Raw genomic sequence first — 121,896 nt, 5'->3', positions numbered from 1 at the left:
TTAGATTTTCCTGCTAAGCAGGATAAAAGAATAAGAAAAGAGTCAGTATATTCAGGTGTTCCTCAGACATGCAGGGAGCTGTATTTATTCCCACCTTGAATTATTATTAATGCCAAACATCTTTCAGCTTTTTACATTAACATAAGATCTTCTAATAGTATAAATACCAACAAATACTCCAGTGAGAAAATTTATGCCCAAATATGATACCAGCAGTACATTTGGGTCCTAACTTTAGCAACATTTCCGTTTGTAAGCTGTCAATAGGATCTGTAATTTATAACACAGTCTCCTCCAAGAGCATTTGGGCAACATGACAGAAACTTACTGGAATAAAAATGTCTTGGTTCTCTTGCTTTTTTTAACACAGACACATGTGAATTCCTTGGATAACCTTGCTATTTGGGGAAGCATCCACCTGTCAGGTACAATATGTGCATAGAAGCTGTACATAGGACTTGTTACAGCCACAGAGAGACAGCTTCTTGCTTGTGAAAGTGCATGAAAAAGCTAAACTAAAAGGGAAGTGGAAAGAGGGAGACAAGACTGTGACTTGCATCCTTCACTGAGACCAAGGGACAACAGCTGGCTGAGACCAAGATGTGGCAGCCCTCGTTCAGATCCCCTCCTCCAAAGCAGTTGCTGCAGCAGCCAAAGCCCTGCAGTTTCACCCAGGGAAATACTTCAGTGAGTATCTGACAAGCAACCACACTGGCATTTGAATATCCCAAACCATTACCGTGGCATGCCAGACCCTCTGACCTGTTCCTCTCTCCCCTGTGCACAGCCTCAGTGTCACTGCAAGAACCAGCCGTGCGAGACAGAGCTCATCTGCACACAGCTGTGGACCAAAACGAGCTGAGACTCCCACCCCAGCACTGCAGAGCAGCATCACTGAGCTGTCAGAGGAAGTTCTCTGAGTCTCCTGCTGTGGCTTGCAAAGCTCTCTGTGCTATGACCCTCTGGAAGAAGCCTGCTACTGAAGTCACCCTCATGGTCTCTTGAGCCGGCAGCTGTGCCGCAGCTGGGCTACCAGGGAGTCACATCCTTCCACCTCGCTGTTTCCTCTGGCCCAGCGCCCTGGAAACGTCTTTATTTTCAGCCACTAGCCAGAGCAATAAAAAGTGACAAATTTTCTCCTAGGGGTAGCTGATGCACCAAAGGGGTGTAGCATCGTCTCTCCATGAACTACCACGGCTACTATCTCTAGCCATAATGAGCCTAACAGTCTAGTTTTCCACTGCAGGACTGAAAAATGAAGCAAAGTTAAAAACTGCACCTAATGTACCAGTGAGCATTTTGTGGGGTTTTTTTAAACAACATAGGGTAATAAAATAATTCCTTGGGTTTAAGCTTCTATCAGCTTTACAACATACCAAAATTTCTGCAGATCTCCACAGATGTTATTATTATATGTATTATACTTGTTATTTTCACATCCTGGCTGTCATAAATCTAGTGTTGAAAAGGAAATGTTATAAAAAGTCCTGTCTCTCACTTGCTGTGAATTCAGTTAAGTCTGGGCTTTATATTCATCCTTTTGCTTCCTGTTCATCTGAGACTATTGTATAGTCCCATGGCAGGACTTTGTCATTGAGTAAAATTATTTAATTCAACAACAGAAAAAAAAGATGAATGAGAGAAGGGAGGTGTATTCAAGAACCGTCATTTTACACCAATTATAATTTTCATGGATCAGTGAGATATTAAATTTTTGGCAGGAACTTCAAAATACTTTGAATGTCCCTCTGTACCAATACACTAATATAGTGAAGTGCGCTTTTACTATGCAGAAAATGATATGAAATGCTCAGCCAAATGCTGTCAAGACAGTGTGTAAATTGCGCAGAGGTACATGTGGGATATGGTTAAGATGCACTGAGCCCTGATTCCTCTGAAAGTAGTTGGATAATAGAGCTCTGAGGTATCTCTAGCAAAATTTGCAGGTCTAATATCAAAACCAAAAGAAAATAGTGTACGTGTCACCAATGAAAACAAAATATATTTTGTTTCTATAAGCAAGAACAGTTGCCATGGTTTGAATCACAGTAAATATTATTCCTGCTGTCAAGAGCATTTCTTACCTGTTCAGCACAGTACAAGACTCAAACAGAGGAGTAGCTGTGTAAGTAAGTAGATAACGGTTGCTTGACGTGCTTTTCCACAAAAAGAAGAGGTAAAAAGTGTGAACTGAAAGACTCAAAATATAGGAGAGAGAGAAAAAGTCTGTACAAAAAAGAAATGTAACGTGAAATCTCATCATGCAAAATTATTGTAACAATCTCAAAATTATTTTTACCAAGTAAACAGCATGTTTTCTTAAAGGCGGACCTAGTATAGAACATTGAAATGTTTAAGATCACATCTTGTCTGCTAAGCTAATGTTGTGTTATCAGTAAGATGACAGGCATTTAAACAGAATTAAGCTAGGAAACATTGAAAGCACAGCTTCACGAAACACAGTGATGAAAGACCTTTACTTAGAAGTACCAAAGAATAAGAATAAATATTTCATTTTCTGCCACAGCAGTATGATGCCAATCACAGGGCATGTGCAACATCTTATGGTTATTCATGTTGGCTATTACATGCTCATCACTGTATATGCAGGTGTATTCTGAGAACACATTAAAAATCAATACGGCATACAGATCTAAAAGAAAGATCCTTAGAGTTATTTCAGCTAGTGGATTCCTTGCTGTGTCTTCCTCCCATTCACAATGTAAAGCAATCCCACAGAATGAAACACTAATCCTGCTAATAATGAGAAAGCCTTAATATCTATAGAAAATTTGCACTCCTAATAGAACAAGAAATCCTCACTAAGATCTGTGTATGTAGCGCAAACCTCCCTTTACATTTCAGGGAACCAGACAGCATCAAAATCCGTTTACAACTCCAATTTATTTCAACACCCTTTGAAAAATTCAGATGGATCATCAAGCCATAACGCATCTTTAGAACCAGTTTCTTCACTTGTTCTATAAACAATCTTTCTTCTTTTTTAAGGAATATCCAGTGTTCTCTTGTTATGAAATGCTAACAAACAATGAGCTAAAACTTCTGTGCAAATCAGTGTCTCATTATAGATCAATCTCAGCTTTTAGGAAAAAGTTTACCTTAAAAGCATGGAAGCACTAGAGCACTGGGGCTCATGCTTAATTTTAACATGTACGACTTCAACAGTATGACTACTGACAATCTTAAAAGCTTCTGGGCTAAGAACATATGCAGTTTAAAAATTAATCATGTTAGGAGATTTCAAATTAATAGAGAGTTTGAATTACTGTACTTTTACCACATGTTTGAAGTCTACAGATTAGAAGTCTTATCTCAGAAAGATAAAACAACTTACACTGCATTTAGCTGTACTTTCTCTAGTTTAAAATACAAGACTTGCTGCACCGCAGATGCAGACATGTCTTGGGATCCAGTCTTAACACATTTGTCCTCTCCCTTGGTAACAACACATTTCCAGTCCTTCGCTAGAAAAGACTCTCCTTTGTAGTTATTGGAATACACTTATCTCTTGATTTGGTTATCAGTGCTTAGCGTTTACGTGCAGAACAGTCATGCTGGTGCTCAATAAAGGTCTGATTGATCTAAGATCTTATCTCCAGCTGATAGCAGATGCTTATGGAAGCAGTACAAGAGTCAAGTATAAAGTGAACTTTCCCTTAGTTTATCCTCCCAGATTCTAGCAATTGATTTAAATACTGCTTGAGCTAGAAATTGAATCCAGATCATTGTGTTTTATGGGGATACATATTTCTATACCTGGGTTTTTTGTAAGCTTTTCTCCATAAATTTCACAACTACATTACATGGAGGATGTTTGGTAATGTCAAAGACTTTTCTTATACTGAGATATGATTAAAGTTTTCCACTCTACGGAATGGACCTCTATATATTATACAGAAGGCCCCAATGGAATTACATTTATTTGTTAGAAGACAGTCAGTTGACTAATTTTTTTGTTATTAATCTTGTGAGTCTTAAAACAATTATGAAGGCCCAAATTCTGGACAAGGAAATACGATCATAATATAAAAATAAAGCTGTCTCATTGGAATGAGTAACATCAGCTTGCACATGGGCTTGTCTCTATCCTGTGTTTCCACAAGACCTATCATACTAAGGACTTGTTCCACCTTGGACTCTAAAGAGGTCCATAAAAGCAGGCAATGCTAAATCCACAGAGCAGATAATACAGCACATATTCTTATGCAATAATAAGTGTCTCTGTGCCGTAACACAGCCCTGGTATTTGTCAGAAATTATTGCATAACTGTCTTACCTCTATTCTTCAAATAGGTTTTTCTGCACAGGAGATGTTTCATCACTGTTTTGATATTTTGAATTTATTTTTAGTCTTTCAGAGTGTGATAAAACTATTATTAGCTAAAAGCAGTACTGTGATAGGAGTTAAATATTCTTCATAGCAACAGGAATAATGTTTCTTTTCTTTTACCCTTTTAATCTTTCCCAAAGACTTTAGAGGCAGTCATCCAGCTTTTGCAAAGATCCTAGTTTTCCCATGTGCAATCTGAAATCTTTGGGTAAGCATATCTGACCTGTGGAAGACAAGCTATATGCAGTGTTTAATCATAACTGACTCTCATACACTCTGTACAAAGATAGTTTGCAGTGAACTGTGCTTCTAAGAAAAAGGAAAAGATGTTAGGGACATATTTTCAGGCTTTTAAGAAAATAATCAACTGAATGCAAAATGTTTTTCACTCTTCTAATAAATATCTTCCAACAAATATCCCCAAGTTTAGTAATCTGTTGACACAGATAATGCATTTTTCCAATGCCTTCAAATGCAAGAAGTCTCATGCAAGATTTTCTTCTGAAGCTTCCCATCCTGCAAAAGCTGAAGAGCATGAGTAACTTCTATGCACATGAAGATTTACAATGAACACAACGGGGTTGTGCACCTGCAGGAGTATGTTTGGGTTTAGGACCACTCTTCTGTCTCTCAGCGTCCTTCATCATATGAAAATGTGTTGAAGCTCCTTATCTGTAGTTGGGAGGGCCCCTGGGCATTCCTGGCTGCGCCCCTGGGAAGCGTGGGTTTCCAGGCTGATAGCCCGGCACTCCATAACCCCTGGGCACCGGTGGCCTTGTCACAGCTATGGATGGGGGAGGAAGGTTTCCTCCTCTGCTCTGCAGCGGATAGTGGCCATTTGGGGCAGCGCCAGGGTGCTGGAGTGCCTGAGAGGAGCTGGATTCTTGTGGCTGGCCTGTCTTCTTCCCTTCATTGTCACCCTGTCCTTTCTTGTTGTCTGAAATGTGTTTGGAGAACATAATTAAAAAATGAACATGCAAACCAGAAATTCCCTAAGAGGAAGCAAGCCCCAGTGGAAGAAAGTGGGGGATTTTCTTAAGTGCTAGATGCACTTAAATATAGTCTATGAACAATGATATAGGTAGCAATTTCAAAGTTAAGTGGGCAGGTTTTGAGGCTGCAGACAGGTCTTGCATGTGGCTCTTCCAAAGACAGTTGTCTCCAATCCAGATTTCTCTGCTAGGCTTGAGCCTCTACTGGCTGTATGCTATGTGTGCACGACAGGGAAAGTCCAGCAGTGTCCAGGGGGAATAAAACAGCCTGCGAAATCCTTCAGGACAGACTGAAACCTCTCTGATCAGGATAGACTTTCTGATAAGGTTTGCTACCATACTGTGTTCTCAGTATACCTTCTCCTGGTGAATGTGGCAAAGACGACAAACACTGTCCTGAGTAGTCCTGGATCAAAAAAATACTACAGGAGGGTGCAAGATTTTGGACCTAACTGGTCTGTGACAGGTAAGAGGGATCACTGACATTCAGACTAGGCTTTAAGTGGGGATTTTTTTGCAGGGCTGGGATCTTGCTATTCATTATAGCTCTATTACAAGGTTTTATTAATTTAGAGTTGTCTGATGTGGAATAATGTTACGGTATTTCTTAAACAAGCCAAAGAAAGAAAAATGGACTGGAGATTAGGCTAATACTTGTGATTTAGTATTGTGGATATCTTTCAGGACATTATGGCAAAGGAAGCAGCCAAGGCAGTGAGGAAGACTACAGTCTGGCATACATAAATTCCTCATCCTGAGGAGTTCAAAACAGTCCTTACCTTGGTTTGGAGTGGATTTGTCTTGTTTCTCTCCTTTTTGCGTTGGCGATGTTGATTCTGTCTCAAATGGATTTTCTTCTTGTTCATTTGATTTTTGTGCCTTTTGTTTATTTCTTCTTTTATTTTCTTCTGCTTGCTAATGATGGGGAGAGAGGGAAGGCATCTTTCAGTAGCCCAAATGGCTTATCTATTATTTAGCAAAATGATAAATCAAAAATTCTCTATTCCTTACACTTTGTAGCTTCTTTTTAAGTTCCAAGTTAGCCTCCTTATAGGATTTGGAAGTAGCATTGAGATAATAAATACTCAGGCTAAATTTAAAGATAAATAATTTCTTGTTAGTTAATAATTTACATATAAAGACTGTAACAACATTCCTACAGCAACAGCTACAGTTGTGTTAATATAAAGTCTGTATCTTTTCCTCAATTATCATGCTTAATCAGTATTTTGTCAACCAACAATGTGCTTCCTTACAATACGAAGAAGACACTGTTATTTCAGGGGCAAAATAGCTGAAAGAAATTATTTTGTCTCTTAATACTCTACATTCAGTCTTATAGTATTTAAGAAAGATGTTCCATAAAGCTTGCCTCACTATGAAGTGTATTGTAAAGAATAACTTTAAAAAGTTCATTAAATTGTATGACATACCTTAAAAATGAGTAAATCATATTTATAAAAGCTTTTGAGCTAGTACAATAGAAGTACTTATGTAATGCCAAGAAAACAGTCAAAAGCATAGGTTTTTGGTTTAGTTTTAAATTACACTCTTCTACTAAACAAAAATATAACTGAATAATGCAGTTTTCATTTTTCAGTGTATCGTATTACTTTTGTGATAACGCTATGAAATTAGTGTTTTTCACCATCCTGATTTAATTAGAAAAATTCTGATATGAAGTCTTTTATTGATGTAAGCAGGAAATAATCAATCTGCATATGCAGTTTTCTCTGCTTTGCCTGATTTTACCTTGCATTTTCCTTTTTTTTTTCTTCTCTTTATTTATTTTTAGTGACTTTGCCTTGGATCATTCCAACAAAGTAATAGCACTCAAAAAAAATCAGTAGGAGTTGTCCATGTATTTCAGAGGACTGTCTGGAGACTTTTTTTCTAGCCAAGGGTTAAAATGGGATACGAGATTAAGTGAACCTTGGCAAAATTTCATCTCAGACTTTCATTTTGCTCATATAAAATCCTTCTGCAATTTCTATTTTATTCTGTAATCTTCCCTATATTTATTGGTAGTTTTACAATGCAGGGTTAAATCCCAGCTCATCTCTACATAGAATTAACTTTCAGTTCAGCAGTATGCTACATAATCTTATATATGTATACAGCAGTTTAAAATGCCTTTATGAAGTAGTCAATATAATCTCTGAGAAAGACTATTCTGGGGTCATTATTCTTTATCAGGTACTGACATACAAAAAAATCTCTACTAGCCCTGTTTCATAAAGCCTCCAACGCCCTGTCTCACACTCCTGTCCCAACAGCATAGAGTACATTGTTTATCAAGGAAAGGCCAAGGCTCTGACGATCAGACTCACTGAAAGTTACGGAGAAATAACGTGTTCACGATGGTCATGTTTCTATTGAACTTGCTAAGGATTTATGATGTGCTGATCTGCTGTTCTACTGGACAAGCTGATCAAAGTCACAGACCTTCAGATTCCCTGTAGGCTTTTGCATTTTAATAGCTCTGTCATTACTGTGGCAACAATATTTTTGAAAAGCAATAACAAAAACAAAAAGAAAGCCACTGAACAAAAAGAGATATTATTACCCTTTGCGCAAAGGCACATTAATTATGATCAAATAAAAGGCTCATGAATTCTTCAAGTCCCTCACCACAGGGCAATCATCACTGTATTTAATTAGATATTCAGGCAGTGAAGATTCAGAGCAAAAGAAACTTAACCGACCTTACATTAAGCAAGCTTTGAGTTAATATTCTGTACGTACACCATCAGCAATATAAAAGGTAGGATGAGTCCGGGGTTAGAGGCATAACCAAAAACCTTCCCGAACCAGGAAGGGAAGTCATGCTCCAGAGTTTCTGATATGACTTCAAACATTCTAGTCTTCCCACTGTTAAACAGAAAAGTTGACAATATATCACATACTAATATTATGGCAATGACAGTCCCATTTTTGTATGGTTGATAAGCAAAAAATGGCCTGCTTGCAGTTGGTTTCTGTTCAGCATAGTTCAGCCTAATTGTCCTCTCTCTCCTCTGTGTACCAATGCTGTAGAAGTCAGTGGCTGTGTTTTAGGAGATTTTCATTGTTGTTACAGAAATATAATATCCATGGCCAGCTTATCTACAAAGTATTTTCTCCCTACAGCATTAACAAAGTTTTTCTTGCAGAAGCATTTTAATAGATGTTCTAAAAATCCCTTTCTGTTTATTTTGCTTTCAGCGGTGCCTCATAATGTAGAGTTTGAAGTTTTTTACTTGAACAAGACCAGTAAAATGGGTCTTTATGTGTATTGAGACTAATTGGTAGTTTTAGCTGGTTAAAGGAATTGTCACCAAATTGCCACCTGATATTCCAGTCATTGAGGTCACCTGTCACTTATTTTCAGTTCTTGTAAAGCATTTCTGACAACCAGGTCGTTTTCTTAACTCATTGTTCTCAACATTTAACCTCTTCCCGGTAATGTAGAAAGGTTGCAGGTAGAAGAATTCTTCAGAACAGTTCTTTCTCTCCACTTCCAGTCTATGCCTCCCTATCTTTTCCCCAGCATGCACAAAGCTTCTTCTGTTGCAACTTTGCTAATTTTGTCCTGGCTTCCCTACTCCTGGCAGGTCTCTGTTGAGTTGTATATGTTGCCTTTAATGATGGAATAAAACAAAACAAAACAAAACAAAAATGAGAAAAAAATCCAAAAGAATCTGAAGTTTCATAATAGATGAGACACAGAGTTATGAAGAAGAAAATACTTTCTTTTTTTTAATATAGAGCCATGCACTACCAGTATTTATCCACTGGCTGCTCAACAGTAGTTTTACTTATACTCAGGTTGCATTAACCTGCTTTATTTTCAAGTCTTCCCCCATTAAAATTTACTTTGATGATTTCACATTTTTTATGAAGAATGAAGTAATCTCTGCATTTGACAGATAAGAAGTTGCAGGTACTATTATCTTTCTAATTTTGAACAATAATTTTACCATTTCAGTAATATCCAATTCAGTAACTGCAACTATTCAGATCTGACTCCAGATGTCTCCCTCTGTACTGTCTTCGCTGTGACTCAAATCAAATATCTTATTTTGCTTCGCTGGCTTTGTTGTCATTGCTTCTGTAAATTCAAGTAATTTTCTGTCTCGTCAGAATTTTTGGCATGACATGCAATTCTCCCTCTTAGATGACTGTGACTATTTCAGGTGGCTAGAAACAATCTCCCAGACATTTTGCCTTCAGACAAAGCTAATGTGGCAAGGCTCCTGCTCCTTTACAGACTGCACTGGGGATTGTGCAGATACCGTTTTACTCACCACAGTAAAGTATTATTCAAATCTTTCATGGGAATCTGGATGTCTCTTTTACTATTCTCCTACTCTTACTTTGTTAATACTTTCTTCAAAACTAAAGACTAGTCTTTTAAAAATTTTAATTTCACATATTGACTATTGTTGTGTACTCATTATAGTTGTATTTCATGCTACCTGGCCAGTGAATATGGTGAAAATGGTCCTGGACTTTCCAAGTAGTGTGCACAGCAGGAGAAAGTGTGACCACATCTAAGCTAGCTTGAATGCAAGGTACGTGTTTGCATAGGCAAAGCAGGCCTAAGTTTTCAGAAGGGACTAATGAATGTGGAGATCTTGAAGACTTCAGAAATAGAATCGGCTTCACAGTGGTAATACAGATGCATGAAATATTGTGTCATCAGAGAGAGTCAGAACAGTCACAGACTCCACCACCACCTGTTTAGCACACCACCATGCGTCCTGACACACCCATCCTATAGGGCATATGTAGACATTTCCAGAAAGCCAGCACTCTCAAGCCAGCAGACCAGAGATGCATAACAGGTCACTGCCCTACTCCTTAAGAATAATTTGTGACTTAATTACAGCAGTAATGACAAGTTTTCACGTTACAACTAACTAAAAGAAAAGATTTTCTGTTCTACACTTCAGATAAAAAATTTCTGAAGAATCGCTCAGTTTTCTGGAATTGCAGCTCCACAATAGGAAATGTGACACAATTAAACACTCAGCTTATCAGGTGTTAACACTCATTATAGAAGCTCTTTTTCATTACTACATCATTCACTGTAATGAGATGAGGTGGCTCATTACATCAATAGCACTAGATGGATGTAAAATGCAAAAAACCTGAAAGGACCACAGTCAAAAGATGGTGGGATGGAGACAATGGTGTATACAGCAGGCAGTGTGGAGAGAAAGAGGATGAAAAGCAGCATGGCCATGTAGAAGTTATTGGATCTGGAAGCCTTGAAGACCCGTTCTTGGGGAACATTGCAGCACATCACTGCCCAGCACTGCAGGTACATCGAAGTGTGGAGGCGGAACACGTTGATCGCTGGGAGGCATGGAGCATAAAAAGATCCCATCCTGGAAAATGCACAAATTAAAAATAACCGGTTTGTTGTAGGACTTCTGTCTTCCTAGGTATGCCACCCATTCCCTATGTCAATGTGCTTTGTAGCAATACACACTGTGCACTCAGAAATCAAGTTCGAAAACCATCTTTATATTTTTTTACTGGTCTTGTCTCTTCAGTCTTGCTTTAAGAACAACTGGAGACATATGGAGAGAATTCTCCATATGAACTTCTTGGTTTAAGGTTACAAAACTCTCTTTCTCTACAAATTAAACAATCACTTGATGAAGCTTTATCCACTCTTTGTCCCTTTAGTTCAGGTAGCATCTCACCTGTGCTGTATAGAAAAGGATAGCCCTAAAGTTAGTTATTACAAAAATTATCTAGTTTATTCTTCATTACTTTTCATAATACACTAGCACCACTTTAGGAAGGATATTTTTGTTTAGTTGACATTTATTTTACTTCTGTTACCATGGTTATTTAGTGCTTCATTCCAACAAACACTTTACTGGTTCTGCTAAATATTGTTTTTCCTTATTCTGTATGATTGCATGGTTATGACACTGAAACAGGTTGGACTATTTTATTGTTATCACACCTTGTTTCTTGTGCCAGGCTGACTGAAGAGCAATTACTTTCATTTGCCTGGCCAAATGACACAGAATGGAAGAGACCGGGAATCTACTTTTTCCTTAGTCATTATCCAGATGACTGGGACTGAGCTGTTTTGCCTCTGAGTGCCTCAGGTTTTCTATTTAAAAATAAGGAATAGATATGCATGGTTGGAAAGACCTTCTGAGTACAGAAATATTATGACAGCTCTATTACATTAATATCTCTCTTTCCTCTTCCCATTAACCTTCAATGAAAAGATAAAGGCTGTACTAGTCTACGGTTGAAGAGATAGAGCGCCTCTTGGCCCTGTTCCTTACCCTCATGGGGATCAGTTGCAAAATACTCCTCAGTTTCTACATGTTCCGAATCTGAGTGACCTATGGCCGTTTTCATAATATTTCAGTGTAATATTTATTATATGGTAGACAAACTCTTGACAAAGTCTATTAATATGGAGAAGGCTTGAAAATTATTTGTATCCAATTTGCTTTGCAAAAACGCAAAGAGATGAGAGTTTTCCTAATCACTTGGTCTCTCTCTCGTATACAAAAATAAATACACGCATACGTGCCTTTTGTGTCCCTTTTAGCTCTGTGACAGAGCCAGCTCACCAGCTGTACCTGAAACTCTTTTTCATTCTGTTTCAGATGAGCACAAGCATATGCAACAGAATTTGTAAAGCTCAGATAAAACAGAAACCAGTTTATCCCATGTATGTATTAAAGATAAACATGGGTTTGGCTGTGGCAGTGCATATTTATTATAATTCAGTCAACCCTTTCTAACTCATCTGATATATTTGGTTCAATTTAAATCATCAGATATAATTATGAAAAACACTACAGCTCTAGTGCCTTACTTGGCCCTGCAAATACCAATTAGCATGTAAATGTGGTCCCAAGCCTGCAATAAGCAGTAAGTCAAAAGATGCTGTATCTACACAGCATCACAAAAGCACAAGTCACAGTTTCTGTGCCAGAATGTGTATATTGAGGCATGGCAGCTTAGAAGGGCACAGAGTCAGTACACGTAATGAAGTTTACAAATGCTAGGTATGTATAGAAGCTTTGTTATAGAATAACCAGGAATCGACTCCTTCACCCAGTCCTCAACGTCTCTCAGGTAGAGAATGATTTCCAACCTATCTTCCAAAGTGTTAACTATGGCAGTAGAAAATATTAGTGCCATCAATTGCATATAAAATGGCAAGCAGTTTAAGCTGCAGCTTCATCATTTTGGTGCACAGCAGCCTGAGAGACGTTTCCCATCAGAAAATAGAATGCCAGTCCTAAGGCAGATAGCCAGATGCCAATTGCAAAGCTAAGCTGCTTTTCTAAGGTGCAGGACACAACACAGGTGCCTCACATGCCAGCAGCAGGACTGGACTCCCTCCAGCTCCACTCTTAGGGCATGCCATCACTATGAGGCCATAGTGGTGCCATGCTCATCCCCAGCAATACACCCTACTTCTAAGCAAGTCCACAGCGTTGATATTGGGACCCTCAGTGCATTCCCCCAATAAGGTTTGGTTGTGAGGGCTGTAAGATATTTTCAACCGCTTTCTTTGCCGTATTTCTGCAGCATTTCTTTGACACACACACAACACACAACCTTGGTGTTTTACAGAGATGAGGGCTTTCACCAAGTAAAAAGTCTGATCAGCCAAGTCATGTTTAAAGGTGAAAAATTAAGCCTTCTAACTAATTAACTTTGAGAAGTCAACAGTGCTTGAGAAGGACAGCACCTGAGGAAGACTGAGCATCCTGCGTGAGGGCTTTACATGCTAGTGTTCTGTACCACTCATGTAAAGTCCAAAAATGGGAGGAAACATAGACTTCTTCTCCTCTACAACCAAGGACTAATACCACAGCAGTAGCATTTTATCCACATTCACATGCCCGCACAGATAAGTGTACATACCTTTTTTTAAGGCCTTTTTTCACAGGACACATTGGAAAAGAGAGGTAAGGTATTTTGAAAGGCATAACATCGAAGCAAAATAGTACAGGCCAGGTGCCTGCTCTAGCAAGAAGCCAGTCAACAAAAAGATAAGCAGCTTTTTACTGGTTGGTCTTACTAGCTCATTGCAAAATCTTGTTGCATCTGGTTCCACAATCTTAGCCCAGAACTAGTTTTCAAGTGGTCTCACTGATTGCCATGTACCAGAGTTTGATATATATTGTGCTACAACTCCATCAGACTAAAGCAATGGGACAGTATCAGCACTTCAGAAGAATCTTCCACAAGTACAGCTAAACCCTGCAGTCATGTAGATACAACATGCTTTGCCACACCTACCAGATCATGCCTTGGTTAAAAATCAGCCCCAGCACATTTCCACTTATATCGAACTCAGAATATGATGGCTGAAAGAAATAATACAGATGCTTTCATTAGGCTTGCACAAAGGGTTTTAAGATGACTTACAGTAGATTAAAACTGCCACTTCCAACAGCAGCAGCATCCTGGCATTGTGTGGTAAGGTCTCTTGTTGCATCTCATCAGTGAATCATGAAACGAATTAATATGACTCAAGGTCAACAGGCAGACTTTAATACAGCTTGCTGATTTTACTGAAAATCATTTTGAGATTTGTTCAGAGGAAGGTGCCAACAGAGAATTTAAGATAGCTCTGGGTATTGAGTAAATTTTAAAGCAACAATTCCTAAATTTTCTATTGGAGTCGCTGTCGTGGGTTAGGTTGAAAACTTCCTCCCCCACACAGCCGGTCACTCCCCCTCCCCCACCCACAGGAATGAGGGAGAGAATTAAAGGATAAATGGGAAACCTGTGGGTTGAGATAAGAATGATTTTAATACAGATGATTTAATACACAGGATAGGTGCTCACCACCCGCTCGTATGCGAAGCCTGTCTCGTCCCGAAGCTGCAATCCCGGACGAACGTGAGGCCCCGAAATAGAGAGGGGCAGAGAGAGAGAGGGAGAGAGAGAGAAAAGAAAAGAAAAAACAGCAGAGCAACAGCGCAGCAAGCGCAAAAGAGCAAAAGTGCAAAAGAGCAAAAGCGCAAAAAGCCCCTCTTCCCGGCTGACCCTCACTTTTATACTGGGCATGACGCTGCATGGTATGGAATACTAATTGGCCAGTTTGGCCCTCAATCTTAAGTTCCACACAAATCACAAGGGGAATCGTGTCCCCCTTGTCCCAGCTATGCTCCCCCCTTATCCCGCCGTGCTTCTGCACTCCGGCACACTGAAAAGTCCTTGGCAGCTTGCTATCAGCATTCTTCTCAGAGCGAGCCTCTGAGTAAAACCAAAACACGGAGCTCTTCTAGCTGTTAAAAAAAAAACTCTGTCCCAGCTAAAACTAGGACAGTCGCTAATGGCAGTCATCTAATATGTCGTCCAATACAATATCAGCCATGAGGCCGCTGTGATTTAATTACTGTTTGAATTGTAACACTCTCATATTTTAAGAGTTACACTGTTTAAGAATTCTTTTTAAACATTAACAGATGTTGCCAATCATTATCTTATCTGCTTAATATGAATATCATTTCTAATTTGAGTGTGCTTGATTCTAATTTTTGCTTCAAGATTGTCCTGGGTTTCAGCTGGGACAGAGTCAGCTCTGCTTTTTAGCAGCTGGAAGAGCTCCGTGTTTTGGTTTTGGTCTGAGACTTGCTCTGAGAAGAACGCTGACAGCGCACTGATGTTTGTGGTTGGCACTGAGGTCTCACGGACTTCTCAGCTTGCCATGTTCTTGCCAGTGTGCAGGAGCACAACAGGATAGGGGGGAGCAGAGCCAGGACAGAGAGTCCGCGACTCCCATTATGATTTGTGCTTAGACTTAGGATTGAGGCCAAACTGTCCAATTGGTATTCCATATCATGCAGCGTCATGCCCAGTATAAAATGAGGGACAGCCGGAATGAAGGGCTTTTGCTCTTCCGGGGGTCTCACTCTCTGACTCTCGGAGTGCTCTATCTGTCTCTGTCTCTCTCTCTGTTTTCGGGCCTCTCGCTCATCCAGGATTGTGGTGTCGGGACTTATCTGGTTTGGGATCATTATTCTGGGACAGGACGGACTTCGGCCAAGGAGTGGTGAGAAATTACACCATACATCACTCATTTGTATATATATTTATCATTGTACATATGTATATATTCATATATTATTAGTAGTAGTAAATTGTTCTTATCTCAACCCACAGGTCTCTTTTTCTTTTCTCCTTTAATTCTCTTAAATTAAGGGTGAGGGTGAGCGACTGGTTCTGTGGAGTTTAGTTGCTGGGGCAGACTAAACCACGACAAAGATTCAGCCATGGGATCTCACTGTCTCTTTGTCTGCTGAAGAAAGCACTATATCATAAATTTTAATGTCCAGCATAGACACATAAACATCGTAAACAAATAATTCTTTAGTCATATTTCTGAACTATTCATTAGACTATTCTGTTTTTCCAAACCTTTAATAATTCCCATACCTCTTCTTTCACTCTATTTATTAGTCTCTAATTCATGAGCACTTTCATCTGCAAGCATTGAATACACTGCATGTGAGGAACAGTTGAAATACACACATACGTGTTAGTTCATGTGTATATGCACTGGAATAAAACTCTCTGGTAAGAAATTGTGGTTGTAAACTTTTGGTTTACACCTAAATGTCTGATTCAAGGATATTAGTCATATAGTTTTGCATTGTCACAAGATCTTGTTTCATCAGCTTTCTCACAAAAGAGAGTTTTGCTACCCCATAGCTGGGGACTTGCACGATTCACCATAGTGGGTGGAGAAAATAATAACGAATAATGTGGATCTAACAGATATTAATTACATGAATGACTGATAGGGGGATTAAGGGGCATGAGCTACAGAAACACCTGTTCCCATATGGCTGAACCAAGACAAACTTATTCTTTAAAATCACTATTAAAGTTGTAATTCTGAATATAACTGTGCTAAACTGTTGCAATATTTGGAGCCTTTAAACTCTTTCTGTGTAGTTTTGTGTATATATACATGTATGTGTATGTATTTACAGCAAACTGCTACATTTATATTCCACATATTTATGAGTCTGCTTGTGTACGAGGAAAGATTAAATAGATTGGTAATATTCAATTTGGGAAACAGTTGACTAAGAAGAGCTCTACAGAGAGATAAAATATGGTAAGTGAAATGGATAGCTGAATAGGATCATACAGAATGAAATAATCTGTGACTGTTCTTCATAACATAGGAGCTAATATTAACAAATAAAAGAATTCAAAACTTAATTTTTAAACAAAAAAAAAAAAAAGGAAGTCTTTTCCACACAACATGCAAGTTAATTTCTGGATTTGTTTGCCAAAGGATATTTTGGTTGTCAAAAATATTTAGGGTATAAAAAACGTCTTAAAATTAATGGATGATAGGTATATCATGGCCAGTAACCACAGAGACACAGGTATAGCTACTTCCTAGGAAAGATTTTAAGCTCATATATTTCCAGAAATTCAATGATTTCTACTTTAACCTTCCACTTCCAGCTGTTATTTCAGGCAGATTACTGGACCTAAGGGTCCTAATGGATGAGACCATTATAGCCATTCTTACATACTGCCAAATAAAAATGTCAATAATAAATTACTTTTGGCATCCCCTGTCAGCAGATATGTTGTTGACACTTTGAGACCAATAATGGAAATAAGTGTATATGTATATGTAATGTACCCTCGTTGCTGGTTAAACATGCCACGGCTTCCATTAACAGTGTTGAAGCCCTTGTGTGTGGGCTGTGAGGATCATTCTCACTGCTTCTCGCCTCTCTCTATGTTCTTTACATTGTATATGGATGAATAGCTACAAAGAATGGTGGTATCTGTGCAGCTCTTTAGTCCAGATCCTTAATTAAAGCTCTTTCCTCTATAGGCTCTGTTCTAGTAATTGAATTACTGTGTTGTATTCCATTAACATCCTTACTAGAAGATATCACATCTTTGGAAAATGAAATGTCTGAGCTATTTCCTGTCAGATGTAGCGCTGGCTATAGCGATTCATGTGTTCCCCACACTCAGCCTTAGCTATTACGATAGCTGTGAAACACCTGAAAATGCAAGGAAGCTCCAGATGCTATTAAAGTATACCAAAATACATGATTCCACAAGCTGTGGTGGCTCTCCGTCCATGCTGTATTTGAATTCCTGCATTCGAATTTGATATTGCAAGGGTTATAACTTGTTTGTTCACAAAATGGCCAGGTGGTAGTCTTTGCCTCCATCCCTGTACCAGTCCTGTTCGAGACACAACGTAGAATTTCCAGGGAGAAACCCGAATCTTTCTATAAAGGTTGAAATTTCATAGAAGCCAGCCAATGGCAATGAGATTGCTATACCAGAAAACTGTATTTTCTATAGAAAATATAAAAACTTTCTCTTGCTTTGGAAAATTATCATTTCCCAAGAGTCTGCTTTTAGTAAAACAAGAAATTTGTACACATATGAAGGTAAGATTTTGAGGAAAGGAGGACAAAAGCATGACAGAACACCTATGATGACTGCTCATGCAGATGTACCCAACATAGCCTTAAATGACCTAGCTCTTTTCCACACCTCCCAGGAAGTACAAAAGAGGCTGCAGGAGCTTCACAAGCTTTGCCAGTACCCTGACTATTATTTAACAGGGGAAAAAGCAGCATCAGGCCTTACAGGGTAGGTATTTTAGCCAGTTAAGTCAACCTGGCTCAGATCTGTGTAAAAGAACGAAAGTCTCGACTCCCCAGTAAAGAGTTTTACGCTCACTTATGTTATGGGACTTTCTAACTTTATTTCAGCTAAACAAATTCCAGCAAAAAATATATATAATAAGATTTCTAAAATAAATTCTTTCATATTTTTCTCCACAAACACTGTGTGCTAGAAGACCCTATCCAAAATTCCATGGAGATCGATGATGTTGTATTCTGTGGAATAGTGAATGAGTCTTCAATTTGGAAATATGTTAAAAGTAGTACCCGGTTTTCTTACAAAATCAAATGAAAAAAAAATTCCTAAAGTTACCAAAATCTAAAGGATAAGACAAATATGAAAAACTTGAAGGCGTAAGCAAATTCTGAGAAAAACTAACACAATGTTGTTCAGGGATTTTGAAACTGATGTGTCTAGCCAACTGTTAACTCTGCAGGATTGAAAGGAAAATGTAACTTACTACATAAATGTGAAGTGACAATGTGACAAGAACATTTAAAATAGGAAATCAGATACTTACAAATCCATACTCCAAGTCCCAGCACCAGCAGTAATTGAAAAACCTAACGAAGACAGCTCTCAAGAAATCGCCAATTAGAATTGTGATGTATGTTGTCATCGTGTCAGAGACCGTCAGCCGCACAAATTCCTATTAGAACAGTGTTTTCTTTTGAGAACATGTTTAAGCAATGAACAAGTACAATAATAAAGAAATACTGGACTGTATCTCTAATTATGCTTACCCTGTTTCAACATAGAAAAGACTCTCCTCCTCCTCTCCATACATTCTAGTTTGACCAACTAGACAGTGTACTAGATCTCCTGACAGTGCAGGGTGAACGGTTGGACTCGATGATCTTGAAGGTCTCTTCCAACCAGATGATTCTATGATTCTATGATTCTATGATTCTATGATTCTATGATTCACCAATTCTGAAAAATGCCAGGGAAAAACTGCCCCTCGTTTGCAAAAGATGTCCTTTGCTCTAATTTGTGGTCATATTATCAGATGAGATTTCCAGGGTATGATTAGACTGGTAAAGGCTTCCAGCCAAGATTACTGCTGTAACAGAAATCTCAGCTGATATCTTCAACTGCTTTTGATCCCTTTGACTTTGGGAAGATTTGGAAAAAAGAAAAAAATTAGTTAATGGCTTGATTTCTCAAGAAGCACCAACTCCCAGTGATTATGGAGGGAAAAGACAAGCCTAATGGAAATCCTCATCCTCTGCTTTTATTTTAGTAAGTCTCACTAAATCCTAATGTAACAGGCCTTATCCTAAAAGCCCAAAAGGCTAATACTCTCTCTGATCTGAAATTAAGGAGAAAATTAGTGCAGTGATGCGCTCTTGGTGTTCTTAGCTTGTTATTCAGCATCAGTGAAAAGAATAGAGGGGCTGTTTTTCCTGCCTATCTGCTCCCTGCTGATAATTTATTCAGTCAGGAGGTGAGATTGCCAGAGTGATGGAGCAACAGCAAAAGTGGTGATTCAGTGGTGAAGGCATTCTCATGCACAAAACAACAATAATGGGATATGATCAAATAGACAAAAGGACAATGTTAGAAAATTCTTTGGAAATGACATTTTATATTACTAGGTCAACAAGAATAAATGTTCTACTGGATCAAATAAAATGACCGAGCAGATTTACCATTAAACCACTGTTGTTGTTTTGCATTATATTACTTGGCTAAAGATAGAGATGCCTTCTCAACAACACACTGCTGTAAGAGCTGTCTCACGCGTATTTCCTTGTTGAGCTAAAATCTTTTTTAAAAAATCTTTTTTTTAAAATCTTTTCTATAGGTCTGTTGTAGTCAGAAGCTGAGATTGCCTGATCAAAGTTCTCATTGCAAATATCACATTTATTAGGGGTTGTGACAAATCCAACTTTTCAAAATTGCTGAACAGGTTTTGCAAGACAAAATGAGATGAGTAAGAGGAAGCTAAATGAAAAGAAAAGTGAAAAGGACAGGAAAAAAAGAAATGCTTTCAATGCTGTCAATTACCAGGAGAAAGAATTCCCTACTAGGCAGGTTCCAAAGAAAATCAAATCATTTTTTCTCAACTTTTAGCTCACGAAAAAGTCCCACATCTGCTTTTCCTCACATTTTCTCACCTTAATGCCAATTATTAACAGAAATAAAGAGGGTTTAGGTATCATATCTTGTAAAAGGCTATGATCTATTTTCGAATATGAGCTTAAAGCAGTTACATTACCTGTCCCACCATTGTTTCCCAGCACGGCCCTCTGGGGACATCTGCAGGGTCCACCTGTATTGGAGGAGCAGTCGAATTTTCTGGAATAGTACCATTGTACAGACTGGCTTCCCATATTGACATGTTATATTTGACTATCTTTTCTTCTTCCAACTGAGTAAAGAAATAAATTGAGAAAAAAAAAAAAAAAAAACAACATGAGCTTGTTACCAACTCTGAACTGTTTCTGCTCCGAGACTCCCATTACCAGCTCAGGCATGGACGTGATTTACAGTACAGAAAGAAATGAACGTCTCTTGCTGACATGTCTGTGAGTGGCTGGAAATCCTTGTCCTTGCCCAGCTACATGTTAAAAATAGTGAAGGGAAGTAAATAGCTTGCCTTGAGATTGATTTCATCCATTAAAGCGATAATGAAAGTGTAGAGATTGCCAAGGAAGAGAGCAAATATTCGTCCCAGCTGCCATCTTAGAGCTATTCGAGGGTGGTAGTTTTCCAGAGAGCTGATTACATCAAATAAAGTTGGACAGAACATTCCTAAAAGTGACATAACCATGTTCACCTGAATGGAGGAAAAAAAAAAAAAAACAAAAAACAAGTAGTTTACAGTTAAATGCTAGAGGCAAGCTCTTTTGTTATTATTGATTTGGGTGGAGGGTGTATTTCCATCACTACTTTTAGTCTGGTTTTGAATTTCATGAAAAACAAAATCCACTCCGAGAGCCACAAGATGTTTTCACAAAGGAAGAAAGGAATAAAAAGTCAGTTGTAATCTACTGCTGATGAATATATGAGATCTTTTTTTCATTTTACATTTCAGTTAAACCTCTGAAATAATCAAATGTCATTTCTTCTGACTAAATTCTACATTTTAACTAAAATTCTACTCTCAAAGAACTTAGCAAAACTTATTTCCAGTACTGTTTTATGCTACATCTCTACCACATCTTCCCAATAGACACATAGATGTTCTATAAAAATCATTCCCTCAAAAACACTGCACTAAATTCAATTAATCTGAGGTCTCACCTGAAGTTAGTTCTAGATGTCATAGAATTATAAAAATCAATTTGTGTGTACAACCAGGATTATCCCATCGCAGGTGGAGAATCTGGCACTTGCTCTCATTAGATTTCATACGGTTGGTGATTGCCCAAATTCTCTAGCCTATCTCAGATCTCATGTCCTCACTGCACAAGCAAAATCAAATCAATCCTTCATCTTTCTGCCTGATTTTCTTAGAAACCTCTAATAAGATTAACTCATCATCTTAGCAGTATGGAAATGGAACAAGTTTACTGAAAGCAAACTGAGAAAAACAGATAACAAGATTTTATAGAAAGTTTGAAATACAACATAACATAAATTCTACAGACAAGCGAGGGATTCTTGGCAACAGCGAGGCTAGTAATGCAACACTCCTAAGTGACTACTGAAAATTATCTTGAGTTTACTTGAACTTTTTGGTTCTAATTCATTGTGTCAGCCAAAAATAAAAATAATTGAGAAAGTTTAAGACCACAGTTATTCAATTTCAATTTAAAATAAAATTGCATTACAAAAAATATGTTTTGAAGGGACTAGAAACAGCAAACAAGAAACAGAAGACATTGCCAATCTAAGTCATGAAGGCTGTTAGAAGACACAAAGATGTTTATTTGAGATGAATCATACTAGAACAATTAAATAAAAATATAATTTTTCACAGAACTCTAGTCTTACACTTGCTCTGAAACTAGTATTCCTCAGCCATGCTGGAATCCATTTTGGAGAACTATTATAAATTCCAATACATTTCTAACTTCCTGCTTCCAAGAGAGTTAGGAGCGCTCTTGCTTCCCAGAAATGATATGGCAGCAGAAAGGTACGATGCCAACAAATAAATTCACTCACTTACAACTGTGTACATTCACACTCTTAAAAGATTTCCTCCATGAGACCAGTGTTCTTAAAGAAATAAATGGCTTTCTTCTTGCTGTTTTTCTATTCTTGGTTTTTAATGAGTTCTAGAGCTAATTACTGGGTTTTTGCATTGGTGGGCAATCGGTAGTGCATTCTGTGGATGGCTTGTGGTACTCTGTAAGAAGTATGCCGATTCTTTTGCAATGATTACAGGAATTCAGTGATTTTTCCTATGTATATAGATGGTGTTACCTGTAACTGGGATTACCTTGTTAAAATAACAAGAAGTCGCTGTTACCTCATAACACTCAAAAAAGAAACAACCAACCAAAAACTTGTAACTACCATCTCTGGCAGCACTTGAGTTTATAACTGAAAAGGGCAGAATTTTTATTTTAATCTCCTGCCACCTTTTACCTTATTATATTAATGGCTGTCTTGGGTTTCAAATATTAACACTTTTAATAAATTTTCCCTTATGAGAATTGTGGATATTCCTATTTCGTACTTCTAAAAGGTGATGAGATGCTTGTGACCAAAATATTCGTTATTTTTTCTTCATAATCAGCCATGTGAACTATTTTAAGTCTTTAAAGTATCTAATATAGTTTATAACACATATTGTCTGAGTCACCATCAAACCAAAGGCTTTACACCCAATACGGTCCGAGACAGCAAAGCTGCAGGAGTCAATTACAGCCAACACAACCAATCGTGAATTCTTAAAATTCAAACTCATTGTAACAAGCTGTATATCCTGTTTATCCACAGAAGTGTTCAGTCCTGTTGTGTTACTGCTGAATCTCAAGTCGGAATCCTCACTGAGTCTGACGTCTCATATCCTCCTGCAGCAACAAGTTCCAGGGGCAAAAATGTTCAGAAGACATCCTGGGTCACACCAAGGGTCGGTGTAGCCCAATACATGCCCGGAGATGAGCAAGAACAGAGCAAACATAAGAATAATAAGTCCTAGATTCCAACTATATTCAGTTCGCGTATTTATTCCGTCAGATGTGGGTTTAATGTATTTAGCAACCTCCAGAGGATTTCCCTTTCATGCCTTAGATCAGTCTTCCATCAGATGGATGTAAATTTCAACATTTGTAACACTGGCACCCACTATCTACCATTCCTTCCCTCTTGCTTCTTCTGAACCTGGCTTCTACTCAACTCATTTGATGTGCCTTAGTTGTCATACCGGAAGACACAGCGAATATGTATTTTGAAAGAAGATGTATGTCCTTTGGGCAGTTTTAAATATAGTACTTCCTAATTTTATTGAAAGTTTCCTTGTTGCTATGTGGGAGAGGCATGACAGAAGTCAATGCTTTTCTTTCTCTTGAACATTCAGTATTTTCTACATTTTTATTATTTTCTGCCTTTTTTATCACTTATCTGAAGCAAGCGTATTCTTTCCTATTTGCTTTCTATCTGCATTTTTCCATGCCTTTGCTATTCATGCTGACTATCTATTATCATTATACTTTTTAGTTTCTTGTGAAGGATTTTTCTGAACAGAGAAATGGTGAATTGAACCGTCCATTGAATTTTAGCCAATTTAATCTAGTTTGATTTCAGAAAGGAGCTGATTTATAGTCTGGACTTCTTGTCAACTTGAAGCTCAGGTGTTGGAGCAGATTTTCTTCTCTTCTTTTTAACAGAGACTGCTTCACTCTGTTACTTTAAAACTATGGAACGATAAGCCAGAAGAGGGGCACCAAGACATGCATACATGATAAAGCTACAGTTGGTAGCCAATGTAGTCTTGTGCTCACTATTGGCTGAGTGAAACTCAGAAGCCTTCTCTGCCCTATTGAGATAGAATTTTCCCTAACAAAGGAACAACAACCAAGAGGCCCCCAATAATTAATAAAACTCTGGTTCAAAACACCTTTTTTAATCTCTCTGTGACACTAATTACTCCAGATACCAAGTCCCTGCTTTACACTCAGAAAGCTAGAAAATTACTGCTTACACAAGCTGCAACGATTCTGGTAAGAAATCCTGTGACTGCAATCACATGTAAACACCAGCCCCCAGCATATTAAACTGTGCCAACACAACATTAAATATTGAACACTGACTGCTTGTTTGTTAAATGATAAGTTCATTAAGAGTAAGTAGTCTAGCAAAAATAAATTATATCTTCCAGTAACAATGATTGCAGTAGTCATAGATTTGTCTAGCAATTGCTGCAGAAAGCACTAAAAAAGACATTTTTCTAGCAGATAGTTTAATTTTTTAAAAAGAAATTAGAATTAGAAATTATATTTCATACTAATAAAAACTGTCCAATGATTTCTAGAATTAAACAGAGCATTGACAACACAGCTTAATAACTTCAACATAAATGTAGTCCATATCCACTACTAGGAACATTAAAATAAATAGCAAAAATCTATGGGGTTGTTCAACTTGCAAGACCTGAAATGTTAAAGCTATGCTTTTTTGTTGCTGGGAAAAAAATGATGTGTAAAATTTATCTCCTCTTTGCCCGAATGTTGTTAATGATTCTGATTCAGAGAAATTAGTCTGTCTCCTCATAAGTTTTGTCTGCTTTTTAGTAGCTTTATTTTTAAACAATAGAAGAATATATTTGATAAAACAGGGTACCTCAGTACCAGAGAGGTGCTCATACTACATTCTAGCTCTGCAAACTATCATCTATCAAATAGAAAACTCAATTTTGTTCAGCAATTTTAATCCAATTACAAGACACTTTACCAAGGGAATCAATGACATTATTCTCCATTTTATCAAAATTTCCACACTTATGGGGAAATTGTCACATGAGGCAGAATCATCATTCATCCATGACCAACGACCAGTCCACAACCACCTACGAGGAGCAATGCAAAGGCGGATGAAATCCCGTAACAGTCCCAGTCTGTCTGTTTTCACTAATTTCCTGCTCTCCATGATACACGATATAATTTTATCTGAACTGTGATCTGGTAGAACTAGGTACTGCCAATATGGAGAGAGAGTTTAAAAATCATGTTATGATAGAAGAGGATACTCACAAAGAAAAAAGTATTGTCCACAAAGTCACTAGTGGCACTTTATTAGGCAATGAGCTCCAGGAACAGATGATATAAAATATGTTTCTCCCAGATTGCTCCAAGGACACCATAATTAAGTGTAAACATTTTTTAATTCCCTAAAACATCCAGAGTGATGAAAAGAAATTTCTTACAAAAGGAGCTTAATATTTTTATGAATAATGTCAATTTTTGCATACTGTTGCTTGAATGGTATGTAAAAGTTGCACTTTAATTTTCTCAAAGCAGTACATTATGTGTTTATGGTTTTTTTTCTGAATAAAATATCAATTCATTTATTAATGATACAAAACTAAGAGAGCTCAATCTAGAAAATAAGAAAAATATTTAAATGACTGTTACATAAAAACCAAATATATTTATGTAATTAAATATTAATATCAAATCAAGGGCAATATTTTGTACCTTACAAATACGTCCATTACCTGTCAATAGGAAAAATTTTTAATCAAATAATGGCAATGTTGCCTTATTCACTCTCCTTTAGAGGCAAACTTCTTCAGATCTCAGCTCTATGATACAGAGTCTCAGCAGCATTTTTTTGTAAAGCAAACAGAAGTAAAACAATGAATATAAACATGCATACGTTTAGCTGCTTTCCAGATTGCAATATAAGCTGATATAACAGCTTTCAGTAGCACAGTTCTTGTTAGTACCAATCTCTTACCACACCTTTCATCTGAGAGCAAGCTGAATTCCTCCTGATTTGTCTTCATCTGCTAGTCTTTTGCCACATTTAAAACTTGTGTTGCTTTAAGCCAAGCAGTTTTGTACAAGAACTTTCTGTCCCATCAGATCAAAATGTAATAAATTTTATCAATAACTTAACCCGGTGGCAACAGCCTCATTTCTCTGGATCCCAGAGGTGGATTGCTGAAGGGTTTTATGCTATTTTCTCAAGCAGGTTTTGGAGTTGAAAATCAAGAATTTACTTTCTTCATTCTATTGTGACTCATCCCAGCAGCTTTGTGAGGCTAACATCTTTCTGCCTTACCTTAAATCAGGTATCTACTTTATACTCCAGCTCAGAAGATGAGTTTTAGGTAACAAAAAGCTGGTTTTACAACACATAGCAGTGTCTTTGCTAAGAAAGCAAAAGAAAGAAGAAAGAAAACCTTTCCAGGTTTTCACATAACAACACTGATTTCAGGTTCTTAATGCACACTGTCACAGCAAACACAATCACGATCACCATACACGTCTATCAGGCAGGGCAGCATCTAATCTAGAAGAAAGCAGATTAAGCAGAAAAAAAACAGTATTGGACTCTTGGATGGGGCAGTTGGAACTGGAAAACATCCATCATGAAAAGCATCCTGTTGCTACACTGCAGAGCTGTATCCATGAGGCCCAGAATAACTTTGGATATGCCCACACACCAGTCATTTTGCTTGGGCCAGTCTCAGGGGGAAAGCAACAGGAGAGCAGGCTTCTTTAAGAGATCTTGTGAGCCCATAGAGTGGCTGGAAAACAGTCTTAAGAGCACAGAGGAGGAAAGGTGAAGGCCCCAAATGAAAAATAAATACAAAGGGACATTCGAAAGAACCAACCAAGAAATAATCATTTTAATGAAGCAGGAAGCCGAAAGACAAGAACAATTCTTCTTTCAGACTTTTACCACCCACACTCAAAGTATTTAAATTCTCAGGAAAAAAATGGCAACATGCAGAGAGTAGAGGAACACAGTTTCAAACCACATCTATTTTAGAAATGTGTTAGCACGAACTTCATTTCTTTCCCACCACCCGTAGTTCTCCAGACCTTCCAGGGCAAATTTCTGGGATCTTCTGACAACAAAAAAGATGAGGTAGCCACTCCCAGCAAGCGTGCACAGGGCTAAGAAGTTTGCAAGAACCCTCAGGAATCGAGTCAAGTGAATATTTTCCTCTTTTCGGCTCTCCTGCTCCTCCACGATAGCTTCCTGCACTTGTTAGAAGAAAATAATATTATGAGTACTTTAATGGTCACACTGCTTCCCCAGTGCTTAGAAGTCAGTTAAATAAATTATGAAGATAGAAATGCACATCTGGACATCACGTTTGAGATGAGCTTATATTGTCTTATGAAATCATTCAGAACCCTGTCAGACCGTGGGGTTTTGACTCCCCAGAGTTCGCTTTGCTTCTGTTGAGTGTGACCCCGCTGAGTCTCGTTACACTTGCACTCCTGTGCCAAAAAGAAATCAGCATGTTCTGTCAGCTTGCGAGGTGCTATGAGGCTAAGTGACCCGGCAGGATAAATGTGTGATTAGCTGCCAGAAAAGGACCTGCCACACTTTAAAAACGTCCATTTGTGAGAAAACAGCAAAAAGATTTTATTCTGAGAGTCAGCAATTCAGAAGGAATTAAAAGACAGTTTGGATGTAGGAAATCCAAAAAAAGGCAAATGGTGAACAGCTTCAGACTGCAGAATAAAACTTTTGCCCCATGTTCACCCTTTGCCAGGACTAATAAATATTAAGACTCTGGTGCAACTCTCCAGCTCCTACTTTTGCCAGGAGATGGAGCTTTTGCTCTGAAGTGTCCTCGTGAGAAGGGAGGTTACAACTTTGGTTACAACTTCTTGCTTTGGTACAGAGATCAGTTGTCCAAAGGGGAAGCTGAACTCCTGTATTGCAATAAGTAATCTGTATGGCTCTGCTTTTCTTATGACTTGTTTGTTACATAAATTAAAGGAGATTGCAGCAGCTCTTGAGCAAAACTCCCATGACCTCACCCAAGCCAAGACTTCACCTTTTCTCTCTAAGATTCCTTGCTCATTTGCAAAGATCATAGTAAAGCGCCATGAGTTCATTTCTCAAAATCAAGTCTCTGTCTCAACTGATTTGTATTCTTCAAATAGCTTTCAGCAACTGACCTTTGTAGGTGGGCAGGGAAAGCTCACGCAGTTTCAGTACTTTCAGTCAGTATTTCTTCAATATTTGTTTTCCTGGGACATTTTCTTTCTACTGACATTGGGTGCAGTGATCTTTCAGGCCCACAGTTGGGAGGGTGGGCAGGGTAAGCTGTTATAGGAGTATACCACCACTGCAGAAAGGAAGGACGTTGTGTGTGATTGGGTAGTGCAGCTAGTGCTTGGTCCTCCAGCTGCCATGCTGTACGTTGTCGGCGTGACTGGAAGTCTAGAATCTTACTCAGTGCCTGGCAACACCTTGTCTGTGTATTCCCTGTACATTATTACACTGAAGATGAAATTTTCCTTTACATGCTGCACTGGTGTGTCCCAGTGACCCCAGTGTAGACATACCTTCTTTAACATTCAAAAGGTAGAATACATGCCCTTCATTGTTCCCACAGTGGTGCATCTCACATCCTGCCCCAGATTCCTCACACAATGACTTGAAATCAACACACCCTATAAACTGAGAAGAGGCCTAAGAGCACCTTATATTGCTTACAATAGCAATAGCCCACCTTACATACCGAGCTATAATAGTAATTTTGAAATAATAATAATTTTGAAACAAACAAATGAATTTCAAAAAATAAAGAAAAAATAATAAAATTCCTAATAAATTTGAAAATTAAAAATTTATGTTATGCAAGGAAAGTAACAATTTTTTCATACTGAAAAGTAAGCATAGGTTTAAAATTCCAAAGCCGATTCTTCTGACATGATGAATAGCTCTTTATAGATGATCCTGTTGCTTGATCTTACGGTCTTCAGTGTACCAAGAGAAGATTATAATGTGAGGTTGGCAAAATACCATCAACATTTGGAAAAAAAAAAAAAAGTTTTTTCAGATAAGCATCAAAGAAACTGGAAGCCATCAAGGATGAAAAAAAGGACAGCAGAATCTTTTTTTTAAAACAAGTATTGCAGTTGCAGAGGACACAAAAGATGCCATTAATACTTTTCCTTCCACAATCAAAAGGAAAAAATTAAGATGGCAAGACTCTGCATGGTATGGAGCTGCAAATTCTAGTTTAAGCTTCTAGACTTCAGGCGCAGCTAATACTTGGCCTTCCTTCCATCTGGTTCACACTTGTATGGAAGACAAATCAGGTTACCTCTCCTTAGTGAGCTCTATTTTACCTTAAAACTTGTTGTGATGGAGGCAAACTTATTATCTGCTGTCTCAGGATTTCCAATCAAGTAGTCCCAGCTTGTGAACATCTTCCAGCTGAAATTAAAACTAGTATCATCCCCACCACCTTCTTCATTTGCATTCCTTGCCATTCTACAAAAGCCAGAAAGACAGATGCAAACCTTGTTAGAACTAGTTCTGCTATGTGAGCATGATTTTTAAACTGTTCCTAGATCATAAGATTGCTCTGAAAAAAAAAACACAAACGTATATTATTATTGCAGTCAGTCATGATATATTAAATCTGGAAAGTTCACTCTGAAACAACAGAGAAGGATGGAGATTTTTCCAATTTAGACAATTTATGAGCTCACAAACACATTTTGGTGAGAAAGAATGAAATTATTTCATTAACACTGCAGAGGAACTCTGCTGGATAAGAAACTCAATAGGAAAACAACATCAAGATGATGTCTTATGTAGAAAGCTGCAGAGTATCCTGAATTGCAGTAGGTTTTATTAGAGATTTCACAAAGAGAAAAAAAAAAATCTAAAATAACAAGCCAGAACAAAACCTGACTATACCATACAAAATTATCACTAATACAGTTTTCTATCTTCAATTTTCATCTCCTATGCACTTATAAACAAGATTCATAACAGTATCCAGAAACATCAAATTATTTCTTCAGTGATTTGACTTAATCTTGACTACTAACTTCTCTATTTCAAAGTATTGTCATTCATGTTATAATAGTGGTCTTGCTTCTGCATACTTTGTCACTTAATTAAAACCATTAAGCATAAGAGTGGAGTATATTGGTCAGTTACGAACCATTTAACCTTCAGTATTGTATTGGTTTCTTTGTTAGGAAAAGGCAATGCCTATTTTAAAGATCATGCAGCAGAATTATGTTACTAATATCAATACATTCTACATTTTTAACTGGCCGATAAAATACATATTCTCAAATCTAGGGAGGGGCTAGTAAGTAAATAATACAGAAAATATTTCTGAGCTGTTATCAACCAATACCAGCGTTGTTTTGATATTTTTTACTACTCATATACAGAAGTGACAGAGATCAAGAAAGGTTCTTGGTAGGATCTGCCCTGCTGCTGGTTTCTAGATGAAGATTATTCTTTCTTGAGAGTTGCTAACGAAATAGCGAATGGTCTTGTGGTTGAGTCTTAATTTCTTTGAGACCAGAAGCGTTTCCATTTTATGTTATGCACTGGAAAAGCTGCAGAGAGGAGCCCTAAATCTACATATTTCCCCTAAATAGCATAATAGTGCTCATAATCCTCACTACCTCTCTCACACACATTCCTTTTTCCAGGTCTCAGTCAACGGCAGAAAAATGGTAGCACCTTCTCTTACACTGCTTTTAGTTTCTGTGCCCACTGTTTTGCTTTTTGGAGAAACAGCAAAGAGCAGAAGTCTGCAAGAACTGCTCGTAAGACTACCTAAATACTGATCAGCATTAGTGTCATATTGTCAGATGGAAAGTTAGCATGTACAATGTAATTGTTGCTCAAAGATATTCCTCTATTTAGGCTGCAGGGATTTTCTGCTAGAAGGAAATTATTTTTTTGGTCTGTGTGACAGTCATTGAAATATGATCATCTGAGACTAAGACTTTTCTAATCTTGACAGCTACATTATTGAAAAATATTTTAAAAGACATTTTCAAGCCAAATCATTTTTTTAAGTTGTATCATTTTTTTCCTCCTCCAAAAATACATATATGTAACTGAAAACATTTTTTGTCTTTTTCTGAAATGCTTCTTGCCCTATGCAGGAAACCAAGTAATATTTGAAAAAACAGAAGATGAATTAATCTAGTGCTCATGTAAGTGAAAAATACTGACTTCAGCACAAAACAAGTGCAAGTGGAAGTAGATTAACTGCAGTTTTCTTTACGTTCACAAGTGTCCTTGAATTTCAACCTGTAATGCTCCGATTTTTTTCACTGTAGGCATCTTTTAAAGCCACCTCTATAAATAAATATATTATTGTGCTAGGTGGTCACCTTACTTAAACCAAGACTATGAAAGATTGTATTCATTGGTGGCCTACCTCCTTAGAAACTATCAGAATTATCACAGTTTATTCCAATAGTGAATTTGGCTGTAAAATAATAACAATTTTATTTCATTTAAATTCTGGTTCTAAGACAAAATTCAAGTCCAGAATTTGAGATCCAAAAGGCTAATATATCACGAATTGTACTGCCTAGACCCTGTTTCACTCACCTCTATGCTTCCCACTGTTTTAACGTTACATTCTGAACATTATATTAAGCATAGTTTTCACACTGCTGGAGATTATTTTGCATTCCACAGAACATTAAACCCTTACTGTGGTTAGTAGCATTAATTCTTCCACACCACTGTGTAAATGTGACCTAACCACTATAGTCTTGCTGAGAATCATTTACTACTGACTGTGAGTTACACACAGAATTATTCACGATATGTTTCTTTCTTTCTTGTCTTCTTTTTTCATAAATGAATTCAACTCACATAAGGTATCATTAAAGGTAGAACAATTGAATTTCCTGGATGTTAGCTGACATTCTGCTAGATGCAGAGTATTATGATAAGATGGGCTGTTAGCTTTGTTCCTTAATTTATGCATTCATTTTTCATTTTGAAGTTGCAGGAAGGAAGTGTTATGTTATTTCAGTAAAGATTTTTTTCCCCCTTCCACAACACTGCAACACAGCTGCTGGTGCAGAATAACAGATAAGTAAATACAGGCTGAAGGAATCTTATGTGACTTTGACATTGCACTTGATCTTGCATTGTCCTGCCCTTACAATTATCATATTTTCAAAATTATAGTCTCAGTGGTCAACAGTGGAATTTTCTGCCTTTTTGTGTGTGCTTTATTCCAGAGCCAAGGAGAACTTACGTTCGAATGACAATCATAAAGCTGTAGCCAATAGTCCCAACTCCAACAAGGAAATACGAAAGAGGCATCCTGAACTTGAGCCATCCAATTGTCCTCTGGTTATTGTAGTAACCATAAAAGAGTACAGAATACTGTGCAAAGCCCTGAAAAGCCAGCAAAAATTATAATGTCACGTCTATCAAATATGCACGTGATCAGAAATTTTATCAATAGCAATGTAATGAAACATTCATTTCAATACATTCAAAACAGTTGTAAATATTACTATAATAAATCTCACAGTTTGGAAAATCTCTTCTTTCATTTAGAAAAGCTTAAAATATTTCATGCCAAATTCCAAACCTTCTATCTTTAAAACTCTTCTTGGGCACTACGTCTACAATTTAATGAGTCCAAATCTTTTCATCCACATGTTTCTTGTTGTAAAGACAAGAACATTTTGGTTTACAACATTTATTTTACAAATTACTTGCAGATGAAATGCTAGATTTTTAACTTAATTTTCACACTTCTAAAATTCACTTGCATAGCCTGTTTGGTATAAAATTCTCATACGTCTTCTCAGTCTAGCAATGTTTTTTTGCTGCTCATTGGGTGATCATTCAAGATATGTTAACCAATAGTTAGTTGCATATTATGGATGATTATTCATTATGCAGGTTTTTTTAACACTTAAACTCCAAGGCTGTAAAAAGCACAATGTAAGCGTACCTTCTTTCTCAGCAATTTAAAGCATATCTTCTTTTCTAAAAATCGTAAGGAGAATTACCCTCTCTTCTATGAGTCAAATATTGCTGATTTTTCAAAGTAATTTACTAGTACATAAACAACTGTAGGCAATTGCGGGTATCTAAAATGATCCAAATACCTAACGCTTCCTGATAATCCTCAGGTTAGAGCAAGAACTCACCTCCTAAAAGGAGACTGTATCCAGAACCTTTACAAGGATAGCTCAGCACATGCACAGCAGTGGCAAAGCTCCAGCTGGATGTAATGATTTAAAGTCAAATAAAGCATATTTGACCATGTAATTGATGGATAGAGCATGCATTATTTTGAAACTAATGCAGTGAGCTGAGGGGTTTGTGCATTAAAAGCCATTTATTTCCCTTCTGTTTTTCAATTGCTTGTTTTACCTACAATAAATAACACCTTTGTCTTATATATTACTGCAAAACACATACTTAATATATTGTAGCTCTTACCACATATGAAATGAGTCACAGAGTTATCTGAAAAACTTAATTCATAAGATGAAAATGAAATATTAATATATGATAAACAGAAATATTATTCAAAATGTCTTGATTTGGTAATCAACATATCTCATTTTTCTTCATATTAGACTGGCTTTGAGAGACATGCCTACACAGAAGATGTAACAGTATGTTCTACTCTGATAAGGGAAATATTGTTATAGAACACATTTGTTACTAATTGCAAGTAAAACATCAACACCAGTTTTGACACGTTGAAATTCAATAGTATGTCTTTTACATATTTTTGCTCATTGAAGTATCCTATAATTCCACCTTAGCGCAGGTTTCAGCACAGTCTAACACAGCTCTCAAGAGCTTTTTGGATCCCTCAGATTTTTAAAATGTTTTTTAAGTCAGTGTGTTCTGCAAAATCAGTGAGTCACTCAGTATGTTGTCTCCTGGGCTTTACCTACTGCATTTCACCATGAGACCTGAAGTATCTTTAGCTATGTAAAGGTAAGTATACATGGAAGATCTCTTTCACTACTTTCTGAGACTAACAAAAAAGAAGGGTGAGATAAGAATATTGGTCAAATGTGTTATTGTAATGACCTTTGAGAGTCTGAATTTTTTAGGTTTGGATTATTATCTGAACTGCAAAATAAAAAATGTTAAAACTTAATTCCAAGTAAAGTATAACAAAATCGAAAACTGTTTCTCGTTGACATGTCAGTAAAATGAGTATAATTGCAAGCCCACAAAAGCAGAAGATATGTTGAGCTCAAATTTTCTTTACTGTCTGAAAGATTAGAGGCATTTGGTGGGTTTTTTTAGGATGAGATAATGTTTGCTGATGTGGGTTCATTTATTTGTAAATTACTTGGTAGCATAAAAGAGCTGCTAGCGGATGAAAGATAGTATTTCCTGTGCTCTTTATTTAAGGATGTCATTGTCTTCAGGGAGTATTTGTAAATCTGACACACGTCAAGAAAACAATTTTTTCCCCTCAACATTTCAGGGGATCTATCTCTTTCACTGCCCTCTTCTATGTTTATTACCTTTGCATTTGGTCCTTGTGTTAACTGCTACTCTGTTATTTACTATACTTTCTTCATCAGAGCTGTCAGATTCTGTTTCTGACAGTTATTATACACTTCTCCTCTCTTTCCACCATCTGTCTTCATTTATCTTTTCTCGAACATGTTTTTTTTAAAACATTTATTCCCATTTGCTATATAAAGCTCTTCTAGTCATAGAATCATAGAATGATTTGGTTCGAAACGGACCTTAAAGATCACCTAGTCCCATTGGCAGGGACACCTTCCACTAGACCAGGTTGCTCAAAGCCCCGTCCAACCTGGCCTTGAACACTTCCAGGGATAGGGCATCCACAGCTTCTCTGGGCAACCTGTTCCAGTGTGTCGCCACTCTCAGAGTGAAGAATTTTTTCCTTAGATCTAATTGTAATCTACCGTCTTTCAATTTAAATACATTGCGCCTTGTTCTACCACATCCTTGCAAAAAGTCCCTCTCCAGCTTTCCTTTAGGTACCGGAAGGCTGCTAGAAGGTCTCCCCAGAGCCTTCTCTTCTCCAGGCTGAAAAGCCCCAACTCTCTCAGCCTGTCTTCATAGGAGACGTGCTCCAGCCCTCTGACCATCTTTGTGGCCCTCCTCTGGTGCCCCTCCAACAGGTTCATGTCTTTCCTGGGCTGAGGACTTCAGAGCTGGATGCAGTCTCTATACTCTTTACAAAATCTCCAAGTTACTGTGATTCCTTTTTCTCCAATATCTCCCTGATGTTTAAATTTCTCATTTTATAATGTCATCATCATTATCTAACTTCCCGGCTACATGTCTAGAGGTATTCTTCCTGTCACTCAAATATACAACTCCTGATGAACCAGACACAGTGTCCTTTTACACAGCAGTCATTACAAAATGTTACATATGTGTTTTTTTAGAAAGATCTTTCTACTCTTTTGTGTCCAAAGAGAGTTCATAATTTTATGTGGCAAAATAAAGTGAAAGTAATCTTTTCACTTTACATACCTTTATAGAGAAAAGACAGACAAACATTGTGATTTCTATTATCATATTAAGTTCAGTCATCTACAGTTAATTTGAAAGATTTGCTTGTAAATGAAAAAATAGGAATATCTAGTCAAGTTTTTTCTGATGTTCTGTCAAATTACAACCTGATTCTTCCTCCACTGATAGCTGAAGATGGAAAATAGAGCCAAGGAAGCTAAATCAAGAATGAAAATTTGGCATCATCTGAGTCTCCACATGAAGGCATTGAGCCACAAACCGAGGGATCCTGTTTGAGATCTACATGTCACGAGATCAGGGATCTCTCCACATCTTAACCACACTAAAAAATTGCAGTATTAGTGAGAAGCATGGACACTATGTTTCTTCAGGAGAGATCAGAGCTGGTCTCCTGTTGGAAAAGAGACAGTTACGAAAATCTGCCTGTGTCCCTCCTGGGATTGCCTGTGTAGAGATCCACAGCTTGCACAATTCTCCTTATTGCATGGGTAGAATGGTACCTCACATGGGCCAGACCTACATGGAGAGGCCACTTTTAGATGAGTTGTTCTGCAGACAGTTGGGGAGGCTGAACTGTAAACTGGAGGAACCTGCACCTGAGTTTATTTTTCCAAGAAATGAGTCTGCTTCCAAAATCATATTCACACTTGCTGTTGCTAAAACAAGTGTTACAAGATATGCATATGCATAACTCTTTGAAAGTCTTGGTACTTCTTTCAGAAGGGAAAGAGTGCAGCAGATTGAGGGAGAAATCACACTTAGTTCAACGGATGCTGCTTCCATTAATCAGAAGGAAAACCTTAACTAGATGGTCGCTTCCTTTCACAGGTGAAAAGCACCTATTGATGACATTGACTACATGGCGTAGAGAAACCTAAGAGCCTTCTAACAATTGTATTGTAACACTAAATTTATCATCAGCTGACTTTATGCAAAGTTGTATCATCTTTATATAAAGAGGCTGACTACAGAAACATACCACTTGCAAAATTAGATTAAAGTTATTTTCAGAAGAAAAAGAAATATGACTTAATTAGGAAATATATCATTATCTTGTCAGTACAGGAGGTATAGATCCTCAGGCTAGACTGGGCATCACATCAATGGTAAAGAATTAAGACATGCTTCTCAGTTCAGCTAAAATATCTGTGTATTCTATAAGACTGAGAAAAACTTAAAATAGCACTTTGTTTTAGAAAAAGCCTACAGAGCACATTATTGGAATTTCCCTTTTTTTTTTCTAATTCATCCTCATTTCTAATTCATTCTAATTTTCTAACTGCATCCTCAAGGTCGGAACCTTGATCCTGTGAAAACAGAGGACCAAATTCACCCATAAGAAATGGAAAGTCAGTACCCAGGGATGTGAATCCAGCTTTGAGACTTTTTGCATGTGTCTTTGGATGGCTATGTATACTGATATGTGCATGTGGACATTGATTTTCATTATGTTTTGTCTGAAGGAAACATCTATATTGAGAACTTGGGCGAGGGAGGGAGGGGGGGAAGTAAATTATTTCTGCTGCCCTTTTCTCCGGAAGTATTTCATATTAAATCTCTGAATATTAAATAATGAAGCAAAAGCCCATAATAATCAAAGAGTCATGTGAATATGCAGTATTCTAAGTTTATGCACTTACACTAAAATCCCAGAGAGTAGCAAAATTCATAGCACTTGCTTCTTCAGCTCTTGGGACAGTTTTTCTAGGTAAAGAGCCATATGGCTTTCCCATCAAAGCCTGGAACCAAAAAATGAAAGCAATTTACATATTAAAGGAAAATACCAACAAAAGGAAAGGATAGTGATTCGTCACTTCTAAGGAAAACTTGTTTTATGCTCCTTAAACAGCTCAGTGAGGATGACCTACTTCTCCAACTCTTTTCATTGCTCCTCACATTAATGATTGAAACTATGTTTTAAAGTAAGCACTAATGGTGTTTTCTAAATGTAAAGTGATGTTCCACTCATATCAACGGATTGTCAAGCTGTGCCCCTTACACTGAAAGGCAACACAGAAGTCCAGATTTTTCTGATGAGTGGTGTCTGTCTTACAGACAAGACCAGAAAATTCATTTTTCTTGCATTATGGATTTTGTTGGTTTTTTAATTGAAATGTATGGCAAGATGCTAGGGATACAGTTTTTTGATTCTGAGAGTCTCACTGCAGCTGGTGAGATGCTTGCTCAGTCACAGTGTAGGTCCTCATGAGATTCTTTCCAAGTTTTGCCTTGAAAACCCTTGGGCATTTTCTCTGTTTTGGCATCAATGAAAGATGGATCATGCTATTGAAATGCTGTATTATAAAGATGTTGGAAATTCCTACCTGACTCTTTCCCATCTGCTTACTAGAAGATAAGTGAGTGGATGTGGAATAGTGAAATCAGGGAGATAGCACAATATTTTTAATTCCATACATGCACTCTTTTTAGGAGAAAATATGGTAGCTTAAAGGAACTAGAAAAACATCACATTCCACAGAAATTATTTCTGCCTGAATTACATCTGCTCTGAGCAGCATTATTAACAGTGATGCTGTACACAGAGCAGAACATGAGGGGTCTTGTGACTATACGGCCATGTTCGGCCTTATCAGCACGCAAGTACTAAAGCAACTGTCAAGGATCCACGGTGCCTCAGATGCCTGGAATGTATTTTTCTATTGCAATGCACATTTTAATCAAGATACTCTACTTGTCTGCTTCTTAGTCTCATTTCCTCTCCTTAGTTTATCACCATCCCAGATCACGATAAAACAATTTTAGAAAACAATCCTATATACATTTTTCTGTCGTGTCTATTTCAAGACACCTCTCTGTAGAAAGAGCTGTCCACAAAGAAAGTACATCTTTACAGCCTTAGTACACTTTAATATTTTTAAATGGAGCATAAAGAGATTAAAAATTTATTTAAAGGTCTAATCCTATGAAATCTCACTGCAAAGACAGAAATTCGCATAACAATTCTTGAGGATAATTTAAAGATTCACACCTCAGGCACCATTACAAGTCCAAAGGTCAGTCCAAAGAGAATCATGTTTATTCCATACATCCAGCGCAAGAAAATGAAATAAGATGCCACTGATGAGCCAAAGTGGCCTATGAAAACATAACATGCAAAAAAAGGGCAGATAAGTTAAGGCTCTTACGTTATTTTACTGTAAGATGAAGTTGCTCAAAGTTTATTTAAGATAAATAAAATCAAGAAGGCTTTTCATTTTCTTCATTACCATAATTCTAATAACTTTTTTCCAGATTGCATACTAGCATTCACTGACCTGGCAGAGAAAATAGAAACAAGGCAAATCACACTTTTTTTTTTTTTTTTTGTCTGATGCAAATTGTAAGCTTTCTTGACATGTTAAGCCAACACTAGGCCAGTTTTAACAGGAAGCAGCACAGAATTAGCCAGTGGGGATCATCTTTCCAAGGGCACAAAGTACTTGGAAGTGCTGTTATTAGAGTGCTCACCAGTGTTAGGCACCAGGAAAGAACAAAAAGCCTGCGATTGTTTGTACATTTTCTTTCCCTTACTTTGCTATTTAGGTGTTCCACCTGTACCCAGGTGTAGAGGCAGTCCCATCACTGGGTGCGCAGATGCAGCCTTGGACTCCACCTGCTCTAGACCCCTGACCCAGACCTGTGCAGAGAAGAGGCTGCAGAGGAAGCAGTGAGTGCTAAGAGCCTGATGTGACGAACACTCTGCAAGTCAGGTCAAACAGAAACAACAGTTCCAATTCAACCCCAGTTTGCTGCAGCACCTCTTTGCTGAATATAGCACAGCTGGCAGTCACGTTCATCAATCTGTCAAAGTTTGCAAAATACTGGAATTCAGTTCCATTACTAGTTCTTCACAGCTAAAAAAACAATCTTTCAACAGATATTTTTACACACAGTCTAGTTGATGGCAAATAATGAGAAGCAAATCTCTGTTCAGAAGAGTTTACGTTGCTATTTCCACAGTTTTGCAAGCCTTGGACTGGATTCTTCCATTCTGTAAAATAACATTAACATGACTGGTGCTATTTGGGTCATAAGTATGCACATTTTACTATAATGACAAAATCAGTAGAAAATTTAGTACACTTAAACTGGCATAACCCCGGAGTACAAGCCCTAGTTAGTACTAACTACCAGTGTTTCTCAGTGGTTAGAAAACATATTTACTTCTCCCATTTTCTACAATTACTGCCTCTTTTTCTTGAGATTTTTATATGGAGAGCTCATCTTGAGATCAGAAAACTCACATCATCCTCACGTAAGAGCACAGAGATTACTTATGCTGAGAAGTTAACTGGTTGGAAGCTAAAAACTGTAAAGGTTTGCTGAGCATAAACTCATTCCCTCACACAAAGGTATTTAGGCTAATTAAGAGTTTTCTTATACAGAGTAGTCTGCACATAAGTGTCAGAGGAGAACTCTTTTCCTTTTACTAAAATTAATACAGTATAACCAATGCAGTACACATTCTACCTACATATAAATGCAGATAACAACTAGGTTTCTACAAAAAGTTGAAGCAACAGTTTTTTAGTCTCTGTGACACAAATGTATTTTAATGCCTACTCTTCCCTTAAACACAGACTAGCTTTTTTCCACTGCAGTTTCCCTCACTTCCCCTTTTTAATATCTAAATCCACTTTTATTCCTGGGACTTGGATTTTTATCAGCATCATCATTAAGATGACCTTGATCTTCGTATTACAAATTTGCTAATGAGGTACACACTGAGAGCTACTGCTTGGATTCATCAGAACAAAAAAAAAAATATGACTTCAAATTATTTTCCTCAGCAATATTTCGGAGCTGTTCCCTTGAAATCAAGCCTTATACTAGACTACAGAGTTTTGAATCAAACTGTGGCTTAACCGCAATTCTTAAATTACTAATATTCAAACAGAGGATTGTTTCTGCAAGTAAAAGCAATCGCAGCTTGCCTTAGCAATATGAATACAATTTGAACAGAACAAAATTTGATAGAAAGAGTAAACTTCACAATATCACACCCTGAGATCATGAAAAGGTACTATCCCACTGTGATTTTGGGACCTTCCAGGTAACAGCAAAAATGTTACTCATTTCAAATGAAAAAAATAAATAGATATAAAAGCAGGACTGGACAAATGACCCTGTTCTATTTTTGAATTCTGATTTTACAAGGAAAGAAATGCATGTGTTGGAAGTTATTACTAGCAGAACAGCTTGTGCCAGGACTACTCCTTTAAGGAAACTTGCAGAAATGTCACTCTCACAAATCCTCAAGATGACTATTATGTGTCCAGACCAGTAAAAGATCATGTGCATCTTGCTGCTGAATTTGATTTTAAATGCACATATGCAGCAGCTTCTTTCTAAACTCCACCTCAAGTGAGCAGATAATCTGTTGAGCGGTCTGTAGACCATATGTTTAAGATCATATTATATAAATTCTCCTCAAGGGCTATTTTGCAGTCCAAAACTCCACAAAGTTCACAATTTATCATTTTCCTGTTCTTCTACTGTTCTAGTTATTGCTTTTTGATGCAACCCACAGCTTCTTCCAAGGTAGCTTCTCCAAAATCCGTTTCTATTGCACTTTCATCTGCATCTCATCAGTAGTAGAGCCTCACTCAGGTACCCATGTAGTTAAGCCAGATTTCCTTCGAAGAGAGGGCTGCAGTTTAAATTCATCACTGGAACTGAAACACAAAACTGACTTGTGCTGAGAACCTACTGTCAAACACACCCTTAGTACTAACTACGCTGGTTTGTTTATATTTATGCCTAATACATGGAGACATCCAAGACCACTATTGTTTTCTCTGTGCTGTATTATAAGGTTGAAAATGAGAGAAATAATGCCAAAATACCTCTTACATAAGGCTCAAGATGATGAAAAAACATCACAGAAATAATTACAGTATAAATACTTTCAAAATAATGTGAAGGTAGGCAGCAGCTGAATCCCAATTCCATTGTTCCAGGATTAACTTCAACACTGACTCTTGAACCTGTATATTGAGGATTTTTATCTGTAAGGTGCCTAACTCCCTCTCAAGCAAATTCTAAACTGGCTATGATATCAAGCTCAATAAATATTAATGAAAAATAATACTCATTTATTTTATACTATACATCAAATACAGACATGTATTTCTAAAATATTGAAGAGTAATTTATCATTTTGGTATGCAAGAGAAATATGATACTAGATACTATTTTTTATTACTTTCCATAAATACTTACTTTCAATTTCCTTAATTTTCATTTCCCAGGGTATGCAGGCTGTCTTAAAATTCTCAAAATCTCTTTGAAATTTCATCCATTTCTGAAAGGGTCACAGATTAAAAAAAATCACCATCATCTCAGTGCCTAAAAGCTCAATTTCCCCTTGAGCTAATGTAACCCCTTAATCATCTACAGTACTGTTTGGCAGACCCCACTGCAATAGAAGCACTAGCTAATGCAGAACCATCTCCTTTTGTTTGTTCAGAAAATGTCTCCTACTGTCTTTGTGTGAAGTCCTTGTTTCTTCCACAAGAAGAATTACTAAATAATCCCTTCTTTTCATTCCATTCATTTACATTTTTTTATAATTGTTTCTGAGAATTTAATTTGTGATTTCCTTTGCTATTCAAAATTCAGATCTGGAGCTCCAGCTGTGTCATTTAATCACAATTATTCTACCTACTAGTTTATCTATTGGATAACTATAACTTCTGTAATTGAGCTTCCTGTTCCCAGCTGTGTTTGGAAGCTTAACTATTTTTTGTGAACATTAATGCTTATTAGATGTGATTACACACAACTGCTTGCAGAAAATCCAGTCTAACTAAGGGTAAACCTGACCATAGCAAGTAGTCCTGCCAAATATTCTCAGCATTTTGCATTGTTATTTTAGTTTGGAGCAAGTGTGCTTTTGAAGTGAATCTCCCAAACCATCCCAATTTACCACACTTATATATTTGGACAGCAAAGCAGTGTCAGAACATAAAACTACATCAAAAGATGTACTTGAGGTGTGCGCCTGAGAAGCATGCCGATCCATATCCACTACTAATGGGTATTTAGTCCTTAGGACCACACAGGATTTAGACCAGAGAAAGACCTGCCAGAACACATATCGTGTGCACATTGGATCCTCAGCAACCTCTGTTTGGCTTTTCGGTCTCGATGCTACAGAGCCATATTGCTTCCTGGGATATACATGGCCATAGAGCCTTGGCGCAGGGGAGATGCCTCCAGTATTTTTGCTGTGGGGCAAAAAGACACTTCGTGATCCCTCACAGAGGGTTGTCTCAAGGGAAAGACTGAGCTTTAGACTCAGTCCACAGAAAAACCCAACCAACACCAACAGAAAATAACTTTCACAAGATATTAAACTTTTGCAAACTCTTGCAAACTAGCTGATTTTTATCTTGATGACAAGTCTCAATCAAACTGTGGGCTTGCATTAGAAACATTTTCATACAAAAGCAGTGGAAATAAAAGCATTAAAATGTAAAGAAAGACAAGAAACTCTATCTTGGAAGATGAGTATATATGGCAATAGTCTGCAAAAGGCTCTCTGTTTGCATTACGTGAAGTTAGTGAAATAATAAATTTACCTTGGTCATCATCACTTTGTATGCATAGAATTTTTTCCCTTTTCCCTTTCCAAGAGCACCTTCAAACTTTTCCACAAAAAGCTGGGCTTCCCTGGAAAATGAGAGCAGAAGAGAGATCTAGACGACGTTAAGGTAAACATGATACTGTCTCTATCACAGTAATGTAATTTTTTATGTGTTCTAACTCTTTACAGAGTTTTCTATAATCTTGTTCCCTTAGTAATGTTTAGAAACAAAAGCTCTGATATCTTATATTTCACAGAAGACTAATCATATACAGAGCAAACAGAACAAGAAACTTCAGTCATAGAATCATAGAATCCTCTGGTTAGAAGAGATGTTCAAGATCCTCAAGTCCAACCATTCACCCTGCACTGTCAGGGTCCCTAAACCATGTTGCTCAACACCAAATCCACACGGTTTTTAAACACCTCCAGGGATGGAGACTCCACCACCTCCCTGGGCAGCCTTTTCCAATACTTCACAACCCTCTCTGGAAAGAAATTCTTCCTAATATCTAACCTAAATTTCCCCTGGCGTAACTTGAGGCCATTTCCTCTTGGCCTGTCATTCATAACGTGAGAGAAGAGACCGACCCCCATGTCCCTACAACTTCCTTGTAGGGAGATGTCAAGTCATCTGCTCCAATTCGAACGCATTCAGAGCTCTGAGATCTATGTACATCCAATTAATGTTATCAAATATTTTTAGTCACAGTAACTTTCTTTTGCAGTTCAGCCACTGCCTATTTGTGCCACTTACAAATTCTTATTCCTCTTAGTTCCACCTAATATAAATTGTTGTCCAGCTACCTAAGGGAAATTTACTCTCATTTTTTTATCTTAGAGATATGTATACACTAGAGTTTTGGTTCCCTCTTGTCATCCCTTCTCAAATTAGATTTAATTCAACTCTTCAGAATTTCTGCAAGTATCATCTCTAACTGTACCGTTCTCAGAATCATTTCTTAGAAGGGTAGCTTCAGTGGTCCCCAAAAGACTCAAATCTTGCTTATAAAGATATGGAAGTTAAATAATATCCTGGTGACAACAATATGAAAGAAAGATTTTTATATTTTTTTAAAAAGGCATAATGTCCATGGATTAAAACAATAAACAGATGAGATCAAGAGTGTGCTACTATTTCCTCCATTTCATCTAATTTTCATTTGTATGACATTCATGTGTGTCTCTATAGAGAAAATGTGCCCTAAAATCTAAATGTCCTGATCTAAAACACCGGAAAAGAGAGTAAGAATTCTTAGCTGTCAGTGTACACACAAGACTGCATAACTATTGTATTGCACTAGATGACTACAAAACATTGTATATTGTATTAGGTATTACGCTAAGCATTTACGAAAAAGTAGACTATTGGGAAAATGTTAACTGCGATGCATGCCTCTCCAGAAGCACTACAGATAAATTCACTGAGTGAATTATCATGCTTATATCTTCTGCTTACACATATTATGTAAGCAAGCAAAAAGATTGTGTTAAACTGAAAAATCTGGCAATGGCTTTGGAAGAATCATGGTGTAGCTGTGACAAAGGCGAGATAAAATTGTGTGTGAAGAAGGCTATTAGCTGCATCATAATTTCTCTTAACTCAGGGTTAAAAATCTCAACATCTTTTAAAATACTGTGTATTTTTAGTAACTGTGAATGCTTAAGGTGATCTTCATACTATCATCTGAATTCCTATCAGTGCCTTTCCCCACTAGACACCCACTGCACCAGCCTCTTTAGCTCACAGTACCAGGACTTCAAACAGCCTTTCATTTCCATGCTTCTCAAGCCAGTGAAAATTGAGTTACTGAATTTAGCTTTCAGTCTTTGAGAGCCCTCTGAGCACTCTCAGCTTCTGAGTTCTCACACCTAAACCCGGGTGGTGCGGCATCAGGACCAGTGTGATTTCACCTGACCTCCCCAAGAGTTCAGCATGCTTTTTCTCACCGTCTGAGACCCTATTTTCTCCTTCAAAGACAGAGGTTGGCAGAAGCAAAAAGCTACACAAAATTACATGAATCTCAATCCAATCACTCTTTTTTTTTTTTTTTTTGTCTTTTCCTAGTGGCACAAGGCATGCACAGATTCAGATAAAAAAAAAGATAAAATACCCAGTCACCACCCCAGCCACACATCCAGCTATTCACCACTTCGAGAGTGTTCCTTGGGGATCGAGTCAGTGTCTTTTTAAGCGTCTAGATCCCTTATTCTCAATTCTGCACTTCTGGATCATATTTGTATTCTGGATTTTGGATTCTAATCTTACAGCATTTTAGTTAACTTTGACACTCTCTGAGCCTTCTTTGTCTTCCAAGTCAGTTTGAGTCCTTCTGAGATTTTCTGGCCCAGCTCTCACATCTCATTCTTTCATTTTTTTTCTCAGAAAACTTTACTCTTAAATTTCATACTCTCAAATAAGTCAGAGAAAACAGATTCTTTCAGCTTTAGGAAACCAGTGTCCGAGAGTCCCTTTTAAACCCATGTCCTCAAAAATCTTGTTGCACTGTCAGGAGTTATAAGACAGACCTAACAGCAGATGGCATCTTCCTCATAAACTCAGCAGTCGGTGCTGGAGCAGCAACATAAAAGCAGTCAGAATCAATAAGCTGGACAGGTACCAATCTCCCAAGTCAGCGTATCATATTCTGGACTTAAGAGGAATTAATTACCACCAATTCCATCCCTATTCAAGGACTGGAGCATGTCCATGCAAAATTACTGAATCGAAATCTACAGAGCTGTAGAAAACCTATGCTTTCAGTTACTAATTACATCTAGTTACGCTGCAGAATATGAAGATTTCAAATTATAATTTTTTTTTTTTTTACAGTGAAGCAGTAAGTTAGAAATTTAAGGGAATAATGTGAAAACAATCACTAACACATAAAAAATCCTCCATAGTGGATATGAACACTATTTTGCATCTGTAGCTGAACAAAAAAGTTCTCCACAAATACGTTCTGCTATAAAATTAAGCTAAGTCAAAACAAGAAGGAACTTTCCACAATGAAAGTCATAAAAAGATTTATTTTAAACTCAATCAAAGCCTTCTGTTAACTTGTTTGAAATGTCTTTTTAAAAGGTTTTCTACAAGCAACAAAAAAAAAAGGTAGTATTTCTTTCCGTGTACCTCCTGGACTCTCCAGCAAGCAATCTCTCAAGTTAGAGTGTTAGCAGTATTTAAGCTTTTTCTCCAGGACAAACCAAAACATTGCTTTTTGAAGGTGGTGATCCAGATCTCCAGGTTTCATGCTGCTGACTCTCCTGAATGCTTCACTGGGTTCTACTTTGCCGGTGGCTGAGGTTTCCTTTCTCCCTGCATCCCTTCTTCCCCAACACTGTCTTGCTCCAATGTGTGCTGGTTACAGAATTGTTATAAACCACCCTTAAATGTTACTGGTTTATAATGTTTTTCTAAGTTTATTAGGAACTTAGAAAACTTGTTTTATTAGTTTCTTAGTTTGTTTAACTAAGTTCATCATCGCAGCACAAACAAATCAGATGATGATCTGATACCCATTAAATCAGATACTGGGTGGTTACACATGCAGTCAACTGAGTTACACATGCAAGACCAGAGCACAAAACTAGTTGGATCCATGCATACATAATATTTGTGAAGCTACTTTCATGTTTCATGAAAGAAGTATGAAGCAACTGCTTCCATTTTTTTATACATTGCTTTCCTGTACTTACAAATTTGTTGTATAAATCTTCAAAAAAATCAATTAAGTCCAAACGGTGGGCTTACAATATTATTTTAGTTTTCCATTTACACTAGACATTTCCATTCACATGTATTCTAGACTAGTTACAATACACTGTGAATTTTGGAATCAATAAGACTTTTGGCATTAATGGATATTTCACACTGACTTTGACAAGAAGATGTTTCAAACATGCATTAAAAGCTGTGGCTATTAATATTTCCTATTCTCGTGAAGTAATAACCAAAATCGCCGCATGGTTAATAAACTTCACATAGGTAATAAAAAAGTAGTATATGTTATATGGCCCCAAGAGTTGTGGTGAATGGAGAGAAATCCAGTTGGTGGCTAATCACAAGTGGCTCAGTTTTGGGGCCAATTCTGTTTAATATCAGCTGGAAAGCTGCCTGATAGAAAAAGACCTGGGGGTGTTGGTCAACAGCGGGATGAATATGAGCCTGCAGTGTGCCCAGGTGGCCAAGAAGGTCAATAGCATCCTGGCTTGTATCAGAAATAGTGTGGCCAGCAGGACGACAGATGTGATCATCCTCCTGGTACTTGGCGCTGGTGAGGCTGCTCAAATACTGTGTTCACTTTTGGGCCTCTCACTACAAGAAAGACATTGAGGTGCTGGAGAGCATCCAAAGAAGAGCAATGAAGCTGGTGAAGGGTCTGGAGCACAAGTCTTAGGAGGACTGGCTGAGAGAACTGAGGTTGTTTCGCCTGGAGAAAAGGAGGCTGAGGGGAGACCTTATCACTCTATACAACTATCTGAAAGAAGTTTGTAGCGAGGTGGTATTGGTCTCTTCTCCCAAGTAGCAAGTCATTGGAAGAGAGGAAATGGCCTTCAAGTTGCACCAGTGGAAGTTTAGATTGGATATTGGGAAACATTTCTTCACTGAAAGGGTTGTCAAGCACTGGAACAGGCTTCCCCAGGAAGGGGTTGAGCCACCAATCCTGGAGATATTTAAAAGATGTGCAAATGTGGCACCTAGGGACATGGTTTGGTGGTGAAGTTGACAGTGCTAGGTTTACAGTCGGACTCAATGATCTTAACGGTCCTTTCTAACCTAAAAGATTCTGATTCCAAAATTATTATGCAGTTGAAATAATTACTTTTTTAAAAAATTATTTTGTGAAAGAAAAGAGTGAAAGTCGTCTTTGACTTTTGCAATAAATGAAATCAAGTTACCTTTGATGTTGAACAAGCATGTCTTACCTCTTGGTGTGTGGTGGATTTTACCAATAACATTCTAAATAGCATTTCATACTGCTTATTTAGAGAAACTGTCTTACAAGGGAAACCTACCACATGCAGATATACAGGGAAGTTATTCAGTACCCCACAGTGGTCTATCTGTTAGCTGCATCCATGAATATTTGCATGACTTAAAGCTCTTATTTAATTGGTAGTTAAATGCAAATCTCAATAAGAACTTGATTCTATGAAAAATTCCCTCTAGAGTTTCAATGAAATATCTAAAAGTAAATTCAGTGCAGACACAGTGCTTGAAAGAGGGCCTATGGGCAATGAGGCAGAAACATCTGTGCAGTTGTGTGCAAGGAAGTCATACAGAATCCATAACAACCAAATGATGCTGGAGCCATCGAAAAGAATACGTTTTTCTCCTCCCCCTCAGTTTTTTTTCCCTTACCAGCTCTGCAGCAGGCTAACTCCTGACCTCTGTGATTTGTAGGTTAGGGAGAACTTTCCCTGACTTCTACTTAAGCTTACTGGCTTTAAAAGTTCAGCAACTAATTGGCATCACTCAGTCAGGGAACAGGCTTCCAATGTCCTTTCCACATCTATGATACTTGCTTTTTTTGTTAAATATAATCCAATATGTTACTTAATTCAAATTTCTGTCTTGACATCTAAGCTATCTCACTGAAAGACCTCTATTTGTACATCCCTGCACACTTTTCAACACATTTTGTCCATTCCTCCATTTCTTTTGCACTAATAACAAAGTGTGAGGACAGAAAGAAAGATCAAGCAATAAAAAGTAGTCCTAAACCCATGGAACTCTTTTAGAAACCACAACAGGAACCAAAACCTCATATATATACATGCATGCCTACTTGAAAGTAATGCAACTTCATTAACATAAAGACGTGTCAAAAACAACGCAGAGCGACAAAACTGAGCTTTGTAATCACTGGTATCATGTGTTATAGGTAAATTACCTATATCACAAGATAGGCCAAAGTGTGCCCAGTTAGCTAACTGTGAATTTAAAGAAGCTTCAGAGAAACCTTATTAATTGAATTACAGACACAAGGAACTACTAAATGTTGCATGGGGCTGGGCATTATTGTCCCAGAGAAGATGGAGTTAATTATTGATACTAGGTGTGGAGTTACAGCTTCCAAAGTGCTAGGTGTACGGTACTTTGGGGACTTCAGTATTGCAGAGGGAGGATGAATTACAGCGCTCGGAGGTTGTTGCTAATGAATAGGATTCAAGTGGATTGCTCACATTTTTCAGTAACAGTTCAGGAAGGTTTCAGTGTCCAAGATCTAAAAACTCATTAAAAAGAAATGTCATATTAATATTGATCACTCAGGACTTCTCCAAGTCTTAAAAAGATTGATTAAAAACTGGCCTCAAAACAACCATTGTCAGGCATAGCTTACTTGAAAAGCAGTTCAGCAGTAATAATGGGCAAATTATAGTGCTATTTGACACCCAGCTGGCCTTCAGGACATCCAGGCTGGCCTCCAGGACTGCAAGTATGTCCACAGTAAGAGAGATGAAATACTGATTCATTGGAGTACAAAGAGCACATCCAAAGATGAGAAATGTCCACCATCCCACACATTCATCTTACGTATCTTTGCGTTTTGTATACTTATAAAATATTTTGTTTCCAATTCATCTGTCTCGATGGGTAATCTAAATCCTGTAATAAAATAAATTATGCTAAAAAATACTGGAAAATTGCCATATTATATTCTGTCCCTGACAGATGAAGAGGAGACTGCTCTGCTCTGCATTTCTTAGAAAAAACAAGAAGTTCTCATGGCTCTTTTTATGGTCTGTATTTAATTGGAACTCCTTTAAAAAGCCTAAGCTTGACATTTGACTGCCTATTTTAAAATATTTTGTCGTTTTGACTTGTTTTGATAGTTTGCTACCCGGCTTGTGGTACAGCTTTAAAGTGAGGCCACTGTTGGCACGTTTCTGGATTCTTGTGTTCAAATCTCTGATTATGTGGTAACATAATAGGCTTTGCTGGTGGTTATAAACTGCAGAGCTGCTAATAGTCTTTACTATTTTATAGCACAAAACTGCCTATCTAAAGTGTTATGCGCACTAACAAGGGGAGTGAAATTAGTATACCAGAGTCAAACACAGTAGCACAGGTTTTAAACCTTCCCCATATCCTTCATATCCATGCAAAACCCAGACAGGAGAATGTACAAACAGGAATGCAGCACACAAAATCAGACCCTCAGAGCTAAATTAGGATAGCTGTCCCTGGAGCTTTTCCAGTTTGCAACAGCTAAAGTTATGGCCCATGAGTTTTATTTTTGAGTACATTTTTCTAATCCAAAAATCTTTTCAATAGTTCACTCCTCTCTCTAAATCTCATTCTTGTAAACAATGATTGATGGTCATTACCATCTGATGGCTCTTTAGGTAATTTTGTGCTGGCCTGAGTAGGCAATGTCAAGAGGAAACGTGCACAAAATATCATGCCCAACACAACAAAAAGCACAACAATAGTTCTCAGAAACAATGTAAACCAGTGGAAGGAAAATTAAAAGAACAAGAAAACTCATCTGAAGGAGAATATTTGTCTTGGAAATGAGAAAAAGTCTGGACTTTTAGTCACACTCATGCTCTCAACAGCACAGACTGCCATGTCCCCAGCCCACAGCCTAACATGTCTATTGCTCACGACCTGGGAGAGTGATGATACTGTTTCCTGCATAACGTCTTTTCTCTTCTCTCTGTAGCTTCTTCCTCACTTTTTTCACATCTCCAGACCTACAAATACCTGGTCATGATGTCTTAAGCTGAGGTTAGAGCCTGAGAGTGCCAGTACAGCTTAACTGCAAACTGCAGAGGGACACTGCAGTGGAGCAGTATCCTCAGTCACAGCTCTTCAGAGAACAACCAGGGACTGTTTGAAATGCATCTTTCTAGACATAGGTATGTAAATCAGAAATTAGACCTGATCTAATTTAACAGTGCAGCTCTATTAAGAATGCCATTTTAGCGATTAATATCTTAGTCAGGTTTTGACAGAAAGCATCTTCTACAGGGCAACTAGTTCTATGTCTGTGTTCTAAAGTTATTGTTCATTCATGTATTTTCAGAGCAAAAGAATGAAGGAAACTATTAACCATTTTACAAAGTAGTCACCAGAGTTAAGTAGAAATCATCTTTCCCACTCTATACTTTCTAAGCTATGAAAAAATACTCCCTCAGGAGAGACTGGTTTCAAATCATCAAAGCGAAGGTGTTCAGTCTTGAAAATGCTTAAACCTAATGTTTCACCGATTTAAAATCTCTTATAGCTTTTTTAAACACAAAATTTAGTGGAAATTAAATCTTTCTCCAAAATTAGTTTGTTCTGACAAATTAACACTTCTTTTAAAAAAATAAAATTTAGAATGAAAAGTCCTAATCAACTTTAATATTCACTTCTCAATATGAAAAAAGTTTATTCTTTAGTCTCATTTTCTCGCAAATATGTAACAAATCCTTGAGCACTCATAGGGAGTATTTTTTTCCTGTTCTTGGAAAAAGATAAGTGCTAATACGGAAACAACATGGAAGCAGAATTTGGCTCACAATAAAGAACATTTCCCATAATGCTGAGAAGAAATCTCCAATAAAGTGTCTCTGTGTTGTGGAAGATAGAAGACAAAGAATAGGGAGGTTTCTTCTTCTACCTTGAAGAAGATAGGTTTGGGGTTTTTTTTCCCACACATCCCATGATACTCTAAAACCTGCGCAGCGGAAGAAGCAGATGACAAAGAGAAATACTTATTAATAATAACTGTTGACTAAAAGTTTCAACACCAAGAAACGCTAATAGAAGAATATTCAAAAGTTACTTGTTATTGATTTACAAGTTTAAGGCACCTAAAGCCAGTATGTGTTGATTTTCCCCATGCACAAGAATAATGCCAACCTGTCAGACCAGTGATTCTGGTATAAATCTTAAATAACTTGCTAAAATACCAACAGATACATAGATACCGTAAAATGTGCTGATACAGACATTTCTGTATTGTTACAGCTACGATCATAACAGAGCACCCACTGATAAGATATTATTTCTTAGTTTAAGCTGCAGGTCTTCCATTGCAAACACACTGAGCTTTGACTCCAAAGAGCCAATGACAAAAATAGGACCCTAGAAAACTTAGTCTATGTCTGCATTTTGGTATGTAGGTGATTCGGTTTGATTTTTTCAAAGGTACTGAGTGCTTCCAAATTCCATCATTTTCATCTGAGATGCTAAACACAGATTTAAATGCCTAATTCTCAGCTCACACATTTAAAAACGTGACTGGATACCACTTTTCAGCTTTTTTTTTTTTATTCCAGCTGTTTACTGGATTCACGTGCCTTGTCTGCTGAGATATGCATGAATCCGTACAGAACTGTGACAATCTGAATGGGATTACCTGGAATAAAAGGGGGCTATTTTTGGAATCTTATTTGACAGAGAATCATAGTAATAACTGTAATTCTTCAGTTAATAAAAGTAGATTAAAAATAAGTAAGTTAATCTGAAGATCAGTCATTTGCTCTTGGAATACACATTTTTCTAGGGCAAATAAACTAACAAAACGCTTCCAAGACTACTTCAGAGAGGACTGTAAAAAAGCATAGGAAAAAAAACATTGTTGCAAACTGTCGTAAGAGCACATTGTTGTATATTTTTTTTTTTCATAAAGCTTCTGATGTCAGTAAATAAAATTGAATGCATGTCTAGTCTCCCAGTCTAGATCTCACAAACATAAGAATTTAACAGTTGATAAACTAATGGTCTTTTATACAGAATTTCTGCCGGACCACTTGACCCTGAATATTAATAAAGAAATTGTTAAGATAAAAAGACAGATAACAAGGGTGGGATTTTGAAAACTCACTGTTGTCTTAGTTGAGAAAGCTCACCTCAGAGAATAAAAAAAATGTAGTAATTTAAGATTCATTGAGAATGACTAGAAACACTCCTTCAATTACAAACATTTCATAGTAACATAAATTTTTAAGGCCAGAGAGGACTGGTATCCCCACTCCCTCTGACATGGAAATGATGACACAGGCTGAAGACATCGTTGATGAGCTCCTGATTCAAATCCACAACTAGTGGCTGAGCTAAAACATATCCTGTAAAAAAATCACCCTGTTGATTTAGAAGCTTCTGTCTGCAGTTAATCACCATTTACCCTCACTGCAAATATGTTTGCCAGTTGTCCTCAGACACATCTTTTTTACTGCATCATATAAGGAGACTGAGAAATTCAGCTGATGTGAATCATAGAATCATATAATGGTTAGGGTTGAAGGGACCTTTAAAAGTCATCTAGTCCACTTCCCTGCAATGAGAAGGGACATCTTCAACTGGATCAGGTTGCCCAGAGCCCCGTTCAGCCTGATCTTGAATGTTCCCAGGAATGGGGCATCTACCACCTCTCTGGGCAATCTGTTCCAGTGTTTCATCACCCTCATTCTAATAAATTTCTTCCTTATATCTAGCCTGAATTTATCCTCTTTTAGTTTAAAACCACTACCCCTTGTCCTATTGCAACAGGCCCTACTAAAATGTTTGTCCCCATCTTCCTTATAGGCCCCCTTTAAGTACTGAAAGGCTGCAACAAGGTCTCCCCAAAGTCTTCTCCAGGCTGAACAACCCCATCTCCCTCAGCCTGTCCTCATAGAAATGCTCCATCTCTCTGATCATTTTCATGGCCCTCCTCCAGACCCACTCCAACAGATTCATGTCTTTCCTGTACTGAGGACTCCAGAGCTGGACACAGTACTCCAGCTGGGTTCTCACCAGAGCAGAGTAGAGGGGCAGAATCACCTCTCTCGATGTGCTGCCATGCTTCTTTTGATGCAGCCCAGGATGTTGTTGTCTTTCTGGGCTGCAAGCACACATTGCCAGTTTTTCATCCACCAGTACCCACAAGTCCTTCTCTGCATGGCTACTCTCAACACCATCATTGCCCAGCCTGTCTTGATACTGGAGGTTGCCCCAACCCATGTGCAGGACCTTGCACTAGGCCTTGCTGAACCTCCTGAGGTTCACATGGGCCCACTTCTCAAGCTTGTTCAGGACCCTCTGGATGGCATCCCATCCTTCAGGAGTGTCAGCCGCACCATTCAGCTTGATGTCATCTGCAAATTTGTTGAAGGTGCACTTGGTCATGCTATCTGTGTCAATGATGAAGATATTAAACAGTAATAGTTCCAATACGGACCTCTGAGACCACTCGTCACTGATCTCCATCTGGACATTGAGCCATTGACCACTAACTCTCTGATGCGACCACCCAGCCAATTACTTATTTTCCAAATAGTTAATCTATCAAATCCGTATCTCTTCAATTTCGAGAGAAGGATGCTGTGGGGGACCGTGTGAAAGGCCTTACTGAAGTCCAGACAGATAACATGCACAGATCTTCCTTTGTCCACTGATGTAGTCACTCCATCGTAGAAGGCCACTAGGTTGCTCAGGCAAGACTTGCCCTTGGTGAAGCCATGCTGGCGGCCTTGAATCACCTCCCTGTTCTCTATGTGCCTTAGTATAGCTTCTAGGGTGATCTGTTCCATGATTTTCTCAGGCACAAAGGTGAGGCTGACAGGTCAGTAGTTCCCAGGGTCCTCCTTTCTACACTTTTTAAAAATTAGTGCAAAGTTTCCATTTTTTCAGTCACCAGGAACTTTACCTGATTGCCATGGCTTTTCAAACATCATGGAGAGTGGCCTGGTGACCACATCAGCCAATTTCTTCAGGACTCTGGGATGGATCTCATCAGGTTCCATAAACTTACGTATGTTCAGGTTCCTCAGGTAAACCTGATTATCTTTTAAAGTGGGAGGGACTTTGCTTGCTCAGTCCTTGCCTTGAGGACTATCCTCTCGAGAAGTGTGGGAAGAGAGGTCACCAGCAAAGATTTATTGATTACCTCAGCCTTCTCCTCGTCTGTTGTTACCAATTTGCTAGTCATGTTCATCGGAGGGGTACACTTTCTTTGATCTTCCTTTTCTGGCTGACATACCTATAAAAGCCCTTTTTATTCTTCTTTGTGTCTGTTGCCAAGTTCAGCTCCAGCTGAGCCTTGGTCTTCCTGACCCCATCCCTACACAACCAGGTAAAGTCCCTATCCCCTTCCCAGGATACCTGTCCCTGCTTCCACTGCCTGTGCATTTTCTTCTTTCTCTTTAGTTCAACCAGCCATGCTATGCTGGTGTCTTTCTTTCCTTTCCTGATTTCTTACACATGGGGATCAAGATTTCTTGTGCTCCATGGAAAGTGTCCTTAAAGATCTGAGAGCGCTGTTCTGCTTCTTTGTCTCTGAGGGCAGTTTCCCAGAAAGTCCCATTGGCTAATTCTTTGAATAGCTGAAAGTTTGCTTTCCTAAAATTCAGGGTCCTGACCTTACTCTTTGCCCATCCAATATCCCTCAGGACTACAAATACCACTAGTGCATGATCACTTCAGGCCAGTCTTGATGTCTCTGGTTAGCTCACTTGCACTGGTGACCAATAGATCTAGTAATGCATCCCTTTTGGTAGAGCTGTCTATTATATGGCCTAAGTAGTTATCCTCAATGCAATCAAGCAGTCCCTTGGATTGTCTACATTCTCTGTGCCACTTTTCTGGCAGATGTTAGGATAGTTGAAGTCCCCCAGCAGGGCGAGAGCCTACAAGCATGATGCCTCCTATAGCTGGAGTAAGAAGGCTTCGTCAACAGCCTCCTCTTTATCAGGCAGCCTCTAGTAAGTGCTGACCACCAGGTTCCCTTTGTTGGCTCGGTCTCTAATTCTTACCCATAAGCTTTCAACCTACTCATGGCTATTTTTCAGAGACAGCTCTTCACAATATATCCATTTCTTGATGTAGAGGGCAACCGCTTTGCCCTTCCTTCCTTGCCTGTCCCTTCTGAACAGCCTGTAGACGTCGATAGCAGCTCTCCAGTCATGAGATTCATCCCACCCAGTTTCAGTGATGGCAACTAGGTAATAGATTTGTAGCAGCACGGTGGCTTCCAACTCCTCCTGTTTGTTGCCCATTCCATGTGCATTGGTGTAGAGGCACTTCAGCTGGACTGTCAGCCATGTCATCTTTTCAGAACACACCTTAATTCCTTTGAGGTATTTCCCCAATGTTTCCCTGTTGGCTGCTATTACCTCAGAAGCCCCTGACTCCTCTCTGTGAGACTTCAAGTGTGCTCCAGCAAACACAGCAAGTCATAGAGCAACAGTTTGAGGGCCCTCACTAGCACTCCATCCTTCAAAGCTTGGTGCGCTGTCCCATGGTTTTCCCCTTCAAGTCTAGTTTAAAGCTCTGTCGATCAGTCTTGCTAGCTCTTGAGCAAAGACCCTCTTCCATCTTCGAGAGAAAATAATGTAATCAACACCAGCAAGCCTGGTGCTGTGTAGACCATCCCGTTACCAAAAATTCCAAAATCCTGTCGGTGACAGCAGCCACAGAGCCGTGTATTAATAAACTGGATCTATCTGTTTCTTCCAATATCACTGCCTGCAACCGGAAGGATAGAGCTAAAAATTATCTCTGCTCCAGCTTCCCTTACCAACTGTCTCAAGGCCTGGAAGTCTCTTTTGACTGCCCATGGACTACGTGTTGCAGCTTCATCGCCACTCACACGGAAGGGCAATAATGGGTAATAGTCCAAGGGCTGTACCAGGCTAGGAAGTTTCCTAGGAATTAGGAATTGCTAGAAATGCTGGGATAGAAGAATGGCTATAAAAATAGAAGTTCATAGTAAGAATACAACAAATTTTAACTTTATGTACATGGGTAACCTTCAATTATAGACTAGGCAAAGTAAATGCTGTCTGATTGTCTAATCTGCTCTTTTTTTTTTTTCTGAAATTTGTGTCACTATCACATGCTTCCACTTTGCATCTCTTAGATACTCTGCTCTCTTTTAGCCCTTTCCATGTTGTCTCCTTTCACAACACATCATTTCTTCTTTGTATCTGTATCCTTCCCAAAATGACCTTATTTTCCAGAAGGAGAAATCTGTAGATATTCCACATCATATTTCATATGCTCTTTCTTACTATTATATCTGTGTATCCTATCCATATTAAAAACTGTGTGCAGGAGAAACCATATTTTCTCTGTTAGATGTGTCTAAAAAACATGATCATACGTTTGGTTGGTGTTTGGGCAGTACTGCAGTGAATGAGTTATTTAAAACAGAAAAGCGTAACAGTTTTGGCAAAAGAATAAAGTTCTCTATGTTTACCCAGTTTCCTGTGCTTGGTGGAAATGTAACTGTCAATGAAAACTTAATTTTTAGCCTTAATGAAAATGTAGTGATAGATTTGCTAGGGTGAAAATGTAGTGATAGGTTTGTTAGGGTGAAATATATTTTTATATGTGGCATAACTAAAAATGCATGAAAATGTGAGCTCAGTTTCCAATCAGTTTGCTTTTTCATAAGCTAGAAAATAATATCTGCTTTCCTTTCCAAAATATTATAATAGAAAGATAAATCCTCTCTTCCCACCTCAGTAATCTTGAGATATTCCTGAAATTGCATCACTTTTCTTGAATGAGGTACTAAACTTATCAATGGAAGAATTTACTAAGATTAACTTAACTGAAGAAGTTGCAAGATTTTGCAGGGCAGAGTAATATAACTTAAAAAAGAAAAACATCTGAGTCTTTCATATTTGACTTCAAGTCTACAGAGATAAGAAAGCACCGATCTGCAATGTCATTTACCTCCACTTTCTGAGAAAGCACATCCTGTGAAACAGAAATTAGTGATGATTTGAATTTAATTGTGTCAGTAAGTCTAGAAATAAAGTGAAAGCTCAGAAAAACAGTGCAAATTGTGAAGTAGGATGGCAGATATTCACTATGGAAATCAAACCATACTTCAGGACCGACAACTTCTTTTTCATCTTCCATGGCTTGTTTCGTAGTGTGGCAATTAGTTTCTTTTTCTCTTCTACCTCTTCTTTCAGCTTGGCCAACTCCTCTTCTGTAATGGGCTCCTCCTCAGAGTCAGAATCAGAGCTTCAAACAAAAGCAGGAACAAAAACCGTCACCAAAACTTAGAAAGAACAGAAGTTTTCAATGAAGCACATAAATGGTGTTAATTCTTGTTAACTTTGCGACCTAGGCAAATGCCTTCACTGTTGCACAGAAGGGAAGACACATTTCACTTAGACTTGTTATTAATTTTAGTATGAAAGGCAAAGCCTGCACTTAAAGAGCAGATCTTCAGCTGAACCAGCACTACACCCAGAGCATCCCGTGCAGAGTGCGCAATGCTCCTCGGGAAGTGTCTGACGGCCACTGGTTGTTCCTGCAGGAGTAACCAGCCTCCTCAGAGTCCAACCCAAACTCACAATGGGTAAACAAGGACACTACAACTGCAGCCATTAAAATGAACTTGTTCACCTCGCCTCAATGTGCCCAGGAGAAAGAAGAGACACCACAGCCACAGCAAAGACAAGGTTGAACACCAGATGACAGCCCGTCCTCTGATCAAGGCAGTAACAGTTCAGAGATGGGAAAGATTCAAAGCTGTATTGCAGCAAGGCTGTGATGTGTCCTAGTACTTGATGTAACCAGATGCAATAGTAATGGCAACTCCAGATGTGCTCTGTTTGTAATCTGAACTTCTTTGGAAAGCATTGCTGACTAAGGCAATGTCCATGTTTCTAAAACCTGCATAGATATCCTTTTCTGTGAGCAATCTTACATCTCATGTAATGGTATATAGTGAATCAGTAGCAACAGCTGCTTCCTCTTTTTATGCCAGCAAATAGGAAAATTATAAAAAGGAAATCTGACTCTGACTTCCTGCCCTAAAAACCTGACAGTGATGACTACCACTAAGTAAGTTCTTAATAGAAACAGCTTGATGCCTTCCTATTTGTTCTTGTGTTTTCTTTTGCCTTTTTTTTTCTGATTTGAAAATGCAGGGATTTTTTTGTACAGTTTTCTAGCTTGTTTTGGCACTAGTTCATTCAGACTTCATCAAGCAAACAGTTTACTGGCTGCTTTGCTTATAATTCACCTTTCCAAGAGCTTGATATTCAAAATCTGATGTCACAGCTGAATGATTAACTACCTAAGTTACCTAATTGTATATTTTCTATCCTTTAGATAATTAAAGAATTATAAACTTTTTCTTCTACCAAAATAGATGATACAGCTATAGTTAAAGATTTATATGACATAAATGTCAAAGCATTTATTTGTGGGACATAAAGGACAAAAAGGTTTATCAGCAAGAATATTTATGAAAAGTTTGAAAACAAACAAATACAATAAAAGTTTGGGGGTCTTTTTGCAATATAGCAAAATACAAATTTTGTATTGGTCATCTACCTTTAGTTTTCATGCAATGCACATCACTATACCAAAAGCTACATGAGATCAGTTTAAAAATTTCAGAAACACAGAAGTGAGTTAGCAAAGGAAAGAAAAAGGTTCTCATAGTTAGCAGATGCTCTGCTATTAAAGACTCTAATGCTAATAATTGAAAAGATATCACATTAGAAAGTTAAACCTATCAGCCATAAAATTTCAGACTTCCATGTGATAAGAAATAGTGCTACAGAAAATATAAATCTACAGAAAGAAAGACTGACAGAACACCAGATACATTGTTATTCCAGTATTGTGATGAGCAAGTGAAGAACTACATGAAAACTCAAGTTAAATGGACAAAGGTCAATATAAAGATTTGTGCAGAAAAATTTGAGGCATTATAATGCAAAAAGAGTCATGTCTTTAAAAACAGCAGGAGGATTAAAGGAGTCTGGTTTTAAGAGGGCTTAAAATCCTTAGTTGTTACAATGGGTTGCTTTGCATTTTACAAAGCAGACAGCAGCGTGTCAAATATTGAGGATTTTCTTTGACAGAAGATTGTTGAGTTATGCAAAACTGAAATATGCAGTTTAAAGAGACTGCTGTGAGGGTGTTGTGAAACACAAGTGATAGGTGCTAATGCAGTGAGCTTACTAAGGAAAGGAAACTGAGCAGAACACAAGAGGTAAAGTAGAGATAATATTGGCTCTTGTGCCGATTGCCCACTACCACTTCATTTGTCTTTGCAAACACATCTCATCTTTCATTTTTCACTTTCCTTTGGAACCAGGAAACAAAAAAAATTCCAAATTTCTAAGCATCTTTAAGAAATCCGTATTTTCAAGAGTATTTACACTACGCTGTCAAACTTTATATAGAGTTACAACAGATTTTTCCTTTAGCTCGAGCCATTGAACACTATGAGACTCAAGTCACGAAATCAGAATTCTGTCTTCTGCAACTGAAAGTCTTAGCCTTTCATGAAAGTTTGTGATTCATATATTCGAAGGCCAGAAGGGTTCACTGTGACCTTCAGGCTAATGCAGAGCATAAAACATCACTAAATAATTTCACATCAAGACTCTCTCTTCCTTGGCTCCAATTCAAAGCACACAATCTATCTTTCCTAAGTCAGTAGAGCTCTTGAAATCAATGGCCCTTCCTTAAATCACACACATAATGAACTTGCTTATACTGTTAATCTGTGTTTTAGTTTCAGTTTCATCTCCTCTTTATGGATGTAATCTTCTTTTCTCATGGTTTTCATAAAACCCATTTTATAGAGGTAAAAAATAAGATGAAAATGTTTTCTTGGAGCTTTGATGTTGTGAGAGAAAAGACTGGTAGGACTTTAAGAGTCCAGAGTGATGAGTGAATAAATTTGACTACATTTCTTCCTATTTTTTTGTGAAAATTCTATTGTTTATTGATAATCTCCATAACATCTCCTGGCACTTAGCAATCTTCCTGCTAGCAAAAAGATACAGCATCTGCAGTGCCTTAATCTTCCATGTACTTTTGGACTTTTGCATAAGCTTTATACACTTGAGTAATGTTACTAAAAATCAGTTGATTTGCTCACATATAAACCTATACAGTAAAACCAGAAATTGCACTGGCTAGGCAAAATATGATTCCTCCTCTGAGGATTTGTAGCTCAAGTGACTGCATGTGGTTTCTATCTAAGACCAATCAGTGTCGATCAGACGAGCCAGTAAAGAACAAAATAGCTTTTCAACCTAGGAATATCATATATCTTCCCAGTGAGTTTACAAGGAGCAATATATCATGAATATTTTTGGGATGATGATTATGAACAGTGTAGAGCAGGCCTTCGTCACACTCTCATTAACAGGTAAGAATTAACCATATCAACAACCAATAGCATCTAAGAACAGAACATTTAAAACTCACCCTGAAAGAACTCCTTTTGCCCTGGAATTACCCTGGGAAACTCATTACCTCAAAGTAGCAGAGATCAAAATAATCAGGTTAGGGAAAAAAAAAAGATTCAACACAGAGCTCATCTAGGATTCCTTTATGTCTGTTATGTAAAATAATTAGGGCATAAAGAGGTTTTCCTGATTTAAGTGCAAAGCAACAGGGAGAAAGAGAGTAACAGCACCAGATTCTACTGATTTATACTGTGACTTAGACAAAAAGGGCAGTGTTTGTAGAGTTCAGCAAAATACACAATGACAGCAGCAAATTCAGTATTATATCCATGTGGAATAATATAATTTTTCTTTTTAATTTTCTTTTTGTTTTGAATTTTTTCTTTTTTTTTTTCATTCTCAACTTCTTATTTTACTTTTATCATATGTTTTCATGCTGAAATATCTTGGTAATTAAAAAACTGCATCAGTAAGATGTACTTTTAAACAGTACATAACATTTGTTCTGACAGGTCTTCATGGACTTGCTAGATGGTTTATATTTCTATGCTGTCACTCTTCCCTTCTGTCCTGAAAGTTTGCAAATCCTTTATCTGAATCACAGCTGAACTGATCACCAGCCTATTTCCCTTAGTTTTTACATTATTTTTTGTTTTCTTTTAAAAATATTTTTAAATATAATTATTACTCTGCAATCTTGTCAGCTGGTCTCCTAAAAGTCTAAAAATATAATGTTCTCAAAGTATCTTCCAGAGCATCCTCAGTTGTTCCTCAAATGTTATACTTATTACTTCAAGCACAAAGTCTTGATCGAGTCAGCAATTTCTAATTATTTAACCCAAATATATATATTTTAATGTTAAGAACTTCCGAAGACAATGATAAACACTGTGCCCTCATTCAATTTTATATTTTCAGTGGTCTTTCTTAAAATAATGCTCAATAAATGTTTAAAATGAAAGGCAATAATAAGCAACGGAGCATGGATTGACACATTCAAGACTGTGTATATGAGTACAGGAAGTTGCACAGCAGTGCATAATTGGCACCACAACAAAAAGACAGCACATAGAAAGATTTTAGGCATTCTTGTAGGGAAGCAATATGAAGCAGAAGTATATTAAAATGGCATCATGGACAAACTAATGCAATAATAAGTCTCACTGTATTTTTTTCTTTCCTTTGACTCCTGCTATGCTTGCCAGTAATGCCTCTGAGAACATAAACAGCTGTAGCAAGTGTTGAATGGACAAAGGGGAATGTCTCTCTCTTCACTGAGATAAGCATGCCTAGCTCCATTTGCTCCATTAAACATCATTCCCAGGGGTTGTTTCCTTTCAATAGCACGAGAAGGGACAGGGAGCAGGAGAATACCAGGATGGCAGAAAATTACAGAATAATTTTTTGAAGTACTCCATGTAAGTGGAGCCTTCCAAAGACCCTAGGCTGCATTAAATGCTTTGAAAGTGAATGGTAATATTTCAGAGGGAGTGAGTGGGCGACAGACCGGAAAATGCCATCTCAGTCTTTGGTTCTGAGTTCTTGAGATTTTGGCACTGATCTTTTATAAAACCTGGCTCAAACCTGGCTGGGAAACAAAAACTCCATCTTGTGAAAGTAGGAAGATTTTAGTTCTGCATTGGAAGTAAAACCAGACCTTGGGTTTTTGGAGGGTTATCTGCTTAAGTTTCAGGGGATTTTAGTTTTGGGGAAATGAAAGAGCAGGAGAGATGTCACCTGTTATCACCTCTCTCTGTCACTTCCACTCCCTTTCTCTAGAGAACAGCTCATAAACTTAACTACAATAAATGTGACCCTGGCTTGAGTTCCTGTTCTGCCTGATGAGATTTGACCTAATCCTCAAGGTATCAGCAGTCCCAGAAGGTTCTGGCTGGTCATTTCACAAGGTCCCACCCTGGACCTGTGAAAACTCCCTGACTTCGTTCCACTAAAGTGGATATGGCTTTGTGGAAAGTTTCCATTTCACTCAGCCAGAATTTCCTCACTGCAGGAAAAAAAAAAAAAAAAAAAATCTATCCAGCTCTAATTTGGCTATAATGAGTAAAAGTCTCATAGTGACCCTTGGTATGTCATAGCTATAAATGAATGTATGTTTTATGTAAGATAATCGCGGCTGCATACTTAAATAATTTAATGAATTACCCAGATCCTGATTTCTTTTTGTCTTTTTTCTTCTTGTTGGCCTTCTCTTTTTTCCCTTTCTTATCAGACTTTTTGTCCTGTTTCTTCTCATTTTTGCCTTTCCCACCTTTACCCCCTTCCTCATCTGCCTCATCTTCCTCATCTTCCTTGGATTTCTGATTTGCCTGGTTCTTCCTGGCTTTTGCAGGGTCTCCATCAGAATCACTGCCCTCATTTCCAGCTGCTCGTCCCCGTCCTCTACGGTTTCTGTGCCTGCGATGGCCAGCTCTCCTTGTCCCATCTTCATCATCCTCATCCTCCTCACCACCATGCCTGGCTCTCCCTCTGGCATGTCCCCTCCTAGTTCTCGGTGTTGCTCTCTTCCCTCCTCTCTCTGTGATGGAGAAAAAAAAAACACATAAGAGAAGGCAGCATGTTATAGGGAGACCTTTCCTTCTCCTTCATTCATACAGATAATCAGAAAACATCTGAATGTGGCCTCAAAGTAATCCACACTACTGACCTGTTGCTTTGACATTTTCTTCATTCTCAGCTGCACTGCCTTCTTCATTGTCGACATCACTGCCATCTGTGGAGTGAAAACAAAGGCCAGTGCATGTGATGTGTGGACCAGTCATTAGAAATGAAGGGCTTTTAAGAAATTCTTGGCAATTACCACATTGTACTCCCTTACATCGTTTCACACACCCAGCTTTTTGGAACACAGCAAATAATTTTCAAGAAATAAGATGAAGATGGAAGAAATAGTTACACTTTCCTTCAGCACTCAAATAAGTAAGCCCTAAAGTGATGCTGTGAAGAACGTCCTCTCATGGAAGAAATATGTAGGACAGGAGGACTCTCAAAATGAAACACAATAGCAATATCCTACAATTTAAGGAAAAAAATAAGGAAGATGAAAATGCTTTTAAAACAATTCTCAGAGTTTTTCTTACACATGTGAAAGATAAGCAATCATTGAGATTAAAAAATATTAAAGGAATAATTTTCTGATTTGAACAGCTGGAGGGCACGAAGGTTCATAGGTGCCATGTTGCTGAAGAGCACAGTCACAGAAGAAAGAGGAGACGTACTCTCAGTTCCAGCAATCAAATCTTCAAGTGTAGTGACAAAAGTTGACCCAGTTGACTCATATGCTGTACCACAGTCCTCTTCTACCACTCAGAAGATGATAGAAACATTGGAGACTCTAGAGAGAGAGCCTATTTATAAAAGCAAGCAATATTTCTACTCAGAGAAATTTTTGTTTTGGGATGGATCACCTGCTGAAGATTTTCAGTCTCAGTAAGTTCAATAAGAGCTGCTGCCTCTGCTGCTCATCAATAAACAGGAAAGTATCCAATTCATCTACCTGGTACACTTTGAAACTGCGATCATGCATACACAGAGAAGAAAGAAAAACTCTCTTCTCTTTTGTATGCATTATATCCATCATAATATTTAATTAATACACTCTCTGCAAACATTGGCATGAACATACCATTTAAAGAGTCACTCCTGAAACTGTTAGTGGTACTCACCAGCAATGTTTCTTCAGAAGCAACCATTACCTGAGAAGTCAGGAGCTAATAGGCTTTCTTGAGGTATCTTTGAGTTTGTATATGTGGGTCAGCACTTGAAACATATCCGTGAAATATATAGAAATACATGGTAGTAGGAGATTAACGAGAAGACTTCTTCTTAATATTACCACAAATAGAAATAGGCAGCTGTCATTCCAGTCCTATATAATATGTTCCAGATGTATGTTGCTTAATTTCCCCTCTGTACACACAGGACAGGTGACATGTCATGATCATGTAACACAGCAAATGATAGTTGCATTTTTCAGGCAAGAAGAAACTACAGTTATCTTCCTTTGCTTGTATGTAATACTTTTGAATTTTTCTTTATATTCTGTCTTTCTCCACCCATTTGGTAGCTCCCTGAGTCCTTTTAAAAATTTTGTTAAGCTACTAGTGATTCATCGAAAATTTATGCTCAAATTGATTTATATAGAGACTGCTGTAGGTAACTATCAGGCACAGTTTCTTAGCTTTACTCAGTATCAAAGAAAAGCAGTAAAATACGTAAGGCTGCAAACAAGAAAGAATCTAGGGTTTTGTTTCACAGTGTGTAACAATGGGCAAAGGGTTATTATCCAGAATTTAACAGGCATTTTAAAACTGGGATATATAGAGAGAGTTTAAGTTCCCTCCACAAAACATTTCATTATAATTACATTTTCCATCATTTCCACAGCATTTGCACAATAATTTTTTAAGATTATGCAAAAATGTTATCATTCAATGTCGTCAGTGGAATGTGAAAATAAGTGCTGCTTTGTTCTGTTTGGACATATGTCTTCTGCTGCTGACAGTAACAAGATCTTCATTGACAAAGATCATTACGTTGCTATTGAAAGCTTGCAAAGACGAAGACAGACACTTCTAAAGAGATACTTTGCATGCAACAATAGGATACGGTCTTTTATTGCAACTAATGCTTTCGCTGATCTCTTCCAGCCAAACAGAAGTTCCCAGAGAAGCACGTTAATAGTACAAGACTGGCCTCACTGTAGATTCTGATGAGTACGTACAACAAGAAAACAACTGGAGGTTTATCATATGTACTGAAACATATATTAGCAATGAAAGTGTTCAATTTGACATGATAATGGAAGTGACTATGGACTATGCAACACAGTGGCTTAAGCAGAGGAGAAGGTAGTTGTTTGTGTTTAATTAATTCTAATAGCATAAGGATGACAAATGCGCTAGTCTGAATCCCACGTTTCAGGTAAAATAAAGTGTTAAACCGATTAATAGATTTCAGGCTGCTTGAAGAAAGTACTGGGAACACTACTAAAGCAGAGCATGTCTGAATAGTGACTCCTGTGTCTTTATGTCGTTTTTTCATCTAAATGCTCGGCCACATGAGTGATAACGAAGAATTTTTTAAAGAAATTCAGAGAAAGTATAAAATCAAACAGAAGCATATACTGACGCAAAACGAACCTAGAAAAAATGACCAGTGGTTACACGGGATCACGCAGCTAGAAAAGTAGTGCATACTACAGACATACCCAACATGCACAAGTGCAACTTCAAAAGTTATTTCTGGAAAAAAAAAAAAAAAAAAAATTATCGTTCCAAACTGAACCTCACAACATTCCTGCCTCCACAGCCCCACGTTCATATAGAGATGAAACGCTGATATGAAGAGTGTTAGAGGTTTGTCGTTCTCATTCTGATGTATTCACAGAAAAAGAGGTCTCTCCCACATCTTGGGGTATGATGCAGAAAGCATTGTACTAGAATTTATTTTTAAAGAAGCTGGAAGCCAAGGAGTAGTCTCCAACCCTCCAGTTTCCTTGCGGGGTACTTTATGTCATGAGCTGTGTCATTAGCATAAAAGCTGAAGCTCAGGGTAGAACTGAAAGTTATCCACTTGTGTCAGCTGTGATAACAGTTGATGTTGTTTAGGAGGAACAAAATCACTGAGGAGGGTGAACAAAGGAGCTTTACCACCCCTGAGGTTTGTCCTGAACAGCGTATACACACGCATTCATGTAAGCTGCGTAGCCACACTGCACCCACATTACAGTTATCCCTGGAGACTTGTAATTCAGTCAAGCTGTATTAATAATTGTCTTTTTGTGTTTGAGGGTTTTGCACATGTCATTAAAAGATAAATGTTTTTAGTTGGTTGGGTATTCGAGCAATAAGAGAGATAAATAAACACATAAACTGTGTTTAACATTATTATTATTAATTATTATTAAGCTATTACAGGTCATTAACTCCGTAACACTTTTCAAAGAGGAAAGTAAGAGGCTAGGCAGCTCATAGCTCAGCACTTTAGCTGCTTGTGGCAAACAGTGTCTTACTGAATTATTGGAGAAGCGTTTCAACGATACACAAATTACGTTTCATGGTGACACTAAATTTAAATGCAGTTTAGCACTAAATTTAATTATATAAACCACAAATAAAGAAACAGTAAAGTGCGTTTCTCAGGCACTGTGTTTTCATCCTATAGGAAAAGTGAAGAGCATTTTTGATGCTCTGGTTTGTTAACACAGAAAGGTATAGCCTTTGATGCAGGAACAAAATCGTCACTGTGTGGGGTTCTTTTATGTCTATACACTTGTCTTCCGCTTTTTTAAACAGATCTTCACGTGATCCCACTTATCAAAAGTCCAGCGAATACTCCACTAAAATCAACTAAGTCTCACTAAAGCACTGTCTAGAATTACTCATTGTTCCAGAAAAGGGTTGATAGTATCTCATTTCTCCACGATATTAATATTCATAGGGCTAATATCAGGTTATTAGGCCTTGAGTCAGCTAGCTTGAGTTTATGTGACCCAGTGCAAACTATTGCACAGCTGTTATGCCTTCCAGGAGACATCATCCTGCCCTAATGACGCATATATCATTACGCATATTTGGAGCTATACTCCATAACTCTTATGCGCTAGGAAACACAATCACTTTCTGATATTTTTTTCCACAGTAGTTGAAGGGAAACTTTCTCATCTTTCTAGACTAAGAGCAGGGAAAGTGTAATCTGAGTAAGCTATCATTTTACTTGAAGTCTTATTTATGTTTTAGACTACAGTCACAAATGAGCCCTAGACTAAAGGAGGTCATTCTGAATATGGGCTCAGACTAACCTGCAAGTCAGAAACTGCAGTGAAGACAGAGCATCAGAGAGCTCAGGAGAGATCTCAAAATGTTGATATGTTGGCTAGTGAGAAATGGTGGACAGAAAAAAAAATGTGCAAAACCATAGGAGTCTTTGCTCTATGAAGTGGACATTTGGCAGATTGTGAGGGCTGTTGTATCTCTACCTTATTTTCCCAAGTTGTTTGTGTATCACTTATCAGAGGGTACTACTCAGATTTTATGTTTTGGGGTTTTTATAAACTCGTTTTATATTGACAAAGTTTCCTTGATTTTTCACTCTGAGAGTGATAATAATTCTTGAAACTACACTATAAATTATGTCTCACTGTTGTAATATTGCTGTTCACATTACTACTACGTAAAACTAGGCTGCTGCTAGGCAATTCTCCATGTTGGTGCCATAAAAAATTCAGTGGTATGCAAAGTAATCTGTAATTCAAAAAATGTTATCAGACTTTCTGTATATGTTATAAAATAAATTTCTACTTTATTAATTAATTGTCAAGCCAATGAAATGGATCATGTGCAGATAGAGCAATTATTTTATCTTCCTCTGGACTGGACTGTGCTGGACTTTTTTCAGTGCTGGAAAGACATCAGCCTAGATAGCTAGTAAACTGGGTGCGCAAGATGTAGAAATGTCAGTAGTGCAAGATCATATTAGACAACAAAGGCATGTGAAGTATTAGTCAAAAAGAATAAGAAGAGTTGTAAAATATTTAATTCTAGGTATTTACATACATTTCCATACTATTCTTTCTGATCATGTAAATATGAGAGTGTCTCAAAATACTTCTGTGAGGCTAAATATCACTAGAAGTAACAGCTGTGAAACACACCAGAAACAATATACCAAGATCTCACAGAAAGTCTATGGCAAGAGTAAATTGGTGCCGACTTCAACATCCAAGATTTAAGACCTTAATTTCCAAACATTGAGAAAAACAGCTTGGCTCACCTTGGGCAGCAGCAGAATGGGACTTGAAACACAGAAATTACAAATAAAAATTGCATTTATAAAACAACCGGAACACTTAGTATTTGAGACCATGTTTGATTTTTCTTCTATGTTTTTCCCAGTTAGTGTTGCAATTTTTTCTTTCAATGGACTAAAATGAAAATCATAACCCCCAAAAAATGCCCCGTCCAGCAATAGTAATGATTTTATGAAGTGAAATAATGCTTCCTATTCAGTTACTCTCCCACTAGCAAATATAGTGCTTATTTTTCTGCACCTGAATTGGCAAGGTTGTATGCTAAAGTAAGGCAGAATATTCATACTACCATGTCATAAATCCACAAGTGTCTAGGAAGACTTATTAGTCCTAACGTATATGCTGTGGCCTGCAGTCTTCTACAATCAAGGAGTTTCCAGAAGTTACCAGAGGGGCAATAATCTTTCCCTCTCTGCAGATTGCCACTAAAGAGAATTTGCCCAACTAATTGTATTCCAGTCAACATTTAAAAATTGCAAATGGAGACCATTTTGCAAATGAAGACCATTCTGTTTGTTCCATTGGGAACAAACAAAATCTGTTCAACTCACATCTATAAATTGCTCACTTGTTTTTCAATGGTAAGGAAAAATTACAAAAGTTCTACTAAAATGTCAGAGACTGAGCTCTCATAGGTCAAGTTGGCACTGATTACACCCCCCTCTTTCCAGTTTCCTTCTGGGCTGTGCTTATACACCACAAAGTTTGAGTTTTATCTCTCAGTTTGTGGATCAGGACTTCCTTAGGCAAAGTTGCCCTTTGGGAAAAAATAATTGCAATTTATTGCACGATTTCAGTCAGTGCAAGAATTGTGGGCCAAATCTGATTTTGCTATTATAAAACCTACAGAAGGTAGAGGGGAAAGATAATTTAGTGAGAAATGTCTCAGTATTTCACTCTCTTCAGGAAAACGTGGATAAAAGTTCCCAGGCCACTGTGTCCTATGTTATCTCTGTGGATACATCCACATTTCCCTACCTATGCCAGTCAAAGACCTAACCATGTGGTGCTTTGTCCTACCCAAGACTAGAAATCCGATAAGCTTGCAGGACCCATTGGTTACTGCAATAAAACAACGAGGAGAAGCCACACCTGCATTGTGTCTTCATCACACAGTTGGCTTGATGGTCAGCAATTTTTCATTTTCATTGCAGTCTTTACTGCAAGATTGGGATCAGAATATTAATTGTCCAATGCATTCTGGGAAGTGTGAGACTGCAGTAAATCATACCAATCTGACCTTTTCATGTTCCAAAATGTCACTTACTTAGCTTATTGTCATTCATTCATAGTACTGTTATAATGGGAAAAACACATGTTAACATGGAGAAAATAGTTTATGTTCAAGTTACAAATGTAGCATTCTTAGTGAATCTGAAGTCAATTTATTTTTTACTACCTCATGAGAAGACAGCCCTTCTAAGGTTGATACCTACAGCTGAGCAGCTCTCCACAGATTCTCTTTATTATTTTTAGTCTATAGTAAGCACTTTCCATCTGATCTATTTTAAACATACCCTCTGAAGATTTCTGCCCTAAGACTTCTTTTCCTGTATAAAAAGCCAAGAACAATGAATTCACATTCATGAACTTAGCGTAATGAACCATGCATCTCCTACTATCATAGATTCTACAGAAGACGTGTTTTAAAACACGAATAGCCAAACCAGAATGGCTTCACTAGAGTTAAAGATATCAAAAAGAAAAAATATATGGCACTAGTCTGCATTTTTGCAGCTGTTGGGGTGGTCCATTCTTTGTAAGAATATTCCTCAGGACAGTCGGCAATGATGAAGCAAAACCTCCTGCAAAGAAATTGCAACTAGACAAGTGCCTGAGCTCTGTGCTGACTAACTCCAGCCCTTGGAAAATTTTAAGCCAAAAGTGAACTCAGAACCACATTCTGAAAGTGACTCATAGTTACTTGTAGTAGAGCTCCAGCTTTTTAATTCTCCGCAAATCAAGACTGAGTCTTGAATTTACTCTCACGATCTTATTAAGGCAAGTAGATGCTATTCTAAACTATGTCATGGATAAATTTTCATGCAAAATATGTCTAAAAGTGATCATGATTCTGCAATCTACAAGTGTAAGCCTTCTCCAGTTGAAAGATGTGTGGGTTTTGTTCACCATCAGAATGGAAACCTCTGTTCTTTGAATCAAAAATAAAGTCACTGAATCAGAAGATAGGTCAATTCAGTCAGATATGTGCAAGTAGAAGGCAGATGCTTACTGTAAAATTAGAACCTTGACATTCTAAGAACTTGTTCATTAGAAATGGTATAAAAATGTCTATGTTTCTATCGTCATGCTCATTTTGTTTCTTATTCAGATAAAAATACTGCTAAAGCTGGTAAGTATTTTGCCTATGCTACATTAAATTCTGTGCTTCTCTCACTTTAAAATAAGCTCCATTAGCATGTACTGCTTGAAAATTAAATTGGTCAGTAAAGGGACTTACAGAACAAACTGGAGGAAAAAAACAATGATTAAAAAAAAAAAGAGAGAGAAAGAGGATAAGATGGAATCTTTAAATAAACTACATGTTATATTCTGCCAAAATCCTAAGCAGTCCCTTCTGAGGTTTTCTATGGAAGCAGAATCCATTTTATTACTATTGCACAATATAAGTGTGGATGAAAAATATAGAAACCACTGTTTAATCGTACCAACTCAGGTACCTAGCAAGACTTAGTAAATTCTTTCAGAAATCAGTCTAAAACAAGGTCCCTGGCAATTTCCTTCCATGCTGAAGATCAGAAATATCATGTCTGTTCCATATGAAAAAATCCATATCTTGGAAAGAGTAGTATTCCTATGAGAACTGAAAGCACTTCTCATGTAACAAGTTGCCTTGCACTTTGCCAGAATAAGCCATTAGGCATTATCATCCTACAAAAACATTTGTTACATCCAGAACAGTGCAGTAACAGTATAGAAATATTGTTAATTTTACTAAGAAGAATGTTTGACATTTCATACCAAATACTGAAAGCAGTAAGAAAAGGAGGCATTGCCTTTGTGCATCTTACAGAAGTCACAGAATACCCCTGTTTTCTCAGTCTTCCCTATAAACGACAAATAAATGGAATACAAGTAACAGGGCTGCGGTTGCGCTCTTTTGATTTTCGAACCAGTGGAAAGCCACATTGCCATGCTACAACCAGCCAACTTACACAGCAAAGCTGCTTTGAAAAGCCAAGTAAAATACATTTCTGAACAAAATATAATGAATTATGACAAATTAGATTTTGTATTAGAAAGAACAAGAAGAAAACCAAACTTGTACAGTGTCGAGCTTCACGCAGAAAATGAATATGTGCGTAAGATGCACAATTATAGTTGTAATTACCATTTCCTTCAATGGCGGTTGGCTTTTCATGTTTAGGCATCGTGACTGTATTTCACAGGGCTGCTCCAGCTGCTACCTATGTAAGAGAGAGTCTGAAGGTCGAGTGGTTCAAGATGAAGTGTACCACATCAACATCGTCCCGTCTGTCACTGAACGGATGGTGCTGGTGAAGTTTCACTGACTGAAATATAAGAAGATACTAATTTCCTAAGTAATTAATCTTTCATGAATGTTTAGTTTACTATTTAGAGTTGGCATGCTAGGGTCAAAAGAATGGAAGAAGTTGTTCACCTTCTTTATTATTATTACTGAAAAAAGAAAAACTCTGCTACAATATACTTACTTATGACTAACACTAATGCTTAAATGCTCAAGTGCCTCACTGAGCAAAGATGTTGCATGCTGTCCACATGGGCACACTCTGATGCTGTGTACAGGTCTACACTTCAGCATGTGGAGGACATTACATGGATTTTTTCTTCTCATGAAAGACAGCATTTAACTTAGACATATTTAAATTGCATAGTTTTAACAGCCTGACGCTGATTTAAAACATCTTCACAAACGGAGCTGGATGCTGATATATCTGCCGGGTGTTATTTGCATCTCCTTGCAGTTCCATTAAGACTCCTTGCTTCAGCATTAGATATTATATCCTGAGTTTACCAGTTTTACCCTGATTTACCTTGTATCTACAACACCAGACAAGCTTAATGGTGAAACTAAGCAAAAATTTAATTAACAAGACAGGTCAGGCTTGAAAGTAAAAGATTCTAAACAACTTCCTCCAAATAAAACATGTAACAAATAAAACAATGAAAGATGCAATTCTTGATCTGTATTTAACTAGATAATTCCCTCATGAGTTCCCTAGTATTCCTCATCTGCAACTCCTTCATGTGACTCAGCTTGAAAAAAAAAGTGGTAAACATCTGCATGATAACCCATATTCTCAGATACTCCTGAGTTGTTTCTGGATCGTCTTACCCACACGACTTTGAAAGCCATTCATTTTAACTTGTAGCTGTCACTCAGATGTCTGAAAGAAGTTTATCTGGGAGTTTACCCAGTGATGCTGGCTACCTTACCTTTTCATTTTCAAGTTTCAGCATCATGGTTTTATTTTGGAAACACTGAAAACGTTTGTGGGTGTTGTTTGGACTGACTTGAAATTCAGTTCACAGGTAAAACACATCCAGGTCTTCAGTCCTATTTCTGTTAGAACATTAACATCCTGTGCTTCAAAAATCGACAAAGAGATTAAATCTACAGATACCATTATAAGAGGCCCTACGCCTTCGTCAATACAACATGTTTTCTGAACCATTATTTCCTTTACTGCATTCTCATATTTTTCATTATATAGCATCCTAGATCCTGTGTTTTTATATACTTGGGAAAGACATCTAACGCAAAAAGAGAAAAGCAGGAAAACATTCAAATCATCTCTGAAAATCCATAGTTAGGGCATGTCTAATAAGCCATGTTTTTAAGAACTCAGAAAAAGAATAATCATGTTCTAAAAATTCAGTTGTTAGACTTCTGTACTTCTATAATAACAGAAAGAACAATATCTTGGGAAGAATGATGAGTACAGCATTCAACTTACTGATTCTGCAAGTACTTGCAAAAAGAAGCAGTGAAAACATTGTAATGAGATATTTCACAGTTGCAGTCAAATCAGGACCATAGTCTTGATGGAACCGGATGTCTTCATCAGAAATTTAAGTTAATAATACCTCATTTTCATTTATTAGCCCCATTGGCAAATATTTGGCTGGATATATGAAAAAGAAAGGGACATAGATTGAGGGCTGATTTATTAGTCTTACTAACAAAAATGACATTAACGAATATCAAAGACGCAAAGGCAGTATTAACAAATAAATAAAAGGATTAAGATCATATATGCAGTCTGAATTTGGTCTCTGGGTGAACATTTGCTATGGTATAGGTGAATTGCACACTCCATTTTGTTCCGTTCTCAAGGTGTCCTGACTCAGACCATCATCAGATTTAGTTAAATACTTCTATCACAGTGCTACTTTTTAGCATAGATTCAGTCTGGTTTGTGGTTTACTTCTATGGCTTCAGGAGTTAACCGTCGCCATGAGTTCCACCACCAGCTGCCCTCACCAGCGTACCACTACAACTCTCCATGGGGATGCTCTGTAAACTGGGTCACTAATCAAAGCAAATAATAATTTTCTTAAGTCAGCTAAGTGCAGTAATCCCATCCACAGCACGGACCCACAAACAATTGTATTAGCACAGAAAGGAAGTCAAATTTTGACATTATGTGGGAAAGGGCAGCCAGGGTCAGGAGGCAGAAAGCGGGTGCAAACCTTTGAAGACAGACTTGCCACTGGAGATAATACAGCACAGAGCTACATCCTATATTTCTGTTTACCCTTGGAGACCAAATACTAAGCAAAGATTGGGGATAAACTGTACTAATTTAACTTCATAGCATCCTTCTGCTTCTCTAGCACAAATATAAATGACTGCGTAGAGAGCATGGACAGTTTTCATTTGCACAAGGTTCTCTTTACAGTACACCAATTCTGAAAAAAAAAAAAAAAAGTCCTTTAATTTAATTTAGCTCTATTTAATAGCAACAAAATCAGAACAACCCAGAGTGGTTTGAATATATAATAAATGATGAAAATGGCCCCAGTGCAAACAGGTTCAAAGAACTGGTGCCATTCATAACTGAGTCTGTTGAACATTGTAAATATTTCTGTTGTAAGGAAACATGCCATATTTTTGTTTCTTTGTTCAAATCTGTATCTCCTTGTCAGGGACACTTACTATATATTCAAAGTGCTGAAGCATGCAGGGTACACAAAAGGTGACGATGCAAGTACACAATTATCCCTTTAGCACAACTGAAACTCATGGAAAAATCTGTGATGATGGAGAAGTGGAAAGTATTGGTCCGCATACCCTTCCTCATACTGCTAAACCGATAACCCATTTGATAGCCATCTGCCAACCTGATAAATCCATCCAAGGGAAATACAGATGACACCAAAGAACGCTGACATAACTATGTGTGGTACAAACATTAGTGCCTCATTAAATCTGCAAGCATTAATTTTGCTTGTAGTCAGCATTGAAGTTACAGTGCCGCAACCTATTCACAAAGAAATAACCACTGTAATTTCTTTCCTGCTTCTTCTGCACATCAGCTGTGAACCCTTTCTACCACAATGAAATGTCCTGAATGTTGATTTTTCCATGTTTCAAGGTGCGTTTTCCATCTGTTTCTAAACATACTGCAAAACTTAAGGCCATAAATGGTTTTCTGACAGATTTTGCTGCTAAAGGTGACTCTTTTCAGGATGAGATTTTAAAATGCCGTTTTGTTTTGAGACACACAAAATGAATATTCTGCCCTGTTGAAGCATGTGGTAAAATCAGGCAGTCCTGGAAGCAGGTATGGGAACAAGCTGAAGTCATGACACTGTAGCTGTGCCAGTGAAAACACCTTTTTCTGTGTAACGTAATACTTACATTGATCTTTCCCTAACCCGCTGCATCCAAATGAGTCAGATGAGCCTGAACAGCATTAGCTGGTAAGTCTTTGCCTGCCGCCCTCATTATCCCACATCTTTTCACAGCTGAGTGGATGGTTATGCTGATCATGTCTGGGAGCAGCAGGAGGCTGCACCGGTGGGGCTGAGGTGGGTCGGTGGTCAAAACCTCCCCGAGGGACACCATTCCACAGCAGTGCAAGCAGAGCAGGATGGCAGGATGGTGACAGTGGTACTGGGGGGGACCCTGGTGAGGGTGGGCAGGCACAGTCAGATGACAAATCAGATTAATCAATTTCATGCAAGAAACTTTTAGAAGCTGACTTGCATCCTTTTGGAATATTAACACCCCAATCAACATGTTCAGCTCTTGAACAATGAATAGGGAATACTGTGTAACAGAAACACAAGTAACCTTGTTCTGATGCCACAGAGAAAACAGCTACAGCTTACATCTACTTGCAGACAAAACCTCATTTGAGTAGAGGTCTCTGAGCAGCTCATGAAAAGGAAGTCTAACAGCTAAGTCAAAAAATTGCACAATATTCCGACAGTCTTCTGCAATTATTGTTTCTGAAGCCATTTGTATGTGTTCTGACATTCCTGAAATACTACATTTCAAGTTTTTCTGAAGAACTGGAAGTTAAGCCAAAAGTATAGTGGGATGTATTTTTCTTTATACTTAGGTGCTTTACACTGTCCTGGTAGACATGATCACCAGGTTCAGAGGAAAAACATCAGAAGTCTCATGAAAAGCCTTCTTTTTAAATTTTCTAGTAATTTATTGTGGATCACAAGAAATTAGGGAGATATACATGATTTAGAGGAATTTACCCAAATTGCTGTTGATCACTGAATCTATCCTGCTCCGTCATTAATCAGAATATTTTATTAAAAGCTCAAAACCAGCTTTAAATTCCTAAACATTCATTGAAATTCTGCGAAATTCAATTCTATTAGAAAGGGAAATATTTAGCAGAGTTTCTACATATCCATATGATCTGTTCTTTAGATCACTTCTGAAAACTTGTAGCCACAAGCATTTGGGAAGTGCATCTGAATAGATGTGTATATATATTTCCTCTGCTGATAATGCTACTTAGAATTAAATCGTTCTACTTAGAATAATATTCTTGTCTTTATCCTAGGCAAAATGAATGGCTTACTGAATGGTCATTAATACAGCTGCTTTCTTAAACAACTTCTGATATCACATACTGCCAGCTACGTCTGACTGTTTGCAGCACCTGCTATGCTGACAAATGGGCACTCTGCTCAGATAATTGCGTTTGCTGCTTAGCTGTGGCTGCAGTCAATGGAGGGACTCCAGATTTACTTCTCAGGGAAACTCTTCATTGCTTATTTGTTCTAAAATGAGATTTAAAAAAAAAATACTAATTTTTACACGTCTTGAAGTACTTATTTGTATAGTAAGTGCAGCTGGAGCAGCCAAAAAGGCGTGAACAGAAGTTAGCCTGCACAGACCGGTTGAGGCAGGATGTACTTGGGAGCACTAAAATCCAGAGACTTTATGACTACATAGCTGTCAGTGTTCCATGTAAATCACAGATCAAGCCCTCCTAAATGTCTTGTCCACTTTAATGTACTCTACTACACTAGATAATGCTTGCACAAGTCATTATCGCTCAGAAAACATAACATTCAACAGTGACTACTTCCTACTCCAAGGTTTCATTGCATTTTTCAGGCAGACTGTTTGCAAAGGACTTAGCAGGTACAAGTGGCTGAGCTCAAAACTCTCCTCACCACTGCACATGCCAGAGGAAGTGGAAAGATTGCAAATATCTTCAGGGACTTCTTACTTTGGACTTTAACCACTGTATGTACTTGCAATCTATAGACAAACCTGTCTATGGCTCATGAAGGCATTAGGATCATAACAAGCTCCACATATCCCCTAGTCAACATCCACACCCAACTCTGTTTCCTCTTGCCTTGTTTCCGTTGTGGCAAGCACAAAATACTATAAAACTAACAGTGACCTCTTTCTTTTTTTTTTTTTTCCCCAGAGGAATCATAGAGCAAAGAGCACCAGAATCATGTTCCATCATAGCCAGGAGGAGTTGGACAGTAAATTCTTGAATGTGAAGCTTCAGCAAAATAACAAAATCCTGAGGTAAAAATATCAAATTCTGCAGAATGACAAAGGGCATGGTGCCTTCAGCAAGAGGACCTAGTCTATTCATACCTCTCTGTTTCACGTTGCCTGTAATATCAAGTGAACATAATACGAATGACAGGCAGGAATTCAGAGAAGAGTGCAACAAGTGGCCAATTCAATGACAAATTCTTCAGTCACTGAATGAAAAAATTATTAATACTACTGCCTATAGATCTCCAATGCACTCAGTCAGTGGCTGCTCCTGGGAGTTGGTAAGTATCCTAAGAGGACAAGGTCAAACAAGCTAAGCAGACCAGCAATCTTTATTGTAGTACTGGAAAAAGCGTAGTACTAGAAGAATAGAAAAAAAAAAAACACTGTTTTAATGAAGGGGAAAAAAAAAACCCAAAAACTTAGAGTCTTTTCAGCTACTCATATGGCAAACTTCCCACAAAACCCACTTGCCTCAGGGTTGTTATGAGAATACTAACACACGACCGAGAAGTTATTTTTTAATTTCCATATGCATTCAGCTTTAGTTTTGTGAGCTGATGTGCCAGAATAGATGTCAATCCGTGCCAGTAATAATATCAGTCTTTGATATGTGGACATCCTTGTGTAAGGAAAGATTTTGAAACTATTAACTCATTCTCTACTGACCTCTTGAACAGCTGCTGAAGAGAGTTTTTATTATTTGGCAGCCCTGGACAAACTCTTATGATAGGTTAATATTTTAACAAGTTAACTGAAGGCTGAGAGTTTCCTCGACTATCAAGGATGTCTTGAGCAAGACATCTTTGCAAGATATATCTTGCACAAATCCAGCAATTCAACTTCTGAGGGAAATAAATATGCTTGTGTCAAGTGAACACGGAACAAACCAAGGATAAAATAAGGAAGAATGTTTTGAAAACAAAACATGAAGGCATGCAAAAATACATACATGTATGAGCAACAGCAACTGGAAAAAAAATAGTATGCTCCAACCTTGAACACGCAAATTGAGGCTTGAATTATATGCTTGAAACCATAAAATCACATTCTCTTAAAACCAAAGCTATAAAGTTAATCATCCTTGAAAGAATGATTTGCAACATCAAAAATTCTCTGAAAAAAATATCAGTAAATGTAGCAGAAATTAAAGCTTGTCTTAAAATTACTATGATTTGGGCAAAACGCAGATCATCAGCTGCTGAACAAATTATAGGAAACTACACCATTATGACCTGCAAGTGAGGTTTTCTTCACATAAGCTTTGGTAGTTGCTGAAAGACAAAGGTCATTTTGTCAGAGGTTTTTCAGAATACCCTTGTACTTGTTTCTGAACATGGCAGCATTGTGTCCCCATTTATTGAGGGAAGATCCTTGAGAAAAATATAGCCTCCCATTCCTGAGCAGAGACAACTCCAGCACTGCTGTGATACGATGCCACAATCAAAGGTTTAATATCAGTGATGGTCCTGGTACACCAAACCCTGGGTCAGCCTTCCAGTCATCCCCACAGGAGGTGAGGCAGTTGAGCACGAGGAAAGGGCTTTCTTTTCTTTTCCTTTCCTCCTGATATCTCTTAGTGCCTTGGTCTCAGTATCTGCTTTCTGTATCTAACACGCCATGTTACATAGTCCTGGCAAAGGCCACTAAGCCAAATTGCGGGAAAGAATATGACAGTTCTATTAGCACACACTTGTTTTTATTATGAAATGTAACACTCACCCATTAATTTCAGCTTTGCACATACAGATACATATCTATCAAATCATATTAATTGAGTTAATTAATTGTCCTAACTTCTGCAGAGGTAGAGAAAGATTATTATTTTATTATTTTTGTCATTTCACAATAATGAAAAGCGTCAGGAAAGAGCCTTCACGCATCTTCAAAACAAATCAAACTCAGTTTGTAAAAATACACAGAGCTAGAAACATAGGCAGTGTTGATGAATGATATGTCGTATCTCTAGCTTATAGATAGATAGATAGATAGGTAGATAGATAGATAGATAGATAGATAGATAGATAGATAGATAGACAGATAGACAGACAGACAGATAAATATTCTTCCGGAGAAGCTGCAGTTTCAGCTGCTATCAGCAGATGGCAATGCATGTGAGTCAGTTGCACCTTAAAGCAAGCACTCCATTCGCAGCAGAACCTCCGGTCGAAAAAAAACCACTATCTTCTCGCTTAAGAAAGCAGAGGACCACCCAACGCAGGTTTTGCTTAGAAGCAGCAAAAGAGAGAGCACGAAATTAAACCACATTAATCCTGCATTATGTCACTTATGTCTCTATTGTCCACGACCTGTTAGATTTAAGTTGATCAACCCTTTGGACAGCTGAGATAAAATACGATTCTTGGTCAATTTGGCAGTAACGTAAAAAATGTTCTCTTCTGTTTCAGTGTGTTTGTATGGCTTAAGCAAAATAAGTTCAGAATGACACCCCGACTGCAGCTAGCTACAAGAGATAAATGCTCTGAAGACACTCCACTTTTGGTTTTACACACAAACCTCATTTCTTTGGCCCTTGTTTCTAACAGTAAATGGATGCTGACATGCACAAAATGCACCACACAACAATGTGAACTAGAAAGTCAAGCAAGAAAATATATATGCTTTATAGCATCTCTTCATCCATCTGGGAGAAAAAGCAGGTTTAGAAACATAATTCTATCTCCACACATTCAGGAGGCACATGAATCGAAAATCTAAATGTGGCTGTAAGACTTAAATGCCTACAAATAATTTTGTGAACATGTCCTTACAGGACCAAAATGTACCAACAATCTGACAAAGAGAAGACAGACGTGAATACAGAGACAAGCAGGTGGACAGGAGTAAATAAGTATTTTCAAATATTCTGACCCTGCCATTCACCTGTCCCCTCTTCTGGAATAAAAGCCTGTTTTTCTCTAATAATCAGTCATATATATTTATTTACATGTATCATCCCTCCAAATCTATGACTATTATTCTCATCCTCATCCTCACATTTGAAGATTTCTATTCAAGTACGTAAAGATATATAAGGAATAAGCAAGAGGTGCTAGAACCTTTGGCTCAGTCCCAGAGCTACAACATCAATGGCATCAGAGAAACCTGGTGGGATGAGTCCTGTGACGGGGGTGTCATGATGGATGGTTAAAGGCTCTGCTGGAGGGATAGGCAGGGCAGGTGAGGCAGGGGGTGATGCTGTGTGTAAGGGAGATGCTGGGTTGTATGGCACTTGCAGCTGGCAATGTGCTGGGTTTACGGGAGGGGCTGCAGCAATGGCCCCTGTAAGTAGCTGTGAAAAGCTTCCCAGGCTCCAAAACAGGTGGGACAGGTACCCTCTCCATCCCCTCAGGCCAGGGCTGAGCCAATTAGTGCTTCTATGAATGTTCTATTCAAGACAGGGAGAAAGGAGCCAGAACAGAGGCTGGACCTACACTGAAGAGAAAAGAGGCAGGGGCTGCCTTCTGGCCTCCCAGACAGCAGCTGCCCACTCTGGGCTGTCGCTACCAAGGTTCGTTGGGCCTGGCACAGCTGCAGCAGAGAGAGGACCAAGGAGAGAAATGGCTACGCAGACACCAGGTCAGTGAAGACAGAGCAGGAGAAGGTGTGCCAGAGCTGAGATTCCCCTGCAGCCCGTGCTGAGACAGGAGGCAGCCCCACTGCCGCCCGTGGAGATGAACAGTGGAGCAGAGACCCACCCACAGCCCATGGAGAACCCCACCCTGGAGCAGAGATGCCTGTTAGATGTTGAAGTCTGAGAGGATCCATTGCAGCAGGGAAAAAGAGTATAAGGTGTCCTCCTCCTTTAAGAAGGGAGCAGCAGTAACAACGTGTGATGAACTGACCTGGACTGGGGGATGGTAAACTTCTAGCCAATCCTGAACTTGTTCAAGACTTGCTGCTCCAGCTAGATGCACATAAATCTATGGAGCTTGATGGGATTCATCTCAAAGTACTGAAAGAGCTGCCCGATGTCATTGCAGGACCTCTCTCCATGATTTTTCAATGGTCTTGGGAATCTGGAGGTCCCAGCCAACTGAAAGCTGGCAAATGTTGTCCCAGTTTTCAAGAAGGGAAAGAAGGAAGAACCTGGTAATTACAGGTCTGTCAGTCTCACATCAATGCCTGGTAAAATTATGGAGAAGGTTATTCTGAGAGTTATCAAAAAAAAACTAGAGAGACAAAGCAGTCATTGGTCATAGCCAGCATTGGTTCATGAGAGGAAAGTCCTGCTTAAGCAACTTATTTCCTTTTATGATAAAGTCACCCAAGCAGTTGACCAAGGAAAGCCAGTAAATGTGGTGGTTTTTCGATTTTAGCAAAGATTTTGATACTGTTTGTCACAATATCCTTCTGGACAAAAAGCCCGGAACACAGCTGGGCAAGTCCATTATACATTGATTGGGTGAGCAACGTATTGTTGGGCTTAAAGAGTTACAGCAAATGGGGTTACATCAGGCTGGCAGCCAGTCACCAATGGGGTTCCTCAGGGCTTTATTTTAAAGCCTGTTCTCTTCCATGTTTTTATAAACTATTTGGACACAGGAATCAAATGGACATAAAGTAAAATTGCTGATGATACTAAACTAGGAGGAGCTTTGAACTCCCTCAAGGGTAGAGAGGCCTTACAGAGAGATATGGATAGACTAGAGAGCAACCATATGAAACCAACCATAGACTAGAGAGCAACTATAGTCACCAACCATATGAAATTTAACAAGAGCAAGTGCTGGATTCTGCACCTGGGATGGGGTAATCCTGGTTATACACACAAATTGAGGGATGAGAGGCTGGAGAGCAGCCCACAGAAAGAGATCTGCAAGTTGAGTATGAGTCAACAGTGTGCCCTGGTAGCCAAAAGTGCCAACCATGTCCTGGAGTGCATCAAGTAGAGCATAGCCAGCTGGTCAAGGGAGCTGATTGTCTCATTCTACACCTTACTGGTGAGGCCCCCCCTCAAGTACTGTGTGCAGGTTTGGGCATCTCAATATGAGAAGGACATCAAACTATGAAAGTGTGTCCAGAAGAACGCGATGAAGATGCTGAAAGGTCTTGAGGGCAAGACCTACAAGGAGCAGCTGAGGTCACTTGTCTTGTTCGGCTTGGAGAAGAGAAGGCTGAGGGGTGATCTTCTCATCACAGCCTATAACTTCCTCAAGGAGGGCAGTGGAGGGTGAAGTGAGGGTGCAGATCTCCTCTTTCTGGTTGACCAGCAACAGGACATGAGGAAATGCAATGAAGCTGTATCAGGGGAAGTTCAGGTTGGACATTAGGAAAAGGTCCTTCACTGAGAGGGCAGGTAGTCACTGGATCAGGGTCCCGGGGGAAGTGGTCACGGTACCAAGCCTATCAGAGTTCTAGAAGCATCTGGACAATGCTCTTAGTCATATGATTTAGTTTTAGGAAGTTCTGTGAGGAGCATGGAGTTGGACTCGATGATCCTTATGAGTGCCTTCCAACCTGAGATATTCTATGATTCACTGTTGTGCCATTAGCTAACTATGTGTACATTGTTTATATGCCTCAATGGAGGCACTTGAGCATCTGTCCCAAGATGCCTTCAAAGGCAGCAGAAAGGATAAGGAGATGTGATGAAGTGATGAAGAACTAGGATGCTAAGATATGCATGGTGTTTGTCTGAGGATCAGCATGAAGACTTTGCCAGTCTCTGGGATCCTGGGTCCTGGATGCAGTGGGAGATACGAGGGTCCTCCTTGGGATGCATGGGGAAGAACTTAACCTACAGTGCTGGATAAAGTAACTCACACCATCAAAGCTGGCAGTGAAAGCTAGTATGAAGGAGCTATTATGAAAATGCTTGTAAGAAAAGTATGACTGTATATATAGAATAGGGAAAGTGCCAGTAGCTTGCACTCAAGAATATGTAGCACTCTTCCTGGGGTTGTCAAGAACAGATAAAACTTGCTGTGTACATGCCTACGGGTTGCTATGCACTGCCCTTAACACACAGAAGAAAATCTGAATCTCTTAGGGATGTTGTAAATGCAAGCATCTCCATACCAGTCCATACAAGTCTGTTCCATGGTCTCCGAGGTGCAGGAAGGACCTTGCAGTCTCTAGCTTGAACCATCAGTTTCACCACCCAACTGGGCAAGCTGCAAAAGTCAGCTAGTCAAAGTTAACCTGCAAATCAGAGTAGGTGTTAGCAGAGGAAAGTGCTTCAGAAAAATAACCAGCAGAGTTCTGACAGACATTCTGACAGGCCTTCCGATAGGATTCAACTTTTTTGTAGCACTTCTTTAAAGAGTGTTCTTTTACCAACAGCTATGAGTTCAAAATTACAGCTGACCATGGTTTTTTCTCCCTTGGGGCAGCAGTGGTTGGGCTGTGCCAAAATAGCTCAGTGGGCAGAAGCAATGCACTGAGGATGCAGCCTGCAGTGTCTAGCCGCGTAGCTACCTGGAGGTGGAGAGGTAGCAATGGAGTAGCCTCAGGCTTCATTGAATCCTTCCAACGAGTTCTGATACCTTTAATGAAGAAACGGACACTAAAATGCTCATAAAATACAAGTATTTCTATAATTTTGTACTCTAGGTAGCAGCTAAACAAAAATATTGGGGAGAGGATCAATTTTTCTGTCACTTATCATGTTTCTTCCATAAGCTTCTTTATAAAACATTCATGTCTTGTCCTTTTTAAATAAATAAATAAATAAATAATCAGGTCTTGTTGAAGACTTAAATTTCCTTTACATCTTCACCTTGTTCTAATTACAAAGAAAATTCTTCATTGTCTTCATGTAAACACAATATATGAATTTAAGATGGAGAAGCTGAGCAGTGGTGTGGAGACAAAGCCTTTTTCTGGAGCTTTCTGGAAAGGTTCTGCAAATAAAACAGACTTAAATTGCCCCCTCTTCTAACACAGAGCAGAAAATAAGTCATTTAAATGAGTCTATGTTTGAAACAGGATCGAAATCTTTCAGAGATTCAAGGTATTAGATCCAGGGAACCTAATTTCGTTTTCAGTGGTGTAAATCCCACATATTCTAAAGAACACACCTAGTAAACTGCAAATGAGATCAGACTTTTGTCATAAGAAAGAAAGACATGAAGTTCATTACCACATTGGACCCTCACTAAAATTTTTATTCAGGACTTTCATTTAAGTCTGCCTTGGGGATACGTATGTATATTTATGGATCATGTTCTGCTCTCTGCAGTATCACTCATAAAGAAGGCAGTCTTCAATTTCAGTACCATAAATGAAAGCACATTCAACCCAGATGCCGTTCTCACAGATCCTTTAATATAGACACTAACACCAACCAGTAATCACAAAACACAGCTGATTCAAGTCCGTCTGCCAAACACAACCTTTTTCACAGCCGTGTTGACAACAGCCATGGTCAGTTGTAAGCGCTTCCAATTCAATTAGTGACTACTATTTAAGGATATTCTCCTTGTAAATCACAAAAGACCTTTCCACTGTGGGATTTTGGCACATTTCTGCTTCTAACAGATCATGGCCAAGTTCTTTAGAAGTTGTTTTGAAAATTCAAAAAGACACAGGTCTCGCTTGCCCCTTCTGCAGAACAGAACTGCAGACTGAAGGAAGATAACCAAGAGACTCTGCCTCATGGGCACTAAAACCACAAAGGCAACCTCTTCAAGTGCCCATCTGTGGAAGGGGTTTGCTCCCCAGCAGATAGAGGCTGACCTGTCTCTGAAGCGCACACAGAGTGATGGCTTTAAATTATAACATCCCCAAAGTTCAATCATGTTTTATGATGTCCTGGAGTCTTTCCCTCGTCATATTTTAATTACCACAGTAAATGGGGCTACATGTTCCCTATTATACACCAACCTAAAGATCCATAACACTATGAAAAAGTGCAATTATCAGAAAATATGCATTTTTCTTGCAGAATTAATATGTCACACTGTCACGGTTTAGGTCGACCAGCAATTAAACTCCACAGAGCCGCTCACTCACCCTCCTCCACCCCTGGGGATGGGGAAGAGAATTAAAGGAGAAAACAGAAAGAGATCCGTGGGTTGAGATAAGAACAGTTTAATACTACTAATAATAATGTATTAATATATACATACACATACAATGATAATAATATATACAAACAAGTGATGCACAGTGTAATTGCTCACCATCCCTTGACCGAGGCCCGTCCCATCCTGGAATAACGATCCTGAAACAGATAAATCCTGACACCGCAATCCCAAACAAGTGAGAGGCCCAGAGACAGAGAGAGAGAGCGCACTCCAAGAGTCCAAGAGTGAGAGCCCCAGAAGAGCAAACGCCCTTCTTTCCAATTAAGCCTCATTTTTATACTGGGCATGACACTGCATGATACGGAATACTAATTGGACAGTTTGGCCTCAATCCCAAGTCTAAGCACAAATCATAAGGGGAGTTGTGGACTCTCTGTCCTGGCCATGCTCCCCCCTATCCTGTTGTGCTCCTGCACACTGGCAAGAACATGGCAAGCTGAGAAGTCCTTGAGACCTCAGTGCCAACCACAAACATCAGTGCGCTGTCAGCGTTCTTCTCAGAGCAAGTCTCAGACCAAAACCAAAACACAGAGCTCTTCCAGCTGCTAAAAAGAAAAGCTGACTCTGTCCCAGCTGAAACCAGGACACACACCTATCTTTGCATACGGTGGAACTCACTTGTACAGCTGATGTAGAAAAACAGATCAGTTATGTATAGCTCCAAGGAGAAACGACATTTCAAATTTTACATCCTTCATATTCTAAGCTGATATAGTATCTGTAAACTTTTAAGTCACTTCATTTCGCTATTCAAACTCAACAGTAATGGTGAAGGACAAAAGTCCTGAACTGGTGCCTTTTTTTTAACTAAACAAGCTCCTTACCTCAGCAAAGAAACCTTAAATGTTATAAGAGCAGACAAATTCATATGTTCTCCAAATCTTCAAGCTAGGCCAGAAAAATCGTGGTCTTACTTCTACAGTATTAGCATTTCTTTATCCTGATCAGGCAAAATTGGGAGTGCAAATAAAACTGAACAGCAACTATATATTTTGGAACTCAGAAGATATATATGGTTGATTCAGTTTTGGCATAGGCACAAATTATTTGTATTTTATTCATCTTCTTTCTTCCATCTCTGCTTTTTAAGTAGTAGCCAACAATAACATTGCTACCCTGGCAACTTATTTTGAAGTTTCACAATATTCAGTATTTCTACTTAAAATAATTTATCTTCAGTCCTCTGAACACAGACTCTCTTTCAAAAGAACAGCCCTCATAATAAGCTTACAAAGTATGTTCTTAAAACGGCAAGTGCTAGAAGGTATACGTAAACATTCTATATGTTGTTATTTAGACTTGTGTTCTCAGAACAGTTGCGGCTGGCATGCATTAATGAGATGACAATGCTTATTTTTAATTGAAAGAGCATCAGGGTCTGAGCTTCCAAGAACTCTAGATGTGTCTCACTTATCACTTCTGCTTTTTTTCAACTTGCTACCGTTCGCCGCTTCTTATTCTTTTTCTCATCCCGACAGACATCCTGCTATATTATCTATTTGTCTATACAGACTCCTGAATGTATTTGGGAGTGACTCTGACCTGCTCCATGGAGAAGGGACTGCTACTGTTTAGAAGACTTGGATCTAATATCAAAACGCTGTGTGACTTTAGGCAGAACATCTTACTCTTCTGTGCTTTTGCTTCCTCATCTGCTACAAGGTGGTATCACTACCTTGAGACCTAGTGATAGAAAACTGCACCTGTACAAACTACGCTGTAGTAGACAAGCTATAGCCAGCATTCCTCCTCAGGAGAATTTGCAGGCTACACTGGTGCAGGGTAAGAGAACACTGCAATCCTTTTGGTTTTTCTTTTATTTCTACGTCTGCATCTTCTATTTAGATTTCACAGTGGGTTTTTAGGAATTAACTGGAGCATACAATGATGTAATTTTTTTCCTGAGACTCCGTGAGCATGAAATGAAATCTTCAGAAAGCATTGCCACCTTCACACGGACTACAAAGAGCCATTGTGGACAAGAGCCAGTAGACTGCCCAGGTGACTAGTGAAGACCCTGGTTCAGGTGAACATCGAAGCACGTGCTTACCCTGAAGCATGTGAGCAGTCTCATCCAGGAAAACAATTAGCCATTAGATGTTTAAATGACTAATCTTCTTCCTACATACCAAATGATATAAGCATGAGATGTTTGATTCTCAGCAAAGCCAATGGCAAACACCTCATGAAGAAAAGACCACGTCAAGGTCAATGACTAGGGATCAACCCAACCACATGCTCCAAAGAGTGCATAAATGAAGCTGTGGAGGTTTGCCCCACTCATGGTAGGGCACTGTTGCAATTCAGCATTTCATTATTCTAGCTTTGGACATGTTGCTCCGTTGAAAACAAGTTTCGAAGTTGTAAAAATGATGTAATTCAGCAGTGAACAATTCTCAAATCTTTCGTGGGAATTATTTTTTCCTTATGTTAACGCTTTACTCAGAATTAATAACAAACCTGATATAAATGTCTCTCTTACATTCTATTCAGCTTATTCTCTTATAAGAGAGTTGTCTCTCCTTTGCTGTTTTTGATTTCATTCCTTTGTCTTGCCCTCATAATTTAATTTTAAAAAATACTACATGAATCACATATTTTCAACAAAAGAGAATGATTTTTGATAGATTAAATATGAATAGATTTCATTATTGAAAGATTTGAAGACGTTGCATAGTAGACCCTGTTCAATCATAAACTGCACCAGAAGAATCTTCCAAAGTTGTAGTGCTGTGCTTTGTGTGCAAGGCCTACTGCATTTGCTCAGGCAGGACAATGGACAAGGACAGACAAATAACCAAAAAATAATATCAATATATCAGATGATTTTCAAAGCTAGAGTTTTAAACTGAGCCAGTTTAATACAAAAGCTACTTTTGTATTAATATGCTACCTTTTAATTGGATTTAATTTTCAAACTTGAAATATCGTTGACTTAATTATACAATGTAGAAAATTTTAAAAATCACACAAAATCCCATTTTTGTGGATGACACCCTTTATATACTGTGGGTATATATTCTATTCAAATGTCAGTATCTGTATTAAAGAACTAATATGATCAGTTTATCTCCTTAGATTCCTTCTGAAGGGTGGAGAACAGAGGTGGTCCTTCACAAGCAAAAGCCTCATTGGTGTACTCTGAATTGGTCAGATTTAGTATTGGTTGTTTCTATATTCATTTGCTTTACACTAACCATTTGTATTCGCTTTGTGCGGCAAGATTTTGGCAGCGGGGTGGGTACAGTAGTAGCTTCTATGAGAGGCTGCTGGAAGCTTTCCCTATATCAAATAAAGTCAATGCCAGCCGGCTCCAAGATGGACCCGCCACTGTCCAAGGCTGAGCCTATCAGTGACAGTGGTAGCGCCTCTGGGATAACATATCTAAGAAGGGCAGGAAAAAAACACGCAACTTCAGCCAGAGAGAAGAGTGAGAATATGGGAGAGAAACAACTCTGCAGACACCAAGGTCAATGAAGAAGGAGGGGAGGAGGTGCTCCAGGCGCCAGAGCAGAGATCTCCCTGCAGCCTGTGTTGAAGACCAGGGTGAGGCAGACTGTGCTCCTGTACCCCATGAAGATTAGAAGTGGAGCAGAGATCCACCCGCAGCCCATGGAGGACCCCATGCCCGAGCAGGTGGATGCACCTGAAGGAGTCTGTGACCCCGTGGGAAGCCTGCATTGGAGCAGACTCCTGGCAGGACTTACGGACCCATGGAGAAAGGAGTCCACACTGATGTAGGTTTGCTGGCAGGAGTTGTGACCTCGTGGGATGATCAACACTGGAGCAGTCTGTTCCTGACGGACTGCTGGACCCATGCTGAAGCAGTTCATGAAGAGCTGCAGTCTGTGGGAGGGACTCATGACAGAGAAGTCTGTGGAGGATTGTCTCCTATTGGAGGGACCCCACGCGGGAACAGGGGAAGAGTGTGAGGAGTCCTCCCGCTGAGGAGGAAGTTGCAGCAGAAACAATGTGTGATGCAGACCACAACCCCCATTCCCCATCCCCCTGCGCTGCTGCAGGAAAGAAAGTAGAGAATTCAGGAGTAAATTTAAGCCTGTAAGGAAGGGACGGGTCGGGGAAAGGTGTTTTAAGATTTAAGTTTTATTTTCTCATTATCCTACTCTGATTTTGATTGGTAATAAATTAAACTAATTTCCCTGAGTCGAGTCTGTTTTGCCCCTGATGGTAATTGCTGAGTCCTTATCTTGACCCACAAGCCTTTTATTGTATTTTCTCTCCCCTGTCCAGCTGAGGAGGGGAGTGATAGAGCAGCTTTAATAAGCAGTTTCTTATCATTTAGACAGCAAACAACTCAGCACGTAAATTTTGTTTTGTCGTAACAAAAAGTACAGATTTTATATCATGGGTCTCTCATTATTTCTGCTGATTTACTGTGAGTCAATATAAAGAGTACAACCATGGTAAAACGTGTTTCAGGCTAATTACCAGCTTGTGATGTTATGCCAGTTACATTAATTAACTTCACTGATCCACGCTAGCTATAAAAAGATCACGTGTGCTACTGTTCATACAGCAACCCATGATCTAAAAATGGAAGTCATCCTTCCTGGTTTTGAACCATACTAATCCATCATGTGAGAGTTGTACCACTCTTGTAGACGATGCCAAGTCTAGCTAGGTTACTCATTGCCTCATGAGCTAAGAAAACATTGTGCTGGACTACCAGTGCCCTCCCAAACACCTCAGCTAAATCAATTTTTGGTGAGCAAAGGTTATGGGGATCTTCTAAGGACGGTTCCCATAGCAGAGGCATCTGTGAGGGCAAATAAAGTCCTCTAGTCACCTGTGTTTGTTGTCAGTACAGAACCTAGAGCACAAAGGAAGGTACTCACTGAAATGTAGAAGAATAGCCAGTGAGATTCACAAAGGATGTTTATGTAGTTGAGCACTTAACACCCACTGAAGCTACTGGGAATTAGTCAGTTGGAGGCAGCTCCCGATGACATCTTCGTTAGAGCACCCAAACACTGAGCCACACTAAATCAGTGGGCGCTCATGAAAGCGCTGGCACTAACAATTAATATCAACCTCCATGGTGAGTCACAGGTACTAAAATGTGTGTAGGAATGCTTATTGCAAAGGCAGACACTACCTCTGGAAACCATCCCACCTACGTTTTGTATTGTAATTTCCTTCTAACTTATGGAATTCCTAAAAAATTTATGACTACACACTTACGAGTTATGTTAAAAACCTATACAAATATTCTGAGTTAAAATGTTTCCCCGTGACAAAGGCCAATCTCTATTCATAATAGACTCCCCAGCAATGTCATTACCCCTCATCTACATATGAACATTTTAGGAACATTTTAGAAACATTTTAGAAGACTGAGCGAGAGAACAATACTTCAAAAACTCATCAGGAAAATCAAGACTCTGTCATTTTTGTCATCTTCAAGAATATTTCCAGGACATTTTTCAAAGTAACACTCCATTCTTTTAAAGACTTGTTACTTCAAAATAAGTTGTGTACTTTTGCACATACATAAAAAAGGAATACCTTTTCCCAACCAGACCAAAGGTTCATCCTGCCTGTAACTGGCCATAAGCACAAGCAATGGAAGACAGCCATCCCTGAATCTTCCCTCTAGTGCCCTACTCTCAGCCTCGATCCTCTTTCGTTCACAGACCTCCTGAGCCTGACATGTTTCCTGTGCATTAACCTTTCCTCAGATCTGACTTCTCTTCCATGAATTTGTCCCTCAGCTCATGCATTATTTTGACATCCTTCCACACCTTGACCCCTATCAGCCTGATGAACCAGCAGCTCTGCTCATGCCGAATCCAGTGCTCTTTGTTTCCCCCCAGTACTTATATTGGAAGAGACTGCAAACAAATGACCCTGCCTGATGCATTGCACTCATGATTTGATAGATCCCTGAGGACAAGCCACACCAGCTTGGTATCTCAGACATGGCTGGACTCTGCCAAGTCCTGCCACGTGCTACGCCATGCATGGGACAGCTGAAGGTTTGCCCATCAAGTTGCCACGGAGCTCAGTGGCAACGCAGGCATGGCAGGGTGGTTTTCTGCCCTCTTCGAAAACATTAGCTTTCTGAAAGTCTTTTCTTTTCTAAGCAGCTTATTTAATTTGCATGTAGAACTGGTAAGAGCTAGATAATAGCTGTCAGCATAGATCTGAAAGAATTTCAAACACTTTATTTTTGGAAGATTCAATTTGAGCTAATTTTGTGTGCTGGGCAGTGAATCAACAAAATTATTTCGTATCAGTAAAAGCAATACTCTGCATTCAGACCTTTGATGGAACTGATACCACCAACATGGTGGTGTGGAAAAGGAGAAAGGAGAAAAAAAAAAGGAGAAAGCTCCTTTCTTTTCCTAGCAGAAAGGAGCCACTGCTAGTTTTTTCTGAGGCAGTAACAGCAAGATCCTGTGGGGACACGCTAGGATAAGTCACTGTGAGTTACAGTGATACCTACTGAACCTAGTAGGTTCAGAGATACCTACTGAAAAGCGGAGCAGGGACGACTTGGACACTTAGGATCTCTGTATGGAAGCAAGCATGATTCTCAGAGCAAAAGGCACACATTGCAACTGGGGATTAAGAGGCTGTCTCTTCTTTGCTTGTTTGTTTATTCCTTCTTGCTGCCTTTTTTCTTTCACTGACCGCTAAAAAGAGAAGAAACAATCCCAGCATCTAGTAAGCCTAACGAATAATGTTTTTTTCTTATACAAGGGGTGAGGGAGAGTTTGGCTTTTTACATGCCAAAAAAAAAATGACTGAAGCAATCTGCTTCACACTGCAACGTTCATGTGTGCTGGCAATGTGATTTTTAAAAGCTCACTTCTAACGCCCTGAGTAGGAGAGCGCATACCAGAAAAGCTCGGGCTGCCGGGGGCTCTGTTTGCAGTCCCACCCAGCTTCTACCCCTCCCGCTCCCGTCCCGCTCGCTCCACCTGGGGACGTCTCCCTGGCTGAGACTCAGTGGCACAGGTACAGAGGCTCATGGTCAGTTAAGCACTTTGTGAAGTTTTGTTGACTCCAAGGAGTTCTCGTGTGTCTTCAGCTGAGACTCACTGGATGGGGACGGGGCTGAGCACCTCTCACCCTTCCAGGGCTCTATCCCAACACTCTTGAGTATGGTATAATGGGGCTCATGCTATGTCTGCTGCAGCATGGGGATGGAAATTAATGTCCTTGTACAAGTGCTGTTACTGAAACAAGGCCTCACCGTGTATCTCCTCTTGGTCTTGGCTCTCTCCTTTTTCCAACTACCCTGTACCACATGCCTAAATCTTTATCTGCTCTTTCTCCTTTTTCCCCTCACCTTCAATTCCTCTCTCCCTTCCTCACCTTGCAATAAGCAATTTCTCCATCACAGAGCTCTGATCTGCACGTATCTCTCCTTGAAGCCCATCAAGTCTTTGTCACTCTTCTATGTTCACCTGTCCAGTGGTTTTTGTGTAACAGCCACAAGTCCACCTGGGGAAAGAGGCAGGAGACACTGGAATTGCTTGATGCACTCAGGGAACACCTGCCATCACTTGCTTTAGGCAGCCCTTACAGTACAGCTGAATTTTTCAGTCCAGGGCTGTATTCCAGAAAATTTGCTCACTCTCTGTTTGCAGATCATGACACCTTTCAAGACACAGTCCTGCAAAGCAGAAAGAAGAACAGTGCAGTTTTAAGCAGGGTCTCCATACCCTCTAAGCACATTCACCTATCCATGATAAATGCAGCTTGGAGCAGCAAAGCCCAAAATTAATGATGCTGGAGCATGCACCAGAGTGGTTCACCTTCCCAAAGGAAGCTATAGCTACTGCTTGGAGTAATTAGAAAGTACCAATTTACTACAAGACAAATAGAGGTAAAGCCACACCAGTGACTACTTTTTCCTTGTGGGGACAGTCAGATTTCACTGATGGTTTAGAAACTGCTACTGCGTGAGCCTCGATCCCCTTCAAAGGCAGCCCTCAGAAACCACAGAGCTTACCTCAGCTGTCCTGAACAGCCACTTTCAGCAGGAAGAAGTCAGCCCAGCAAGTTTAACAACACAACAAACCCTGTTGAGTTATTAATGGTCACAGGCACCTGCCTTTCCTCTAATCTCCTTCCCTTGGGCTGCCAGGACATGCTGTAGAGCACTGAAAGGAGGGTGATGGCAGCTGTCCCTGCTCCCCGCTCCTGAGGTCCACACAGGGCAGGACATGACAGATGCCAAACAGCTGCAAGAGTTGTCCTGAGCTGGACAAGTCAGCTGCTAGCATCCTGTGGCTTTCATATCCATCATCTCATATCACCTGCTTGTTCTGCAGGCAGCGGGGAGAGAGGGGGAAAGTAATCTGAGATGGAGTAGTCAGCTCAGGGAAAACTCAGAAGACAGGAAGAAAAAGACTGGCCCTAATCTGTAGACTTTCAAACCATCTTTTGGTGGGTACAGCTCCATTTTTATCATGGCCTTTGCGCACAGTACGTTGAAATCTGTTCCTTTTCCTGCTGTGTAGAAGGTAGATGGGTAGCCCCGAGTACTTGGTGTTTGAAATGTTGCAAGCCTTCCAAAGTCAGTTGCTGATGCCTAACTATTTTAATAAAAGTTGTTGCAACTGCTCTAGGAGATACATGTATGTGTACAAAAACAAGTTCCCTGCCTGTTTGCATGCACAGATGCTGTAGTTCTGCGTGCCTGAAGGCCACAAAACTCTTGTTTTTCAGTCTCCAGCCAGACCATCGCTCCAGTGTATGCTGCACCACACACAGAAAACCTCAAGACATCCCTAAGACTGACCCTGCTCTCAAATACACAGAAGCATGTTCCTGTTTGATGAGGGCTGCTGCCTGGTGTAATTTCTTAAACCAAGTGTTCAACAATTCTGCATTTGTTTTTAAAACCAAGTCATCATGGAAGAAGGAGTAGCCTGGTGCTCAAATATGCATCAGAATTTCAAAACAAATATTGAGCAATGAAAGTAATGACTCATTCATGTTATTATAGGGTTTTTCACTAGTGCATTTGAATGAAGTAAACAAAAATAAAGAGAGGCACCAGCTGCTTTTGAACAACTTTTTCAACCCAATGACAATAGGAGTGTCTGCTGAGTCACCCCTAAAGCTGTCATCGAAACCATACCTCACAGTATCTCCCCAGCTAGGAAGAAACAGTCCTCTCCAACCAGTCACTTCCCCTATCTGCTCTGGATTACCCAAGAAATTAATCAGATGCTTTCAACACTGTGGCTGCGAAGCCTGAGGGCAATCTGTTCTTCAGAAAAAAAAAAAAAAAAGGAAAAAAAAAAAAAAAACATAAAGATGAAACCGGTAAATTAATTTAGCAGACTAAGGACTCCCAGCCCCTTTGCCACTTTTTTTATTTCTCATTCCCAGAAGATATTCTGAGTAAGGCCACCCAGACTGGCAAGCACAGCAATCAGGTAGTCAAGGAAATGTCGGTTTCCTCCTGACCTATTTTCAAACAAGAGAAATATCTTTTCCCTGAGCTGGTATCAGATGAAGTTCCCAATTAGTCTGCATATTAAGCGAACACAGCAGGGGGCACTCAAAGTGTCTGCTTTCCATGCCGCTATTCTGGCTTTAAATGTCTTGACTAACAGCCAAAGCATTCCTATTTGTGAATGAATGCAAAAGCAGTATGCCAGGGCTCCTCACCAAAGTAGCTATATACCTCTTTAAAGAGTGGGCTTGATTCTCCTTTCCCTTACATCAGCTTTACATCCATGTAGTTCTGTTGGTTTCGATCAAGGCAATGCTAGGATTCTTCACTTCAACAAGAAAACCAGCTCCACAGTTTGGATGAACAGTGTTAAAATCATGAGAAGTTTGCAGTCTTTTGTTACCTAGCAAGCCTTTCCTAGCAAAATGCATCTTCTCATGTTCTAAATTACCAAAGTTGAGATCAGTGTTAACCTAAGGAAAAGCATGATAACTGCTGTCTTCCCTTCCTCTCCCTGCACATCACCTCATGCTGGCTGCAGGCACTTCATGAACATGGGAAAGAGGCAGAGCTGCTGGACAGGGTGGGCAGAGACATCAGCTGCATCTCCTTGCTTTGTATCAGAGGGTGAGCAGGAAGGGAAACTGAATGACGAATGCAGAGCTCCCTCTGAAATGGGTTATTTATTAGCAGCTGAAATAAGGGGAGAGGCTAACACACTGTACCACGTATGGACATGAAGAGACCTCTGCTGAAGTCAATAATCTTGGGGTCATTCAGATGAGCTGAAAAATGCGTTCCGCTAAACTAAGCAAAACTATGTCCTTTTGCAGGAGCTGAAGATGTTGTATGCACGGTTGTAAGTCACTCATTCCACTAAGCCTGGTCCCACAGGACAGGACACCACAGGCAGCCAAGCCTCAGGCACTAGCTCTTGGTCTCAATACAGCTGTGTCTGAAAAGCCTACAACGTGAAAAGCTTGTTTTCAGTTCCCTCCTTTTAAAGTACTCATGCTGAATATGGCTAATACATCTGTGGTCACCTGATGCATCTTTTGGTTCTTGCATCCTGTTCAGCGTGATGCTTTTAGACGAGCAATTTCGATTTGGAGGCCTGATGACATTTTTACAATGTTTGAAGAATCCACATGATTCTGGTTTTATTCAGCAGACCTTCAGCTGTCTAATTTAGGCACTGTCTCTGCTAAGATAAAGAAGGGATAGTAGTTTGTAATGTGGCTGATGTTTGGGCACAGAAAACTTCAGTTACAAATCCGCCCGAAGCAAGCCTTCGCAAAATGTTCTTAAAATGCTTTGTGCTTTCACTGAGATAAAGCCCTTAATTCTTACGCAGAAGACTGAGTGCTCAGATTTTACACTGTAGTGTTCATGTAAGAAATCCTCATCTACACACTAAATACAAAAAAAAAAAAAAAAGCACCCAAAAAATAGAGGGAAGGGAAACTGAGACCTTTACCATATAGTCGAGAAATTGTTGTGGTGGGAAGGACATAAATCGAAAAGTATAGCAAAATGGCATGAAGGCACACAGATATGGGCTCGAGACCTGTCTAGCTCTGAATCCACCTTATCCTTCAAACAGTTACCAGTTGTCCCTCATCAGCTCTGTGGGAAGAGCTGACAGTGAGAACAGTGATTGGCATTCCTGAGCCTGGAAAAAGGATATTAAGAGTTTCACCTCATACTATCCTCCTTCCTGTTCAATAAAAGCAAGAAAATATGGAAATTACCAAGCTATACGACTTTAGAGCTTCAAATTAGTAAGCATCTCCCACTGGTAAATAGGGCTAGGGTTCTGATTTGCTTTCACTCACTCACATCAGTCTCCTGAGGAAAGCATTCCTCCTATTAGTCAAAAAACGCTTTGTCTTTTTTTGTGTCATATCCTTAAAGAAAATATTTTACCCATACACAAAACTGCTCCACCCATTGTCTCAGATATCCCAGCCCAAAACTACATCTTTGTTTTCTTGTTTTTATCAAGCCTGGGTTAATACAGGAGAAATTATCCCCAAATTGTAAGCCCGTTTTAAAACTGGTTATAGCTGCAGCTCACAGAAATCTCCAGTATGTGAAAATATTCATACAAACAACTTGTCAAATTTCCCCAAAATAGATTTCACTGGAATCACAGTTACCATTAAAGCTTTATCTATTTTGTAATGGCATCCACACAAGGCGCACTATGCAAGGAGACTAGTAGCGTAGGGAAGTGGTGCACATTGGACTGTACAGCGCACCTGAGGTGTACTACATGACAACTCCAGGTTGTCCACAAGTGCACAACACAAGCAAGGAAGCCTTTCACACTTTCACAGTATGCTTATTTAACATCAAAGCTCCTCACCTCTTTGCTATCACAGTCCCATTGCCAAAGCAGTTGCATCAAATGGGACCCAAAACTATTCATTTCGCCTAACAGCATTTAAAAACCAAAATGGTATCAAATGAAAAAGGAACAGACCACAAACATTGTTTAGCAAAGAGCAGTGCTAGATGAAGATTTATACACTTAGCTATTCTTTTAAGCCAGCAGAGAAGAATAGATAGAAACAAAAGGTATTCTTGTGAATTAGAAAGCACAAGAGATTTCCCATCTTCCTCTTCCATTGTTAAGAGACATCTGAAATGCCTTTTTGTGAATAAAACTTCAGGAAAAAACACCTTTAGAAAGCTTTTGTTTCAAGAGCAGGACCAATTCAGTCAGTGACCTGGTTTTCAACTACTCTACAGGCTTTAAAATTTCTACATGGCAGTAAGGATAAGAATCTGTTCACGGTTTCTGAATGAGAAGACAGTCTGTGATTCAGACTATTTGTACCCCTTGTATTGCTGGATGTTTACAAACTTTCACCTTATAAAAGGTTCTCTCACATATTTGGAAACACCAGACATCACATTTCTGATTGACTTTCTTTTCATAAAACAAGACACATCTGCTGAGAGATGAAGTCAAATTCATTTACAATGGAAATAGAAATATTTGATAAATACTATCCAAGCAGGTCATAGAAAGAAAACCATAGGAGCAAGTGAACTATTACAAGATAAAGTTGCAACTTCTGAGTATTAAATATTGACTGGATATTAGCTACCAAAAAGAAACCAAAACCCTTTCAAAAGCCTGGTCATTCAGGTTTGTCCACAAAAACACTGGAGGTTCCCATCACCCCTTTCTCACTCCCGGATATCAGGTTGTGAATTTTAGTATAGCCAGTGCCTACACTTCATGAATTCTGCCCAAAATCTGGAGCAATCAAACCAGGGACTGAAAAGAGACCTTTGCAATCCAGGCTGAAATCTGTCTCAAATAACTTTGCATGCTGAGTTGTAAACAGTTATGCACCATGTGTCTTTTATTAGCTAACAGAAACTCCATGTTCTGATTTGCAATCTGAGGGAAGAGGTGAGCAGTACTCAATGAAGTGTCTGCACAGAAAGGTGAGATTGCTGTCCACTTGTAGGAACACAATGTTCTGGACACTGTTAACGCCAGTAAGAGCTAAAGCAGAGCTATACACTGCTTCAGCACCTCATCCTCCTCCCTGTTATTGCTATACAGTAGTCAAGCTGAAAATTAATATAACACTGAGCTCCATTAATTCCTTCAAAACCTGTGCTGAACAGCTGCAGAGATGCTGACTGATGTCCAAAGTCATTTTGCCATGGTGAGTAGAGCACAGGCAGACAGGAAGCAGAGTAAGAAGCTTTTAATTTGAACCTAAGACGTCTTACTCAACAAACCCTGGTTTCTGCTGTGTGTCGAGGTTTCACTATCTGCCAATACATATGACTCTCAGATGGCAGTTTGAAGTAACTTCCCTTGGTAGGCCTCCTCAGGACTTTCTCTGGACCTCAGAATGATTTCTGATAATGGCTGGAACCACTTAGTAATCCCAGTTATTAAAAACACAGATACAGATTTGTGCGCCTCTCTGAGAATGCAAAAAATTTTCTCAAGGAGTTGTATACTATGTCTGTGATGTGCAACGATCTCACAATCGAATCTCAATAAATCCAGTATAAATGCAATGCTGTATGACATCATATGCCTGCCAAAATAGACTTATTAATCATGGAACAGAAGAATTTTTGGCAGGGTTTCAGAGCTACTTCAGAAGTTTATTAGAATGAGGCATTAAGTCACGGAAGAAGGAAAAACTCAGAGACAACAGCAGCACTACTCAGCTATGTTAATCATTCTTTCAGTATGTTACGTGGCAGACCGAAACGGCAAAGAGGACAGGGAAAACTGAATGTGCCACAAAACTTTCAGCAGAGCAGGTCCCATTTTTTAGTTGAGCATATATTACAGTGAGTGCAACTTTTTTAGGCTTTGTTTTTCCTTGGAAAGGGAAAAGCAAGTTATGGAGACATTAAGGTTTACTTGGCATCAATAGTCTTCATTAATAGATGGAGAACAGCTGCATTTCCTCCATATTTCTTTAATACCTTCCATCCAAGGATCACAACACAAATAATAAAATGAGTATATTGATGTATATAATTGCAATGACTGAAGTGCATCAGTATGATATCCTTTGTCTCCATCACACTGCTCTAGCATACTGTTTACTTGTTTGTGGCACCAAGGAGTAACATCATTTTTCTTGGCCTAAACCAGGACAATCAGCTTCAGGAGAACATAAATCCTAAGTAAACCTGCAAAAGGGGCAAGAATAGAGGCTTTCCATGCAAGTAAGACTCTGTGCTCTCTCTGTCCTTTTCTCATGGACATGGAATTACTTGGGCCCCTGTGAAGGACACCTCCTTTCCAAAGACAGCATGGAGGCAGTGGGACACATTGGGACAGGGTTTAGACAAAGTCTCATTCACTTCTGCTCACGCCAGAATGGTCTGCTGAAATCTTGTGAAGTGTGTGCTGTCTACTACCTTAACTGGGCAGACAAGCGAAAAGCTGGCAAGGAAATTGTGTGACCATGTATGTCAAAATATTGCCAACTACTGTTTCAACAGAAGCATATTGAGCGTCCAGGCAGTACCTGATACCCATTGGGTGCTCTTACCATACTTCACCAGGGAAGCAGAAATTATCCCAATCACTGTGTGAAATGGGTTGACAATGCACTTAAATCCCCTTACTAGAGCATTAAGTCAAAATTCAGCCACAGGGAAATTAACCTTCTGAAGGACCTTAAAAAACATAGCCATTTTTTTTGAAGCATCCTTTCTTCAGCTCTTCAGTTGTTACAGCTCATGGAGCTGATTTGCCTGTGAAATATATTTTTTGATTTCTTGAAGTTTTTGTCCCAGATGAGCTCTCTAATTCAACCCACTGTATGGCCTCACAAACAGTTTGTATCTTTAAAATTGAGAGCGTGTGTAACTATATTGCACTAAACCCATTCATAAAGGCGCGATTGGGTTGGGTACTTATTTCACTTGTGACAATGAAGGGCAGAGTTATGGTTATTCAAGTATACCAGGATAAGAACAAACACAAGGGCTAGGAGTCTCTAACAACAGCATCACTGCTAAAAGAGATGCTTATCAGGTCACAGTTTGAATTTCCTTATGAAAACTACCTTTCATTAAATGATAGTTTTTCCTTCATTTCCAAGGACTATTTATGAAAGGTTTTTGCTATGCAAACGTAGTCACAATCAACTGGCTAAAGAACTACATTATTTTTTCTATTGCTTACTTGGGGTTTGAAACAGGTGGTATAAAAAAGCCATACAAAACTTGAAATGCAATCTGATTGTGTACCACAAAACAACTGCAGATATTATCAGTTCCAACTGACAACCCAGAAAATGGTTCTGCATGTCTTCTGAAAATGTGTACGTTTTTCCAAGTGGCAAAACTTAATATTCTCAAGGATTTCAAGGAAATGACTCTTTGAAAACCCAGATTGTTTTTTAAGTTGAAAAAAGTGTAAAGTTACTGAGATACTTAAGCTTCTTATAAATATTACACATAGGATAGAGAACTATTCAAGGAAAAGGCTGAAGATCACAGTAGAAAAACAATAAAGTAATGAATATCACCTTATAGAGGAAAAAAGTCACACAAACTGGCACTATAGACTGAGAGTTTGACCTCAATTACTGTCTATCTATTGTTCAGAGACGGAACCTCATGTCATACATCAGAGAAAACGTATGCTTTCTTATACCCAGAAAATGCAACAATGTAAATGAATTGGTTTTTATTGTCTGGCATCCAGTGAAATCACCTACAGCAGTTAAAAAATGTCCTTGTGCCTTACACCTATTTTTTCCAAGATACCATCAAATAACGAAATTTTTCCAAGAAATCCTCCCTAATGGTGATTGTCTTCTGAGAGAAGGTTAACATGGAACAAAGAGAGATGTAACAATTATCTTTCTCCTTCATGAGGTAATGTCTTTGTGTGGTACTGGATTGCAACAGCTATGATTAAGGGACTTTTTTTTCCCCCAATATTTTAAGAAATATTTTAAAGTCATAACAAAAATGTACAGCAAAGAGAAAAAAAACCAAAACAATAGACCTAAGCAGAACGAAACAGGCTAATATTAGTAACAAAAGGCCATGCTTTGCCCAGAGCAACATGCTGCACAGTGGAAGCGCACTGATGACAGCCACCAGTCACATTGCCCTTCCTGTTCCAGATGAATCATCTTTGTCTTCCTCACCTTTACTCATACTTTCAATACCAGCTCCTTCTGATGACAGCTTATTTGTCAGGGCCATTGGGCAATGCATCTGTTTATCAGCATTGACAAGAAAAGCAGTGGTAATACAAAGGTCACCAAAGTCAAGCTCCGAATGGCTGGTTTGGGTGCAGACTGAAACTATTGCTTCTGCTGTGCATAGCCCTGTCTGGACTCAGCAAATCCAGCCTTGAGCGTGAGGGCATTTTGGTAAGAAGCTGCTTAATAAAACTACGTTTGGCTCCATGTGGACTTCAGCTCTTGCATCACTCTTTCCATCATTCTTCTAAGATTTCAAGGGCACAAATTATTAGCCTGCACGTAATTTATGCAAGCATTGTGTTGGCAACCAAATCCACTATGAGCTACTCAAGTGTTTTACCTCAGGTTTCATTCTAAGCTTGGCTGAATGTGGCAAATGTAATTGAGTATGAATAAGCTGTCATGAAGACTGCAGAAAATGCACATCATACGGGGATAGGTCATATATGGAAGACTGTTGTTCGGTATACCAGACTGACAGGTCCCTCAGAGAAAGCAAAAAGCCCAAATAAACTAAATTTATTTAGTTTAGACAGATGCTTAGCTGGCAAATGAGTGTTCTGGTCAACGACTGGTTGTTACTATCCTCTGGGGTGGTGGGGAGAAAGGAGCGGGATGTGAGAGAAACAACTCTGCAGAGACTGTCAGTGAAGATGGAGTGGGAGGAGGTGTGCCGGAGCTCAGACTCCCCTGCAGCCCCTGGTGAGACGGCAGCAGCCCCTCTGCCACCCGTGGAGATGAATGGTGGAGCAGATACCCACCCACAGCCCGTGGAGGACCCCACACTGGAGTAGGTGGATGCTTCCAAAGAAGGCCATGACGTTATGAGAAACCTGTGCTGGAGCAGTCTGTTCCTGAAGGACTGCACCCAGTGGGAGGGACCCACGCTGGAGCAGTTCATGAAGAGATGCAGCCCATGGGAAGGACTCAAGAAGTTCATGGAGAATTGTCTCCCGTGGGAGGGACTCCACGCTGGAGCAGGGCAAGAGTGTGAGGAGTTGTCCCCCAGAGGAAGAAGGAGCAGCAGAAATGATGTATGACAAACTGACTGCAAACCCCATTCCCCAGCCCCCTGCACTGCTATGGGGACGAAGGTAGAGAAATCAGAAACTAAGGAGCCCAGGAAGAAGGGAGGGGTGAGGGGGGAAGGTGTTTTTTTTAAGATTTGGTTTTATTTCTCATTATCCTACTCTGATTTGATTGGTAACAGATTAAATTCTTTTTTTTTTCCCAAGTCAAGCCTGTTTTGCCCATGACCACAACTGGTGGGTGATCCCTCCCTGTCCTTGTCTCGACTCATGAGTTTTTCATTATATTTTCTCCTCCCACCCCACCAGGGGCAGGGAGGAGTGAGCAAGAGGCTGTGCAATGACTAGCTGATGGCTGGGCTTAAACTACAACCGTATGGTAACATGCAGTTACAGGAACTGGAAGCACTTTTTTGTCTTCAGGTAACTCTGCTATATGTGTTCATTGATCAGCGAGAAGTGAACGGGTAACTCCGTCCGTTCTGTCTGTGCAATCTGCTGAGATCTCCTTACACAGCTATGCAAAAAGCCAAGTGATGCTGAACTACAGTAGTTTGTTTCCTTTGGGGGTCTGAGTTATTTGTGAGTTTTTTTCTGCACTTCCACTGCTTTAGCAATTACAGTTTAGGCAGTGTTTGGTATAAAGGGGAAGGAACAAAGCCATAGGAAATATGGGCTGCCAAGATCACAAAGACAAATGATCTTTGAGTATTGTACTTACTTTACTATTCCACAGACACATTGCTATGGGCCAAATGGTGCTGCTGCTGTTGCTGCTGCTGCTGCTGCTGCTGCTGCTGCTGCCGCCTACACAGAAGAGTACCCACTTCCCACAGAAGTCATGACAATGCATGTGGCATAAAGTGCCAGGGCTAATAGGACAGAAATAAACTGTTCCTGTAACTGTATAGCCCACAGGGAACGGGACCAAGGCAGCTGAACACCGAAGTGAACACACCAGTGACGAGTGGTGTTCCTCAGGGGTCGGTACTGGGACCAGTGCTATTTAACATCTTTGTTGGAGACATGGACAGTGGGATTGAGTGCACCCTCAGCAAGTTTGCAGATGACACCAAGTTGTGTGGTGTTGTGGACAAGCTGGACGGAAGGGATGCCATCCAGAGGGACCTTGACAGGCTGGAGAGATGGGCCTGTGAGAACCTCCTGAAGTTCAACAAGGCCAAGTGCAAGGTCCTGCACGTGGGTCGGGGCAATCCCATGCACAAGTACAGGCTGGGCGGAGAATGGATTGAGAGCAGTCCTGAGGAAAAGGACTTGGGAGTGCTGGTGGATGAGAAGCTCAACATGAGCCGGCAATGTGCACTGGCAGCTCAGAAAGCCAACTATATCCTGGGCTGTATCAAAAGGAGCGTGGCCAGCAGGTCAAGGGAAGTGATTCTGCCCCTCTACTCTGCTCCCGTGAGACCCCACCTGGAATACTGTGTTCAGCTCTGGAGTCCCCAACACAAGAAGGACATGGAGCTACTGGAACGAGTCCAGAGGAGGGCCACGAAGAAGATCAGAGGGCTAGAGCACCTCTGCTATGAAGACAGGCTGAGGGAGTTGGGGCTGTTCAGCCTGGAGAAGAGAAGGCTCCGGAGTGATCTTGTAGCAGCTTTCCAGTACTTAAAGGGGGCCTACAGGAAAGCTGGAGAGGGACTTCTTACAAGGGTGTGTAGTGATAGGACAAGGGGCAATGGATTTAAACTGAAAGAGGGCGGATTTAGGTTAGATATAAGAAAGAAATTTTTCACTCTGAGAGTGGTGAGGCAGTGGAACAGGTTGCGCAGAGATGTTGTGGATGCCCCATCCCTGGCAGTGTTCAAGGCCAGGTTGGACGAGGCTTTGGGCAACCTGGTATAGTGGAGGGTTTGCCTGCCCATGGCAGGGGGGTTGGAACTAGATGATCTTTAAGGTCCCTTCCAACCCTAACCATTCTATGATTCTATGATTCTATGATACTCCATCCAGGTTGCACCTCACTCTAGATCAACTAAGAGTTACTTCAAAGAGAAATAAGCAAAATGGAAGGAGGGAAAAGTAGACTCTAGACATCCTAAGAGTGCATTTAACAGCCTCAGCCTTTGGAACAAATTAAGATCCTTGTCCCTAGCTGTTTAACTGGAATATCTTTCCTCCATAGGCAAGGTCTTCACAGAATCACCTGTAAATATGAGGAAGATAAAGATGATTTAACGAGAATAGTAATGGCAATGTAGGCAATGACTTGCTTATTTATCTTTCTAACTTGCTGCCCTCTTTTATTCCAGGGCCTTTCTGGATCCTCTCACCATACCATCCACCTCTTCTCATCTCTGAGTACCCTATCTGAAGATGATTTGCCTCTGAGAATAAGCAAGAATTTTGGGTGGTGCATTATTTGTGTTGGTGTTCTCACTACTGCTGTCACTGATGGGACAGGATGGCAAAATGGAAATGTGTCATGGCCCAGGAGAAACAAACATGTAGGCTCTGCATGCTAGAGTTTGCTACTTGTCTTTCCAAGGTGCCTTCTTCTTTGCCCAGTTTCTTACTCCTTCCTGAAATTATGGGATTGTTTTGGTTTTGGATTTTTTAATTTTCGAAAGTCTGGGAATGTGTCTCTCTACATTCATTATCTTTCATGTCACACCACTGTGCTACACAATCACCTTTATCTCTGACTGCTTGTTATGGTTTGAAGTGGGGGGGGAGGTCCGGGTGGCAGAAGCTGCCCATCAGACCAGACTCCCGTCCCCCTCGGGGCTTGAGCCAATCGGCGCCTCTGCGAATTGCCCTATTTACGTCGGACAAAGGAACCGGAAAGGTGTGCCGGTGCCCAGGAGCAAGGAGACGGGGAGGGGGGCACGGCCCCCGCTCCCGGCTCCCGGCCGGGCCGGCGGCCTGGGCCGGGCCGGGCCCGCTCCGTCGAGGATGGCGGCGGCGGAGCCGCTTGGGGAACTCGGGGAGAGCCCCGCTGCCGGGGCGCCCACCGGGCCGAGTTCACCCAGACAGGACTGAAATCTAAGAGAAACGGCCACACACATAAGAGGTCAGTGAAGATGGAACGGAACGTGTGCCGCGGCTGAGTCCCCCTTGCCAGCAGGCCCTTTGCAAACAAGTCCTCGGTGGAGCAAGCAGAGACCCAGTCGCAACCAGTGGATGACCCACGTCGGGAAGAGATGCCTAAGCCTGAGACTATTGTGAATCATGGGCACAGGTAGAGACGCATTTTACGCATTTTACGCATTTTACGCATTTTACGCATTCAGAGTCTGTACGGAGACGCATTTAAGGTCGACATGACGACCCACGCTGGAGCACATTTAAAGTCTGTGTGATGACCCACGCCAGAGCGAGTGGCTGCAGCTCCTTAAAAGCCCAGGACTGGTAAAGCCCGCACTTGGGGCAAATCCGATGGGGTAAGGATTTGCCCCCCAGCGGGCAGGATTCACGCTTTCGCCGTGAGTAGGGGATCCACTGGAGCAAGGGACAATGGTGTAAGGACTCCTTTTCCTTTAAGAGAAGCGGCAGTAACAACTTGGAATGAACTGACCTGCACCCCCCCATTCCCTGCCCCCTGCGCCGCTGGGGGGAGGAGGTAGAGCCGGGAAGAAGAGGCAAAGAAGGGGGGAGTGGTGTTGTTTTTAAGACCTGGCCTTGTTTTCTCGTTATTCTCTTAAGTAACCGTTTTTGTGTGCTTTTCTCTTTTGTAGGTAGCTGTTAATAAATAGTTTTGCATTAAGAAAAAAGCCTCTTTTGCCCGGGACCGTGGTTGGTGGGTGCTCCTCTGTTCCTGTCTCGATCCTCAGCTCTTTTATTACATTTTTCTCTCCTCTCCATTTTACTGGACTGGGAGAGCTGCGTGGGTTTGGTTGCCGAACTCAGCCTAACCCACCACACTGCTGGTTTCTCATATAGTTATTTCTAAGCCACCTTTGATTTCTCCACAGGCTATTATTATTTCCACTTCTAATTCTGTCGTCAATTTGCACCTGCCTTCCAAATACACTACTGTGGTCTTTGGGGTTTTTTGTTTGTTTTGTTGTTTGTTTTTTTTTTTTTTGTGGAGAATCTTGTTTGTTTCAATATAAATTAGCTTTTTTGTTGTTCTGCTTCCTCCTTCTGTCACTTTGTCTTCTTCTTAGATGATGATTCGTTGCACTAGAGACTCTTCTGACATGTCTGGAAAGTACCTAGCACATCATTGTCACTGATATAGGAAAAACATCTTAATCTATTCCCCATGCAATATCATGCCATGTTATTTCCTGAAATTTGTAAAATCATGTAGTCACCTGAGTCATACCAGTCAACCCTCTAAAACATTTCAGGGTGCACACATCAAAGACAAATTACATTTGTAAAGAGTTCAGTCACAGTCAAATAAAAATGCTAGTATCAATGCCATCTGCATTTGAAATCAAGACTTTACCCTTTAAAACTTCACTTTCAAGTTTAGAGTATCCAAACAGAGAGAGTATTAAGAAACATCAACAGTTCTATAAGGATATGTCCTAATTTGTTGGTTTTAATTTTATACAGATCTATTCACAAATAAGATCCAAGAAACAGTGACTAACTGTTTCCTTAGTGGGAACAGGGTAGGTGCTTGTCAGTCCGACTTGAGTTTACTGAAGCATTTTGACCTGGGTTTAGGAGGGTATTGTGGGTCCTCAGTTTCCTTGCGACTAAAAAAGGTCTCCTGTATTCAACCACTTGGATCATCTCTGGTATGAACAGCCCCTGCTAGTAACAGAATGTAACATCTCCACTCCCCATTCCCTCACTCCATGCTATTCTCCTACTGGAACACTCTTTAGAAGAAATTCATTGAAGTGCCATCTGTTCTTCTGTCAACCTTTTTATGTGTCTGAGTAAATCTTGTCAGGTGTCCGAGTTTTTTGACCCTACTCCAGGAAATGTGAAAGTTTCTGACTCTCCTAGTCTTTGAATTTGTCTGGTTAATTGTCATGTCTGCTCAGCTGGCATATCTGTGCAATTAGTTTTTCCCTTTGGAAGTTTGCAACCAGTTGTGAATTCCCTCTGGCTTCTCATGCCTTAAGAAGTTTAACCAGGAGAGACAAGATGTTTTGAGAAAGGGAATCCTCAAACAAAAAAATCTGAACTCATCTTTTTTCAGTTAAGCTCCTACTGGCAATGACCTCGCAGGATCACAGAGTAGAGCTCAGGGAAAGGTCACTGGACTGCAGTTTGAGAAACCTTCGATTGAAATCCAGCTGCCCTCTCCTGCGAAATCACCACTCTCTAAAACCAGATCGAGCTTCTTAGGAAAGCCAGAAAGTGCTTCTCACCTGCTGAGCAACTTCCTAGGAACCTGCTCCTAACAAGAACAGGAGTCCTTTTATTGTCCATGTCCTGTGCTCCTGCCAGTTCCCCAGCTGTTGACTGCTGGACTGAAATGGCTCCACTTGCTCAGCAGGAGGTCATGATGGATATCTAGTAGCCAGCAGCTCTGGAGCAGACTACAGTGCTCACCTAGTGCCTCCTATCAAGTCATTTATAACCCATTTTCTTCTGAGCAGTTCACAGTTTAACTTCAGTTGGAAAATACTGAGGGGGTTGTGTGAGGGTCCCACAGGAAAGTCCCTGTCTAACTGGGGTCACTAGCCCTGCATACACATACTGCTGAAGGTGCACTGAAGAGTTCATCAAAAGATTACTCACGGATGACTCCATCCATAGTCACATTTGGAAACTGTTTACAGGAAGAAAACTTCATCTTTCCATGTGAAAATGTGTGCTGATCAGAGGAAGAATGTGCTGGATAAGGTTACAGACTCTAACTGATGAGTCCAGTGCAGGTACATCTTATCATTGCCACAAACCTACAAAGCCACAGTGACAGTTACTAAGGTTTGTTTGTTTGTTTGTTTGTGTCTTTTTTTAAAATAATGTCTGGGAACAGAAAAGGTAAAAATTCAATGAACAATTTGTTTTTTATCCGAGTACCATACAGGCCTGCAGCAGCAACATGTACTAGTTTTACTTCAGCACATTACATGGCAGAATACGTACTTCCTTTGCTGTTAAACATGTGCGATTTAATGGAGAAACTCTTAAAAAAAAAAGAGATTTTAAATGCCAGTAGAAACACACAAAAAAGCAGCAAAATTCTTCACCTTCACACAGGAAATGCTACAAAACCATCTACCTCCAGATTAATCTGAAACAGAGGAGTATCGAAAGCAGTAGAGAGGCTTGAAAATATCTGTGGGGTGGCCTTCGAGTATAAAATGCCACCTAATTAATATCAAGCAAAGTATCTAGTTCACTTTTTTTTTTTAGTGATATAATACTGCTATCAGCATCTGAGGTACAAACTAAGTTAGATGTGGCAGAGACTTCACTATAGGTCCTTTTTTGTGAACACTGTTTGGCTTTCACTATGTTTTTTTGAGGAAGTAACTGAAGCTTCACTTCCTATTACCAGTGTTCTTTACTTACCAGCTCTATGATGTCCACGAAGCACTAACCAAAAAGTTTAGCTTATTAGGGCTTGACTATTGCAAAGTAAAAACTGGAAGAAATTTACCTTCTCATGTCTGGGAATGACAAATGATAAAACAGCAGCTGCAATGAAGGAGGTGGAATGGTAAACACTCTTGGTGTAATTGCTTTTTGACCTTTCTAGATCTCAGCAGGAGCAGAAGTGTGCTTATCGCTAATTACATAGACTAGTGTAGTCTTTAAAACAGGTTAGAACTTAAAAACTCTGTGAGGACAGCTCTTGCACAAAACCAATTTATGTGCAAATCGAGCAGAGGCTTAGGACCTTCCTGGATAACTACCCATGTTGTCATCATCAGCCTACATGCACTAGGCTGTGAGAGTCTTATTCCATCTTCCTCTATAGGAAATGGCACCCTTTCGTCCCAGCTGAGTTTCCAGACTCAGTCGCTTTCTCTCCTGTGTTCCTTGGATCCTCCTTGGAATATTGCATCTCCCTATACTGTGAGATTAAAAAGAAACAACACAGAAGTTCTGTTAATAGACTATGGCCACCTGCTTTTCCAGTTGGATAGATGACTTTCAACACATTATTCATTTGTATTGAAATTAATTAATTTTTCCACGAGATTTTATTTGCTTATATTGTCTGCACAATATCTTGATCGTGGTATTGTGGACCTCTCCTCTCTGTGAACAACTCAGCAATATCTCAATGTCTTTTGAAGTGACAGAGAGCAGAAAGAATACAAATATTCATGCCCATGCTGGATGGAAAAAGATTCTCACTTCAGCCAAGTACCAGAGAGTAGAGGAAGAAGAATATAAAGTGTCCCAGTGACCTTTCCAGTCCCTGATCCTGAAGTCCAGTTTAGCTCACACTCGCAGTCATACGCATTACCCCATACCCACAGGGACCTCTCCAAGGATTAGAGGGAGCTCAAGGGCTCCTTCACACTTCCCCAGGTGCCTCCTATCAGCTACTAAACCCGGCTAGATGCCAACCTGCCCTTTCTCTTGAACACAGACAGGAGGCACACAGCTAGCCATTTTCCAGTGTTTGCAGCTTCTCTTCTGTGCCTCTTTAGAGTAGCTTTTCTGTGCTGTCTGCTGCTCATCTACCAGACAGGATTCCATGGTATTTAAACCAGGGCTAGGGTTGATTAAACAACATCATTTCTCCTACACCATGAAGCTTGAGCCTCACTGTAATGAAGCTGTACCAGTGGTAGATCTCTTGATAAATGCTGGCCTAGACAAGTCTAAATGAAACAACAGAAAGTGTTAGCAACTGTTCTGACAACCGATTTGCATTCACTGGCAGAAGGGTACAGTTTTTCATTTTAATCCTTAATACCACCATTCTTTAATCTCATTCACTGTTTATGTAGTTGAGCTCTTATCTCGATGCCCATCACTAAAGCATCTGATGTCTCACAAGGATTAAATTAACAATAATAAATCTCTCATCTTTCCCATCGGGTAGGAGGTGGAACTTGATTAGGAATAACTTAAGCCATTGTCACTCCTGCGTTCCCCCCAGGCAGCAAACAACTCTTGTTAACTGAAACATTAGCAAACAGGAATATGATGAAACAGATCATCAAAGTAAAAGAATTGGGGTGTGAAGCTCGAAGCATTTATAGAAATGCATTAGTCATACCTTGGAAATCAATCAATTTGGGGCCAAGAGGTAGGCAGAACTAGCTGTAAATAACTTCCCTCAAGACAGCTGACTAACATATAGTGCATGAGCTGAGACTTGTTTATTTGAACCCTGCAAACCCTGTACAGGTTTCTACTGGTCAAATGTTTTGGAGCAGCAGGCAGATGGAAGTGGCAAAGGTTACCTCCCGAGTTACTGCTGTCAAAAAAACAACATGCTCTCCTGCATCTTTCCACCAGGGGCTGGCACGGAGATGGCCAAGCAAAAAGACCTGTCCCTTAACCTCTGAGAAACACATGGGTGGCAAGTGGGAAAGGTACTGGAGAACAGCCTGCACACCCCTCTCGTGTTTACGCATCAGACGTTTGGTACCGATCAGGAGTAAGACAAGGAGAGGAGGGTGGGACAGGCTCTTTTGAGGCTTATCATTTATTTATTTCCTGCAACTTCACATCTGCTGAATGGGAAAGAAACAGGGAATTAGAAGAGCGCTTATCTCCCTCAGCATCTCTCCTCTCTCCCTCATTTTCTTTCTCTGCCAATGTCACTTCACTGCCTTGTCTCTGGTATCTTAGTTGCTGGAAATGACTACTTTGGTGAAAACTGCAGAAAACTAGCATTGTGCTCAGTGAAACTGCCCTGCATAAATGTTAAAAAAAAAAAAAAAAATCCTCTAAAACTTCTCAGAAGGAATGCTTTAAACAATATTCAAAACTGAAGGATCTGATTATTTTAGCAGTTTTTTGCCAGTCAGCTTCTGGGTAGTGGGGATTCAAACATCTCATCAATGAGATTCATTTCTCTGCAGATACTATCTTTCTTTTAACATGTCTTCATTATTAATTTTAAGGAGGGAAACATTAGAAGTGGGCACAGGCAGAAAATTATTTACAGCATTAATAAACCTCACATATCCCAGTACGAAAGGTGAGCTGTAATGAACATGTCAAATTATTTAAACTCCTGTAATGCTCTAAGCCCACCTGGTGGTCTGCTTCTGCTGCAGCACAGGTCACCTAGAATCAGTCTGTTGATGTACGACCCAGTTCACGACTAAACTCAGAAGCTAATTCAAGTTAAAAGCTGAATGATTTTGGTTCCAGCTACCTGAGACAGATCTCTTCTTCCTGAGACCAGAACATCTCAAGACACCTCTGTTCCACTGTTTGAGCGGAAATGTTTATTCATGTAGGCGAAACTATGACCCAAATTTAAATGGGAGTAGGATGAAGGCTGTACCTAATTGCTAGCTGAAGTGAGAATAGTTTTTTGAGTTCAGTGCACAGCAAGGTCAATGCAAAACCACCTTTTCGCACAAACGCTCCTATCACTATGGTAGTGTCTTCTTTCCTTTACTCTCATAGTTATGTATATCACTGAAAGGAAGTAAATGCTCCCTGATGCCCATTCCTTACTAGACTGAAAGAAGAAAAATGTTGTCATTTTTACAGCCAGTTCAAATTTCCTGCTGATAACTTCCCAGATTAAATATGTAAATTCAATGAAAATGTTATTTTCTTCAAATAAAAATATTAATGCCTGATTTTTCCAGAACAAATGCCAAAATGACATTACTCTGTTTGAACTGCTATTTTGTCATGAAATCTCATCTCAAATAGCAGCTTGAAGGAGTTCCAGTACAGCAAAAGCAATAAAACCAACTATGAAAAAAGAAGCTGTTTTGGACAGCAAAGTGGTTCTTCAATAACATCAATTGCAAATTAACATTCATTACAAGACTGAAACTTTGTTATTGTTATTTCAAGGAATGATTTGACTATTAGAGAAATAATACACTAATATCTATAATGCAGGCTTATTCAATGGGCTGCTCCAGGAGGAAGATGATAAGGCATAAACAACTTTTGACTAATTATTAACTGGGTTAACATGACATAGTGCGTTTGTGTGTGCGCGTTGGATGGAGATACTACTCGTATGAATTATTATGAATGTGTCATATCTGCAACACTGATGACTCATGTCTGCTTGCAGATAGACTGAAAGTACTTGCTGTTAAGTGTATGTACTGATTTAGCCACTGTGTCCTAATGGATTAAGTAGAGAATATTGTCATGTAGGGCACTGGTGATTCAAATATTGCAGCTCGATGAATAAATTTTGTTTGGTTTTTTTTAATCATGTTCTGTTCCCTTGTGTTACAGTAACTTCATCATCTTAAGAAACTAGAGCATGAGCTGGAAAACCACATCCACAATTTAGCTAGCATAAGCCCAGCATTACTCCACAGGAGTCCGGAGTTTCTCCTCACTGCTTTTTGTGCAAAGTTCACAGAATAATTGGCCTTGACAGCTCTCTGAGCCCACAACAGCTCCTCCATTCATACTTTCTGGTGTCCGTCCCACAAAGGTCAAGTGATGTCAGGTGGCCCTTGCTCACTGTGTAGCTGTTTCATCCCCTTCTGCAGTTACTACGCTAAACCTAAGCCCCACATGCAGCACCACCCCGCTCTCCCCATTCGTATCCTAGAGAAAGGCCAGACGTAATTCCTTGCCTAGTATCACTGTCAGTCAGGATGTACAACTGGATTCAGACCATTACACACAATTTTAAAAGTGCTTTCCACTCAATTTCTACTAACAGCGTGAGGAAGCACAGCAGCAGGTCACTAGGATGCTTTTATATTTCCTGTAGTAAGGGAAGCATCCACACATCTAGAATATTGGTTCAGAACAACTGAAACATTTTGTTTAGAGGACTTCTGCACAAAATGAAGGCAGCAACCTCAACAATCCTCACAGCTGTGGGTGCTGGAGTCTGTTTTCTTTCCTCTTCCTGATAGCCTTACAGGAGTGAAAAAAGAGCCAGATTTTTTAAAATACTGGTAGCTATGGATGAATTAGCAGTCTAAAAGTTTTGAGAGCTTCAAACTTATACCTGCAAACCAAGGCTCTGAGGACGCAGCCAAAGACACCTTTCCCAGGGCTTCCACTTCTTCCACAGAGAGTTTCTAAATCCTGAGACCTGCCAGAATCAGGTTTCAGGAAAAGCATTTTCCTTCCTCCTGCTGACACCTTGCACACGGCTGAGGCAAGCCAGAGAAAGAAGCTGAGGTGTCTTGACTCCAAAGCTGCATCCCAGGAAACAGCTGTCCAGTGCCTTGGGGGTCTCCAGCTCCCAGGCTACCTACATACATGGTCAGCCTTCAGTCTAGATCGTCACTTTTACTACATCTATTTAAATAGGAAATCTGCTAGTCTAACTAGCTGAAGAAGGCAAACAGTTCCTATCCAGCAACGAGCTCTCTTGATGGTTCATAGGTTGTATTAAAGGGGTATAGTCTTGCTTTTACTTTCAATAGAAAATCATTGGATTTGAGCAGACTTCCGAAACACTTACAACCTTAAGGACTGCTTATGCTGGTTGAAAATGACCTCTGAAAACTCAAGTTTTTATTCTGGATGTATTCCAAAAGAAGTGCTCCAAATTTAAAACTGGAGAGTGATAACTGAAGAGATTTTCTTGCAAATTGTATAATCTTTTTCAGTGTAGGCAAAGTGCTGCAAAAATGGTTGCTGACCTAATGTTTGCTTTTCCATACCCTGTTGTGTCAGGGCCCAGTAAAGGTCAGGAAAAATTAAAAAAAAAAAATCTGGAAAACCTCTGTCTAGTTTTCAAATCTCAAAGGGATACAGACGTAGTTTTATTGGGATTAAATTGCTTTTGCTTCATTCTAACCAGAACCTATTCAGAGCAGGACCTAGGACTGCACATCTGCAAAACCCATGTCATAAAGCACAGTCTGTAGACAGCATCATGAGCCTACTTTATTCAAGCAAGTTATCCCATTAGCTTCAATGGGACAACTCGTTTTCTAGGTTGATCTATATTCTCAAGTGCTCGCAGCGTTTGTGTTAAAAATAGCTATCGAGGGAGAAATAAATTGTTAATGAACAATCAGGCTCAGTATGCCTTCTATGTTCCACAAGGAGAGCTGGCTTTGAAGATTTAGCCCACCACTCTGCTTATGGACAAAGTATATCCAGGACTGCGACACACCAGACAGTCTTCTACAGAAGGATAGAAGGTGGAAGAAAAAAATGCACTTTTGTGAAAAAAAGGAAATAATGTTAGCACAGGTCTAAGCTAGCGATTTAATTAGATGTTTTGTCCCTTGTGCAGTAAATTTTCCTAATTATTATTATTATTATTAATAATTATTATTTTCCTAATTATTTCCTATTATCATCTTTCTCCAGATGAATATAATAACAAGATTATAATTTCAAATGCCTAGAAGGTATACGTTACACCCAAACCAGTTCAGCCTGGAATCAGTATGCATAGGAAACTGGAAAATTTTGACACAACTATCTGCTCCGAGATGAATAGAAGAGACAATCCACAGACATTGGATCTTACAGGAGAGTCGGTAACCAAATTTATTCCAAAACTCGAAAAGCTGGCAGCTTGACAAAAGGGTAAGACAGGAGTCCTCTCCACCTTAGTGACCCAGATGGCTTTGCTTACTTCCTTGCCTGCTATTTGTCTGCTCAAACACCCTATCATCGCAAGATTATTTTGCAACAGAGGAATCTTAGACTTGCCGAGAAAGTACACACTGCTCAAACATGCACATTTCTTGAATAGTAACAGACCAGAATTTCTGGACATAAGTGAGAGGCATCTCACAGGAGACAATCAATGATTATCTCACTTATCCATGTCTTCATTCGTCTCAAAAGATGCAACACTACCTGTCTGTCTGGCATCTCACGTTAATAGACCAAGAAGCAAGTTGTTGATGCTGGGTCTAGGATTTAGCCACCCAGGCACACATGACCCAAGCGATGTTGCACAGTGACTATTACAACGGGACTGCATCCCCAGCTGACCTTGCATAGTCTTTCTAACAGGTCATTAGGGAGCTGTGGTTAGACTCCCAGTCCCACAAAGTATCATGCAGATTAGCATGGGGTGACAATGCCCTCTCTTCTTTGAACTGTAGGTGCCAGATGTACAAATGCCATCTAACTCTGCACATCCCCACAGACTCTCATCCCATCCTGTGACTTAATTCTTTCTTCCCTATCCCCAGATCGGCTTTGGTGATCCAGAATAATGTTGTTCCTTGCCATTAGCACAGGTTGAAATAGGAGGACAGAGCTGATTGCCAGCAGCCTGTGCTCAAAACTACAGCTCTTATTCTGCATTTCCAAATCACGTAAAAGTCTACACCAGGGCATAGTTTAGCCTCTAAGTGTAATTTCAATACATGCAGGTACATGAACCGTACACCCAGAATCATGTCCAATTTTACAATGGATATTTAGTTGCTGGTGTATGTATTTATTATGGGTATCTTTGCAATTTCTAAAAGAGTTTAGCGTTTGTTGTTCCTGAGGTAGAAAAAAAATAATAATACTGTGAACACTAAAAGTTTAAAGCTAGAATAAACATTCAAAGAAGCCAAAGTATGTTACTGTTGTGCAACTGCTTAGAGGTCCTGTGATTTTTGAGTGCAGGGAGTCAACACTACAGGGCTGGTATAACCACTTTGCTTACAAAGTGCAGCACCACCCTTCAGGAAGGAGAACAAGTTCTTGAAAAGGTGGATTGGTTTTTCTCTTAGTATCAACAAGGCTCTGCATGCTGAAATGTGTCCGTGTATCCTGGTTTCAGCTGGGACAGAGTTAGTTTTCTTTTTAGTAGCTAGAAGAGCAAGGCGTTTTGGATTCAGTATGGGATTTGTTATGAGAAGAATGTTGATAATACACTGATGTTTACAGTTGTTGCTGAGACGTCAGAAACTTTTCAGCTTCCCATGCTTTGACAGTGTGCAGGTGCACAACAAGCTGGGAGGGAACATGGCCAGAACAGAGGACTCACAGCTCCTAGCTTATGATTTGAGTTTAGATTTAGGATTGAGGGCCAAATTGGCCAATGGAGTATTCCATATCATGTAACGTCATGCCCAGTATATAGATGAGGGTTGGCTGGGAAGTCTGGAGGAGTCTCTCTCCCTGTCTTACTCTTCGGATCTCTCTCTCACTCTTCAAGGATTGTGGTTTCTGGACTTCGCTGTTTTGGGATAGCTAGCTAGGACAGGCCAGGCGTTGGTCAGTGCGTGGTGAGCATCTATGATCACATTATGCATCACCTATTTGTAGCTATTATTATCATTTTTATATACTATCACATATTATTTTTATTTTTATCATTACTTTTAATTTAATTTTATTTTTATTATTAAATTGTTCTTATCTCAATCCACAAGTTTCCTTCCCTTTTCCCCTTTAATTCTCTTCCCCATTCCCCAGAGGTGGGGAACAGTGAGCGAGCAGCTGCGTGGTGTTTAGTTGCTAGCTGGGTTAAACCACGACTCCGTGTTTGACGGGTTAAGGACTTTACGCAAGTGGTTCCTGGCATGAACTAACTGCTGAAAACAACCTCATCCGTAAAACTGAACCAATCTGGCAGGCACTGAGTTTCCTCTCCCCATACCACATGCTGACTAATGGAATACGAATCATAAGAATTAAAGATAGCAAAGATCTATTAGCTCATCCATCCTTCTGCTGCCAGGCCAGTCTTATTCCCTGCCATATATTCAGTGCTGCTTTCAAGTCCTTTTATAAAGTTGCACACAGACTTCCACCAATTCTTTGGCAACACACAAGCGTAATGGCTCCCAAATTAGAAAACCTTTTTTAATGCATAGCTTTTGTCTAATTTCATGGCATTACCTCCTTGGCATGCCCTTGGCAACTTCTCTGCATGTTTAAGTCTCTTTCCACTTTTTTCCACTTCTGCCACATCATTCCTGTCAAATGCCTCAGCAGAGAAGCAGATTCACAACGGTGGCATTTTTTAGCATACTCAAAAATTTTTAAAGCAGCTCTACATAGAACAGCGTGGATGCTGGGGTGGATGGTGAGCTGCTATTAAAATAAAAGGCAGAATTACACACAAGTACAGGGACAGACTTCAGCTAGTGGAGACATGACTGAACTGTTACTGAGGAACAACAGGTTTTCCCAAACATTGCTACATCTCATGCAGCCTGCTTACAAAATGCTAACAAGAATCTACAAAGAAAACACTGCAAGTCAGAATTTGAGGTTTCCTCTTGCTGTTTAACCCTTCCTGTAATGGAAACTGAAAGATTTCTCTAACTGGGCAATTACTCTGCATTCTTAAAACGTCAAGTTTACCCATGGGTAAATGTATGTGTTGGTTACAAGCACACAGGTAGCCTCCTGATGCAGTGTTTCTGTACAACGTATTTTCTATTGCAATTTCTATCTAGTCTTCAGACTGAAGTTGCAGGTCCTGCAATAAATATCCCATTTAAGAGCATGCCATTTGCTCAGTCTGCCAGAAGACCAGTTTTAAAGACCAGCCTCTAGACAGCATACTTGTATTCATTACCTTCCCACCCGCACTCCTTTCCTCCCACTACAAAGGTGATAATGCCCTAGAAACTAGAAGCATTTGTGTAGTTTATCATTTGCCCTGAGGTGATTCAGTCTTCGATTTAACTGAAATCTTCAGTTGCCTCCATCCTCTTTCTTCATGGAAAATGTTGCCCTACCTGGCACACAGGAAGGCAAGAAAAAGAAAATCTTACTACTGTAGTAGTTATCTCCTAAATTACATGGTGGCCTCGGAGGGAGGCTCAGATGGTGGTTTATCATCTTCTGACAGTGTCAGATCACAGCACACCCACTAGTGTCAGGCAGTAGTCTGAAATGCACCTAGTTTTGCTGTTACTGACTGTAAGATTGGAAATCCATGTTGAGTACTGAGTGCTTATTTTAATGAGTTAACAGCATATACTACAGGGTCACAGAATCAGAAAAGTAGAAGACAGGAAAGCCACTTTAGATCATATAGTCTTATGCTAGCTTGTTCCCTACAACGTATTTTCTAGATTGTGGCTGTCTCAAACCAGTTTCTTCTACTTTCTTTGAAGTTTTATATCCAATCTATGATCGCCACCAAAGCTCTATCAATACAGCAGTCATTGATAGTACTGAGCAGTGCCAGGAATTAAGTTTTATGAAAGATTTTCACTTTTTATCTCTTTGTACAGCCAAAATCCAAAATTTCAAAATTCTTAAGGGAGGAAATTCTAGGACCTGAGGGAGAAAAGGGAAGAGTTGAAATGGTCAAAACATCTTAGAATCATCCTGTATTAATGTCAATTAATACTTTTATATTGCATTATACATATTATACAGTATATTGTACACATACTTAATACGTGAAATGAAAAGTCATTTATTAAACACTGTGGATTTTCAGCTTAAATATTGATTGGGAAATTTTCATACGGTTCAAACATTTTTCTGTTCACTTTTTTAAAGGAAAGTTCCAACCAGCAAAATGGGCTTGATTTCTTCAAAATGTTGATATTTAAACACTTTCACTGTGCATTTTCCAACAAAAAGATTGTCAGAAACATAGTCTTGCACATTGTATTTTTGTTTTGTTCAGCCATAGTAAATGCCAGTCTAGATATATGGTACCTATGTTCCTATTTTGCTTTTAACTGAAAGAGGGTAGATTTCGATGAGATCTAAGGAAGAAATTCTTCACTCTCAGGGTGGTGAGGCACTGGAACAGGCTGCCCAGAGAAGTTGTGGCTGCTCCATCCCTGGAAGTGTTCAAGGCCAGGTTGGATGAGGCGTTGAGCAACCTGGTGTAGTGGAGTGTGTCACTGCCCATGGCAGGGGGGCTGGAACTAGATGATCTTTGAGGTCCCTTCCAACCCTAACCGTTCTGTGATTCTATGATACCAAGTACATACAGTGTATGCCCCTGAGTGAACTCCAACATGTTCTGAATATAAGTATAAATATTTTCCAATTCAGCACTTGCATAAACCTGTTGTGCACACCTCCTTAAAATAAATTTTATTCAAGAGAGAGAAAAACACATTATGTTCTAGTTTAAAAGCAGGGAAGATGTGTGGGAGGAATTTTTCTAATCAGTTCTGAATGGAAGAAAGAGGGATGCTTTGCTGTCATTTAAAAGACACTTGTGCAAAACTGCCTGTAATTTTATAGCTCCAGAGACTTATCACAGTTCTAAGTATTAAGCAACACTTACATTTTAGTAACAGTTCCCCAAGGGACCGTGACAACTGCTAGGGTTCACAGAAGAACTGCACTGTCAGCTGTAAGAAAAGTTCAGCATTAGCATGGAGTCAAACAGTGCTGACGTGGTAGGTTAAGCTCCACCTTTAATTGCTTATACTTCTGATACTATTTTTTCAAAGAGTCCAAGCAAATCATATGATCCCGAGAGAAGAGAGAGGCTATAGTAGCCTTGGGGAAGGAAAATTGCCCAGGGTTTTGTTTTCTCATGTTGTCAGTTCAAGGAAGGACAGTAGAGGGCCCTGGACTTCGAAAACGTGTTCAGATTTAAACAAATTAACAAGTATTTTCAGAACTGGGGCTGGCTGTATTTCTCTCCGCTCCTCCAATGGAGCCACTCATTACTGTAAGATCCTAATTGTTATACCTGCTCCCTCTTACCCAAGGAGAAACATGAGGAAGATACATAGTGTCTTTATATTTTGCAAAATTAAATAACAAGGCATCAGCATACAGCATGACTTACAGACAGCTTTGTGTCAAGATGCAGCAGAACAAAGCTTTAAAGCTTGAGCTGTCAAGCTGCACCAATGCGATCTGCGTGCGCTCCCCGTGCACACGTAAAACAGAGTCTTACATATTGTGTTATTTTTATTCGTTTGTATTTTGGTAATGATGACAATGTGCTTGGCATGCTCTCACCACACACAGAGAAAAGACAGTCTGAACACACGCACATGCACACACACGTAGTCTTCTTTCATGCAGCCTGGGAGAGGATTGAAATTGTGGCCTTACGTAATATATAGCTAACAAGCAAGCAGCAGCCAACTGTGAGACAAAAAGTATCTGTAACTCACAATAGTCGAACTCAGCAAATGTGGCTTCTCTTTATTAAATTTTGGTTTTCATTACAAAGAAAGCTGGACAATTAAATAAAGACAAGAAAATTGCGAACAGAAAAAATGAGTTTGCTCCCAGTTATTACTCTCATCTCAGCATTGGCTTTACCGGTGTTCAGAGTGGCAGCTTGGTTTTATTTTCATGCACTTAAACTATCATTTTCCTCACAGAGCTGCTGAGGAAAAAGAATTGTGACATTTGTGCAGCAATAACGAAGCAGTGAGATAAAGGTCCTGCATTTTCCAGCCATTTGCTGACAGGCTTTCTGTATTAGCCTTCAGGGAATTTGCAGCCTCCTGGCCCAGCAGCATCTCTGAGTATTGCGACGGTGTTCAGCAGGACCGACAGCTCAGCCTTCACACCACGACATGGTCGTTAACTCTGGTCTGTGGCATTTTATGGCAATACACATATCTTGCCATTCTGTAGTTAGGCCATAACTCGGAACAGAACTGGGAAGACAACACAACTTTTATTTAGCATAATTAGTCTAGGATTGGTACCTAATTCTAGGTAGTTTTTTCCCAGATATTGTGGTAATGAAATAATGTTGTTAGACTTCACCAACAGCTTACAGCTTGAGCCTTGATGCAAAAAGGCAGGATTAGTCCTAGACTGTGGAATGCCTGTATAATTTTATT

General features: G+C 39.3%; 1 protein-coding gene across 1 annotated transcript; it reads right to left on the bottom strand.

Annotated features, from left to right (window-relative positions):
* Positions 1 to 6,229: 6,229 nt before the first annotated feature.
* Positions 6,230 to 64,839, bottom strand: TMC1 (transmembrane channel like 1). Its single transcript, XM_086629915.1, is given in 19 exon segments — positions 6,230 to 6,258; positions 6,357 to 6,433; positions 8,089 to 8,214; positions 10,476 to 10,715; positions 13,621 to 13,688; positions 18,530 to 18,658; positions 20,231 to 20,383; positions 20,612 to 20,791; positions 26,920 to 27,114; positions 29,229 to 29,373; positions 32,138 to 32,280; positions 37,026 to 37,124; positions 38,375 to 38,481; positions 41,608 to 41,689; positions 42,969 to 43,059; positions 57,789 to 57,929; positions 63,293 to 63,665; positions 63,795 to 63,860; positions 64,773 to 64,839. Coding segments are annotated over 19 exon segments (2,511 nt in total).
* Positions 64,840 to 121,896: the final 57,057 nt, after the last annotated feature.

This window comes from Tauraco erythrolophus, chromosome Z, assembly GCF_009769465.1.
Source record: "Tauraco erythrolophus isolate bTauEry1 chromosome Z, bTauEry1.pri, whole genome shotgun sequence".
Taxonomy (NCBI): domain Eukaryota; kingdom Metazoa; phylum Chordata; class Aves; order Musophagiformes; family Musophagidae; genus Tauraco; species Tauraco erythrolophus.
This window is presented reverse-complemented; position numbering and strand designations above follow the sequence as displayed.